The 121,896-nt window shown below is 37.3% G+C and overlaps 2 protein-coding genes, 1 long non-coding RNA gene and 1 other non-coding gene across 7 annotated transcripts; 3 read left to right on the top strand and 1 right to left on the bottom strand.

Moving 5' to 3' along the window:
• Positions 1 to 605: 605 nt before the first annotated feature.
• LOC123577824 lies at positions 606 to 68,981 on the top strand. Its single transcript, XM_045440114.1, has 4 exons — positions 606 to 671; positions 12,677 to 13,256; positions 60,853 to 61,208; positions 68,835 to 68,981. Exons 1-4 carry the CDS (start codon positions 606 to 608, stop codon positions 68,979 to 68,981), a joined length of 1,149 nt encoding a protein of 382 aa, XP_045296070.1.
• On the top strand, positions 30,342 to 50,186 carry LOC123579092. The gene is made up of 5 exons (XR_006702616.1): positions 30,342 to 31,414; positions 34,639 to 34,788; positions 36,647 to 36,744; positions 47,547 to 47,643; positions 50,140 to 50,186. It is a non-coding gene; the product is annotated as an uncharacterized LOC123579092 (long non-coding RNA).
• Positions 68,982 to 69,252: 271 nt separating the features above from the next.
• CE2H16orf87 (chromosome E2 C16orf87 homolog) lies at positions 69,253 to 102,780 on the top strand. 4 transcript variants are annotated; one of them, XM_045442632.1, is made up of 4 exons: positions 69,253 to 69,359; positions 77,915 to 78,011; positions 94,405 to 94,587; positions 101,749 to 102,780. In XM_045442632.1, the coding sequence occupies exons 1-4, from the start codon at positions 69,294 to 69,296 to the stop codon at positions 101,865 to 101,867; spliced, it is 465 nt and encodes a 154-aa protein (XP_045298588.1). In that variant the 5' UTR covers positions 69,253 to 69,293; the 3' UTR covers positions 101,868 to 102,780. The 4 variants fall into 4 exon arrangements, with proteins under 4 accessions (XP_045298588.1, XP_045298590.1, XP_045298591.1 ...); XM_045442634.1 differs by having other exon boundaries at positions 100,459 to 102,780; XM_045442633.1 differs by lacking the exon at positions 101,749 to 102,780 and adding an exon at positions 98,475 to 99,179 and having other exon boundaries at positions 69,290 to 69,359.
• A 16,788-nt stretch (positions 102,781 to 119,568) lies between these two features.
• LOC123579537 lies at positions 119,569 to 119,716 on the bottom strand. The gene has a single exon (XR_006702835.1). It is a non-coding gene; the product is annotated as a small nucleolar RNA SNORA57 (small nucleolar RNA).
• Positions 119,717 to 121,896: the final 2,180 nt, after the last annotated feature.

The raw sequence follows: 121,896 nt of genomic DNA, 5'->3' as shown, positions 1-121,896 counted from the left end.
ATTACACATTGTTCAAACCTACAGAATGTATAATACCAAGAATGAACCATAATCTGAACTACGAACTTTGGGTGACAGTGATGTCTATTATAATAAATAGGTTATTCTGTTGACAGATTTTGACCATGGGGAAGGCTCTGTGGATGGGGAGGACAGAGTATGTGTGGAAAATCTGTGTACCTGATGCTTAATTTTTTTGCAAACCTAAAATTGCTCCAAAAAATGGTCTATTTAAAAAAAGAAATTATACTCTATATATCCTATAAATAAAAAAATCAATGTTAGTTATAACAGAAAGTAACTCTTCCTTCTTTCCTTCCTTTCTTCCTTCCTTCCCTTCTTCCTTCCATCCTTCATTCCTTCCTGCCTTCCTTCCCCCTCCTTTCTTCCTTTCTTTCTTCCTGAACAATCCAGTCCAAAACCATCAGGTGTGTCTAAGCAAGTTAAGTCTGTGTGGGTTGAGGAAAAGAGTGAGACAGTGAGAGGTTGCACAAATAAAGGTAGGAGGACATCCCTGCAGCAAGGGGTGGAATGTCAGAGTCTGCAAATGGGGATGGGGACATTTGTGCTGAAGGCCCGGTGCAAGGTGTTGAAGTCTGAGAAGAATGAAGAATGTAAGAGAAGGGTCCATGGGCGATTGGGTTTCAAGTGGGAAAAAGAAGGCAACCATGGTAACTCAATGTGGAGTGTTGAAGATCTACCTGGCTAGAGAGGGCATCCATAAAGTGGAGTGGTAGCAGCCAGCACAGGGTTCGGGTTTAGGCAGGGTAAGGAGAGTAACTGTGTGTATGGGGATAGCAGCAACAGCTGGTGTGACGTATTAGAGCCTGAGAAGGGTGAGAAGCACATATGCAATGGGAATGGAGGAGGTATGAGTCAGTATAAGATGTCAAAGCCCAAGTAGGATCAGAAGGTCATATGGACAAATACTGTATGATCTAACTTATATGTGGAATCTTACAGAAACAGAGAATTAACTGGTAATTACCAATGGTGGGTGGTGGGGGGGGGGATGAGGGAAGGAGTGAAGGAGATTGAAAGATATAAGCTTCAAGCTATAAGATAAATAAGTTTTGGAGGTGTAATGTATACCCTGTTGACTATAATTTTTTTTCAATATATGAAATTTATTGTCAAATTGGTTTCCATACAACACCCAGTGCTCATCCCAAAAGATACCCTACTCAATACCCATCACCCACCCTCCCCTCCCTCCCACCCCCCATCAACCCTCAGTTTGTTCTCAGTTTTTAAGAGTCTTTTATGCTTTGGCTCTCTCCCACTCTAACCTCTTTTTTTTTTCCTTCCCCTCCCCCATGGGTTTCTGTTAAGTTTCTCAGGATCCACATAAGAGTGAAAACATATAGTATCTGTCTTTCTCTGTATGGCTTATTTCACTTAGCATCACACTCTCCAGTTCCATCCACGTTGCTACAAAGGGCCATATTTCGTTCTTTTTCATTGCCATGTAGTACTCCATTGTGTATATAAACCACAATTTCTTTATCCATTCATCAGTTGATGGACATTTAGGCTCTTTCCATCATTTGGCTATTGTTGAGAGTGCTGCTATAAACATTGGGGTACAAGTGCCCCTATGCATCAGTACTCCTGTATCCCTTGGGTAAATTCCTAGCAGTGCTATTGCTGGGTTATAGGGTAGGTCTATTTTTAATTTTCTGAGGAACCTCCACACTGTTTTCCAGAGTGGCTGCACCAGTTTGCATTCCCACCAAGAGTGCAAGAGGGTTCCCATTTCTCCACATCCTCTCCAGCATCTATAGTCTCCTGATTTGTTCATTTTGGCCACTCTGACTGGCGTGAGGTGATATCTGAGTGTGGTTTTGATTTGTATTTCCCTGCTGAGGAGCGACGTTGAGCATCTTTTCATGTGTCTGTTGGCCATCCGGATGTCTTCTTTAGAGAAGTGTCTATTCATGTTTTCTGCCCATTTCTTCACTGGGTTATTTGTTTTTCGGGTGTGGAGTTTGGTGAGCTCTTTATAGATTTTGGATACTAGCCCTTTGTCCGATATGTCATTTGCAAATATCTTTTCCCATTCCGTTGGTTGCCCTTTAATTTTGTTGGTTGTTTCCCTTGCTGTGCAGAAGCTTTTTATCTTCATAAGGTCCCAGTAGTTCATTTTTGCTTTTAATTCCCTTGCCTTTGGGGATGTGTCGAGTAAGAGATTGCTACGGCTGAGGTCAGAGAGGTCTTTTCCTGCTTTCTCCCCTAGGGTTTTGATGGTTTTCTGTCTCACATTCAGGTCCTTTATCCATTTTGAGTTTATTTTTGTGAATGGTGTGAGAAAGTGGTCTAGTTTCAACCTTCTGCATGTTGCTGTCCAGTTCTCCCAGCACCATTTGTTAAAGATACTGTCTTTTTTCCATTGGATGTTCTTTCCTGCTTTGTCAAAGATGAGTTGGCCATACGTTTGTGGGTCTAGTTCTGGGGTTTCTATTCTATTCCATTGGTCTATGTGTCTGTTTTTGTGCCAATACCATGCTGTCTTGATGATGACAGCTTTGTAGTAGAGGCTAAAGTCTGGGATTGTGATGCCTCCTGCTTTGGTCTTCTTCTTCAAAATTACTTTGGCTATTCGGGGCCTTTTGTGGTTCCATATGAATTTTAGGATTGCTTATTGTAGTTTCGAGAAGAATGCTGGTGCAATTTTGATTGGGATTGCATTGAATGTGTAGATAGCTTTGGGTAGTATTGACATTTTGACAATATTTATTCTTCCAATCCATGAGCAGGAATGTCTTTCCATTTCTTTATATCTTCTTCAATTACCTTCATAAGCTTTCTATAGTTTTCAGCATACAGATCTTTTACATCTTTGGTTAGATTTATTCCTAGGTATTTTATGCTTCTTGGTGCAATTGTGAATGGCATTAGTTTCTTTATTTGTCTTTCTGTTGCTTCATTGTTAGTGTATAAGAATGCAACTGATTTCTGTACATTGATTTTGTATCCTGTGACTTTGCTGAACTCATGTATCAGTTCTAGCAGACTTTTGGTGGAGTCTATCGGGTTTTCCATGTATAATATCATGTCATCTGCAAAAAGCGAAAGCTTGACTTCATCTTTGCCAATTTTGATGCCTTCGATTTCCTTTTGTTGTCTGATTGCTGATGCTAGAACTTCCAACACTATGTTAAACAACAGCGGTGAGAGTGCGCATCCCTGTCGTGTTCCTGATCTCAGGGAAAAAGCTCTCAGTTTTCCACCATTGAGGATGATGTTAGCTGTGGGCTTTTCATAAATGGTTTTTATGATGTGTAAGTATGTTCCTTCTATCCCAACTTTCTCAAGGGTTTTTATTAATAAAGGGTGCTGGATTTTGTCAAAGGCCTTTTCTGCATCGATTGACAGGATCATATGGTTCTTATCTTTTCTTTTATTAATGTGATGTATCACGTTGATTGATTTGCGAATGTTGAACCAGCCCTGCATCCCAGGAATGAATCCCACTTGATCATGGTGAATAATTCTTTTTATATGCTGTTGAATTCGATTTGCTAGTATCTTATTGAGAATTTTTGCATCCATATTCATCAGGGATATTGGCCTGTAGTTCGCTTTTTTTACTGGGTCTCTGTCTGGTTTAGGAATCAAAGTAATACTGGCTTTATAGAATGAGTCTGGAAGTTTTCCTTCCCTTTCTATTTCTTGGAATAGCTTGAAAAGGATAGGTATTATCTCTGCTTTAAACGTCTGGTAGAACTCCCCCGGGAAGCCATCTGGTCCTGGACTCTTATTTGTTGGGGGATTTTTGATAACCGATTCAATTTCTTCACTGGTTATGGGTCTGTTCAAGCTTTCTATTTCCTCCTGATTGAGTTTTGGAAGAGTGTGGGTGTTTAGGAATTTGTCCATTTCTTCCAGGTTGTCCAATTCGTTGGCATATAATTTTTCATAGTATTCCCTGATAATTGTTTGTATCTCTGAGGGATTGGTTGTAATAATTCCATTTTCATTCATGATTTTATCTATTTGGGTCATCTCCCTTTTCTTTTTGAGAAGCCTGGCTAGAGGTTTGTCAATTTTGTTTATTTTTTCAAAAAACCAACTCTTGGTTTCGTTGATCTGCTCTACAGTTTTTTTTTAGATTCTATATTGTTTATTTCTGCTCTGATCTTTATTATTTCTCTTCTTCTGCTGGGTTTAGGCTGCCTTTGCTGTTCTGCTTCTATTTCCTTTAGGTGTGCTGTTAGATTTTGTATTTGGGATTTTTCTTGTTTCTTGAGATAGGCCTGGATTGCAATGTATTTTCCTCTCAGGACTGCCTTCGCTGCATCCCAAAGCGTTTGGATTGTTGTATTTTCATTTTCGTTTGTTTCCATATGTTTTTTAATTTCTTCTCTAATTGCCTGGTTGACCCACTCATTCTTTAGTAGGGTGTTCTTTAACGTCCATGCTTTTGGAGGTTTTCCAGACTTTTTCCTGTGGTTGATTTCAAGCTTCATAGCATTGTGGTCTGAAAGTATGCATGGTATAATTTCAATTCTTGTATACTTATGAAGGGCTGTTCGTGACCAAGTATGCGATGTATCTTGGAGAATGTTCCATGTGCACTAGAGAAGAAAGTATATTCTGTTGCTTTGGGATGCAGAGTTCTAAATATATCTGTCAAGTCCATCTGATCCAATGTATCATTCAGGGCCCTTGTTTCTTTATTGACCGTGTGTCTAGATGATCTATCCATTTCTGTAAGTGGGGTGTTAAAGTCCCCTGCAATTACCACATTCTTATCAATAAGGTTGCTTATGTTTGTGAGTAATTGTTTTATATATTTGGGGGCTCCCGTATTCGGCGCATAGACTTTTATAATTGTTACCTCTTCCTGATGGATAGACCCTGTAATTATTATATAATGCTCTTCTTCCTCTCTTGTTACAGCCTTTAATTTAAAGTCTAGTTTGTCTGATATAAGTATGGCTACTCCAGCTTTCTTTTGGCTTCCAGTAGCATGATAAATAGTTCTCCATCCCCTCACTCTCAATCTGAAGGTGTCCTCAGGTCTAAAATGAGTCTCTTGTAGACAGCAAATAGGTGGGTCTTGTGTTTTTATCCATTCTGATACCCTATGTCGTTTGGTTGGCACATTTAATCCATTTACATTCAGTCTTATTATAGAAAGATATGGGTTTAGAGTCATTGTGATGTCTGTATGTTTTATGCTAGTAGCGATGTCTCTGGTACTTTGTCTCACAGGATCCCCTTAGGATCTCTTGTAGGGCTGGTTTAGTGGTGACAAATTCCTTCAGTTTTTGTTTGTTTGGGAAGACCTTTATCTCTCCTTCTATTCTAAATGACAGACTTGCTGGATAAAGGATTCTCGGCTGCATATTTTTTCTGTTCAATACATTGAAGATCTCGTGGCAATACTTTCTGGCCTGCCAAGTTTCAAAAGAGAGATCAGTCACGAGTCTTATAGGTCTCCCTTTATAAGTTAGGGCACGTTTATCCCTTGCTGCTTTCAGAATTTTCTCTTTATCCTTGTATTTTGCCAGTTTCACTATGATATGTCGTGCAGAAGATCGATTCAAGTTACGTCTGAAGGGAGTTCTCTGTGCCTCTTGGATTTCATTGCCTTTTTCCTTCCCCAGTTCAGGGAAGTTCTCAGCTATTATTTCTTCAAGTACCCCTTCAGCACCTTTCCCTCTCTCTTCCTCCTCTGGGATACCAATTATGCGTCTATTATTTCTTTTTAGTGTATCACTTAGTTCTCTAATTTTCCCCTCATACTCCTGGATTTTTTTATCTCTCTCTTTCTCAGCTTCCTCTTTTTCCATAACTTTATCTTCTAGTTCACCTATTCTCTCCTCTGCCTCTTCAATCCGAGCCGTCGTCGTTTCCATTTTGTTTTGCATTTCGTTTAAAGCGTTTTTCAGCTCCTCCTGACTGTTCCTTAGTCCCTTGATCTCTGTAGCAAAAGATTCTCTGCTGTCCTCTATACTGTTTTCAAGCCCAGCGATTAATTTTATGACTATTATTCTAAATTCACTTTCTGTTATATTATTTAAATCCTTTTTGATCAGTTCATTGGCTGTTGTTATTTCCTGGAGATTCTTCTGAGGGGAATTCTTCCGTTTGGTCATTTTGGATAGTCCCTGGAGTGGTGAGGACCTGCAGGGCACTTCCCCTGTGCTGTCTTGAATAACTTGCGTTGGTGGGCGGGGCCGCAGTCAGACCTGTTGTCTGCCCGCAGCCCACCGCTGGGGCCACAGTCAGACTGGTGTGTGCCTTCTCTTCCCCTATCCTAGGGGCGGGATTCACTGTGGGGTGGGGTGGCCCCTCTGGGCTACTTGAACACTGCCAGGCTTGTGGTGCTGGGGATCTGGCATATTAGCTGGGGTGGGTAGGCAAGGTGCACGGGGGCAGGAGGGACAGGCTTAGCTTGCTTCTCCTTAGGTGATCCACTTCAGGAGGGGCCCCTCTTCCGTGGGCCTCTCGTCTGCGCTTGGCTCCGGAGACTCCATTCTGCTAGTCTTCTGGTGGTTTTCTGGGTTAGTTAGGCAGGTGTAGGTGGAATCTAAGTGATCAGCAGGATGCGTGGTGAGCCCAGCGTCCTCCTAAGCCGCCATCTTCCAACTTTTTCCTGTTGACTATAATTATCAACACTGTATTTATTGTATATTTGAAAGTTCCCAAGAAAGTAGATTTTAAAAGTTCTCATCACAAGAAAAAATTGTAAACATGTGGGGTAATAGATATTAAACTTATTGTGATAATTATTTTGCAATGTATACATATATCAAATCACTATGTTGTATACCTTAAACTTATATGACGTTACATGTCAATTACATTTAGGTAAAACTAGAAAAAATCTACCAAAATATTTCCTCTCCACCCTCCCCCTAGTAGCTACCATTTTGCCTTCTGTATTTATGAATTTGAGTAATCTAGGTATCTTATATAAATGGAGTTGTTACACAGTATTTGTGCTTTTGTGTTTGGCTTACTTTTTTAGTTTATTTATTTATTTTGAGAGAGAGAGAGAGAGAGAGAGAGAGAGAGAGAGAGAATCAGTGGGGGAGGGGCAGAGAATCAAAGCAGGCTTTGTGCTGACAGCAGTGAGCCTGATATGGGGCTCGAACTCACAAACTGTGAGATCATGACCTGAGCCAAAGTCAGATGCTTAACCGACTGAGCCACCCAGATGCTCCTGTGTCTGGTTTATTTAAGCATGATCTTTTATTTATTCAGGATCTATCCATGCTATAGCACATATCAAAATGTCGTTCCTTTTTATGACTGAAGAAATATTCTATTGTATGTACATACCACATTTTCTTTGTCCATTCTTTCATTGAATGCACATTTGGATTATTTCCACCTTTTGGTTATTGCGATGAATGGTGCTATGAAAATTAGTATAAAAATATCTGTTTGAGTCCGTTCTTCAAATTCTTTTGTGTATATACCTAAATATGAAATTGCTGCATCAAATGGTAATGGTATGTTGAAGTTTTTAAGGGAAGCTCAATACTGTTTTCCATGGCAGCTGCACCATTTTATATTCCCAGCAGCAATGCATAAGGGTTCCAATTTCTCCCATTCACACCGGCACTTGCTATTTTTTGTTGAGTGTTTTAATCATGAAAAGGTGTTGATTTTGTTAACATGCTTTTTCTGCCTCAAATTGTCATGTGTTTTTCTCCTCCTTCTTTCTATTAATCTGGTACATTCCATTTTTCCAGATTTATTGAGATAGAATTGACAATTAAAATTGTATATGTATACCATGTATAATGTGGTGATTTGATATATGTATACTTTGTGAAATGATTACCACAATCAGAGTAATTAACATATCCATCATATTACATAGTTTATGTTACCTTTTGTTTTAGAAGAAAGAATGCTTACAAACTACTCTCTTAGGGGCGCCTGGGTGGCTCAGTTGGTTAAGCTTCTGACTTATGATTTTGGGTCAGGTCATAATCTTTCCATCTGAGATTGAATCCCATGTCAGGCTCCATGCTGACTGTGTGGCTGTGGAGCTCTCTCACGTGCACTCTCTCTCTCTGTCTCTCTCTCTCTCTCAAAAAAAAAAAAAAAAAAGATTTACTCTGTTAGGGGTGTGCCCGACTAGCTCAGTTGGTAGAGGATGTGACTCTTGATCTTGGGGTTGTGGGTATGAGCCCTCATGTTGGGTATGGAGATTGTTTAACAATAAAATCTCAAAAAAAAAAAGAAAGAAAAAATCTTGTTTAAAAAAATTTACTCTCTTAGCAAGTTTCAAGCACACAATACAGTATTATTAACTATAGTCATCATGATTCATGATGTATGTGCATTAGATCCATAAAACTTATCTTACAACTGAAAGCTTGTACATTTTGATGAGCATCTTTCCACTTTCCCTATTCCCCAGATCCTGCCATTCTACTATCTGTTTCTGTGATTTAGAGCTTTTTATGTTTTTTGTTTGTTTGTTTGTTTTTGTTTTAGATTCCACGTGTTTAGAGATCATATGGTATTTGTATTTACCTGTTTGGCTTATTTCACTGAGCATTGTGTCTTCGAGGTTCATACATATAGTTGCAAATAGCAGGATTTCCTTTTTTCTTATGGCTGAATAACATTAATGTGAGGCTTACATAAAGCATCTTATAGTTATTACAGTGTATTCTAAGGTGATAACAACTTAACTCTGATTGCATACAAAAACTACCCTTTTACTCCACTTTGCCTCTGATGTTACAGTGTCCGTCTTTTTTTTTTTTTTTTTTTTTGAGAGTTCATGGGAGGGGCAGAAAGAGAGGAACAGAGAGAGAGAGAGAGAGAGAGAGAGAGATTGAATCCCAAGCAGGCTCTGCACTGTAAGCGCAGAGCCCAACATGGGGCCCAAACCCATGAACTGCAAGATCATGACCTGAGCCAAAACCAAGAGTCAGACGCCTGGGGGACTGAGTCACCCAGGCACTCCACAATATCTGTTTTTTTATATTGTGTATCTATCAATAAACTATTGTAGCAATAGTTATTTAATGCTTTGTCCTTTAATCTTCGCATTAGAGTTAAGTGATTTATTTACACAACACCACACTATAGTGTGAGAGTACTTACTATATTCTTACCTTTACCAGTATGTTTTATTCTTTCATATGTTTTCATGTTAATAGCATCCTTTCGTGTCAGATTAAGGAATTCCTTTCAGCATTTGCTATGGCAGGTCTAGTGATGATTAACTCCCTCAGACTTTGTCAGGGAAAATCTTTATCTCTCCTTCACTTCTGAATGACAGCTTTGCCAGGTAATGTATTCTTGGTTGGCAGTTTTTTTTCCCTCTCAGCATTTTGATTTTTCATCTCACTCTATCCTGGCCTGTGGTGTTTGTGTTGAGGATGACACTGATAGCCTTATGGAGTTTACCTTGTGTGTGGGATTTTTTTTTTTTTTGCTTTTAATATTTCCTCTTTGTTTTGAGACTGTTTTATTATAATGTATTTTAGAAGATATCTTTGGGTTGAATATATTTGGGGACCTATGAACTTCATGAATTTGGATGCCCATCTCTTTCCAGAAATGGGAAGTTCTCAGGCATTCTTTCTTTTTTTAAAAAACATTTTTTTAATGTTTATTTTTGAAACAGAGATACAGCATGTAAGAGTAGGGGGGAGCAGAGAAAGAGGGGGGCAGAGGATCCAAAGCGGGCTCTGCACTGACAGCAGTGTGGGGCTTGAACTCCCGAACCTTGAGATCATGACCTGAGCTTAAGTCAGATGTTTAATCAACTAAGCCACCTAGGTGCCCTCTCTAGCATTATTTCTTTAAATAAGCTTTCTGTCCCTTTCTCCCTCTCTTTTCCTGCTAGTACTCCTAAAATACAGAAATTGTTTCAATTGATGCAATTTCATAATCCATGTAGTAGTCTTTCTTCAGTCTTTTTCATTCTTTTTGTTGTTGGTGATCTCCTCTAAATAAATAATTTCATGTGATTTGTCTTCGAGTTGAGATTCTTTCCCTTTATTAAGACAGTTGGTGTTCTCTACTGCAATTTTCATTTCATTTGGTGTGGTCTTCAGGTCCAGAATTTCTGTTTAGTTCTGTTTTGTGATTTCTATCTCTCTGTTAAACTTCTTATTTTGTTCATGTGTTGTTTTCCTGATTTTATTGAATTGTTTTTCTTTGTTTCTTTGTAGGCTACTGAGCTTCCTTAAAGCAACTATTTTGAATTTTTTATCATTCAAATCATAGATCTCCATTTCTTTTGGGGTTGGTTAGTAAAAAATCAATTTGTTCCTTTGCTGGTTTCATTTTCCCTTGATTTTTCATGTTCCTTCAAGTGTTGGATTACTGCCTTTGTATTTGAAGTAGTAACTTCTTCCTGTCTTTATTGTCTGTCTTTGAAAGAGAAGTAATTTCTGTCAGCCTGTTTAGGGATTCTCAGATTTTCTCAGACCATTCCTATAGGTATGCCTGCTCCACACTTCTTGTCCCCTTTGTGTGTGTGTGTGTGTGTGTGGCATTCTTAAGGTTATATGCCTTCTTTCTGCAAAACTAGACCTAGTGCTGACAGCTTCAGCGTTACTTTTCCTAGGGCAGTGATGAATATTCAAGTTTGTTTGCTTTCTCAGAATCTTGCAGAGTTGGACCAATTTTCTGTGCGTGTTCATGAGCTCTCTGCCAATCTTGCACTTGCCATTCACAGGGGCACACATGGGGAAATGGCCACAAGATGTGTGTGCGGGGGATTATGTGGGTGAGGCATAGAGAGCATTAGGGATGCCTGTGGGACATTTGGGGGAGTCTGCAGGCAAGATCCCTCTAGTGATTTGTGGTGGCCCTTGTAATGAAGACCACAAAGCAGTTAGTATGTTCTATGTCTCTTAGAGCGGTGCACTCTAAGTCCTGCCTGCTCTGCTCCCAGCCTCTCCTCACCTTCAGTTGTGCAGCTTACCTCAGTATTCCAGATGGGGTGAGAAAGAGATGGGCATCTTTGGCCGTGTTGCCCACACTAGGGAATCTGGGTACTCACTCACATGCTCTCACTTTCTGCTATGGGAGAAATTGCAGGCCAAGGGGTTCTTCTTAGTACTGAGCTGTGCTATCTTGGGGTATGGGGACACAGATAAAGTAAACCTATGTCTCTTACTTTCTTCAATGGATCCAATCTTTGTTTTTGTTTTTTCTTTCTCCCAGGATGTGCTAGAACTTCTCCACTGGACTCCTGGACTCCCATAAAGGGGGAGTATCACAAAGGATACTCTCATTTGCTGGCGTTGTCAAAATCAGGGTTCTTTGAGGGGAAGACGTTAGAAAACTATCACTCCTGTGGTTTATTACATTAAATGGTTTTTGTATGTAGAACCATCTGGGCACTCTGGGAATTAATCTCACTTGGTCATGACATAACTCTTTTTTGTTTTTTGAAACATGTTATCATATTAGAAAAGGGTTTTTTTTTTTTATCTATAAATCTTTTAACATGTGCTGAGTTTAGTTTGCTAGTATTTTGTGGACAAGATTTGGATCTTAATATTTTAATGGAAGGAAAGAATGCAACCTAAGGCAGTTAGGATGGAAAAACAAAAATTTAAGTTAGAAAGTTGGGGGAACAGAGATTTTACATATTATTTTTATATATTAAAAACATCAATAAAAGAAACAATGAATTTGACATTGCACACCTATGAAAATTGTAATTAAATATTTTACAAATATGATAGAACAGTTTCAACCATACTTTCCTTCAAAAGAAGATTGCCACATAGGAAAGTCATGGATCTGGAATCCATTTCTTTTTATGGAAAGATATTTAAAATTTTAATTACAATATTGGATAAACTGTTGGAACTGGCCACTTAAGAGGACTGCATATGAATTTTGAAAAAAAACATCATCAGTTAATTTTAGATAAAGGGTAAGAATGAACCACGAATTTACTGAAGTTGCTTTAAAATCAGTTCTTCCATTCCCATTAACATACCATCATGAGACAGTTTTCCTACCATGAGAAATTAGAAATAGTTTAGATATAAAATTTCCTCTGCCTTTATCAATCCAATCTACTTTAGATAAATTACCCCACAAGAAAAAATATATGTCACATTGCAAGCTTTAAGTATTGGTACACAATGGATTCATTCATTCAGAGTATGCTTACAGGCATTTATTAAGAGAAGAGAAACTTCACTCACACCTTTGCTTTAGTTACAACTGTAGAACAAAAACAGTGTAATAGCCATTTACTATAATAAATGCTGATTGGCAAATTTTCTCAAAGCAAAGTGTACAGTTTTTAAAATTATTTTCTGTTTGTCCTGATTGTTTGCTGAAATGTAATTTTGTCTGTTGAATTTCACATTTAAAAAATGAATTTGTATTTTGTATAATTTTTTCCATTTCAGTTTACGTGTAATTTATTCTTATCTTAATTTAGTTAAGTATCAGTGATTGACGGATTAAGAAAGAAAAACCGGGTCCTTCATCTTGGACGAAGTAGCACTGGTGTAAATACCTAAAGTGTGCTCCTAGACAGCATACTGCATTTTATTCAAATTCGCCTGATAGTGGGCCTTAGGCAATTATTTATTAAATAAATGAATGAATTTTCAATCTTGAACGCTAGGTCCACAGTTAATCAGATGTCTATTACAGTCTCTCAATGATTACAGTTGCTGACATTTTTGAAGTTATTAAATGCCTTCACCTATGCTAGGCGCTTTTCCTTCCACCACTTTCACGCACGTTCTCCTGTCTCCCCGGGGAGAGGGCGTGCCCAGCACCACGACCCGCCTTATCTGTGCATTCGTTGGTGGATCCTGAGGCCTGTTACTGCCGAGTCCCGCCCAAACCACGCCCCCACGCATTCCGCAGGACCAGGAGAAGGCGTGGTGATTGTGGCGCTGGACCTTCGAGACCGTCTCCTCTCGTAAGAATTGGGACGCGCTCGAAGGCCGGCGCTGTGAGGGTGGGAGTGCATTCCGCGGTCCCGCGGAGTCGGCGCGAGAGGCCCGCGACCGCTGCTGGCGCACGCCGCGCCCCGCTGCCCCGGCACGCGGCCTCCGCGCGAGTTCGCGCACGCACGCGCGCGCGCACCTGCCCAAGCCTCGGCCTGGGCAGCGGGGACCCGCCTGGCGGAGGCTGGGCCGCTGAGGTACGAGGGGAGGAGCCCGAGCTGTGGCGCTGTTGTCGCTGCCGTCGCCGCCACTGCCGCCGCCTCCGAGAGGAGCATGTCTGCAACTCGAGCCAAGAAAGTGAAGATGGCCACCAAATCGTGCCCCGGGTGCGACCAACAGGTGGGCGCTGAGGGCCGGCCGGGCGGGTGCGCGGGCGGGCGGCCTTTGCTGGCGACCGTTGGCTGTGGAGAGGCCGCCTCGCCGGGTCCGGGAGGCCGAGCGGGCGGGCCGGCCCTTGGGCTCGGGGGCTACAGTGGGAGCCCGGAACGGGCCGGGCTGAGCCCAGGGGGTGCCAGGGAGGCGCTCAGGCTCGCAGTCCGGCCGGCGACAGCCGGGCGACTGTGTGCGCGGGAGAGAGGCGTGGGTTTCTCTAGAGCCGACGAGGCGCCCTGTCCGGACCCTCCCCGAGTTGCCTGGCCGGCTCCGGGTGACAGCGGCGGGGACAGCGGCCCAAGTGGACGAGCACTGCCCTTTCGGTCCCCTTCTGCCCCGACGAGAATGCCCGATGTGCCCGGCTCCAGGCTCCTGGGTTCTGGCTCCGAAAGCCGCTCCTGCCACGCAGAGTTGCTATGTTCCTGTCAGATGTATATGGTGACAAAAAGAGCCGCAGCCATAATGACATTTTCCGTTTAGATTTCAGTAATTTGGTGATCTTAATGTTCTTCTTCTTAATACTTTTCATAACCCAAATAATCATTTGTTAATGTTTTAAATTTTTAATAGAACACCATTAACTACCAAGTTATGTTAAAGCCCTGTTTCTTAAAATAGTATGTGTCTAAATTTTTTAAAAATGAATTTGCCATTCTTACCTATATGTGGTTTCTTGAATTTTTAATACCTGCTTTGTAAACCAAGTTCACAAGGTCATGCAATGGCTTTATGACCACCAGTGCTCTAGTGCAGGTAGCCACTCAGGCTTATCCCAGGCCCCTGGGCCCAGATATAAAAACTCCGTGTAATCAGAATAGCATCAGAATTGTGGTCAGTGAGGATCCTCATAGCATACTAAGGACTATCTCTGCCTTTCCATACAGCTCAGATATGGAAGCAAACAAACAAACAAAAACAAAAAAAACCCACAAAATCCCCCCAAACCCTTCTAGTGGTTGCAAGACTTACCATGGCTTAGAAATTTCATGTTTCTTAGCCCATGAGTAAGAACTTTGCTTCCAAGATTTTGCAGGGAATGGTGTGATTATATTGTACTTAGGGAGGCCTAAAACTGTAGCTTCTCATCAGGTACCTTCCAGTCCAGATGCCTTATTAAGGGGCCATTTTTACCATAGCAATATTGCCTAATAACACTACTGGATTAGGCTGACAGGATCAAGAGTGCTAGACTTACCCCCCCCCCCCCCCAAATTTTTTTTTCCTCAGGAAGGACTTCTGTGAGCACTTTACTAACATGTCATAATCCTATGAAGTTTTTTTTTTTCTCTTGTTCTATAAAATTTGGCTATTCTTAACTAGAAAAAGTAGAAATTCATTTAAAACTGCAATTAAAACTATTGGTAAGACATCTTTTATGCCAAAATGAAGTGTCTATCTTTTCAAAATAGTTACCTCTCTTTTTACCTCCCTCTATTGCCTCCCTTGGCAATAGAAATTTACCACCTCCTCTAAAAATTTCTCTCAGCAGTTTGTTGTAGTTTTCATTGTACAGGTTTTGCACATATTTTGTGAATTTATCCTTATGAATTCAACTTTTTGGGTGCTATTTTGAGTGGAATTGTTTGAAAATTTTTGTTTTATGTTTATTATTCACATATAGAAATACAATTGATTTTTTTCATTGTGGTAAAAAAGATTAAATTCACCCTTTAAACCATGTTAAAGGGTCTACTTTAGTAGTATTAATATATTTACAGTGTTGTGCAATCATCACCATTATCTAATTCCAGAACATTTTTATCACTCTGAAGTGAGACCTTGTTTCCATTAAGCAGTCACTCCCTATTCCACCCTGCTTCCAGCCCCTAGCAACCACTAATTTGCTCTCTGTATCTATGGATTTGCTTCTTCTTGATATTTCTTATATAGATGAAATTGTATAATATATGCCCTTTGATATCTGATTCCGTTAATTAGGCATTTAGTTTGTCTGTATTCTAGCATATGTCTGTACTTCGTTTCTTTTTATGGCCAAATAACATTCCATTGTATGGATATATCACATATTGTTATTTATTATTGATGGGCATTTCACTTGTTTCTACCTTATAGCTATTGTGAATAGGCTTCTGTGAACATTCACATACAAGTTTTTGTTTTAATATCTGTTTTTATTTCTTTTATTATATTCACAGGAGTGAAATTGCATGGTTATGTGGTGATTCTGTGTTTAACTTATTTAACTGCTTACCTGTTTTCCATAGCCATCGCTCTATTTTACATTCCTACCAACACTGTACATGGGTTCTAATTTTTCCACATCCTTAGCAACAGTGGTATTTTTGTTTTTAAAAAATTATTACAAAGAATGACACTGTATAATTTTAAAGGGAACAATTCAACAAGAAAACACAACAGTTGTAAATTTTTATACACCCAACATAGAAACACTCAAATACTTAAAAGCAGTTAATAACAAACATAAAAGAACTAATTGTTAGTAATACACTAATAGTAAGGGACTTCAGTCCCCACTTACATCAGTGGATAGATCATCCAAACAGAAAATCAGAAGGAAACAGTGGCTTTGAATGACACATTGGACCAGATGGATTTAACATTCAGAACATTCCATCCTACAACAACAGGACACATATTCTTTTCTTTCTCTTTCTTTTTCTTTCTTTCTTTCTTTCTTTCTTTCTTTCTTTCTTTCTTTCTTTCTTTTTCTTTCTTTCTCTTTCTTTCTTTCTTTCTTTCTTTCAAATTTTTAATGTTTGTTTATTTTTGAGAGACAAGAGTGCAAAAGGGGGAGGGGCAGAGAGAGACACAGAATCTGAAGCAGGCTCCAGGTTCCAAGCTGTCAACACAGAGCCTGATGTGGGGCTCAAACTCATGAACTGTGAGATCATGACCTGAGCTAAAGTCAGATGCTTGCCCAACTGAGCCAGGTGCCCTGGATACATGTTCTTTTAAAGTGCACGTGGAATATTCTTTTTTTTTTTTTTTTAATATATGAAATTTATTGTCAGATTGGTTTCCATACAACACCCAGTGCTGATCCCAAAAGGTGCCCTCCTCAATACCCATCACCCCCCCTCTCCTCCCTCCCACCCCCATCAACCCTCAGTTTGTTCTCAGTTTTTAACAGTCTCTTATGCTTTGGCTCTCTCCCACTCTAACCTCTTTTTTTTTTTTTTTTTCCTTCCTCTCCCCCATGGGTTTCTGTTAGGTTTCTCAGGATCCACATAAGAGTGAAACCATATGGTATCTGTCTTTCTCTGTATGGCTTATTTCACTTAGCATCACACTCTCCAGTTCCATCCTGCACGTGGAATATTCTTCAGAACAGAACACCTATTAGGCCAAAAAACTGATCTCAAATTCAAAAATATCACATGTATCTTTCTTTCTTTCTTTCTTTCTTTCTTTCTTTCTTTCTTTCTTTCTTTCACTTAATTTATTTGGAGAGAGAGCACAAGTGAGAGAGGGAGGGAGAGGCAGAGAGAGGGAGAGAGAAAGAATTCCAAGCAGGCTGTGTTGACACAGTGCAGAGCCCAGCATGGGGTTCAGACCCATAAACTGTGAGCTCGTGACCTGAGCCAAAATCAAGAGTTGGTTGCTTAACTCAGCTACCCAAGGGCCCCACTATGCACCTTTTCTGACCACAACACTGTACAACTAGAAGTCATTCACAAGAAAAAAACCTGGAAAGAACACAAATTCATGGAGTTTAAATAACGTGCTACTAAACAATGAATGGGTCAAATGAGAAATCAAAGAGGAAATTAAAAAATAATACAGAGACACTTGAACATAAGAACACGATGGTCCAAAATCTTTAGGATGCAGCAAAAGCTTTTCTGAGAGGGCAGTTTGTAGCAATACAGGCCTGTCTCAAAAAGCGAGAAAAAACTCAACCTAACCTTACATCTAAAGAAGGAGTTAGAAATAGAAGAACAAACAAAACCCAAAACCAGTAGAAGGAAATAGTAAAGATTAGAACAGAAAAAAAGAAAATAGAGCCAAGTAAAAACCAGTAGAACATCATTAAACCAGTATCTTTGAAAACATCAACAAAATTGATAAACTTTTTTTCTTTTTTTTCCGGAAAAAAAGAGGACTTAAATAAACAAGATCAGAAATAAAAGAGAGAAATAACACCACAGAAATACAAAGGATTATAAGAGAACATTATGAAAAATTATATGCCAACAAATTAAACAATCTAGAAGAAATGGATAAACTCCTAGAAACATAAACTGCCAAAAATAGAAATGGGAAGAAATAGAAAATTTGAACAGACCCGCAACCAGCAAAGAAATGGAATCGGTAATCAAAAGTCTCCCAACAAACAAAAGTCCAGGACCAGATAGCTTCCCAGGGGAATTTCTACCAAACATTTAAAGAATAGTTAATACCTATTCTCAAACTGTTGTAAAAAATAGAGGAGGAAGGAAAGCTTCCATATTGAGTCTATGAGGCCACCGTTACCCCGACACCAAAACCAGACAAAGATGCTACAGAAAAAGAGAAGTATAGGCCAGTATCTCAACAAAATAGTAGTGAACCGAATCCATCAATACATTAAAGAAATCATTCACCATAATCAAGTGGGATTTATTCCTAGGATTCAAGTGTGGTTCAATCAATATGTATAAGTCAATCAATGTGATATATCACATCCATAAGAGAAAGGATAAAAACCATATGATTATTGTAATAGATGCAGAAAAAGCATTCAACAAAATACAACATGTATTCATGGTAGAAAGCCTCCACAAAGTAGGTCTAGAAGGAACATACCTCAACATATAAAGGCCATATATGAAAACCCCCCGGCCAACATCATATTCAGTGGGGAAAAACTGAAAGCTTTTCCCCTAAGGTCAGGAGCAAGACAAGAATGTCCACTCTCCCCACTTGTATTCAACATAGTTCTGGAAAAGATACCCAAATTGATAAGAGAAAAGTAAAACTTTTCCTATTTGTTGTTGACATGATACTATGTATAGAAAATGCTAAAGACTCTACCAAAAAAACTGCTAGAATACAAAATATATGCTACAAATGAAGCATTCCTATATGCTACAAATGAAGCAACGTACAGTGAAATTAAGAAAACAGTCCTGAGTGTTGAGTCTGATAAGTTCTTTATAGATTTTGGATACTAACCCTTTATTCATTATGTCATTTGTAAATATCTTCTCCCATTCTGTCGGTTGCCTTTTAGTTTTGTTGATTGTTTCCTTTGCTGTGCAGAAGCTTTTTATCTCGATGAGATCCCAATGGTTCATTTTTGCTTTTATTGTCCTTGCCTTCGTAGATGTGTCGAGTAAGAAGTTGCTGTGGCTGAGGTCAAAGAGGTTGTTGCTTGTTTTCTCCTCTAGGTTTTTAATGGTTTGCTGTCTTACATTTAGGTCTTTCATCCATTTTGAGTTTACTTTTGTGTATGGTGTAAGAAAGTGGTCCAGTTCTCCCAGCACCATTTGCTAAAGAGATTGTCTTTTTTTCCATTGGATACTTTTTCCTGCTTTGTCAAAGATTAGCTGGCCACACATTTTGGGGGTCCATTTCTGGATTCTCCATTCTATTCCATTGGTCTATGTGTCTGTTTTTGTGCCAATAATTACAGCTTTGTAGTAGAGGCTAAAGTCTGGGATTGTGATGCCTCCAGCTTTGGTTTTCTTTTTCAACATTACTTTGGCTATTTGGGGTCTTTTGTGGTTCCATATAAATTTTAGGGCTGTTTGTTCTAGCTTTGAGAAGAATGTCAGTGCAATTTTGATTGGGATTGCATTGAATGTGTAGATTGCTTTGGGAAGTATTGACATTTTAATAATATTTGTTCTTCCAATCCATGAGCATGGAATGTTTTTCCGTTTCTTTGTGTCTTCTTCAATTTCTTTGATAAGTTTTCTATATAGTTTTCAGCATACAGATCTTTTACCTCTTTAGTTAGGTTTATTCCTAGGTATTTTATGGTTTTTGGTACAGTTGTAAATGGGATTGGTTTCTTGATTTCCCTTTCTGTTGCTTCTTTATTGGTGTATAGAAATGGAACCGATTTCTGTACATTGATTTTGTATCCTGTGACTTTGCTGAATTCATGTATCAGTTCTAGCAGCTTTTTGGTGGAGTCTTTCAGGTTTTGTAGAGTATCATGTCTTCTGCAAAAATTGAAAGTTTGACTTCTTTGCCAATTTGGATGCCTTTTATTTCATTTTGTTGTCTGATTACTGAGGCTAGTACTTCCAATACTGTGTTAAACAACAGTGGTAAGAGTGGACATCCCTGTCGTGTTCCTGATCTCAGGGGGAAAGCTCTCAGTTTTTCTCCATTGAGGATATTAGCTGTGGGCTTTTCATATATGGCTTTTATGATGTTAAGGTATGTTCCTTCTATCCCAACTTTCTTGAGGGTTTTTAAGAAAGTATGCTGTATTTTGTCAAATGTTTTTTCTGCATCTATTGACAGGATCCTATTGTTCTTACCCTTCTATTAATGTGGGGTATCACATTGATTGATTTATGAATATTGAGCCAGCCCTGCAGCCCAGGAATAAATCCCACTTGATCATGGTGAATAATTCTTTTAAAATACTGTTGAATTCGATTTGCTAGTATATTGTTGAGAATTTTTGCTTTATGTTCATCATGGATATTGGCCTCTAATTCTCATTTTTAGTCTCAGTCTGGTTTGGGAATCAAGGTAATGCTGACTTCATAGGATGAGTCCGGAAGCTGTCCTTCCATTTCTATTTTTTGGAACAGCTTGAGAAGGATAGGTATTAACTCTGCTTTAAATGTCTGGTAGAATTGCTCCGGGAAGCCATCTGGCCCAGGACTGTTATATGTTGGGAGATTTTTTGATAACTAATTCCATTTCTTCACTGGTTATGGGTCTGTTCTAATTTTCTGTTTCTTCCTGTTTCAGTTTTGGTAGTGTGTGGGTATTTAGGAATTTTTCCATTTCTTCCCGGTTGTCCAGTTTGTTGGCATATAATTTTTCATAGTAGTCTCTAAGAATTGTTTGTATTTCTGTGGTGTTGGTTGTGATCTCTCCTCTTTCATTCGTGATTTTATCTATTTGGGTTCTCTTTTCTTTTTGAGAAGTCTGGCTAGGGGGTTATCAATTTTGTTTATTCTTTCTAAAAACCAGCTTTTAGATTCATTGATCTGTTCTATTGTGTTTTTTTTTATTTGTATTTATTTCTGCTCTAATCTTTATTTTTTCTCTTCTGCTGCTGGCTTTGGGGTTTCTTTGCTCTTCTGCTTCTTGTTCCTTTAGGTGTGCAGTTAGGTTTTCTATTTGGGATTTTTCTTGTTTCTTGAGATAGGCCTGGATTGGAATGTATTTTCCCTTTAGGACTGCCTTTGCTGCATCCCAGATGGTTTGGACTGTCGTGTTTTGATTTTAATTTGCTTCCATATATTTTTAAATTTCTTCTTTAATTGACAGGTTGACTTACTCATTCTTCAGTAGAATGTTCTTTAACCTCCATGCATTTGGAGGCTTTCCAAATATTTTCTTGTGGTTGATTTCAAGTTTCATAGTATTGTGATCTGGAAATATGCATGGTATGATCTCAATTCTTTTGTATTTATTGAGGGCTGTTTTGTGACAGTATGTGATCTATCTTGGAGAATGTTCCATGTGCACTCAAGAAGAATGTGTATTCTCCTGCTTTTGGATGAAAAGTTCTAAATATCTGTCAAGTCTATCTGGTCTGGTGTATCATTCAAGTCCATTGTTTATTGATTTTCTGCCTAGATGATCTGTCCATTGCTATAAGTGAAGTATTAAAGTCCTCTGCAATTACCATATTTTTACCAATAAGATTGTTTGTGATTAATTGAGTTACATATTTGGGTGCTTAAAAGTTGGGGTCATAAACATTTATATTTGTTAGCTCTTCTTGATGGCTAGACCCTGTAATTACGATATAATGTCCTTCTTCATCTCTTGTTACAGCCTTTAGTTAAAATCTAGTTTGTCTAATATAGGTATGGCTACTCCAGCTTTGTTTTAACTCCCTGTAGCATGATAGATGGTTCTCCATCCTCTCACTTTCAATCTGAAGGTGTTCTCAGGTCTAAAATGAGTCTCTTGTATGGGGGCCTGGGTGGCTCGGTTGGCTAAGCATCCGACTCTTGGTTTCGGCTCAGGTCATGATCTCATGGTTTTGTGGGTTCTAGCCCCATGTCTGGCTCCTCCTCGCTGACAGTGCAGAGCCTGCTTGGGATTCTTTGTCTCCTTCTCTCTCTGCCCTTTCCCCCACTCACGATGTTTCTGTCCTTCTCAAAATAAATAAACTTAAAAAAAATTTTTTTGATGAGTCTCTTGTAGACAGCATACAGATAAATCTTGCTTTTTATACATTCTGATACTCTGTGTCTTTTGTTTGGGGCATTTAGTCCATTTACATTCAGAGCTATTATTGAAAGATATGGATTTAGTGTCACTGTGTTATCTGTAGGTTTCATGCTTGTGGTGATGTCTCTGGTCCTTTGTAGTGTTTGCAGCGTTCCACTCACAGAGTCCCCCTTTGGATCTCTTGCAGGGATGGGTTAGTGGTCATGAACTCCATCAGTTTTTGTTTGTCTGGGAAAGCCTTTTTCTCTCCTTCTATTCTGAATGACAGCTTTGCTGGATGAAGGATTCCTGGCTGCATATTCTTCCTATTCAGCACATTGAATATTTCCTGCCACTCCCTTCTGGCCTGCCAAGTTTCAGTGGATAGATCTGCTACTACCCTTATGTGTCAACCCTTGTAGGTTAAGGCCTGTTTGTCCATAGCTGCTTTCAGAATTTTCTCTTTATCTTTGTATTTTGCCTGTTTCACTATGATATGCCATGGAGAAGACCTATTCTTGTTAAATTTGAAGGAAGTTCTCTCTGCCTCCTGGATTTGGATGTCTGCCTCCTTCCCCAGATTAGTGAAGTTCTCTGCTATAAGTTGTTCAAGTAAACCTTCTGCCTGTCTCTCTTTTCTTCTGGAACTCCTATGATATTTGATACTACTACGTTTCATTGAATCACTTAGTTTTCTAATTCTTCCCTCATGGTCTAGTATTTTCTTATCTCTCTCTTTCTCAGCTTCATCATTTTCCATAATTTTATCTTGTTTCATTTATTCTCCCCTCTGCTTCCTCCATCCTTGATGTCACTGCATCTAGTTCATTTTGTACGTCATTTGCAGCATTTTTTTTTTAATTTTTTTTAACGTTTTATTTATTTTTGAGACAGAGAGAGACAGAGCATGAACGGGGGAGGGGCAGAGAGAGAGGGAGACATAGAATCGGAAGCAGGCTCCAGGCTCTGAGCCATCAGCCCAGAGCCTGAAGCGGGGCTCAAACTCACGGACCGCGAGATCGTGACCTGAGCTGAAGTCAGACGTTTAACCGACTGAGCCACCCAGGCGCCCCATTTGCAGCATTTCTTAATTCGTCATGACTATTTCTTATCCTTGATCTCTGTAGCAGTAGATTCTCTGCTGTCTTCTATGCTTTTTTCAAGCCCAGCTATTAATTTTATGACTATTATTCTAAATTCTTGGTCAGATATATTGTTTATATTTGTTTTGAGCAATTCTCTTGCAAGGGAAATAAAAGTAAAAATGAACTTTTGGGACCTAATCAAGATAAAAAGCTCCTGCACTGCAAAGGAAACAACAAAACTAAAAGGCAGCCGACAGAATGGGAGAAGATATTTACAAATGACATAATGAATAAAGGGTTAGTATCCAAAATCTATAAAGAACTTACCAAACTCAACAGCTGAAAAACAATTCAGTGAAGAAATGGGCAGAAGACAGGAACAGACACTTTTCCAAAGAAGACATCCAGATAGCCAACAGACACATGAAGCGATGCTCAACATCACTCATCATCAGGGAAATACAGATCAAAGCCACACTGAGACACCACCTCATACCAGTCAGAGTGGCTAAAATTAACAACTCAGGAAACAACATGTTGGCAAGGTTGTGGAGAATCGGGAACCCTCCGGCACTGTTGGTGGGAATGCAAACTGGTGCAGCTGCTCTAGAAAACAGTGTGAAGGTTCTTCAAATAATTAAAAGTAGAACTATCCTATGACTCAGCAATAGCACTGCTAGGAATTTATCCAAAGGATACAGGAATGCCGATTCATAGGGGCACTTGTACACCAATGTTTATAAATTGCTTTCAGCAATAGCCAAATCATGGGAAGAGCCCAAATGTCTATCAACACATGAATGGATAAAGAAGATGTGGTTTATATATACAATGGAATTCTTCTTGGCAATGAGAAAGAATGAAATCCTTCCATTTGCAACAATGTGGATAGAACTGGAGGGTATTATGCTAAGTGAAATAAGTCAGTTACAGAAAGACATATACCATATATTTTCACTCATGTGGAACTTGAGAAGCTTAACAAGACCATGGGGGAAGGGGAAAAAATAGTTTCAAACAGAGGGAGGCAAACCATAATAGACCCTGAAATACAGAGAAGAAACTGAGGGTTGATGGGAGGGTGGGAGAGAGGGGAAAAGAGGGGATGGGCATTGAGGAGGGCATGTTTTGGGATGAGCCCTGGGTATTGTATGTAAGCGATGAATCATAGAAATCTACCCCTGAAACCAAAAGCACACTCTACACAGTATGTTAGCTAACTTGACAATAAAGTATTTGAGAAAATTATACTTCAGTAACAAATGTTTGAAATCAGAAGTGGTTATTTTTTTTCTAAGATGCATTACTAAAGTAATGCGCGTTTTCATCCTGTGTGAAACAGCTGGACCATTATGAGATCACATTAGCATTAATTGATATTTTTTATGCAGTTTTTGCTAACCCAGCTTCATTGGACTCAAAAGGAGTTTTGAAATCCATAATAAAGGCTGTTTTGTAATCTTATCATGATTCTCTTGAATCAGGTTACTGTCTGATTTCTCTGTAACAATATTTTCTTGAAACTCTCAGTAAAGTCAATATTAAGTTTTTTTAAAATAGTCCTGGAACAATAGTATTTTATGTTTTATTTGCTATAATATTATCATGCTTATGTTAATATGTATATATATATATATGATATATATCATACTGTTAATAATTTCTTCTGAGCTTCAATTTTTTATAATGTCTGTATTTGAGTCTATTATAATAATCTCATGTGTTTCAAAAAAATAAACAGTCCCATTTACAATGGCCCAAGACAACAAAATACCTAGAATAAATTTAAGGAGGTAAAAGACCTGTACTCTGAGAACTGTAAAATAATTTATGAAAGAAATTGTAGATGACACAAATAAATGGAAAGATATTCCATGCTCATGAACTGGAGGAACTAATATTATAAAAATGTTTACCCTACCCAAAACAATCTACAGATTTAATGCAATCCCTATCAAAATACCACCATCATTCCCTATCAGAATACCAACAGCATTTTTCACAGAACTAGAACAAATAATCCTAAAATTTGTATGGAACCACAAAAGACCCCAATAGCCAAAGCAATCTTGAAGAAGAATGAAACTGGAGGTTTCACAATACCAGATTTCAAGATATACTACAAAGAATAGAGAGCCCAGAAACAAAGCCACAAATATATGATCAATTAATGTTTGATGAAGGAGGCAAGAATGTACAATGGGAGAGACCATCTTTTCAGCATATGGTGTTGGGAAGACTGGACCACTCTCTTATGCCATAAACAGAAATAAACTAATAACGGATTAAAGATATAAATGCGGTTCCTCAAACCATAAAAACCCTAGAAGGGAGTACAGGCAGTAATGTCTCTAACATTGATCATAGCAACATTTTTCTAGATATGTTCCTGAGTCAAGGGAAACAAAAGCAAAAATAAACTATTGGGACTACATTAAAATAAAAAACTTCTGTACAGTAAAGGAAACAGTCAGCAAAACTACAAGACAACTTACTGAATGGCAGAAGATATTTGCAAATGATATATCTGATATAGGGTTAGTATGCAAAATATATAAAGAACTGATACAACTCAACACCCAAAAAACAAATAATCCAATTAAAAAGTGGGCAGAAGACATTAACAGACATTTCCCCAAAGAGGAAACCCAGATGGCCATCATACACATAAAAAGATACTCAGCGTCTCTTATCAGAGAAATGCAAATCAAAACTACAGTGAGATATCACCTCACACCTGTCAGAATGGTTAACATAAAAAAACTTAAGAAACAAGTGTTGGCGAGGATATGGAGAAAAAGGAACCCTCTTGCACTGTTGGTTGGAGTGCAAATTGGTGCAGCCACTGTGGAAAACAACATGGAGGTTCCTCACAAAGTTAAAAATAGAACTACTCTAGGATCTACCAATTGCACTACCAGATGTTTACTCAAAGAATATGAAAACACTAATTAGAAAAGTTATATACACCTCTATATTTATTATATTTACAATAGCCAAGATCTGGAAGCAGCTCAAGTGCTTATCAGCAGATGAATAGATAAAGAAGTGATGTATACACGTACATACATACATACATACACACACACAGAATATTATTCAGTCATAAAAAAGAATGAAATCTAGCTGTTTGCAACAACATGGAGCTAGAGAGTATAATGCTAAATGAAATAAGTCAGAGTAAGACAAATATTGTATGATTTCATTCATGTGGGATTTAAGAAACAACAAAGAAAAGAGAAAAAAAACAGACTCTTCAACTATAAAGAACAAAGTGATGGTTGCCAGAGGGGAGGTAGTTGAGGAGATGGGTGAAATAGGTGAAGGAGATTAAGGGTACACTTGTGGTGGACACTGAGTAATGTATAGGAATGTTGAATCACTGTATTATACATCTGGAGCTAGTATAACACTGTAAAAAGTAAAAATAAAAATTATAGTCATCCTAGTGTGTGTGAAATAGGATATCATTTTGGCTTTGATTTGCATTTTCAGAACAAATAAGGACATTGAACATCTTTCCATGTGCTTGTTGGCCATTTATGTATCTTTTTAGAGAGACATCTATTCAAGTTTGTTGTCCATTTTTAAATTGGCTTGTTAATTGGGTTTTTCTTTTTGTTCTTGTAAGAGTGTTTGTATATTCTGGATATAGATGCTTTTCAGATATATGATTTACAAATATTTGCAAAAACTATGGGTTGTCTTTTACTTTCTTATAGTGTCCTTTGATGCACAAACATTTTTTATTTTGATGAATGCCTATTTTTTCTTTTGTTGCTTGTGCTTTTGGTGTCATAACGAAGAAACCATCACCAAACCCAGGGTCATGAAGATTTACTTCTTTTATTGTCTGAGGGGTTTATTATTTAAGTTATGTTTACTTCCAATATTCATTTTGAATTAATTTTTGTATGTATTGTGAGGTAAGGGTTTAGCTTCATTCTTTTGTTTGCGGATATCCAGCTGTTCAAACTCCCATTTGTTGAAGACTATTTTTTCCTCATTGAATGGCCTTGACACTGTTGTCGAAAATCAAGCTACCATAGACATATGGGTTTATTTCTGGATTGTCACTTCTGTTCTGTTAATCTATATGTCTGTTCTTGTTCTTATGCCAGTACTACAGTGTGTGTCTGTCTGTGTGTGTGTAATTGATTCACAGGATTTTTGAAAAGACTTTTAAATTGAGGTATAATTGACAAATAACATGATACTAGTTTTAGGTGTATGTATCAAATCACATAATTATTTGATATTTGTACATATCGCAAAAATACCACCACTGTGGTTTTAGGTTCATAGCAAAATTGAGAGGAAGGTACAGGAATTTCCCATATGCCTTCTGCCCCCACATATGCATAGCCTCTCCATTGTCAACATCTCCCATCAGAGTGGTAGATTTGTTACAACTGATAAACTTCTGTTATCATACCATTATCACCCAAAGTTTGTAGTTTACATTATGGTTTACTTTTTGGTGTTGGACATTCTTTGGGTTTGGACAAATGTATAATGACATTATCCACCATTACAGTATCTTATGGGATGTTTTTACTGCCTTTTGCTTCATGTATTCTTTCCTCCATCCCTGAATCCCTGTCAACCACTGATCTTTTTACTGTCTCTGTAGTTTTGCCTTTTTCAGAATGTCATATAGTTGGACTCATACAGTGTATAGCCTTTTTCAGATTGGTTTCTTTTAGTTAATAATATGCACTGAAGGTTTCTGCATGTCTTTTCGTAGGTTGATACCTCATTTCTTTTAAGTGCAGAGTAATACTCCATTATCTGAAAGTACCACAGTTTAACCATTCACTTAGTGAGGGACATTTTGGTTGCTTGCAAGTTTTGGCAATTATCAATAATTAAGCTGCTGTAAATGTGTGCAGGTTTTGTGTGCGTATAAGTTTTTAATTCTTTGAGTTAAATACCAAGAAATATGATTGCTGGATAGTATGGTAAGAGTATGTTTAGTTTTGGGGGCGCCTGGGTGGCGCAGTCGGTTAAGCGTCCGACTTCAGCCAGGTCACGATCTCGCGGTCCGTGAGTTCGAGCCCCGCGTCGGGCTCTGGGCTGATGGCTCAGAGCCTGGAGCCTGTTTCCGATTCTGTGTCTCCCTCTCTCTCTGCCCCTCCCCCGTTCATGCTCTGTCTCTCTCTGTCCCAAAAATAAATAAACGTTGAAAAAAAAATTTTTTAAAAACAAAACAAAACAAAACAAAAAAAGAGTATGTTTAGTTTTGTAAGAAACTGCCAAACTGTCTTCCATAGTGGCTGTAGCATTTTTCGTTCCCACTAGCAATGAATGAAAATTCCTATTGCTCTACATTCTTGTTAGCATTTGATGTCCAGAGTTTAGGTTGTTTTAGTTAGCATTTTCCTAATAACATAAGATGTGGAGCATCTTTTCATATGCTTATATGCCATCTGTATATGCTTTAGTCAGGTGTCTTTTAAGGTCTTTGGCCCATTTTTAAAATCAGCCTGGTTCCCCCCCCCCCCCCTTATTGCTGAGTTTTAAGAATTGTATGTATACTTTAAGTAGCACTCCTTTATGAGATATGTGTCTTGCAAATATTTTCTCCCAGTCTGTGACTGGTCTTTTTATTTGCTTGACAATGTCTTTTGCAGAGCAGAAAAATTTAATTTTAATGATGTCTAGCTTATCAGTTCTTTCATGATTGTGCCTTTGGTGTCTTATCTAATGTTTATTTATTTTGAGAGAGAGAGAGAGAGGAGGGGGGAGGGAGAGAGGGAGAGAGAGGGTGAGCACAAGGGCGTGAGTGGGGAAGGGGCAGAGAAAGAGGAAGAGAGAATCCCAAGCAGGCTCCATGTTGACTGTGCGGGGCTTGATCTGAAGAACTGTGAGATCATGACCTGAGCCAAAATCAAGACTTGGACGCCCAAACAACTGAGCCACCCAGGTGCCCTTCGTGTCATATCTAAAAAGTCATCACCAGTGGAAGTCATCTAGATTGTCTCATATGTTATCTTTTAGGAGTTTTATAGTTTTGTGTTTTACATTTAGGTCTGTGATCCATTTTGAGTTAATTTTTTATTTTGTGAAGAATGTAAAGTCTGTGTTTAGATTTTTAGGTTTGTTGTTTTTGTTTGTTTGTTTTGCTCTAGCTGTCTAGTTCTGGCACCATTTGTTGAAAAGGTTATCTTTGCTCCATTGTATTGCTTTTGCTTTCTTTTTGGTCAAGGATCACTTGACTAATTTATGTGTGTCTATTTTTGAGCTCTCTATTCTGTTTCATTGATTTATTTGTCTGTTCTTTCACCAATACTACACTGTTGTAATTACTGTATCTTTATAGTCAGTCTTGAAGTTGGGTAGTGTCAGTCCTTGTTCTTAACATTGTGTTGGTTATTCTGGGTCTTTTGCCTCTATATAAAGTTTAGAATCAGTTTATCAATATTCACAAAATAACTTGCTGGGAATTTGATTGGGGTTGTATTGAATCTTTAGGGGAAAAATGGTATCTTGACACATTGAGTTTTCTTATCCATGAACATGGAATATCCATATATTTAGTTCTTTGATTTTTTTTTTATTAGAGTTTCGTAGTTTTCCTTATAGTTTCCTCATATGGACTTTGTACATACATATTTGTAGTATGAATACTTTGTAGTATGTAGACTGAAGTCTTTCATTTTTTTGGCATGCTAATGTAAAGGTATTATGTTTTTAATATTAAATTCCAGTTCATTGTTGGTATATGAAAAAGTGATGGACTTTTTAATATTATCCTTGTATGCTATAACCTTGTAATAGTAGCTTATTTCACTGAAGAGATTTGTGGTCAATTCTTTTGTATTTCTACGTAGACATGTCATTTGAAAACAGAGTTTTATTTTTATTTTTTCCTTCTGAATCAGTATACCTTTTATTTTCTTTTCTTGTCTTATTGCATTACTAGGACTTCCAATTTGATGTTGAAAAGGAGTGGTGAGACGGGACCTTCTTGCCTTGTTCCTGACCTTATTGGGAGAGCTTCTAGTTACCTGTAGCATTTTTTGTTTGTTTTTTGTTTGTTTGGTAGATAGTGTTTATTAAGTGGAGGATTCCCTTGTATTCCTAGCTTATGGAAAGTTTTTATCATGAATGGGAGTTGGGTTTGCTCAATTGCTTTTTCTTTATCTACTGATATGATCATGTGATTTTTCTTTAGGTTGTTGATGTGGTAAATTACATTAATTAATTCTTAAGTGTTGAACTAGCTTTGTATACCTCAGATAAATCCCACTTGGTTGTGGTATATATATATATTTTTAATACATTGTTGGATTTGATTTGTTAATACTTTGTTGAGAATTTTTACATCTGTGTTCATGAGGTATATTGGTTTGTAGTTTTCTTGTCCGTAGTTTTCAGTCTTTGTCTGGTTTTGATATTAGAGTGATGCTGGCCTCATAGAATGACTTAGGATGTAATTTCTCTGCTTCTATCTTCTGAAAGAGATTACAGAGAATTAGTATAATTTCTTTCTTAAATGTTTGGTAGAATTTACCAGGGAACCTCTTTGTGCTTGGTGCTGTTTTTGAAGGTTATTATTTATTGATTCAGTTTTTTTTTTAGTAGATATAGGCCTGTTCAGATTGTCTATTTTTTTGTGTGTGAGTTTTGACAGATTGTGTCTTTCAAGGAGTTTCATTTCCTTGAAATTGCCATTTCACCTAGGTTATCAAATTTGTGGGCGTAGAGCTATACATAGGTATTCCTTTATTATCCTTGTAACATCCATGGTAATGTCCATCCATAGTGATGTTCCCTCTTTCATTTCTGACTTTAGTCATTTGTGTCCTCCCTTTTTCTTAGTTAGCCTGGTTACAGACTTAATGTCTTTTTCAAAGAACCAGCTCTGGTTTTATTGATATTTTCTGTTGGTTTCCTGTTTCAGTTTCACTGATTCCTGCTCTGATGTTTGTCTTTTTTTGCTTGCTTAACTTTTTCTTTTTTTACTATTTTCCTCTGGAGAAGCTTATTGATTTCAGATGTCTTTTCTAATATATGCATTCAATGCTGTAAGTTTCCCTGTAAGCACTGATTTTGCTGCATCACACAAATTTTGATGTTTTTATTTTCATTTAGTTCAAAATACTTAAAATTTCTCTTGAGATTTCATTTTTGACCTATATGTTATTTCAAATTGTGTGGTTTAATCCCCATGTATTTTGTGATTTTCTAGTTACCATTCCGTTATTGATTTCTAATCTAATTCCATTGTAGTCTGACAGACATTGTATGCTTTCTATTCACTTAAACTTGTTAAAGTGTGTTTTATGGCCTAGGATGTGATATATCTTGGTGATTGTTCTATGTGAACTTTGGAAGAAAAGTATTCTTCTGTTGTTGTATGAAGTAATGTACAGCTGTTATGGTCTGAATGTTTGTGTTGTCCTGAATTCATATGTTGAAATCCTAACCTCCAAAGGTGATGAAATCTTGATACCAATACCCTGATACCCAAAGGTATTAGTAGGTGGGGCCTCTGGGAGATGAATAGGTTGTGAGAGTGGAGCCCTCATGAATGGAAGTCATATTCTCATAAAGGAGATCCCATAGAACTCCCCATACCTTCTGCTATATGAAGACATACTGAGGAGTCTGCTATGAGCTAGGGAGTGGGTTCTCATAAAAATGTGACCATGCTGTTACCTTGATCTTAGACTTCCTAGCCTCCAGGCATGTGAGGAATACATTTCTGTCATTTTTAAGGTACCCAGTGTGTGATATTTTGTTATAGCAGCTCAAGTGGACTAAGACAGATGTCCATTATATCCAGTTGATTGAAGGCATTATTGAGTCAACTGTGTGTCCTTCCTAATTTTCTGCCTGTGGGAGGGCAAAAAATCCCATTTTTGTTGGAGGGGTAGTGAAATCTTCAACTGTAATAGTGGATTTGTCAGTTTTTGCCTATGTAGATTGATGCTCTGTTGTTAGGCACATAACACATTATGGATTGTTACGTCTTGTTGGAAAGTTTACTTCTTTATCATTATGTAATGCTCTTCTTTATCCCTGATAACTTTACTTGCTCTGAAGTCTGCTCTATCTGAAATTAATATAGCTACTCCTGCTTTTCTTTTGTTAGTGTGATTAATTTTTCTCTATCCATTTACTTGTAAATCTATGTATTTTTATGTTTAGAAAGGGTTTCTTGTAGACAGTGTATTTTGGTATTTTGGTTTGTCTACTTGGTAGACAGTGGGTTTTGGTTTTTGATCCACTTCAGTTTGTCTGTTAATTGGTAGATTGAGACCATTGATGTTCAAAGTGATTATTGTTAGAGTTTGGTTAATATATACATTATTTGTTATTGTTTTCTGCTTTTATTGCTTTTATTCTTTGTTTCTATTTTTGCCTTACACTTTTTGTGTATGTGGTTTTTATTGAACATTATATAAAATTTCATTTCTCTCTTTAAGCATATCACTTACGCTTTTTGATTGGTTGCCTCATAGTTTGAAATCAGCATTTACAACTAATCCAAGTCCACTTTCAAATAATACTCTGCTGTTTCATGAGTAGTGTGATTGCCTTATCATAACAAAATAACAGTGATTCTTCTAACCTTTGTATTATTGCTATCTATGGTTCATGAGTATATATGTATATATTTATACATATGTATCATATGTGTTTATGTCTACATATACATATAATCATACTCACACATATATATACAGAATAAATATAAGCATATGCAATTGTATATATTGTTATAATTGTTATTCTAAAGAGACTGTTAGATTAGGAAATATAAGTTTCATACTTATATTTATAGTTCTATGATGTATACTTCTATACATCTCATTTACACCTCTATGCATCTCATTTATACCTCTATGATGCTCTTGTTTTCTTTATATATAGTACATCCAAGTTTCTGATCCTATTATTTTCCTTTTCTCTAAAGAACTTCATTTAACATTTCATGCAGGACAGGTCTACTGGCAACAAATTGCCTTAAGTTTTGTTTGCCTGTGGAAAGTATTTCTCCTTCACTTTTGAAGGATAAAATCCTTAGTTTGAAGGCATATTTCTATTTGAATGTATTATACTTAAGAAAATTTAGAACCATTATTTATAGGAATGCTACAAACAAGAAAGAGCTATAAAATTTCAGTTTCTTTATAACATTCTCCGTGGAGGACTGTATTTCAGAGACATCTGAATCAGTCTTGAGAGGTGATAATTAGTTCAGTTGCAAAAATGTCACAATAGACATTTTCATTAAGTAATGGAAATCAAGCTATTAATTGAATGTGAATTTGTGTCTCATTTAACTAGAATAGTCTTTGCTAGTTCTGAATGTGGGCATATATGATATTCTTGGTAATCTATTTTAAGTAAATGAATTAATATCTTTGAACTTGTAAAATAAGGACTTGGGGGTGGCGCCTGGGTGGCTCAGTTGGTTAAGCATCTGACTCTTTGTTTCAGCTCAGGTCATGATTTCCCAGTTTGTGAGTTCAAGCCCTGTGTTGGGCTCTGTGCTGTTAGTGCGAAGCCTGCTCAGGATTCTCTCTCTCTCCCTCTTTCTCTGGCCCTCCTCTTGCTCATGCTCTCTCTCTCTCAAAATAAATAAATGAACTTTAAAAGTGAAAAAAAAAAAAAGGACTTGGATATATCAAGAGTACAGTTGTATCTTATAAATCAGTTACTAAAGTTCTTTCTCTTTAATAGAAGCTGGAGATCTGCTTTCTCAGTATTTTTGCTGAAGAGAAAGATCTCTACCAGAATTCATTAGGTTAGTTTTTTTTTTCTTTTTTTACTTATGCACTTTATTTTTGTAATTTATTTTTTATGAAGTTTTTATTTTAATTCCAGTATAGTTAGCATATACATATATTAGTTTCAGGTGTATAATATAGTGACTCGATAATTCTATACATAGTGCTCATCACAATAAGTATACTCTTTAGTATCCATCACCTATTTCACCCATCCCCTCACTCACCTCCCCCTTGGCAACCATCAGTTTGTTCTCTATAGTTAAGAGTCTGTTTCTTGGTTTGTCTCTCTCTCTTTCTTTTTTTCCTTTGTTTTGTTTCTTAAATTCCACACAAGTGAAATTATATGGTACTTGTCTTTCTCTGACTGCTCATTTCGCTTAGCGTTTTATACTCTCTAGTTCTGTCCACATCATTGCAAATGCCAACATTTCTTTCTTTTTTATGGCAGAAAAATATTCTGTAATACACACACACACAATACTCCAGTACTTGATCCGTTTATCAGTTGATGGACACTGGGACTGTCTCCATACTTTGGCTATTGTAGATAATGCTGCTATAAACAGTGGGATGCATGTATCCCTTTGAGTAAATATTTTTGTATTGTTTGGTTAAATACCTAGCAGTGCAATTACTGGATTGTAGGGAAGTTCTATTTTTAACTTTTTGAGGAACCTCCATACTGTTTTCCAGAGTTGACTGTACTAATTTCCATTCCCACCAACAGTGCAAGAAGGTTCCCCTTTCTCCACATTCTCACCAAAACCTGTTGTTTCTTGTATTGTTGATTTTAGCCATTCTGACAGGTTGTGAAGTGGTATTTCATTGCAGCTTTGATCTGTATTTCCTTGATGTTGAGCATCTCTTCAGATGTGTCTGTTGGCCATCTGTATGTCTTTGGAAAAATGTGTATTCATGTCGTCTGCCCATTTTTAATTGGATTTTTCATTTTTGGAGTGTTGAATTTTATGAGTTCTTTATATATTTTGGGTATATATTTTGGATATGTATATTATGAAAAGTTATATGACAACAAATTGGATAACCTAGAAGAAATGGGTAAATTTCTAAAAACATAATTTCCCAAAATGGAATCAGGAAGAAATAGAAAATTTGAATAGACTTGTTACCAGTAATGAAATAGAATTAGTAATCAAAAAACTCCCAAGAAACAAAAGTCCAAGACCTTCTTCACCTTGACAGGTGAATTCTACCAACCATTTAAAGAAGAGTTAATACCTATTATTCTCAAACTATTCCAAAATATAGAAGAGAAAGGAAAACTCCCAAATTCATTCTGTGGTTCCTGATAGAAAAATCTGACAAAGATACTACAAGAAAAGAGAACTACAGGTTGATATCTCTGATGAACAGATATAAACGTCCTCAACAAAATATTAGTGAATCTAATCCAACAATACATTAAAGAAATCATTCACCATGATCAAGTAGGATTTATTCCTGGGATGCAAGGGTGGTTCAATATTTGTAAGTCAATCAGTGTGATACATTACGTCCATAAGAGACAGGATAAAAACCAAATAATTATTTCAATAGATGCAGAAAAAGCATTTGACAAAGTACAACATCCATTCATGATAAAAACCTACCAAGTAGGTCTAGCGGAAACATACTTCAACATAACAAAAGCCCTATATGAAAAACCCTCAGTGAACGTCATACTCAATGGGGAAAAACTGAGAGCTTTTCCCTTAAGGTCAGGAGCAAGACAAGAATGTCCACTTTCGCCACTTTTATATGAGAAAGTACTGGAAGATCTAGCTACAGCAATTAGACGGCTTAATTAATTTTAAATAATTTAATTGGACAAAATGTATATGTTCTAGTGTATGAGACATCTTGAAAATACATGAGTATAAAGCACTACTAGTAAGCTTTATTCAAGAAAAACAGAATAGACCTTTTTAAAAAATGTTTATTTATTTTTGAGAGAGAGTGTGCAAGCATGAGCAGGGGAGGGATAGAGAGAGAGACAGAATTTGAAGCAGACTCTGTGCTGTTAGCGCAAAACCCAGTGTGGGGCTCGAACCTATGAATCGTGAAATCATGACCTGAGCCGAAGTCCTGCCCTCAACTGACTGAGCCACCCAGGTGCCTCGAGAATGGACATTTTTACATATTGAATTATAGTTTTCTGAATGTACTTCTTTTTAAAAAAATTTTTTTAATGTTTATTTTTGAGAGAGAGACAGAATGTGAGCAGAAGAGGGGTAGAGAGAGAGGGAGACACAGAATCCAAAGCAGGCTCCAGACTCTGAGCTGTCAGCACAGAGCCCGATGCAGGGCTCCAACTCATGAGCGGTGAGATCGTGACCTGAGCCAGAGTCAGCTACTTAACCGACTGAGCCACCCAGGCTCCCCTGATTGTATTTATTCTTGTTTGTACTGTTTTGTTGAAAATCTTTTCTGGTTTTTGGTGAATAATTCTTGATTAAAGGATTGTCATTAGTGAAACTATTTGGGAGCAATATTTTTTTTTTCTTTTCAAATTTTTATTTAAATTCTAGTTGGTTAACATATAGTGCAATATTGGTTTCAGGAGTAGAATTCAGTGATTCATCACTTACATTCAACACCGAGTGCTCATCATGTGAGCAATATCTTTAAAAGTTGTTTTTCAAAAAAAAAGTTATAGGGAGGGAGGAAAACCATAAGAGACTCTTAAATACAGAGAACAAACTGGGGGTTGATGGGGAGTGGAGGAGAGGGGAAAATGGGTGATGGGCATTGAGGAGGGCACTTGTTGGGATGAGCACTGGGTGTTGTATGGAAGCCAATTTGACAAATTATATTTAAAAAATAATAAAAAATAAAAGTTTTTCTTTTTTGCAGGGGTTTAAATATTGAAATATGAAATGTTTGAATAAAACCACAGTGGATTGTATCAAATTGATATCCTGTTTGTGATATCAATATATGTATATATTATATATATATATATGATATCAACATATAATATCTATATATGCATATGTACGTATACATATTTACACATGTATATTATGTATACATATACATAATAGTTTTGCAAAGTGTTACTATTGGAGGAAACTAGGCAAGTGGATAAGGGTTTCTTGATAGTATTTCTTGTAATTGCATCTGATCTTACAATTTCCTTAAATAAAAAGTAAACAAAAAAGCAAAAAAGCCAAAAAATGATATGATGAAAGACTTCTATTTTTTTGCCAAGATGGAGTAACAGAGACCAGATTTTTTCTCCTAACTGTAACATCCATAAAAAACAGATGAAACGTTTGAAATAATGGATTTCAGGACATTAGACATCAGGTAATGAAGGATAGTGACTCACCCAATTGAGAAACAAATTAGATGAGCCATGTAATTGCCCTGACTTACTGCCCTAAGAGAATTTCTGGCTGTGGCACAGGGAAAAATACTTCAGGAGTAGCACCACAGACTCAGTTGAGGAGACAGCCAAAAGTCCAGAGAGACCTAAGAAACAAAAGGTTGAAACATGTCCACAGTTTAACCCAATTAGAAGTTCAAAATTTGCTATTAGATTTTGTGCAATGAAAAGATGAAAGGGCTGATTGCTTTGTGTGTCTGTACAGCATAGGTTCTGGGTTAACTTTAACATCTGCTGAAGGGTATGAGTGGTAAACCTTTTTAGCCTAAGTTGATACTGGGGCTCAAATTACAGTTATACCTGGGATCCTACTAAATTTAAACAAAGTATCCCTATAGTTTTAAAGGAGTTACAAAATACAGAGAATAAATAGTTATGTCTCATCTTAACTGTCAAAACTATTGCTGCCTAAATTCCCTATAGTCATAATGTATATTGCCATAAAATATCTCAGAGTGGGCACGGATGCTCAGACCCATCAAGTAATACATTAAAATTAGTCTGTTGGAGTGTCTGGGTGGCTCAGTCAGTTAAGCGTCCAACTTTGGCTCAGGTCATGATCTTGCAGTTTGAGAGTTCGAGCACTGCGTTGGGGTCTCTGCTGTCAGCACAGAGCCCTCTCTCTCTCTGCCTCTCACCTGCTCATACTTGCTCTCTCTCAAAAATAAGTAAACATTCAAAAATTATAAAATTAGTCTGTGGCACTTATAATTAGCTTTACCAAGTGGGGCTCTGTGACCCCCATTAAAATAGTTAATATTGGCCCAATATAAATTAAAACAGGGACTTGATGGATTGAAGGTACACAAGACTTGTTTAAAGAACAGTGTTTATCTTCACTGCTTCTCTACCTCATTGCCCAATTTTACCTGATTTTTAATTTTGTGGATTACCACAACCTTAATTTTGTGGCTCTACCCATTAAGGCCTCTATGATCAATATTACTGAAATTACTGACTACATCCAATCAATGTCTCATAAGTATTTTGCTAACCTGTTCTGGTCAGTGCCTATTTCAAGAATCTCTCAACCATAGTTTGTCTTCACCTTCAAATAAACATAATACACCTTTACCTAGCTTCCTATGGATATGTCAACAACCTTGCCATTGCACACAGTCTTTACAGGCAAGATGTTAAAGCACCACATTTCTCCAGAAGCACAGGTATGACATCCCAGTGATGATATCCTCCTCCAAAGAGATTGATTTGACACACTTATTCAGGACATACAGATACTTACAAAGGATTCCAGAGAAAGGGCATGGGCCATTACCCTACACATAATAGAAGTCTTTTTTATCTTGGTTAAATACCTGAAAAATTATTTGGTTTGCTGAAAACAGCTCTATTGCTGATACTATCAAGGAATAACTATTGACCCTCTCAGCAATATTCAAACAAGCATAATATCTTTGGGGCTCTTTTGGATTCTGAAGCCAATGTATTCCTCATTTACAAATTATTCTTAAGCCCATTTATTGTGTTACTTATAGATACCTTGAATGGAGACTCTACAACAAAGTGTTTTAGAATTTGTGGAAATTGCAATGTAACAGACACTCCCATAGTGCCCCAAAGACCTCTTTACTGTAGAAGTGTTAGCAACCTCCTCCTATGTCTCCTGGAATCTCTAGACCGTCCATTATGGCCATAAGTTGTCTGTAAGCTTCTGATGCAAGAAACTGCCCTTCTTGGCCCCATGGTATGCACCATTAGCAGTAATTGTTGGCTACATACTAATTTTCCTGGAAAATAGAGGCTCTGAGCCCATTACCCTCTTTTCTCAGCTGCCCACTATGCCTTAGGTCATGGAGGTAGCAACCTGTAAGCTCAATATAGCCTCAAAGTCTCCTTGTGAAGACCAAAATAGAACCACCATATAGCCAAACCTGAGCCCTCTGGCATATTCCACCTGTAGGACGGTTGGTCTCCCTTTTTCTCAGTCTTTTGTCAGATGCCACAGTGCTGGAGGGCATCACCCCTTTACTGGACCCCTTAGATACTTAAGGAACTCCTTGGGATCAACTGAGTGTGCAGCAAAGGGAGTTTGTACAGTTTTCTATGACATCACAGTTGTTGGAGCCCATGGGAAAGCTGCTGCTGTCCATTTCTTAAGTGGGATGTTGCTGATCAAAGACAGGACTTGGGGCACCTTGGTGGCTCAGATGATTATGCATCTGACTCTTGGTTTCCATTCAGGTTATGATCTCAGTTCGTGGGTTTGAGCCCCATGTCAGGCTTCACAGCTGACAGCTCAGAGCCTGCTTGGGATTCTCTCTCTCTCTCTCCCTCTCTCTCTGCCCCTCCCTTGCTCAGGCTATCTCTGTCTCTCTCAAAGTAAATAAATGAACTTAAAAATTAAGGGGCCCCTGGGTGGCTCAGTTGGTTAAGCGCTGACTTCGGCTCCCGTCATGATCTCACTGTTTGTGAGTTCGAGCCCCATGTCAGGCTCTGTGCTGACAGCTCAGAGCCTGGAGCCTGTTTCAGATTCTGTGTCTCCCTTTCTCTCTGCCCCTCTCCCACTCATGCTCTGTCTCTCTTTCTCAGAAATATATAAACATTAAAAATTAATAAAAAAATTAAAAAGACAGGACTCAAGGGTCAGCACAAGTGGCCAAATTTCAGGCAATTATCTTAGCACTAGATGCTCTGTCCAGCAGTCAACTCTATATTTTTATTGCCAATGGTCTGGCCGTCTGGTCTTGCCAATGGCAGCAACAACTCCTTACCCAAGGTTGGCCCTTTGGGGTAAAGAATTTTGGGAATTTCTTAACTCACAGACACCCAAAATATAAGTCAAACATTTCTCTGCACATACTAAAGCCACAGTACAAGGCCTCACTAAGGCATTCCTTATCCCAGTTGTAGTTCTAGACATTATTGGTAGTGACCAAGGCACTCTTTTTACTTCTCAAAATACACAATGCATTCAGCAAAATCCTCACCTCCTTTACTGGTCTCAGGCTATACAAGAGACCTTACATATTGCCATAATGGTTTGCTTAAACAAGTTCATGTTCAATTAAGTAAAACAGCTGATTTCAACCATCAGGTAAACGTCAGGAGTAAATTTTAATAAAATGCCTGACTCCCATTTTTTGATCAAGTTTGATTGCAGATGGCTTTGAAACCCCAACATTTCTTTCTCCTGCTGGCCACATTTTGGCAAGTTGATAAGAAAGCCTGGATACTCCCTCCTTTCATGCCAACAGAGCGTTCAAACCATGTCAACCACAGCTGCTCTCCTGTAGGAGAGCAATCCTTCCCCCTAACTGCGGTAAAAATGGAACTAACCTCCTTTTCTTACTTCTCAAGTCTTTTGGGCCTGCTTGGGATCTTTCCCTGTTCTCCCCCAAACCCTCATTACCAAAGCCTTTTCATACCCTCCTGGTACATGGGTAGCATCATCAGTGCCAACATCTGAACCAAATTTTGGATATGAGATCCATGTGCCTCTGCAGGGTGACCACAGTAGTAGAAAAAGGATTTTTTTCCAACAGGCGATGGTAGAATAATTAGATATGCACATGTAAAAAATCCCCCCCCAAAAACAAACTTTTTCCCAATTGTTTTTTATTGTGGTAAGATATATGATGTAAAATTTATCATCTTAACTATCTTTTTTTTTTTTTTAATTTTTTTTTCAACGTTTATTTATTTTTGGGACAGAGAGAGACAGAGCATGAACGGGGGAGGGGCAGAGAGAGAGGGAGACACAGAAGCGGAAACAGGCTCCAGGCTCTGAGCCATCAGCCCAGAGCCTGACGCGGGGCTCGAACTCACGGACCGCGAGATTGTGACCTGGCTGAAGTCAGACGCTTAACCAACTGCGCCACCCAGGCGCCCCTTAACTATCTTTAAGTGTACAGTTCAGTGGTATTAAGTTCATTCATATTATTGTGCACCAATCACTACTGTCCATCTCCAGAATAGTTTTCATCTTGAAAGCTGAAACTCTATACCCATTAAACAATAACTTCCATTGGCCCCTCCACCCAGCCCCTGGGCAACTACCCATCTATTTTCTTTTTAAAAATTTTTTTAAAATATTTATTTTTGAGAGAAAGAGACAGAGACAGAGACAGAGACAGAGTGTGAGCAGGGGAGGGGCAGAGAGAGAGGGAGACCTGGAACCCGAAGCAGCTCCCGCCTCTGAGCTGTCAGCACAGAGCCCGACGTGGAGCTCGAACTCACAGACTGAGATCATGACCTGAGCCAAAGTTGGATGCTTAACTGACCAAGCCATCCAGGTACCCCTACCCATCTATTTTGTCTCTATTAATTTGACTGCTATAGGTCCCTCCTGTAAATGGAGTCATACTGTGTGTATCTTGTGTAAATGGCTTATTTCACTTAAATGTCCCTAATGGTTCATGTTACAGCAAGTTTTGGAAAAGTTTGAGAAGGACTGGTGTTAGTTCTTCTTTAAATGTTTGGTAGAATTTGCCAGGAAGCCATCAGGTCCAGGACACTTCTTTGTTCAGAGATTTTTGATTACTGATTCAGTTTCCTTACTAGTAGGTCTGTTAAATATTCCATTTTTTCATGATTTAGTCTTGCTAGGTTTTGTGTTTCTAGGAATTAGTCTATTTCATCTATGTTATCCAATTCATTAGCATACTGTTCATAGTACTGTCTTTTTTTTTTTTTTTCAACTTTTTTTTATTTATTTTTGGGACAGAGAGAGACAGAACATGAACGGGGGAGGGGCAGAGAGAGAGGGAGACACAGAAGCGGAAACAGGCTCCAGGCTCTGAGCCATCAGCCCAGAGCCCGACGCGGGCCTGGAACTCACGGACCGCGAGATCGTGACCTGGCTGAAGTCGGACGCTTAACCGACTGCGCCACCCAGGCGCCCCCATAGTACTGTCTTATAATTCTTCTTATTTCTATAGAATCAGTAGTAACCGCCCTCCCTCCCCCCTGCCACTTTTGTTTCTGATTTAGTATAAGCATGCTTTGGAGATATTACGGGTTCAGTTCCCAGACCACTGCAATAAAGTGAATGTTGCAATAAAGCAAGCCAGATGAATTTTTAGGTTTCCCAAGACATATAAAAGTTATGTTTATATTATACTGTAGTCTATTAAGTGTGCAGTAGCATTTGTCTAACAATACAATGTATATACCTTAATTAAAAAATACTTCATTTAGGGCACCTGGGTGGCTCAGTTGGTTGAGCATCTGAGTCTTGATTTTGGCTCAAGTCATGATCCCAGGGTCGTGGGATTAAGCCCTGCATGTCGGGTTCTGCTCAGAGCATGGAGCCTGCTTAAAATTCTCTCTTCTTCTGCCCTTCTCCCTTACTTGCACACTCTCTCTCCTTAATAAAAAGAAGTACTTCATTGCTCAAAAATGCTAACCATCATCTGAGCTTTCAGTGAGTTGTGATCTTTTTGCTGGTGGAAGGTTTTGCCTTGATGTTGATAGCTGTTGATTAATCAGGGTAGTGATTGCTGGAGGTTCAGGTAACTGTGGCAGTTTCTTAAAATAAGACAACAATGAAGTTCTTCCTTTCACAGTTTCTCTGTAGCATGCGATGCTGTGAATAGCATTTACCCATAGTAAAACTTCTTTCAAAATTGGAGTCAGTCCTTTTTTTAATTAGTTTATTTTGAGAGAGGGAGCAAGCAGGGGAGGGGCAGAGGAAGAGGGAGAGAGAATCCCAGGAAGTTTCCATGCTGCCAGAGTGGAGCCCGGCATGGGGCTCAACCTCACGAACCGTGAGATTATGACCTGAGCTGAAACCAAGAGTTGCACACTTAACCAACTGAGCCACCCAGATGTCCCTAGTGTCCAAACTGTTAGCACAGAGCCTGACACTAACAGTGAGATTATGACCTGAACCAAAGTCGGATGCTTACCGAGCTGCCTAGACACTCCTGAATCATGAATGTTCTTGATAGCATCCAGAATGGTGAATTTTTTCCATAAGGTTTTCAATTCATTTTTCCTAGATCCATCAGGGGAATCACTATCTATGGGAGCTAGAGCCTTACAAAATGTATTTCTTGAATAAGAAGACTTGAAAGTCAAAATAGCTCCTTGATCCATGGGCTGCAGCGTGTATGTTGTGTTAGCAGGCATGAAAACATTAGTGTCACTGTACATCTCCATCAGAGCTCTCGGATGATCAGGTGCATTGTCAATGAACAGTGATATTTTGAACGGAATCTTTTCTGGGCAGTAGATCTTAACAGTGGGCTTAAACTATTCAGTAAACCATGTGGTAAACAGGTGTGCTCTCTAGGCTTGGTTTTTCCATTTATAGAGCATAGGCAGATTTAGTGTAATTCTTAAGGGCCCTAGGATCTTTGAAATGGTAAATGAGCATTGTCTTCAACTTACAGTCACTAGATGCATTAGCCTACAAGGAACCCAGCCTGTCTTTTGAGGCTATGAAAGTCCTAGATGGCATCTTGTTCCAATATAAGGCTGTTTCATCTACACTGAAAATCTGTTATTTAGTGTAGCCACCTTCATTAATTATCTTAGCTAGATCTTCCAGATAACCAACCCACTGCTGCTTCTCCATCAGCACTTGCTGCTTCACTTTGTACTGTTATGTTATGGACCTGGCCTCTTTCCTTAAACCTCATGAACCAACCTCTACTAGCTTCAGACTTCTGCAACTTCCTTTCCTCTCTCAGCATTCATAGAATTGAAGAAAGTTAGGGCCTTGCTCTGAATTAGCCTTTGGCTTAAGGGGATGTTGTGGTTGGTTTGATCTTCTATCCACACCACTAAAACTTTCTGCATATGAGCTATAGGGCTGTTTCACTTTCTTATCATTCATGTGTTCACTGGAGTAGTACCATTTCCCTCAAGAATTTTTTTTAATGAATTTTTAATTTGGCTGTTTGGTGCAAGAGGCCTAGCTTTTGGCTTGTGTTGGCTTTTGACATGCCTTTCTCACTAAGCTTAATCATTTCTAGCTTTGGATTTAAAGTGAGATATGTGACTTTTCCTTTGACTTGAATACTTAAAGGCCGTTATAGGGTTATTAACTGACCTGATTTCAATATTGTTGTGTCTTAGGGTATAGGGAGGCCTTAGGAGAGGGAGATAGAAGGGAGAATGGCTATTTGGTGGAACATTCAGAACACACACATTTATCAATTAAATTTGCTGTCTTACATGGGTGTGGTTTCAGGGCATCCCAGAACAATTCAAATAGTAACATCAAAGATCACTGATCTCAGATTGCCATAACAAAGATAATAATGAAAAAGTTTGAAATATTTCAAGAATTACCACAATGTGACAAAGATACAAAGTGAGCCAATGCTATTGGAAAATGGTGCTGGTAGACTTGCAGGGTTGCCATAAACCTTCAATATGTAAAAAAGAGTATCTGTGAAGTACAGTAAAACAAAGTGTAATAAAATGAGGTATGTCTGTAATTAAGTCTTCTCTTTTTTGTCTCTAGTGAAAGGCTTGTCAATTTTGTTCATCTTTTCAAAGAAACCAACTTTTGTTTCATTGATTTTCTTTATTGTTTCTCTATTCTCTATTTTATTTATTTCTAATCTATATTATATCCTCTTTTATGCTGGCTTTGGGTTTTGTTTGCTCTTTTCTTTCTAGTTCTTTAAGTGGTAAAGTTAGGTTGTTGATTTGAGATCTTCTTTCTTAACATAACAGCTATAACTACAGCTATAACTTTCCTCCTTAGCATTGCCTTCACTGTGTCCCGTGAGTTTTGGTAGGTTGTATTTTGTTTTCATTCATCTCTGTGTTTTCTCATTTTCCTTATCATTTCTTTTTTTATCCATTGATTATTTCAGAATATGTTGTTTAATTTCCACAAGTTTATGAATTTGCTAGTTTTCCTTTCTGTCGTTGATTTCTAACTTCATCCTGTTGTGGTTGAATAATATCTGTCTTAAAAAATGAACTTTAATCCTTACCTTGTGCCATATACAAATAATATTTCAAGATGGATTGTAGACCTACGTGAAAAATTTTAAACTATTGAACTTCTAGAAAATACTATAAAAACTGTGAACTTAAGTTAGGCAATTGTTTGTTAATTACAACACCAAAAGCATGACCCATAAAAGAAAAAAGATAAACTGGGCTTAATCAAAATTAAAACTTTAGTTCTTTGAAAATCTCTGTTCAGAGAAAGGAGACACAAACAGATAAAAACCTTTGCAAAGCATGTATGTAATAGAAGACTTATATCCAGAATATGTAAAGGTTTCTCAAAGGTTAATATTAAGAAACAAACAACCCAATTAAAAAATAGGCAAAAATTTGAATAGAAACTTCACCAGAGTAGATGTATAGTAGATAGCAAGTAAGCTCATGGAGAAATGCTCAATAGCATTAGGGATATGTATATTATCACAAGGAAACCCTACTGGAATGACTAAAGTTAAAAACACTGAGCATACCAACTATTGATGAGGAGGAACTAGACCTCTTATACACTGCTGTTGGGAATGTAAAATGGTCCAACTACTTTGGGAAATAGTTTGGTAGTTTTCTTAAAAAGTTAAATCTACCTTATGATCCAGCCATTCCACTTTTAGCTATTTATTCAAGAGAAAAAAATGTGTATGTATATACAAAGACTTTGCGTGAAAGTTCATAGCAGCTTTATTTTTAATAACTAAAAAACTGAAAACAGTCAAAACATACATCAGCAAGGTAGGTAGATAAACTGTGGTATGTCGTTATGGAATAATATTCAGCAATAAAAGATATGAACTTGTTACATGCAACAGCATGGAAAAATCTGAAAATAATTATGCTGAGTGAAAGAAGCTAAACAAAAAAAGCATGTACTTATGATTCCATTTATATAAGACTCTAGAAAATTCAAATTGATCTGTAGTGGCAGAATGGTGATCAGTAGTTGCTTGGGAATATTGAAGGTGCTAAGGAGAGGCAGGAGGGTAGATTACAAAGGCACATGAAACTTGGGGATGATGGATATATTCACTGTCTTGATTGTGATGATGGTTTCATGGGCATATATAATTGTTAAAACTTGTCTAATTGTGCATTTAAAATATGTATAGTTTATTGCATGTTTCTTATAACTTAATAAAGTTGTTAAATGACATAATCATTTTTTCACTTAGAAATATGTGGGGGTGCCTGGGTGGCTCAGTCAGTTGAGCACCCGACTTTGGCTCAGGTCATGATCTGGTGGTCCTTGAGTTCGAGGTCTACTTTGGGCTTTGTGCTGACAGCTCAGAATCTGGAAACTGCGTCGGATTCTGTGTGTGTCTCTCTCTCTGCACCTACCCTGTTTGTGTTGTCTCTCTCTCTCTCAAAAATAAACATTAAAAAAATTAAAGAAAAAAACCATTCTCTCTTCCTCTTCCCCTCACCCCCTCGTGTGTGCCTGCCAGCTCTCTCTCTCTAAAAATTTAAATAAATAGGGGTGCCTGGGTGGCTCAGTTGGCTGAGCGTCCAACTTCGGCTCAGGTCATGGTCTCGCAGTTTGTGAGTTCAAGCCCCACGTCGGGCTCTGTGCTAACAAACACCTCAGAGCCTGGAGCCTGCTTCGGATTCTGTGTGTCCATCTCCTCCTCCCCTGCTCATGCTCTGTCTCTCTCTGTCTCTTAAAAATAAATAAATGTTAAAAATAATTTTTAAAAAATTAAATAAAGATATGTAAAGATCATGACTTACTTCTGGTAGTAAAGACTTCAGAAAAGAAAACAGAAAACCTGCAGGGCTTATGAGATTTGTTCAAGGTTTTTCCTCAACCAGAGACTAGGAGAACCTATGTTTGGCATCTTTTTTGTAGTCTTCCACCTTCTTTCCCTTAAACTGGCTATTGTAAATGATCCTTTTCCAGTAATTGGTACTGGCCCTCTTCCTCTCTCATGTTCAAACTCTTGAAGGCAGATTTTTTTTTTTTAGTATTTTCTAGAAGTTTCATTTTGAAATATTATTTTTATATGGCATAAGGTAAGAATCAAAGTTCATTTTTTAAAGACATATCATTCAGAGTATTTTTCCACAACAGGGTGAAGTTAGAAATCAACAACAGAAAGAAAAATTAGCAAACTCATAAATTTATAGAAATTAAACAACATACCCTGAAATAACCAATGGACCAAAAAATAAAAGACAAAAAAAAATTTTTTTTGAGAGAGATAGAGAGTACAAGCAGGGGTGGGGTAGAGAGAGAGAGAGGGGGAAAGAGAAATCCCAAGCAGGCTGTCTGCTGTCAGTCCAGAGCCCAATGCTGGGCTTGAACTCACGAACTGTAAGATCATGACCTGAGCTGAAACCAACACTGAGCCACCCAGGTGCCCCTCTTTCCTCCCTTTAAAATGTCTTTGTTTTTTTTTTAAATACATTCCCCTGCCAGCATTGTAGAACAGGCCAACAGCCTCTCATCCTGGGATTAATGTAATAGTTTCCTAACCAGTTGTTTTCTTCTAATCTAATCCATGTTGTAAATATTCTGAGACATTTTAGGAAATAGTTTTATTTTATTTTTTTTCTTTACATTCTTCCTGTGGCCACTCATATTAGTGTTATTAAACATTCACCATATGCATGGAACTGTAAAGGACTAGGAGAATGGGATGGGTATGATTTCCTATCTTGAGTAATTTTTATGAGGAGGTGGAGTTTAAATAAAAATGAGATTTCTACCTTTGAGTAATTTATTGTTTAGTTAAAGAGACCACATAAACACTTGATAAGTAAAATAGTAATATATTTTTTTCCTTTTTTTTCCCCCTTCCAGGTTCCTGTTGCATGTAAATCTTGTCCCTGTGGTTATATATTTATTAATAGGAAACTTCTAAAAGTAAAACACTCAGAGAAATCATCACCTTTTACAGGTAATTGAGAGAGTTTACCACCTTTCTGTCTTTTGTGGTTTCTTTTATATAAAGTTAAAATTAATTTTTGTGAGTTAATTTTTTTTTTTTTTGCTGGTGAAGTTATAATACTAAAATCTGTTGAAGTACATTTTGGTTTTTGTTAGATACAGCAAGTTGTTTACATTGGTTTGTTCAACCAATTTAAATGTTAACTCCTTTACTGATAAATTTTGTAACAAATTTTAATGAGAAATTTTAATTAGAAAATATTAACTGAAAGAAAGGAAACCTTGATTTTAGTATTAGAATTTTTTAGTACCAGTTATTTTTTTCAGTTCACGGATTTAGACTAGCTAAAGAGCTGCTGACTTCAATTTTATTTGAGTTTGTAACTTTCTCTTTAAAGTTAGAAATCTGGATTTATGCCATAAGTGTAGTGAGAGATAGGTTTTTGTTACTCTTATTTTTTGCTATGAAAAATCACATTTGTAATAATAGTCAACCCAAAATGTCAATACATTTATTATCAACAATTATTGAGTGCCTAACGTATGCCAGGTACTATATATTTTGGGCACACAGTAAGAAATCTACTACCAAGACAGGTTCAGTGTTGTCATAATGGTTGAAGGTATATGTAGAGGTATATACATATGGGATATATGGGGAAAATATCAGTAATAAGTGCTGAGTAAGAAATTAAAATAGGGTACTGTCCTAGAGGTTAACTGGAAGGCTGCTTTTGATTAAATGTTCCAGGGAATGCATCTCTGAGGAGGAGATGTTTTATAAGGTCTGAATAGATGAAGGAAAACCAGGGAAAGCAAATTCTAGACAGAGGGAAAACAAAGGCAGGATTTATTCCAGGAATGCAGGATTGGTTCAATATGAGGGAACCTATTAGTGTTATATACCATGTTATTAACTATAAAGAAAAAATAATACAGTTATCTCAGTAGATACTAAGAAAACCTTTGGCAAAAATAAGTACCCATTCATGATAGAGACACTCAAGAAAATAGGAATTGAAGACTACTTAAAAAAAATTTTTTTTAATGTTTATTTTTGAGAGGAGAGAGTGACAGAGCATGAGTGGGGGAGGGGCAGAGAGAGACAGGGACACAGAATCTGAAGCAGGCTCCAGGCTCTGAGCTGTCAGTACAGAGCCCGATGAGGGGCTTGAACCCATGAACTGCAAGATCATACCCTGAGCTGAAGTCAGATGTTTAACCAACTAAGCCACCTAGGCGCCCCTTGAATACTACTTTTTTAACTTGATGAAGTATACATCTTAGCATTAAAACTATATCTTATTTAAAAAGGGGAAACACTACAGGCATCTCCATTAATGTCAAGAACAAGCATCCACACCATCTTCACTACTGTTCAGCATTTTGTTAGAGGTAAATTAACCAAGGGAATTAAATTAAGAGAAATCAGTAAGAGGCATAAAAACGGGTAAAGAACAAGTAGAACAATATATCTTTGCAGATCATAGTATAGCTGTACTCCAGAGAATCAATAATAAACTAACTCCTACAATAAAAGAATTCAGTGAAGGATCAGGATTTAAAATTAACATATAAAATTCAACTTTCATGTATACAGATAGCTTAAACTGAACATAATGTTAGAGGAAAGCCCATTTACAATAGCAACATGGAGGATTAAATGTTTAGGAATAAATTTTTTTTTTTTAATTTTTTTTTTCAACGTTTATTTTTTTGGGGACAGAAAGAGACAGAGCATGAACGGGGGAGGGGCAGAGAGAGAGGGAGACACAGAATCGGAAACAGGCTCCAGGCTCTGAGCCATCAGCCCAGGGCCTGACGCGGGGCTCGAACTCACGGACCGCGAGATCGTGACCTGGCTGAAGTCGGATGCTTAACCGACTGCGCCACCCAGGCGCCCCGTTTAGGAATAAATTTAATAAGAAAGGTATAAAATCTATACAAGGAAAATTGAAAACACTCCTAAAAGACACTAAAGCAGATTTAAACAAATGGTAAAATGTCCTTTGTTGTTGAATAGGATGATTCAACATCATAAAAATGTTAATCCTCCCTGGTTAATTTATAAAATCAGTGCAATGTTAATAAAAATCCTATTAAGTTGTTTTATGGAGTCAGACAAGCTGATTTTAAGGTTCATATGGAAAAACAAACATGCAAAAATAGTCAGGAAAATCATCAATTGACTTTTAGTAAAGGTCCTAAAGAAATTAAATGGGAAATAATAGTCTTTTCAATAAATAGTATTGGAATACCATGCTGAGTACGCAAAAGAATGAAGTTGGGGACCTGTTTTATGCCACACATAAAAATTAATTCAGAATAGATCATAAACCTAAATATAAGAGCTAATGAAACTAAAAGCATAGTAGTACATCTAAGTGACTTTGGGTTAGGCAGTGTTTTCTTAAATATGACACCCAGAGCTCAAATGACATACATACATACATACATACATACATACATAGGATGATATCAAAATTCAAAACTTTTTTTGCTGCAGATGATATCAAGAAAGTAGAAAGACAACTCACAGGATGGAAAAAACTATTTGCAAATCACATATCTTATAAGGTACTTATATCTTGAATGTATAAAGAATTCTTATTCCTCAATAATAAAAAGAAATAATCCAATTTAAAAAATGGACAAAAGATTTGAATAGAATTGGTCCAAAGGAGATATACAAATGACCAAAAACTATACCAAAATATTTTTGTTAGTCATTAGAGAAATGCAAATCAAAATCATGAGATATAACTTGACACCACTAAGATGCAATAATAAAGACAGAAAATAACAAGTATTAGTGAGGAAGTGGAAGAGTTGAAACACTCATACATTGCTATTAGGAATGTAAAATGGTGCAGTCACTTTGAAAACAATCTGTCAGTTCCTCAAATGGTTAAATACACAATTATAATATGATCCAGCAATTCCATTCTTAGGTATAAACCCAAGAGACTGAAAACAGAAGTGGACACAAAACCTTTGTGAATGTTATTAGCAGCATTATTCACAATAGCTAAAAAGTAGAAACAGTCCTGATGTCCATCAACTGATAATCAACAAATGTGATGTATCCATATAATAGAGTATTATTTGACATAAAAAGAAAGGAAGTATTGATATATGCTACAACATGAATGATTTGAAAATGTGCTATGTGAGAGAAGTCAGTTACAAAAGATCACATACTTTGATTCCAATTATAAGAAATGTTCACATAGGCAGATATATAAACAGACTAATATTAACAGATATATAAATAGAATAATGGTTTAGGGCTGGGAAAGGGTTAGAGGGAGAATGGGGAACAGTTGTTAATTAGTACAGAGCTTCTTTTGGAAGAGGAAGTGTCCTAAAATTGGATTCAAAACCCTGTGAGTGTACCAGAAATCACCAAATTGTACATTTTAAATAGGAAAATTGTATGGGATGTGAATTATATCTCAATAAAACTGATTTTAGAAATAGCCAGGAAAACACTTTTTTTTTTTAGATTTTTTAAAATATAAATTATCGTCAAATTGGCTTCCATACAACACCCTGTGCTCATCCCAACAAGTGCCCTCCTCAATACCCATCACCCACTTTCCCCTCTCCCTCACCCCCCATCAACCCTCAGTTTGTTCTCTGTATTTAAGAGTGTCTTATGGTTTTTCTCCCTCCCTCTGTTTGTAACTCCCCCTCCCTTCCCCCATGGTTTTCTGTTAAGTTTCTCAAGATCCACGTAAGAGTGAAAACATATGGTATCTGTCTTTCTCTGACAGACTTATTTCACATAGCATAATACCCACCAGTGTTCCATCCATGTTGCTGCAAATGGCAGGATTTCATTCTTTCTCATTGCCAAGTAGTAGTCCATTGTATTTATAAACCACATCTTTATCCATTCATCAGTTGATGGACATTTAGACTCTTTCCATAATTTAGCTATTGTTGAAAGCGCTGCCATAAACATTGGGGTATGTGTGCCCCTATGCATCAGCACTCCTGTATCCCTTGGGTAAATTCCTAGCAGTGCTATTGCTGGGTCATAGGGTAATTGTATCTTTAATTTTTTGAGGAACTTCCACACTGTTTTCCAGAGTGGCTGCACCAGTTTACATTCCCACCAATAGTGCCAGAGGGTTCCTGTTTCTCCACATCCACGCCAGCATCTATAGTCTCCTTATTTGTTCATTTTAGCCATTCTGACCGGTGTGAGGTGGTATCTCAATGTGGCTTTGATTTGTATTTCCCTGATGATGAGTGGCGTGGAGCCTTGTTTCATGTGTCTGTTGCCCATCTGGATGTTTTCTTTGGAAAAGTGTCTATTTATGTCTTCTGCCCATTTCTTCACTGGATTATTTGTTTTTTGGGTGTGGAGTTTGGTGAGTTCTTTATAGATTTTGAATTCTAGCACTTTATCCAATATGCCATTTACAAATATCTTTTCTCATTCTGTTGGTTGCCTTTTAGTTTTGTTGATTGTTTCCTTTGCAGTGCAGAAACTTTTTATCTTAATGAGGTCCCAATAGTTCATTTTTGCCTTTAATTCCCTTGCCTTTGGAGATGTGTTGAGTAAGAAATTGCTGTGGCTGAGGTCAAAGGTTGTTGCCTGCTTTCTCTTCTAGGGTTTTGATGGTTTCCTGTGTCACATTCAGTTTCTTCATCCATTTTGAGTTTTTTTTGTGTATCGTGTTAAGAAAGTAGTCTAGTTTCATTCTTCGGCATGTTGCTGTCCAGTTCTCCCAGCACCATTTGTTGAAGAGACAGTCTTTTTTTCCACTGGATACTCTTTCCTGCTTTGTCAAAGATTAGTTGGCCATACATTTGTGGGTCCAGTTCTGGGTTCTCTATTCTATTCTATTGGTCTGTGTGTCTGTTTTTGTGCCAATAGTATACTGTCTGGATGATTATAGCTTTGTAGTAGAGGCTAAAGTCTGGGATTGTGATGCCTCCTGCTTTGGTTTTCTTCTTCAATATTACTTTTAGCCAGGAAAACACTTAAAAAGAGAAACTTTAAAAAAAAAACTATAAGGGTTGAATAGCCTTATTAATTAAAACATTGTAGCATTGGCAGGGACAAATAGACCAATGGAAAAGAATAAAAAGTGCAGAATTAGACCCAAATTCATATGGAAAGTTAGTATATGAGAAAGGTAGTATTTCAAATTACTAGGGTAAAGATGGACCTTTTCTTCGTCTCATTTTTATTGTGGTAAAATACATACAATATTTATCATTTTAACCATTTAAGTGTACAGTTAAGTGGAATTAAAAACATTCACAATTCTGTGTAGTCATCATTGCTATTTATACTTAAAACTTTTTTATCATCCCCAACATAAACCCTGTACCCATTAAATAATCTCTTCCTCCCCACTCCACCACCACACCTCCCCCAAATCCCTGGCAGTCTCTCCTTTGTGTCTCTGTAAATGTGCTTTTTCCAGGTATCTCATATATAAGTGGAATCATATAATATTTGTCCTTCTGTGTTTGGCTTATTTTACTAAGCATAATGTTTTCAAGGCCTGTCTATGTTGTAGCATATATGAAAATTTCATTACTTTTTATGGCTGAATAATTACCATTTTATGTACATACTACATTTTTTAATCCATTCATCTGATAGACAGTAGGGTTATTGTAATGAACATTGGTGTACAGATATGTGTTCGAATCCCTAATTTCAGTTCTTTTGGATATATACCTAGGAGTGGAATTGCTGGGTCATATAGTAGTTTTGTGTTTAACCTTTTGAGGAACTGTAAAACTCTTTTCCACAGTGGTTGCACTATTTTACATTCCCACAAGCAATGCATGAGGGTTCCAATTTTTCTATATTCGTACCAGCATTTGTCATTTTCCAATTTTTTTTTAAATAACCATCCTAGTAGGTGTGAACTGTTATCTTACTGGGTTTTGATATGCATTTCCCTAAACACTAGCAATGTTAAGCATCTTTTCTGGTTCTTATTGGCCATTTGTATATCTTCTTTGGAGAAATGTCTATTCAACTCCTTTACCCATTTTTAATTAGGTTGTTTTGGTTGTTTGTTAAGTTATAGAAACTCTTTATATATTTTCAGTATTAATCCCTTGTCAGAAGTATGATTTGCAAGTATTTTTTTCCATTCTGCAGGTTGTCTTTTCACTTTTTTAAGTGTCCTTTGATGCACAAAATTCTTAATTTTAATGAGATCCAACTTATCTAATTTTTTTTGATTTTTATTGTTAATTGTGGTAACATACAAAAAATATAAAATTTACCATCCTATTTTTAAGTATATAGTTCAGTAGTATTAAGTACTTTGACATCTTTTACTGTTGATCTCCAGAACTTTTTCATCTTCTAAAACTGAAACTCTATAACCTTAAACAACAACTCCCATTCTTCCCTTGCCCCTGTCCCCACTAACCTCTATTCTACTTTCCATCTCTAAGAATATGACTATTCTAGGTATGTCATTTAAGTAGAATCACACAATTTTTGTCTTTTTGTGACTGGTTTATTTCACTTAGCATCATGTGTTCATGGTTCATCTGTGTTGTAGGATGTATCAGAATCTCCTTTCTCTTTTCTGTTGTTTGGGGCGGGGGGAGGAGCAGAGGGAGAGAGAGAATCTTAAGCAGGCTCCACACTCAGCATGGATCCTGACATGGGGCTTGATCCCACGACCCTAGGATCATGACCTGAGCCAAAATCAAGAGTCAGACGCTCAACCTACTGAGTCATCCAGGCACCCCAGAACTTCCTTTCTTTTTAAGGCTGAATAATATTCCATTGTATGCAATTACCACATTTTCTTTATCCATTTATTGGTTGATAGACACTTGGGTTGTTTCCACCTTTTGGCCATTGTGAATAATGATGCTGTGATTGTGGGTATATAAATACCTCTTTGAGACTCTGTATTCAGTTCTTTTGGATATATTCCCAGAAATGGAATTATTGGATCATATGGTAATTCTGTTCTTAATTTTTTGAGAAACCAACATGAACGTTTTCCATAGAGACTTGTACCATTTTTTGTTCCCACCAGCTGTGCCCAAGTGTTCCAGTTTCTCTGTATCTTTGCTAACATTTGTTATTTTCTCTTGTTAGTAGCTGTCCTTTTGGGTGTGAGTTGATACCTCATTGTGGTTTTGATTTGCATTTCCCTAATGATTAATGATGTTGGCCATCTTTTCAAATCCTTGTTGGCCTTGTATATATTTTTGTTTGAGAAACATTTATTCTAGTGCTCTTTGCTCATTTTAAAATCAGGCTATTTGTGGGGCACCTCGATGGCTCAGTTGGTTAAGCATCTGACTTTGGCTCAGGTCACGGTCTTGTGGTTCGTGGGTTTGAGTCCCGTGTTGAGTCAGCTGTGCTGACGGCTCAGAGCCTGGAGCCTGCTTCAGATTCTGTGTCTCCCTCTCTTTGCTCCTCCTTCCCTGCTTGTGCTCTGACTCTCTCTGTGTCTCAAAAAAATAAACATTAAAAACAATTTTTTTTTTAATCAGGCTATTTGTATTTTGTTGTTGAGTTGTAGGAGTTCTTTATATATTCTGGATATTTACCCCTTATCAGATTCATGATTTGCAAATATTCTATTCTGTGGGTTGCCTTTTCACTGTTAACTGTGTCTTTTGCCCAGAAGTTTTAAATTTTGATGCAGTCCAGTTTACCTGTTTTTACTTTTGTTGTCATATCCATTAAACTGTTGTCAAATCCAGTGCCATGAAGATTTTCCTCAATGTTCTCTTAAAGACTTTTGTAATTCTAGTTTTTACATTTAGGTCTTTGATCCATTTTTGAATTAATTTTTGTATAAGGTCTGGGTTAGGGTCCAACTTCATTCTTTTGCATGTGGATATACAGTTTTCCCAGTACTATTTGTTGAAAAACCATCCTTTCCCACTAAATGGTCTTGACACCCTTGTCGAAAATCAGTTGACCATTTGTGTGAGGGTTTCTTTCTAGTCCATTGTTCTTTATGTTTGTTCTTATGCCCATATTGTTTTAATTATTGTGGCTTTGTAGTTAGTTTCAAAGTTGGGAAGTGTGGGTTCTCCAACTTTATTCCTTTACAAGATTATTTTGGTTATTCACGGCCCCTTGTGATTCTGTATAAAAATAAGGATCTGCTTTTCCATTTCTGCCAAAAAGGCTGTTGGACTTTTGATGGGGATTATATTGAATTTGTAGATTGCTTGGGTAATACTGACATCTTAATGATGTTAAGTCTTCCTATCTATGAGTATGATTGTCTTTTCATTTATTTAGATCTTGCTTGATTTCTTTCAGCAGTGTGTTCAGCATAAAATCTTAAGTCCTTGGTTAGATTCATTCCTAAGTATTTTATTGGAATTGCTTTTTTAGTTTTCTCTTGAAGTTATTAATCCCTGGTGTATAAAAACAGAGTTGATTTTTATTCTTGTATCTGACAACTTTGCTGAAGTTTGGAAAGTTTTTGGAAACTTTTTTTGGAAATGATCTACTTTTTTTCATGGAACAATGAATGATCCACTTTTAGCATTTCCCAAATGGCTACCCAGTTGTCCCTGCACTATTATTAAAAGAGCCATTGTTATCTACCATTAACATAAGTTAATTCCTCTATAGTTGGTATGTAGGCTTGCTAACTGTGACTTAAAATCCAGAAGCATTAAAAGAAAAGGTTGATAAATTTCACTAAGTTAAATTCTTGCATAACAAAAAAAAATCCCGTAAATAAAAGTTTTTCAAAGAGAAACTGGGGGAAAATATTCATAATATATACCCATAAAAAGGACAATACTTTTTATATTTAAATAGCTTTTGGGGCACCTGGGTGGCTCAGTCGGTTAAGCGTCCAACTTCAGCTCAGGTCACGATCTCACGGTCCGTGAGTTCGAGCCCCGCGTCGGGCTCTGGGCTGATGATGGCCCAGAGCCTGGAGTCTGCTTCCGATTCTGTGTCTCCCTCTCTCTCTGACCCTCCCCCATTCATGCTCTGCCTCTCTCTGTCTCAAAAATAAATAAACGTTAGAAAAAATAGCTTTTAAAATTTGAGGGACAAAAGCTTTTCAGGTTGCAGTGCCAGGCAGTGAGGAGCTCTTGCCCCACTGGTAGCTATGTAGTCCAAGGGCCCTCTATAGTCCATGCAGGTCCTTGGACACAGGAAGGTGGCCAGTACACATCGTGGTGCATTGCAAACAGGGCAATGGCCTTATCCAGGTGAATGGACAGTCCCTGGAGATGATCCATCAGTGCACACTACAGTACAAGCTACTTGAACCTGTTGTGCTTCTGGGCAAGGAATGATTTCCTGGGGTGGATGTCTGAGTCTGCATGAACAGTGGTAGTTACGTGGTCCAGGTTTGCACAGTTCACCAGTACCAGCTCCAAAGCCCTGGTGTACTTATTACTAGAAATATGTGGATGAGGCTTCCAAGAAGGAGCTCACAGACATCCCCATCCAGTATGACTGGACCCTGCTGGTGGTAGTGGATCCCCATCGCAGCAAATCCAAAAAGTTTGGAGGCTCTGGTACCCATACTTCCTACCAGAAATCCTATTGATAAGCCCATTGTGAAGATCAGAGTTCACCTTGGTAATAAACAGTGGTTGTGAGATTTAAGGTTTTGAAATAAAACAAAAAATTTGAGTTTGGGACAGAGTTCCAAAAACCTGTTGTAAAAATGTGAATCAGACATGAAGAGACAACTCAAAAAAGTAAGACATAGTAATGGCCTAAAGTATATGAAAAAAGTTCAAATTCACTCATAATTAGAGAAATGCAAATTAAAATAATACCTATCAATGACAAAAATTTTTAAATATGACCATATACTTCGTTGGTGAAGCTGTGAAGATATGGATACTCCTATACATTGCTGTTGAGAATGTGAATTGTTACAATCCTTTGGAAGGGAAATTTGGTAATACCTAAAAATATGTATTTGTTAATTTTTTGACCATTTCTGGGATTTTACCATGAAGATACACCTCCAACAATATAAAAATGCATACATACGAGATATTCACTGCATCAAAGTAGTGTAATGTAATTGCAAAATGTTGGAAACAGTCTAAATGCCCATACATAGCAAAGTGATTAAACTATGGTATGTCCATGCAGTGGAATAATGGAGCTGTAAAAAAAGAATGAGAATGATCTATATCAATTGATACGGAGTGTTGCCAGGATAATATGCTGTTAAGTGACAAAAGTAAAGCACAGGAGTATCCATAGTATACTATTCTTTTGTGTAAGAAAGAAGGAGATAATAAGACAGTACATACACATCTGCTCATTTGTATAGAATCCGTACTGGGAGGATAAACTGGAAACTAAAGTGATTGGTAACCTATAGGGGGTAGGTGGGAAAGGGGTGCAAAAAAGTGGGGTGATGGGAACTAGGTATCAGGAATGAGGAAGAAGTGACATTAAAGGGGATGGAGGAAGAAAAGAGCTTTATTCCAAGTTTTTTTCGAAAATAACATCTTCACTGGATACTGTAATGTTAAAAAGAACTGCACATTAATGCTGTAATCTAGTCAGTAAATGTATTTCTCACAGGGGCATAGATCAGCAATTCTGAAACTGCCTTATGTGTGTACTCAAATTGAACAAATAGGTAAATGTTTTAAATAACAAGAACTGGGTTCTCATAAATAAAGAAAAGAGAAGGCTAAAATGAACTCTGTTGGTTTGGGTTTGGTTTGGTATCTGAGATATCAATATATGTGTGGGTTGTTATGCATGTTTCCTACCAATGTCCACTGAGAGTGACTAAAAGGTATAACACCCCAATAGTAATGAATAAACCTAGGATCCAGTTTTTTATTTCTAAGTAAATATTTTATTTCCTCAAATAAAAGGAACCAGGGCTCCTTGGAGAAGTTGTTGATTCTAGGACTGAGAGAAAATACTAAAGGTGCCTGGGACACCTTGATGTGTGCCAGGTAATAACAAAATGCTTGTAAAAAGGCAGGGGGATATTGTTGAAAAAACATGGGAGTCAACCGGAAAGAGTTCTAATGGCCGAAGCTGGAGCAATTTGAGCAAAAGAAATAATGAAATCACTGGATTATAATTCATAGAATAATTAAATATCCATGAGTCCATACTGATACAGATAAAAAAAAATGGGGAAAATGAACAATTCTCGCTTATAGTAAAATTCCAATTAAGACTGTGGAAAGATGTAAGATATGAGGAAAATAGAAAAGAAATATTAGCTAAACACAGTAATAATTATTGTAGACAAGATCTACCAATTGATTGTAAAATTAGTGAGTGAAAATTTGAGAAGTAAAATTCATATAGATTCAAAGAATGTCCCCCAAAGTATATCTTCATTAATCACAAAGGGAAAGATAGTAAATTTATCAGAATAAAACCTGCTAAAATTTATCTTAATAAATCACTTAATAAATGATCAAGGTGAACATCACAATAATAAAACATATTGATACCATGAAACCCATGATGTGATGCACTGGGAAGGATTCATCATTTCTGTGTACTCTTGCCAAAATGTATAACCTTAGTCCAGTCATCAGCCAAACCCAAATGAGATATATTTGACAGAGTAAACCAATCAGTAGTCTTTAAGAGTCATGATCATGAAAAATAAGGGAAGACTGTAGCATTGTCAGAGATTGGACGAAACAAGATATGACAACTAAATATAATGTGGGAGTTTTTTCTTTCACAATGGCCTGTTCTTGCTGAATGAAATCTATTTCTTGCTGAATGAAATCTATTTCTGTTTTCTCTTTGAACATTAAAGGCATGTTTCAAAATGTCATATTCTAACATCTTAAAATGTCTGTTTTAGATTGTTCCATTATTTGTATATAGTTCTGAGATGAAGAGTATGAATTCTATTCATGTGTCCCTTCCCCACTGTGCTCTTTTAATGTTTCCCACTTTTTTGCATTTGGGAAATTCTCTATTGCTTTTGGATTTAGCTCTGTATTAAAACAAGTTTTGTTTTTTGGTTATATCTCAATTAGTATGTCTGAAGTGGGATGTTATGCTTCTTGCATTTATTAAATCTACTATATTGATGGAAAACCTTTCTCCCCTATTCCTGTTCCATTTATGAACAATAGGGTAATTGCTTTCAGTGTATTAGGGACTAAAATAAAGTTACTCACTTTCCTAATATTTATCATATAGTTAAATATATGGGGTGCTTTTTTGTTTTTTGGTAACTATTTTATGGTTGAGGTCAGAATTTTTTTCTGCTTTTGTAATAGGTTATTGACTTATTTGAAATAGTTTAGAACTTAAGTGAGGGTAGAAAGGAATAGAAACCTTTTCCCTTTCCACTTTGCCATCTTGGAAGTATAGGGGAGGAAAAAGGCAGAAAAGTTAGTATTGGAGGAATATGTACTTACAAAGGGCTGGAATTAAAGCTGCTGAAAAGGAAAACTTCCCCCTTCTTACCGCAAGATATTCCCAGATTTGAATTCTGCTGAACCTTTCTCTCTCTCTCTCTAACCCTTTGGTAGGTTTAGGTCACATGTATGTTATGGTTATAGTTTTAAAAAGTACACTGGGCAGTGGACCCTAGTGCCATTTAAATACATAACTGCCAGGGGGAAATGTGAACTTAGGCAAACAGTTCTTTCATATACCTAAAATACTATTTATATTCATTTACGCCAAAATTAAGTATGAAGCCAAAGAAAGTGAAGCAGAGAGGCGAAAGAAGAAAAATTCTGTAGTAAATAAGGATTTAGAATGTGTAAAGAATGTGTGAAGTAGCATTCAGATCATGTGAAACAGGGAAGAGGAACACCTAAAAATACTTCTGTCAGAAAACATAAGAAACAGGTATTTATCAGCCCATTATGGGAGATTTTTTTTCTAAGCATTAAACTTATCTGAAATCTTAATTTGATAGTAGAGAAAAAATTGTGTGGCATTGAGTTCCTAGATTTAAAAGCACAACTTCTATTTTAGTTCAAAATCATTTCTTTTATGGTAATGCTTATAAAATTACTGGATATTTTATTCCTACTGTAAAGTCATCTGCCTGATATAAACTGATGGCAGCAGAACACAGTGATAAAAAACGTGTGTTCTCCAGATGAAATTTCTGATATTTGACTAGTTGAAACTTGGTCATGATTGGTAAAGTTGATATCAGGTCTGTTTTCAGGTGTGTTGTTTAGTATTCGTAATGATATTATGGTCTTCAGTTTTCTTTGATGGCTGAGTTTTTATTGTTTATTTCTTCCACAGAAGTGGACTGTACCATATCTTTGAAAGAGTTGCGAATACTGTTTTTATATGAATTTAAACTAGGACATAGTGCAGCCACAGCAAGTAGAAACATCAATTCTGTCTTTGGAGAAGGCTCTGTTAGTGAAAGGACTATCCGGTGGTGGTTTGAAAAATTTCGTTCTGGGGATCTGAGTCTGAAAAATGAGCCTCGAGGGAGACCTAAATCTGTTTTAAATGAAGATCAATTGAGAGCCATGGTGGAAGCTAACCCCAAAATGGCAATTCGAGGCCTTGCAGCAGACTTAGGAGTTTCTGCTACAACAATTTCTCGACATTTGGCTGCAATAGGAAAGGTGAAAAAGTTGGACAAATGGGTAGGTACCACACCAACTGATGGATGATCATATATGGAGATGATTAGAGATGTGTTCATACCTTAGGATTTGAAAGAGCAGAGACCTATTCTGGAGAGGATCATAAGCTTTGACAAAAAATGAAAGTGGTCTGGACAATGGTTGGATGTTGATGAAGTTCCCAAACGTGTTAAAACTATCGCTGCAACCAAAATGAAGGTTCTAGTAATGATGGTGGTCTGCAAAGAGAGTATTTATTACTTTTAGCCCAGGCAAAACTAACAGTAGCATCTTATTGTCAAGAAGTTGAAATTATGTATAAAAATGGATTTAAAAGCACTCTGCATTGGTTAACAGACATGGACCTATACTTTTCCATGACAACATTTGACCACTGAAATTGCGGACCACCATAGGGAATAACTGAATTGGGCCAAGAACTTTTGCCATATCCATCACACTCACCTGACCTTTTTTCAACAGATTACCACCTTTTTCATCATTTGGAAGTCTAAGAAACAGAACATTCTCCAAAAGAGAACAGTAATTGAAGGATTTGAATAAATGTTAACAATGCTGAATTTTATTAATATGTAACTTAGTATTTGGAAAAATTTATCATTTTGGGAAAGCAGTTATTGCTAGCAGCACATATTTTGGTTGAATGAAACTTTTCTTTTTCTGAAAAATATAACATTTTCATTTTTATATAAAGGCAGTTTCATATCTTCCCAGACCCTGGCAGAACATGAAGACTGAAAGGTACCTAATGTACTGGAAAACTACAAGCTACCCCTGAGTTTTGGGCTTCTTCATTGGAGGAATGTAGAACAACCCAGAGTGGATATATGTTTGAAAGATGCTTAGGAGTCAGCCATGCAAATATCTGGGTATAAAGAAGGTTTTAGAGAGATGAGCAGCCTCAACAGAAGCTTTCAGGCTCTGAGAAAATATTTTTTGAATAAAGAAATGAAAGCATGTTTCTAACACCGAAAGCCATGCACACAATAGACATGGCACAGTGGTGCTTTTGAGTGGTAGTACTTACTGTCACACAGAGCCAATCCCTTTCATATGTTTTCCATTCTTACTCTTTATTTTTAAAAAAGTGTAAGTGGCCTGTCAGAGACCATAATTAATGGGCTCTTAATGATTTTATAGCTAGATTGCAGTTACTCCTTGTGGCTTCCAGGGATTAAGTTGGCATAAAGATAACTGATGGTCCTCTTCCTGCCTTTCTCCCTCCTGACAACTTGCTGTGTCTATCCTATGAAGGAGAGTTAGGGAATCCTAAAAGCTAAGAGGTGAGAGAAGGACATCCTGGAATGGATCTTACTTGAAGAGACAGAAAGAGGGAAGAAGGGAGACAATTGGAGGGAAAGATGGAATGGAAATTACCTAAAGTAGAATTGACTGTGAGCTAAAAGATTAAAGACCATGGGATGCATTACTATAAATTAAAAATAAAGATGTCCCTTTCTTTGGGTAACAGTCCTGCGCTATGACAGAGGCTTTGTGAGCAGAGTGCCTTTCAGTTCTAATTTACTCCCCTGGCTGGATGCCCTGGTCCGGAGTCACCTGCTTATTTTACTGCCCCATCCTTGGATTGTCAAGGAATCTATTTAGTGTTTTTGTGGACTCTTGCTTACTCTCAAGAGAGAATGAAGCCTGAGATTTAGCTCAGACTGATAAGGTAACCAGGCTAAAACCAGAAGTATGGGAAGGACTTTATATGAAAGGCAGCAAGTACAAGGGTGAGGTCAAATGGTCACAGAGGGTTGCCCAACGTGAAAGAAAGTGGTGTTGTATAGTTACTTAGTCTGAGTAGTAGTTGCTTTATGGCCATTCATCCTTTCCTCAATTCTCAGACCCCTTGTCAGACTTCAGAGTTGGATCCTAGACTTTTGTCTAAAACAGTTGGTGGATATGCCTTGTTCAGCCCAAATGAGTGGTTTGGGGATGGGTAGGCAACCCAAAAAGAAGCAGTGAAATGTGATGAGACATGGAAAGGAGCAGTTATAGAATGTTCAGTTATCCTAGCAATCGTCCTTACCACCTCCAAGAAGGGGTGTAGACTTGAGAGGCAGAAATGGGTCCTGGATTGAGTTGTGCCTTTACTACTATTAATATATTTTGGTTATGTGAGATGGCAAGTACCCTTTTTGCTTAAACCGTTTTGGAGACCTGGGCTATTTTGGCAGAAGAAAGATTCCTGACTGATACTCTCCCCCGAGCCTTACTAAACTGTAAAATGAAGTTCATGATACCACCTTGCAGGGGTTGGGGATCAAGAGGGACAATGTAAAGCACAGGCATGGAGTAGATGCCCAATAAGTAGTATTTAATACTATGAAAAGTAAAATGAGAAGAAACAAAGTAAGGTGTGTGGGATACCTCTGGAGGCCCCTCTGTGTCCACGGTAGCCAGTTGGGGTGAGTTCAGTGCTCACTGAGGCCGGTGCCTGGCTTGGACTGTCCAGAGGTACCCAGCTGTAGAAGAGGGATGACTTCTTCAGTCACTTTGAGCCTGTGGCTTTTCTGTAGTAAGTAGCAACTACAACTTTTTTTTTTTTTAAGATTATTTTGAGAGAGATGTGTGAGAGCACAAGTGGGGGAAAGGCAGAGAGAGAGGGAGAGAGAGAATCCCAAGCAGCTAACAGTGCAGAGTCCAACACAAGGCTCCATCTCACAAACTGTACGATCATGACCTGAGCCAAAATCAAGAGTTGAACACTCAACTGACTGCGCCACCCAGGCGCCCCGACTACAGCTTTAAATTTATAACTGGAAGCTATATTAGATTTTCAATAAAAATGAGAAATTTTATACACATAAAGTCCTGCCAAGCATCCCATCTTATTCTCCTTTCCTAGGGGAAAAAAAAAAAAAAAGCTTTAAGAGGTTCCTTGGTAGAAACTTTGGTTTGAGTGTCAAAGGAGTGAGATGGAAGCTGCTACATCTCACCTCCCTGCCATTCCCTGGCTTGGGTCCTTATTACAAAAGGGAATATGAAGTGGCTTTGAGTCACTTACGTGACTCTTGATCTTGGGGTCGTGAGTTAGAGCCCTGTGTTGGGGGTAGAGTTTACTTAAAACAAAAAAACAAAGTGGCTCTGAATAGCCATTTTGGTTTATTAAGTACGTAGTAACCGTTATTAAAGAAGCTCCTGCCTGGTCTGATTGCTTATTGTGAGACTAGAGCACCTACAGTTACTTTAATAGCATGCATAAAAGGTCTTGGGTAAAGTTAGAGATAGGATCAAAAGCCAGTGGAACGTAGACTCTTCCAGGACCTGCCAGTAGGTTGGACTCTCTCTTCTTTCTGTTGGTGCTTTGGCCACAGAACCTCCTTTCACTTCCTTTTATCTCAGCTAATTTGTCCGTGCTGCTACTGTTCTTCACCTTATTAACTCTACCTGTCATGCACATTTCCCCCAGGATGTCTTACCTGATTACCCCACCCCACTACAGGTCAGGTCCCCTTGTCAATGGACTTAGAGCCCCAGTATGGTTCCTTCGTAACTGTGATCACAGTAGTTACATGTTTATTGGTGTGATAGTATATGTTTGTCATCTTCTCTGTTGGATTATAAGATTCACAACAGCAGGGACTTTTTTCCTCACAAGATTATACCCCCATCAAGAGCACAAGGTCCAGCACATGGTAGGTACCTAGTAAATGTTTATTAAATGAATAAGTATCAGGGCCAGTGTCATTCACTTTATAGAAAATCCTTGTTTTGGTATCAGTGTAAGTAAGGAATATGTGGATAAGACATAATTGAAAACCTAATGAACAGTGGCTTAAATACATAGGTTTTGTTTCCTGTAACTTATGAACATTTTCAAACATAAAAACAAAATACCTGAATTTTACAGTGAACACCTGTATGCCAGCCACCTAAATTGACATTACTTTACTTTATGATTATCACTTTACCTACCCACGTAGCTATCCTTTTTTTTTTTATGCCTTTCAATGTAAAGTTGCAGGCATTAGCACATTTCACCCTTAATACTTTAGCATACATATCATTACCTAGAATTCAATATTTGTTTAAAGTTCTTGTTCTCATAAATTTAAATTTGATAAAATGCCCAAATCTTAATTGTGCTATTCAGTATGTTTTGACAAATGCAAACACTTGTGTAATACAAATCCCTGTCGAAGATACAGACTATCAGCCCAGAAAGTTCTCTCATACCCCTTTTCATTTTATCCCCACTCTTACAAGACCCCAAGAGGCAAAACAACTGCTCTGATTTTTTTTCTACCATGGAATAGTTTTGCCTGTTCTAGAATTACACATAAATAGAATTGTACAGGATGTGCTCTTTTGTGTAAGGCTTCGTTTACTAAGCATAATGTTTTTGAAATTAACCCATTTTGTGTGTATCAATGTTTCATTCCTTTGAAAAGCTGATTAGTATTCCATGAAACAAATAGAACAATTTATCTATTTACCTGTTTGATGGATATTTGTGGGTTTTTTTTCACAGTTTGAGCCTATTTTGAATAAAGCTGTTATGAATATTCTTGCACAAGTCTTTTTGTGGACGTATCTTTTGTATCTTTTGGATAAATCTCTAAGATTGGAAATACTGGCTCATAGGCATATGTATATATCTAGTTTTCCTAGACCTTTTCCCAAAGTGATTACACTATTTTATACCCCCCATTCTCACTAACATTTGATGTCACTCTTTTTATCTATTCTGGTGGGTGTGGAGCTGTATCTTATTTTGAGCTACTTTCCCCCTTTCACATTATAAGGGAAATAGGGAGGCAGGCTATGACTGGAGTAGGCACTTAACAGTGCTATGGGGGACCCACGCACTTTGTTCATCCTTAGTGGACTTTGATTATAGTTCTATGCATGGCTTCTGAGGTAGTCAGCCCATTGAGTGTGGGCTGGGTTTTGTGACTAGCTTAGTGACTAGAATACAGCAGAAGCAATGAGATGCCATTTCTGAGATTAAGTTATAAAAAGAGTGTGGCTTCTGTCATGAGCATTCTCTCATACTTTTTGGGATTACTCATTCTAAGGAAAGCCAAATTGCTATATTGTGAGGCAGCTCACAATTGCCGTGTTGTGAAGAGATGATGTGATAGGGGACAGTCTGCCAACAATCAAAAGAGTGAGCGTAGAAATAGATCTCCTTTTGGTTGAGCATTCAGATGGGATTGCAGAACCACACCTGGATTCCTAACCCAGAGAAACCGAGGTAATGTTTGTTGTTCTGAGCCACCAAGTTTTGGGGTACTTTGTTATGTAACAATAGGTAACTAATATGACACCTCATTGTCTCATCCTAAGATGGCTTTTTGTACCTTCAGGGTCTCTTGTTCATGCCCCAGACAGTAAGAAAAAGTATGAAGGGCAAAGGACAAAGAGTTTTTTTTAACATGAATCTGTTCGTTTTAAAAAAAATTTTAACCTTTATTTATTTTTGCAAGAAAAAGACAAAGCAGAAGCAGGAGAGGGGCAGAGAGAGGGAGACAGAATCAGAAGCAGGCTCCAAACTCCGAGCCGTCAGCACAGAGCCTGATGCGGGGCTGGAACCCACAAGTGGTGAGATCATGACCTGAGCCAAAGTTGGACGCTCAGCCGACCGAGCCACCCAGGCGCCCCGAATCTGTTCATTTTTATCAGGAACTCAGAACCTTTCCAGCAAATCCCACTCAGCAGACTTTGGTTTATATCTTTTTGGCCAGATAACGCCACTCAGCAGACTGGTTTATATCTTATTGACCAGATAACTCCACATGACCACTGTAGCTAGAAGGCATCTAGAGAGAAGCAGGGACCTAGATGGAGTTTGTGTCAGCCAACTGTCAGTGTCTGCCACATTAACCATTTTGGAAACCCCATGGAGTTAAAGACATTAAAAGACCTCTTCATTAACACCTACCCCAGCCAAGTGAACTTTTGAGGAAATTTCCAGAAAAAGGAAATGAAACTTTAAGAAAACTCCTCAGAGCTTGGATTGCAGGGCCTAGGTTTCTGATTCGTGTCCCACCCCATTCTTGGAAAACTGCAGCACTATCTTCCATGGCTCCTTCTAGTCCTCCAGTCCTTTGCAATAGATACTTCAGAGCTATCCTGGAAATACCCCTGATAACTCTCTGCCACAGCAAAATGGCTTCTCAAGTTTTGCTAACATTATGGCCTTCATATTTTTTAGTCCCTCTCCTCTCCTTTAGTGACCTTTCTTTTCTCCTGTCTCAGGTCTGATAACTTAAATTTTGCTGGACCAATCATTCTCAAGTTCAAATCGAATCGTGTTACTCCAACTTAAAACCCTTATTGCCCCATTGTCCTCAGGATGAATCCTGAACTTCTTCCCATGGTAGCGAAGACCCTGCATAACTGGATATAGCACACCTCCCCAGCACTTTGCCCTGCACTTGGTGTTCCCACACCAAATTGCTTACTTTCTCTGCCCCATCTGCCTGAGACCTCCACTTGACATCCTTAGGGATTCAGCTGTGGAGATGACTTTTCTAGAAAGCTTTCTAGGACTTCTAACTCCCTCAACAGTGGGGCAGGTGACCTCTTAAGTAGCTCAGTAGTTGTTATAAATTCTTTTCCCTTTATGGGGGAAAAGGCCATACTAGGTTGATCTAGTAGAAAATTCAAATAATATGAATTGAATGGATATATGAATGATAGGGAATGAAAAGTAAGTCTTCCTATTCCTGCTGTCCATTTCATTTTCTCCAGTTTCTCAATACATATTCAAGTATAAATACATTTTCATATTATTTTTATAAGGTGTTCTGTACCTTGTTTTTCCAATTAACACTTGTTTTAAAATTTTTTCTTAATATTTATTTTTGAGAAAGCACGAGCAGGAGAGGGGCAGAGAGATGGAGGCAAAGAATTCGAAGCAGACTTCAGGCCCTGAGCTGTCAGCACAGAGCCCTACGCAGGGCTTGAACTCATGAACCTTGAGATCATGACCTAAGCCGAAGTTGGATGCTTAAGGTGCTCCAACACTGTATTTTGGAGACCATTATATCACTTCATACCGATCTATCTCATTCTTTAAAGAACTGCAGCGATATTCTGTTGCGTGCATGCCTTAATTTGCCCAAGCAATTTGTTGTCGTACGCAGGGACTGTTTCTGATTTTGCTCTGACAAGCAGAGACGCAAAGTGCAATATCTTTGCACAAATGGATTTGAGTACAGGTGGAAAATATCTTTTCCACTATTAGGGGTGAATTGCTAGATTATGAGGCTAGGTCAATGGCTATGTGGCTTTAAAATTTTGGTATGAAGTTCTAAATAGTCAACCGATTTACTCTTCCTATCAACCGCCCAGTTCTGCTGTATTCTAATATTAGGCCATGTACCACAGTAATCTGCATATTTTTTGAGGGCAGGCACTTCCTAGTATTCACATTTGTCTGGCTGGCAGAATTAGCTTTCAATATTTGAGTTAACGTTGAATTTTGTATCTCTTAGCGCCGATTCTAGGCTTGACATACAGCAGACTCAGCAGGTGTCTATTACAATTCCTCAATAATTAGAGAAGCTAACATTCACTGAAGTGTATTAAATGCCGCGGCTTGTGCTAAGCGCGCTTTCTCTTCCACCACTTTCACTCACGATTTCCTTCCTCCCGGGGGGAGGGGGTGTCCAGCACCACGACCCGCCTTATCTGTGCATTCGTTGGCCGATCCCGACGCCCGTTACTGCTGAGCCACGCCCAAGCCACGCCCCCACGCATTCCGCAGGAGAAGGCGTGGTCATTGTGGCGCTGGACCTTCGAGACCGTCTCCTCTCGTGAGAATCTGGACACGCTCGAAGACCGGTGCCGTGAGTGTGGGAGCGCGTCTCGGGGGCCTGCGGAGTCGACGCGAGAGGCCTGCGGCCGCTGCTGGTGCACGCCGCCGCCCCCCCTCACCCGGCACGCAGGCTCCGTGCGAATTCGCGCACGCGCGCGCGCACCCGCCCAACCCTTGGTCTGGCCAGCAGGGACCCGCCTGGCGGAGGCAGGGCCGATGAGATACTAGGGGAGGAGCCCGAGCTGCTGCCGCTGCTGCTGCCGCTGCCGCCGTCGCTGCCGCTGCTGCCACTGCCTCCGCACTCGGAGAGGAGCATGTCTGCAACTCGAGCCAAGAAAGTGAAGATGGCCACCAAATCGTGCCCCGAGTGCGACCAACAGGTGGGCGCAGAGGACCGGGCGAGTGCGCGGGCGGGCAGCCGTTGGCTGTGGAGAGGCCGCCTCGCCGGGTTCGGGAGGCCGAGTGGACGGGCCGGCCCTTGGGCTCGGGGGCTACAGTGGAACCCCGGAACGGGCCGGGCTGAGCCGAAGGGGTGCCAGGGAGGCGCTCAGGGTCGCAGTCCGGCCGGTGCCCACCTGGCAGCGTCAGCCAGGCGACTGTGTGCGCGGGAGGGAGGCGTGGGTTTGTCTGGAGCCTGTCCGGACCCTTCCCGAGTCGCCTGGCCGGCTCCGGTTGACAGCGGCGGGAGTGTGGGGGCAGCGGCCCAAGTGGACGAGCACGGCCCCTTCAGCTCCCTTTCTGCCCGACGAGAATGCCCGTTGTGCCCGGCTCCAGGCTCCTGGGTTCTGGCTCCGAAAGCGGCTCCTGCCACGCAGGGTTGCTTTGTTCACATAAGATGTATACAGTGAACCCCCAAAACTGTTCTGCCGCGAGCTAGGCGGAGGCTTAATGTGACAAAAGGGGCCGCAATGCAATGGTTTCAAGTTTAGGCGAATTTGGACAATTTTTTTCTTCTAAATATGTATTCCTTATAGTTTTGAGGGAAATAAAAGTGAATCTTTACATTGTTTTTTGTGGAACATTATTGAATAACGCCCCCATTGAAGCCCTTGCCTTCTGGGCGCTCCTCACTTCCCCCACCCGCCCTCGTATCCGCTGTTAAAAATTTGGCGATTCTGCTTCCAGATCTTTTAAAAAATTTGTATGTAGTTTTAAGAATTTTAAATGACTTCTTTCTGCACAGAATAGTGACAGCTGTAATTTTTAAAATCTCATTTTACTGTTTGTTAGTTTTATGCATGCCTCATCGTTTACTGGAATAATGGACGTTCCTCTAAGTCTTACAATCTATTGAGTTAAAACTCTCAATAAAACCATATGAAGGCCCTTATTACATGCCAATGTGCAGATCTGGGTGTGATTTTTTTCTTTTCTACTGAGGCAGTTTTTTCAAAATGACTACCTTTCTCCCCCCCTTTTCTTTAAAAAAAAATTTTTTTTTTCTTTAAAACAGGAGTAATATGGCTCCAGTAAATAGCTGGAGAGCTTTTTAAAAAAATAACATGCTGATGTTAGTGCATTCTTTAAGAGCAATCTCGTACGTTGATCTAATCTAGTAAAAGAAAACATTACATGTTTCAGTATATTTTATGAGCAGTGATAGAAATTCAAGGAAGGAAGATTGTGTAAGGAGAATTAGTTTATTGATCTTTTGAGTTTATTGGGTATGCAGTATAAAAACAATTTAGCCATGTTTTTTGAAGTAAAGTTAAACTTCTATTCTTACCATTAAAATTTGTTAAATCTGACAAAATTGGATTTTGTGATTTAAGTCTCTTTGCTAGATAATATCAATATTTAAATCATTTCCATTTGTTCTAATGAACTGCAGTGTAAGGTTTACATGGTATGCTTTATGCATTCCAGTTTTTGTAGGGCACAAGTTATTGCAAGTCTTGACCTTGTTTTACTTGGCATAATGGAATCTTTTGGGAAAAATAACCTGTTTTTAATATCCTGGTTAAAGAAAAAGGAAAGGATAATAAACTTGTTAGGAGTCCCCTTAATTGTTCAGCAAAATGTGATGAGCATTTTATTTGTAAACATACATTAATTTTGTTACACACACACAAAACTCCCCCCTCCCCCCCCCCACCAAGCTGCCATTACAAAATACCATAGATAAGGTGGCTCAAACAGTAGTAATTTATTTTTTCACAGTTCTAGAGTTTGGGAGTCCCAGATCCTCGAAGAGAGTGAGCTTTCTGGTTCTGTTCTTTTTTTATAAGGGCACTAATGCCATCATGAGGGCCCCACTCTCGGGACTTTAAACCTGATTATCTAATCTCCAAATACCTTCAGATTAGGGGTTAGCGTTTCAATTTACGAATTTTGGGAGGGACACGATTCAGTCCACGGCAAGCTACTATATAATTTAAAATGTTGGTTTTGTTTTTTATTCTAAATATTTAAGAGAATATAATATACATGAGGACTAATTAAAATTTTTGGTGATTCTTGGGGCTCCTGGATGGCTCAGTCAGTTAAGGGTGCCACTCTTGATTTTGGCTCAGGTCATGATTTCATGGTTTGTGAGTTCCATTCGAGCCTTGGGCTCTGCACTGACAGTGAGGCACCTGCTTGGGATTCTTTCTCTGCCCCTCCCTTGCACCTGTGCTCTCTCAAAAATAAATAAACATTAAAAAAAACCTTTTGGTGATTCTTAAAAATGATTTATCTTTTACTAAAAGCAACTGGATTGAAGGAAACAAAATTAATTTTAAATTTCTAATTATTGGAGAATACAACCTTCCAATAGTTACAAATGAGAAAAAAAATTATAATCTAGAAAGCCATTTTTTAAAAAAGTATTTATTTATTTTGAGAGAGAGTTCATGTATGCACGTGTGGGAGGGGCAGAGAGCGAGAAGGAGAGAGAAAATCCCAAGCAGGCTCTGTGCTGTCAGCGCAGAGCCCGTATGTTCTGTTTCTGTGTGTGTAAAAGTTTAAAAACAGGTACAGAGATCAAGCAAGACAGACATAGATTTTCAGTTGCTTTGTAACATCCCCTTTATATCCTGTATTGAAAATACAGTTCTGAAACATCTAAACCACAATACTTTTCATTTTTCGAGAGGTTTCACATCAAGTAGCTCAAATTATTGAACCATCTTGTATATAGGAATATTCAAGATTCTTATTAGTTGTCTGGTATCTTTTGTATATGTGTCTGTTTTTGCCTTAAATTTTTTTAATAAAGCAGTTTTTTTTCCATTTATAGGAAATTTTATGTGTTATGTTGCAAACGTGTCCACTGTAGGTCACTTTGGTTCTGTTAGCAAGGAAATGTAAATGAGTTCTCTGTAGTGTGGTTATTTTGAACTTTTGAAAATCAATGAAACAATATAGAACCACGGTCTTGTTTTTGCACTTGTTTTTTTACCCAATGCAGGGCTTGAACTCGTTAACTGCGAGATCATGACCTGAGCCAAAGTCAGACACTTAACTGACTGAGCCACCCAGGGCCCCTATTTTTACCTTTTTTACTTGTAAACAATCTGAATGCACTTTACAAGGGATAAATTGATACACAATAAGTCATCAGTAAACAAACTTTAGGTTTTTTATTATTTTTTTTATTTTAAAATCCTGAGAGTATAGCATTGGAACTTTTGTTAGTATCATCTTTGTCATTACAACTGAAATTTGAAGGAAATTTAGGATTTTTTTGTTTAAAATCCAAATTGTACTATAAAAGAGCAATATTACTGAAGTCCACCCTATTTAATATTCTTTTTCTAGGATCTGGGTTTTGGTGGTGGTTGGTTGTGTTTTTATCAGAGTTGGGATTAGGGGAAGGACAACTTTCCATTTAAAAGGGACTTTAGGGTAACTTAGCTCAGGCGCATGAATGTTTCGAGTCATAAAACATTTACTAAGGGATGAAAATCCACCGATCGATTGGTATTTGTACATTCTTTATCCCAAAGGCAAATGTACATGTCTCACTTAAGTGCAGCCCTCTGTTAATTCTGGATATGGGTTGATATATTATTCTTGTGTATAAGACAGAGACCTAAATTTATATTTGTTCGGTTTTAGTGACTGGAAAAATATGCTTGCTGAGTAGCAAAAGACCTTTTGAACAAGAACATCATGTTTCTGTGTTTTTTGGATAGCACTAAATTAAAATAGTTTACAGTATAGTGAATTACCTTAATAGTGTAAATGTAAAGGAAATGAGTCAGTACCTTTGAGTTTGATTTCTGTGAAGATGTGAAATTTTAAAATGACAAACATCTATTTTGGGTACATTTTACAGTAGTAAAAAATGTAACATTACATTTTCTGTCCTGGTTTGAAAGAATCTCATCATATTCTTGATAAAGCATGCTGTTTGAGCTATCTGGAGTTCGATTATTTTTATAGGATTCATTGTGATTTTTCTGAAATTGCAAACTAGAGATCCTTTGTTTAGTATTCTCATGTAAAAAAAATCCTATCAAAATATTAATTTAGTTTAATCAGATCAAGTATTTATATTTTAGACCATGAAGCATTTTTTTATATATGTGGATAAAAAGCTTTATAATTGTAGCTAAGCTTTCACACAGGCAAAACAATGGGCAAATGGAATTTATCTTGAAAAGTAAATTACAATTTTCTGACCATAATTATTCTGAGTACTTTTTATTGAGATTACTTTCTGGTTTTTGGTGAACATGTCTTGATTTCAAGGATCATTAAGGCTAGTATTAGTGAAATGACTATGCAAAATCAAACTTTTAAAAATCATTTTTAATAATATTTGGCTTTTGAAAAATCATTATAGACTTGACATGGAGAAAGCCGCTTGTAAGTAATTTACACATTTGGAAACAGAAGGTTGGGGGCGCCTGGATGGCTCAGTCGGTAAAGCATTTGACTTTGGCTCAGGTCATGATCTCAGGGCTCATGGGTTCAGGCCCCGTGTTGGGCTCTGTACTGACAGAGCAGAGCCTGGAGCCTGCTTCGGATTCTGTGTCTCCCTCTCTCTCTGCCCCTCCCGCTTGGGCTTGAGCGTGCTCTCTCTCTCTCTCTCTCTCTCTCAAATAAATAAAAATATTAAAAGAAAAAAGATCCTAGATCTTGACTCCTACATTCTCTTTTGTTTGTGCTATACTTTTGCCCTTGAAAGTGATTGTTGTGAACTACTCTTTTTTGTCAGTGGCAATTGGCATCTTACCCTGTCATTTTAGAACCCGAGTCATTTTCAGTACTTTCCCTTTAAAAAAATGGTTTTAACAGAAGTATATTTGGCAGTGTTACATTAGTTTCAGGTGTACATTATAATATTTTGATAGTATAGGTTAAGATGTGTTTACCATAAATGTAGCTACTGTCTGTCACCCTAGGAGTCTATTCCAGTACCATTGACTGTATTCCTTGTGTTGTGCCTTTCAACCCAGTGACTTTACTTTGTTCTATAATTGGAAGCCTAAACATCCCATTCTCCTTTACCCATTTTGCCCATACCCCTACCTATGCCCCACCCCAAAGGGGCCATCAATTTGTTCTCTGTATTTATGCGTCTGTTTCTGCTTTTGTTTGTTTGTTGATTTGTTTTTTGGATTCCACATATAAGTGAAATCATATGATATTTGTGTTTCTCTGACTTATTTCACTTAGCATAATATTTTTTTTAATGTTTGTTTATTTTTGAGAGAGAGAGAGAGAGAGAGGAACAGAGAGAGAAGAGAGAAAGAATCCCAACCAGGCTCTGTGCTGTCAGTGCAGAGCCCGACATGGGGCTCAAACCCATGAACTGTGAGATCATGACCTGAGCCAAAATCAAGAGTTGGACACTTTCTCGACTGAGCCACGCAAGTGCCCCAGCATAATATTTTCAAGGTCCATCCATGTTGTCACAACTGGCAAAATCTCATTCTTTTTATGTCTGAGTAATACTCTTGTGTGTATGTGTGTGTGTATCACATCTTCTTCATCCATTTATCTGTGGATGGACACTTGGGTTGGATATCTTGGCTATTGTAAATAATGCTGTAATAAACATGCCTATGTAATAAAGATGCCTATGTCTTATCAAATTAGCGTATTCCAGTCGGGCCCTCATTCTTATGCTGGGATTTCTTTAATTACTTTCTAACCATGTTCTCTTTTATAACTGGTTCTTATAAACTGCTTTCAAACATGTATTTTATTTTATTATTTATTATTTCTTTTTTATTTTTTTTCAATATATGAAGTTTATTGTCAAATTGGTTTCCATACAACACCCAGTGCTCATATCAAAAGGTGCCCTCCTCAATACCCATCACCCTCCCACCCCCCATCAACCCTCAGTTCTCAGTTTTTGAGAGTCTCTTATGCTTTGGCTCTCTTCCACTCTAACCTCTTTTTTTTTTTTTTCCTTCCCCTCCCCCATGGGTTTCTGTTAAGTTTCTCAGGATCCACATAAGAGTGAAACCATATGGTATCTGTTTTTCTCTGTATGGCTTATTTCACTTAGCATAACACTCTGCAGTTCCATCCATGTTGCTACAAAGGGCCATATTTCATTCTTTCCCATTGCCACGTAGTACTCCATTGTGTATATAAACCACAATTTCTTTATCCATTCATCAGTTGATGGACATTTAGGCTCTTTCCATCATTTGGCTATTGTTGAGAGTGCTGCTATAAACATTGGGGTACAAGTGCCCTTATGCATCAGTACTCCTGTATCCCTTGGGTAAATTCCTAGCAGTGCTATTGCTGGGTCATAGGGTAGGTCTATTTTTAATTTTTTGAGGAACCTCCACACTGTTTTCCAGAGTGGCTGCACCAGTTTGCATTCCCACCAACAGTGCAAGAGGGTTCCCGTTTCTCCACATCCTCTCCAGCATCTATAGTCTCCTGATTTGTTCATTTTGGCCACTCTGACTGGCGTGAGGTGATATCTGAGTGTGGTTTTGATTTGTATTTCCCTGCTGAGGAGCGACGTTGAGCATCTTTTCATGTGCCTGTTGGCCATCCGGATGTCTTCTTTTGAGAAGTGTCTATTCATGTTTTTTCTGCCCATTTCTTCACTGGGTTATTTGTTTTTCGGGTGAGGAGTTTGGTGAGCTCTTTATAGATTTTGGATACTAGCCCTTTGTCCGATATGTCATTTGCAAATATCTTTTCCCATTCCATTGGTTGCCTTTTAGTTTTGTTGGTGGTTTCCTTTGCTGTGCAGAAACTTTTTATCTTCATAAGGTCCCAGTAGTTCATTTTTGCTTTTAATTCCCTTGCCTTTGGGGATGTGTCAAGTAAGAAATTGCTACGGCTGAGGTCAGAGAGGTCTTTTCCTGCTTTCTCCTCTAGGGTTTTGATGGTTTTCTGTCTCACATTCAGGTCCTTTATCCATTTTGAGTTTATTTTTATGAATGGTGTGAGAAAGTGGTCTAGTTTCAACCTTCTGCATGTTGCTGTCCAGTTCTCCCAGCACCATTTGTTAAAGAGACTGTCTTTTTTCCATTGGATGTCCTTTCCTGCTTTGTCAAAGATGAGTTGGCCATACGTTTGTGGGTCTAGTTCTGGGGTTTCTATTCTATTCCATTGGTCTATGTGTCTGTTTTTGTGCCAATACCACGCTGTCTTGATGATGACAGCTTTGTAGTAGAGGCTAAAGCCTGGGATTGTGATGCCTCCCGCTTTGGTCTTCTTCTTCAAAATTACTTTGGCTATTCGGGGCCTTTTGTGGTTCCATATGAATTTTAGGATTGCTTATTGTAGTTTCGAGAAGAATGCTGGTGCAATTTTGATTGGGATTGCATTGAATGTGTAGATGGCTTTGGGTAGTATTGACATTTTGACAATATTTATTCTTCCAATCCATGAGCACGGAATGTTTTTCCATTTCTTTATATCTTCTTCAATTTCCTTCATAAGCTTTCTGTAGTTTTCAGCATACAGATCTTTTACATCTTTGGTTAGATTTATTCCTAGGTATTTTATGCTTCTTGGTGCAATTGTGAATGGCATCAGTTTCTTTATTTGTCTTTCTGTTGCTTCATTATTAGTGTATAAGAATGCAACTGATTTCTGTACATTGATTTTGTATCCTGCGACTTTGCTGAATTCATGTATCAGTTCTAGCAGACTTCTGGTGGAGTCTGTCGGATTTTCCATGTATTATATCATGTCATCCGCAAAATTGAAAACTTAACTTCATCTTTGCCAATTTTGATGCCTTTGATTTCCTTTTGTTGTCTGATTGCTGATGCTAGAACTTCCAACACTGTGTTAAACAACAGCGGTGAGAGTGGTCATCCCTGTTGTGTTCCTGATCTCAGGGAAAAAGCTCTCAGTTTTTCCCCATTGAGGATGATGTTAGCTGTGGGCTTTTCATAAATGGCTTTTATGATGTTTAAGTATGTTCCTTCTATCCCGACTTTCTCGAGGGTTTTTATTAAGAAAGGTTGCTGAATTTTGTCAAATGGCTTTTCTGCATTGATTGACAGGATCATATGGTTCTTATATTTTCTTTTATCAATGTGATGTATCACGTTGATTGATTTGCGAATGTTGAACCAGCCCTGCATCCCAGGAATGAATCCCACTTGATCATGGTGAATAATTCTTTTTATATGCTGTTGAATTCGATTTGCTAGTATCTTATTGAGAATTTTTGCATCCATATTCATCAGGGGTATTGGCTCAAACATATATTTTAGAAAATACTACCTCTTATCCCACATTTTTTTCCCTTGCTCTGATTCTGTTATGGTGTTCTATGGGTTTATCAGCACATGTTTATCATGCATTTTCTATATTCATGGTAGTGTAAAGCATTAGGAGAATGTAACGATGTATAGGACATAATACCGGTGTGAATTTGTTGTAAGGGGGTGGGGTTTAAATAAATCTATGATCCCTACTTCAATAATTTATCATTCAGTTCAGGAGACTACATAAACACTGAGAAGTTCAATAGAAGAATAGTAATAATACACTTTTTCTTATTTTTGTACAGGTTCCTGTTGCATGTAAATCGTGTCCCTGTGGTTACATATTTATTAGCAGAAAACTTTTAAATGCAAAACACCCAGAAAAATCACCACCTTCTACAGGTAATTATGAAAGTTTACCACATATTTAGCTTTTTGATGTAGAAATGTAAAACTAATTTTTGTGAATTTAGTATTTACATCTCTGTTGAAGTTAAAAATTAAAACCTATTAAAGTATGCCTTTGGTTCTTATTAGCTGTTGGAAATCAGTTTATGACATTGGTTTGCCCTTCATTCCATTTAAATGTTAACTCCCTTATAATGCTGATGAATCTGTTTATTATTGGAGGATGTGTTTCGACATAGAAGAGTTTTAAACAAGGGAGTGATCTGATCTGATTTTTACAAATTAAATAGTTTAATTAAGGTATCATTGATATTCAGTAAATAGCACATATTTAAAGTGTGCAGTCTGATAGGTTGTGTCATATGATTACACGTGTCATCAAAATCAAGGTAATGAACAATGTCCATCTTTCCAAAAGTTTTCTAGTTCCCCTTTGTTACTCTCTTCTTGCTACCTTCACCCCCACAAAACCACTGATGGGTTTTCTGTCACTATTCTTAGAACTTTATATAAATAGAATCATACAGTATGTACTCTTTTTTTGCCTGGCTTTCACTGAGCATAATTTAAGATTCAGCCATATTGTGTTTATCAATAAGAATCAATTGCTTTTTACTGCTCACTAGTAATTTTTGTATGGCTATGTGACAATATGTTGTTTATTCACTGGTTGATGGACATTTGGTTTTACCCCCTCAGTGCTGGTAAAATTTATAACAACTTTCAAGTTTTTTTTTTTTTAACTAATAACTGGAAAAATATAACTTGATTTTGATGTGAATATAAGTTTTAGACATATTGGTTATTTTTTATAATTCTCTGATTTAGAATATCTAAAAAATAATTTTCTTGGAGTTTTACTTTCCCATTAATGTAGACAAATTGGATTTATTCAGTGAGTATATTTATTAAAAGATGAAATTTTGTTATTTATCCTTGCGTGATATTAGAAGAGTGATGATCTCCAAATAAAAGTAAATTGATTACAAATAAATTTTGAGTGACTGCTGTATGCTAGGCATTGTTCTAAGCCTTGGGCGTAAAGTAATGAATGAAATCTGTCAAGGGAGGTTCACTGCTGTCATGGAGCTTACATTCTTGTGGGCATGAGATAGACAATGAACAAATAAAAAGGGCAGTTACTGGCTTGTGATAAATGCCTTGTAGGAAATTAAAATAGATTGCTGTCCTAGTGTGTGACTAGAAGGCTACTTTTGATTGAGTGACTGGAGAAGGCCTCTCTGAGAAGGGACATTTAAACTGAGGCTGAATTGGAACAAGGGGCTAGCCCTGATAAGATCAAGAAGAACATTCTTGACAGATGAAATAGCAAATGCAAAAATTTTAGGGCTGAAAAAATTTTGGTGTATTTTAGGAACGAAAAGGCCAATGTGGTTGCAGTGTAGACAGTAAGAGCAGGGGAATGTGGGAGATGAGGCCAGAGGGATAGGCAGGGGCCAGATTGCATACAGTTTTGTAAACCAGAGTAAGTTTTAGATTTTGTTCTTAAAATGTGAGGAGAAACTATTCCTCGGATGTGGGATGGAGTGAGGTAAAGGTAGCATGATCTGATTTGCCTTTCAGAAATACCATTTTGGCTGTTGTCTAGAGAAAGGTGTACAAGACAGAAGTGGGCTATTGCAGTATGTTAACTGAGTGAGAATACTAAGAGAGTGGTTAGGTTATAGTAGCAAATGATTCAAGAATTATTTACATTTATGTCTGTGAGAGGTCTGTTTATTCTAGGAGTCAAGAAAATTATTTAATTCCATTTCTGCCTCTGTTTAAGTTTGTTCCCATTCATTATGAGAATAAAGGCTTTGCTGGATTAGTTATATAAGAGTCATCCAGAGAGCTTGTTAAAAATGGGTTCTCCTGGGTCATATTCTCTGAAGAGTTTGGTTCAGGTATGGAAATCCTGGAATGATTCATTCAGTAGATTTCTGGGTGGTGTGTCAACTCAGTTGTGGGTCTCCAAAATGAGTAAGACATAGTTTGTACCCCTTAGCAGGACAAATGTGTTAATTTTTTTTATTCAACAAATATTTTTGAGCTCCTTCTGTATACCAATGGCTCAGGTGAGAAATGAGATAAAGAAGAAACCCAGCAAGGATAGAGAGAAGGGACAGATGCTGCAATTAAGGAATTGGAATCGCTTGAACCAGAAGGAAAACTTTTACAGTGACTCCCAATGACTTGAATTACTGGTTAGAAAAGGAATATAAAAAGGAAGACAAGTTTTGAGGGAAAGATGAAGAATTTAGTTTTGGATGTGGTTGTGAAATATCCTTGTGGGTTATTTTTTTCCCAGTTGGACATAGAGTTTGAAGCTTAGGGAATAGCCTCAACTGGAGATAAATCTCTTTTTTTATGCTTATTTACTAATTTTGAGAGAGAGTGCACGCATGAGTGCACGTGCACTCCTGAGCAGGGGAGGGGTAGAGGGAGAGAGCAGGAATCCCAAGCAGGCTCCAAGCCCATCCTGAGCCCTATGCAGGGCTCCATCTCACAGTGTGAGATCCTGACCTGAGCTGAAATCAAGAGTTGGATGCTTAATGGACTGAGCTACTCAGGTGCCCCTGGAGATAAATCTTGGTTTTTTTTTTTGTTTTTTTTTTTTTAATGTTTGTTTATTTTTGACAGACAGAGGCAGAGCATGAGCACGGGAGGGGCAGAGAGAGTGGAAGACAGAGAATCTGAAGCAGGCTCCAGGCCTGCTGACAGCATAGCTCCCAACTTGGGGCTGGAACTCACCCGCTGTGAGATCAAGACCTGAGGGGAAGTCGTTGGACTGAGCCATCCTGGCGACCCTGGAGATAAATCTTTTGAGCCATTAGTGAATGGTAGTTGTCATCATGGAAATGGAGGAGATTGTGCCATAGGGTCTATAGGGTAGGAAAAGGAAGGAGTTCAGAGACTGAACTCTGGCAAACTCCAGTCATAAATGGTGGAGGTTGTTAGGGAGTTCAGGTCAACTGAGAAGATGCGCATGTACATGTCAGCTGTAGGGGAACAAACAAGAGAGAGTGGTGGTACTTAAGTCATGGTGATAAATAAGAGGCAGTTCATTATTATTTTACATTTGGAATTTCCTGAGGTTCTGTTGTTTAATAAAAGTGTCCTTGTGACCTTGAAGTAAAGATGAGACAATAAAGCCTAGAAATTCCCTGGAGGAGGAAGAGGTACCAGCAAAAGAAACAAAAAATAGTTTAAAAAAATGGAGGAACATCAGAAGTAGACTGTGCCATAGAAACCAAAGGAGGAAAAGGTTTTAAGGAGAAAGGTTAAGAATATTCAAAGCCTAGAAAACAGTTGGTATAGTACAAACATGGGAGTTGGAAACCTTGGCTTCAGATTCAGATTCCAATTTTGTCACTCTAACAAGTTAATTAACCTCTGAGTGGCTGCTACTTACTTGCATGTAAGGTAGATTTATAGTATCAACCGTAGAGGATTGAAGTGCAGATGAAGTGCATATAAAAATGGCTAATGTAAACAAAGTTTAGTATGTTATAGGTACTCAGTAAATGTTCATTTTTACAATTAAATTTCTTAAAAGTAAGATTTACCTTGGTTAGTTTGTAGTATGTGGGAGATTGAGAAGAGTATAATTTTTAAAATGTCTACAGTTACCAAGTACTTGATGAACACTGGTCAATGGGATCCAAAACATTTCAGTTTTAATAAGAATTTATAAAAGAAAAAATGAAAATGGACAACATAATATATATCTGGAAGGATAATGAATTTCACTAATAATTAGGGAAATGCAGTTGAAATAAAATACCATTCTTTTTACCCATATTCTGACAAAAATGTAAAGGATTTCCAAGTACTTTTATGAATATGGTGGAATGAGTACTTTCATACTAGTGGTGAGGTTATAAAACACCACAGCCTTTTTGCAGAACAGTCTGACAGTAGTTGTTAAAAGTTTTAAATGCACATAACCTAGAATCTAGACTTCTTTATCAACGTATGTAACCTGGAGATAGTTGTTTATAATACACAATGAAAATACTTACTAGGATTTTCAGGCAACAGTGTTTATAATAGGAAAAGTGAAGCCAGATATTATCAGTGGGGAGTGATTAAGGAGGGTACGTCTTTTAGGGAACAATAGTATATGCTAATTAGAGAGAATGGTGCAAATTGTTATGTATTGACATGGAAAAATCTCTAAAAATTAATTTAAGAAAAAAAGTACAGGGCGTGCCTGAGTGGCTCCGTAAGTTAAACATCCAGCTCATGACTTTGGCTCAGGTCATCATCTCACAGTTGGTGGGTTTGAGCCCTGTGTCAGGCACTGCTTGGGATTTCCTCTCTCTCTCTCTCCCTTTCACTCTCCCTCCCTTTCTCCCTCCCTTTCTGCCCCTCCCCCACTCGTGCTGTGTCTCTCTCAAAATAAATAAACTTTAATACTTAAAAAAAAAAGTACAAAACGATACTTGCATGAACTTTTTTTTTTACAGAAGTTTTTTTTCTTGTAATGAGAACTTTAAATATTTACTCTTAGTAACTTTCAAATATGCAAGAGTATTATTAACTATAGTCACCATGTTGTATGGTACTTGTCATGACTTATTTATATTGTTGTTAGAAACTCGTACTTTGTATATTGTATAGTGTAACTGGAAGCTTGTAGGACCCTCTTCAACCCAGATCACCCCCCACCCCACCCCATCCCCGCAAACCTGCCAAGTCTCACCTCTGGCAACCACCAATCTGTTCTCTGTTATTTATGAGTTTAGGTTTGATTTTTAAGATTTCACATATAAGTGGGATTATATGGTATTTATCTTCCTTTGTCTCACATATCACTTAGCATATCGCCATCCATGTTGCCAAAAATGGCAAGATTTTATTCTGTCAATTCTGTTTTATGACCGAATAATACTCCACATTATCTTTATCCATTCATCCATCAGTGGACACTTTAGATTGTTTCTAAATCTTGGCTATTGTAAATAATGCTGCAATGAACATGGGGTGCATGTATCTTTTCAAGTTAGTATTTTCTTTGGATAAATACCCAGAAGTAGAATTGCTGTATCATGTGGTAGTTCTATTTTCCATTTGTTTTTAATTTTAAGACCCCCACAAAATGATTTCTACATGGGTAGATCACTAAATAAGAAGGGAGGAATCAAGGAAGACTTTTACTTACACAAACATTTAAAACAGGAAAGAGAGCCATCTGTAAAGTTCAGATTGCAGTTATTTTAAAAATGAAATCAAAGCTGTAGAAGATAATCTTAAATTTCAGTGGGTTGAATTTTTTTTTAAATTTTTTAAATGTTTATTTTGAGAGAGAGAGAGACAAAGCATGAGCAGGGGAGGGAAGAGGTAGAGGGAGAGACAGAATCTGAAGCAGGCTCCAGGCTCTGAGCTGTCAGCACAGAGCCTGATGTGGGGCTCGAACTCACAGACCATGAGATCATGACCTGAGCTGAAGTCGGATGTTTAACCAAGCTACTCAGGTGTCCCGAAATTTCTGTTGTAAGTTTGTGACATGTAGGAGGAAAATTAGCTGCTAAGTCAAATAGATTTATTTAAGCTTGAATTGCTTAAAACTCACATGTTTTCAAATATACTAATTATCTGTGTATCTTCATAGCACAATAGAAATAAGGAGGTAGGACACTACCTACATAGAACTTTGTCTAGCTGAAAACACATTTAAATAAAATTTATTATGGAAATTAAAGGATTTTTACAAGTTTTTTAATTTTGATAAGGGGAAAAGATGAGTGTTATAAATAAATCTGTATTAAGATGGAGTGCCTGGGTAGGTCAGTTGGTTAAGCTTCTGACTTCAGCTCAGGTCATAATCTCATAGTTTTGTGAGTTAAAGCCCTGTCTTGGCTCTGTGATGACAGCTCAGAGCCTGGAGCCTGTTTCAGATTCTGTGTCTGCTCCTCTCCCTGCCCCTCCCCTGCTCACACTGTCTGTCTCTCTCTCTCTCTCTCTCTCTCAAAAATAAATAAACATTAAAAAAATTAAAAAAAAAATGCTCAGTGTTTTGTATGAGTGCATAGAACCAAAAGACAATTATTCTTTGATAACTTTCCAAATGAGTTAGGTCTGTGTTATTCCTTGTATTCTTTTTAGGGGGGCAGTAGTAAATGGATATAGGTTTTTAAAAATTAACTGTCTTGGGACGCCTGGGTGGCACAGTCGGTTAAGCGTCTGACTTCGGCTCAGGTCATGATCTCACGGTCTGTGAGTTTGAGCCCCACGTCAGGCTCTGTGCTGACAGCTCAGAGCCTGGAGCCTGCTTCAGATTCTGTGTCTCCCTCTTTCTCTGCCCCTTCCTTGCTCTTGTCCTGTCTCTCTCTGTCTCAAAAATAAAAACATTAAAAAAATTAAAAAAAATTAACTATCTTGTTAATGTAGGATTTCATTTCTAAATTGAATGGTTGCCTAAGAGTTTAAAAAATAGATATTGGAGAGGATGCAGAGAAGGAGGATCTCTTTTGCACTGCTGGTGGGAATACGAACTGGTATAGCCACTTTGGAAAACAGTATGGAGGTTCCTCAAAAAATTAAAAATAGAGATACCCTGTGACCCAGCAATTGCACTACTAGGTGTTTGTCCAGAGGATACAGGTGTGCTGTTTTGAAGGAGCACATGCACCCCAATGTTTATAGCTATTGACAATAGCCAGTTTGGAAAGAGCCCAAATGTCCATTGACAGATGAATGGATAAAGAAGACGTGGTATATATATACAATGGAGTATTACTTAGCAATCAAAAACGGTGAAATCTTGCCATTTGCAGCTACGTGGATGGAACTAGAGGGTATTATGCTAAGCAAAAGTAGTCAGAAAAAGATAAATGTCATATGACTTCACCCATATAAGGAATTTAAGATACAAAACAGATGAACATAAGGGAAGGGAAGCAAAAATAATATAAAAACAGGGAGGGGAGCAAAACATAAGCGACTCTTAGAGAACAAACAGAGGGTTTTTGGAGGGGTTGTGGGAGGGAGAGTGGGCTGAATGGGTAAGGGGCATTAAGGAAGACACTGTTGGGATGAGCACTGGGTGTTACACATAGGGGTTGAATCACTGGAATCTACTCCTGAAATCATTGTTGCATTATATGCTAACTAACTTGGATGTAAATTTAAAAATAAATGAATTAAAAGAGAAAAAGAAATAGTTTCATGATTAAGTCTTAAACTATCGATTTGAAGCAATTTCTTTAAAAAAAGGTTAAAGAAGGGGTCTCTGTCTGGCTCAATCGGTGGAGCATTAGGACTCTTGTTTGGGGGACTGTAAATTTGAGCCCCACATTGGGTGTAGAGATTACCTAAAAAAAAAAATCTTAAAAAAATAAAAAGAGATTAAATGAGAAATACTATATATCCTAAAATTGAGAGTATCTGTACTATAGACCAAACCTTGAGCACCAAATATTGTTCAAATATTTGATCAGTCACCAAAAATTTTGATAGAAACAATTTTTGGCGAGAACAAACTCTGCTTTATCCAGATGTTTAAATTTGTTTTTTCTGATGGTTATTCTGGGTGTTTTGTCATATCAGGGGTGCCATTTTGCATTTAATAATTATGGATGTGCCTTTTTCCTTCTAAAATTTTAATTATAAAAACTATAAAGATAGGAGTCTGGGTGGCTCAGTTGGTCAAGCGGCAGACTGTTGACTGTGCTGACAGCTCAGAGGCTGGAGCCTGCTTCAGATTCTGTATCTCCCCCTCTCTCTCTTCCCCTCCCCCACTTACTCTCTTTCTTTCTCCTTCAAAAATAAACATTAATAAATAAACTATATTTCTTCAGGTTAAGCTTAGGCAGATAAATAACAACCTCCTCAGTTTTAATTGAGAAGGAAAAAATGGATTAAAAAAATTAAACGTTTCAAATTATTCTCTAGGATAAGTTAATAGAGGCTGATAAATAAGCCAAGAAGTCTATAAATAACATTCACTTTTAGTTAAGAAAAAAAGTGAAGTGATTATTGCCAATTGATTGCCAGTACCTTTTATAAACCCAGTGATTGAATATTAATTCAGTAGTAAGTGATCCTCAACTCTGAATTACTTGACAATGAAGGTTTGGTTTTGTTATTTCAGAAAACATTGTTTCTTATATGCTAATCACTTAAAATTGCTATACATTCATATATGAGACATGGCTTTAAGTTTTTGTTTTGCCTTTTGATGGAAGAATGCATAGCTTTATATCTGTACCTATACATTTAGGTTCTTAATCATATAGTTTGTATAATGATGTCAGTATTTATTTTTAGGGCTCTTATAGAATCTTCTGACTTCGTCTAATTAAGACTGGCTGATTTTAGGTCTGCTGCATAGCTGTCATACTGAGATTTCTTTCCTTTGTACTCTTAGGATAATTCCACTTTTTCTTATGTACCATTTTTTTTTTAACTCATGTGCTTTTATTTCTGAAATAAATTTTCCAGAAAATTGTTTTAGGCCTGGAAAAAAAATTTTTTATAAAAGATATGTGGTGGTACATTTCCTGTTTTCCATTGTGTGGAAGGCCTTTCCTTTGTACTCACATTTAAATGTCATCTTCATTCTTCCTCAGTCCTTTCCATATGAGGGCTCAAATCTTCAGTTTAGGGCAGTTTTTACCCAGTATTTCTTTTTCTCCATTCGTTTTTCTCTTCCTCTTGGCATACTTACTGCATACTTATTGTATGATATATCAGGATTACCATCCACAGAGACTAACACTGGACTGGACAAATAGGGTTTTTTTCCACTATGTAGTAAAGAAAGGTGAAGTTGGCACTATGGGACTAATGATTCAATGATATCATCAAGGACGTGGGCTCTTCTCTTTCTTCTGTCCTGACATGGCTTTCATCTTCATTGTTAACAAGATAGCTATTGTACCTCCACGCATCCCATAAGCATTCCAAGTAGGAAGAAAAGGGAAGGGCAGAGGGACAAAGGGACATGCCAGCTATGCTTACCCCCTTAAAAAAAATCTTTTGGCAACCTCACCCAATTCCACATGCTTGTTAATGGCCAGAACAAAATTCTATGTCCACTTCATCTGCAGGAGAGTCTTAGAATGTGTATATTTTAGCTGGGCCCATTGCTGTCTTGAACAGAATATTCTGTTCTTAATGAAGAGGGGGAGAATGAATATTGGGTAGATAATTAATAATTATGTCATGGGTGAATATTAGATTTCTTGGATCTTCATTTCTCTTCACTTACTTTTCACCTATTCTCTTTTTTGTTTTTTGGTGTTCCAGGAAATTTCATGGGTTTCCCTTTCTAGATCTATAATTTTGTCTTCAGATATGTCCATTATTTAGCTTCTCTTTTGCATTTTAATTTTGAATAGTTCATCTTGTTTTCTGATTTCTTTTTCACTGAATCTTATTTTTTTCATATTATTCATTGTGGTGAATTACACATAACATAAAATTAGTATTTTAATCATTTTAAGCATTAAGTGCATTCATATTGTGTACCTAACCATCACCACTATTAATCTCCAGGACTCTTTTCATCTTCCCAAACTGAAAGGCCATACACATTAAACAGTAACTCTCTGTTCCCCTTCCTCACTGCCTCAGGCAATATATATATATATATATCATATATATATATATCGTATATATATATGATATATATATGATATATATATGATATATATATATATGATATATATATATATATTTTTTTGTACTTGTGAATTTGACTAGTGTAGTTATTTCCTATTTGGAATCACACAGTATTTGCCTTTTTGTGTCCGGCTTTTTCACTTAGCATTAATGTCTTTAAAGATCATCCATGTTGTAGCATGTGTCAGAATTTCCTTTTTAAATAATACTTCATTGTGTGTATATACTACGTTTTGTTTATTCATGCCTTGATGGACACTTGAGTTGCTTCCACCTCTTGGCTATTGTCAATAATGCTGCTGTGAACATGGTTGTTCAAATATCTGTTTGATTCCCTGTTTTCTTTTGTATATATGCCCAGAAGTGGAATTGCTGGGTCATAGGGTATTTTTGTGTGTATGGTAATGCCATATCATTCTCCACCGCAGCTGCACTATTTTATGTTACCAGCAGCAGTGCCCAAAGTTTCCAATTCCTCCACATCCTCACCAATGCGTATTTTTTTTTAAATTTTTTTTTTTAACGTTTATTTATTTTTGAGACAGAGACAGAGCATGAACGGGGGAGGATCAGAGAGAGAGAGGGAGACACAGAATCTGAAACAGGCTCCAGGTTCTGAGCTGTCAGCACAGAGCCTGACACGGGGCTTGAACTCATGAACCGCGAGATCATGACCTGAGCCAAAGTCGGACGCTTAACCGACTGAGCCACCCAGGCGCCCCACCAATGCATATTTTATATGCTTTTGATAATAGCCATTGTAATCAGTATGAAGTGATAACTTGTGGTTTTGATTTGCGTGTCTCTAATGATTAGTGATGTTGAACATCTTTTCATTTGCCTGTCATCTTTGGAGAAATGTCTATTCAAGTTCTTTGCTCATTTTTGAATTGGATTGTTATTGAGTTGTGTAAGTTCTTTTTATTCTGGGTATTAATCCTTCATCTGATACACATTTACAAATATTTCCTCCCATTCCATAAGTTGCCTTTTTACTCTGTTGATAGTGTCCTTTGATGTACAAAAGTTTTAAATTTTAATGAAATCCAAGTTGTCTGTTTTTTCTTTGTTGCCTATACTTTTGGGGTCATATCCAAAAAATCATTGCCAAGTCCAGTGTTAAGAAGCTTTTCCCTTTTTGTTCTAAGCATTTTATAATTTTAGCTGTTATATTTAGGTCTTCAATCCATTTTGAGTTAATTTATGTATATGGTATAAAATAAGGGTCCAATTACATTTATTTGCATGTGGATATCCAGTTGTCCCAGTATGACTTGAAAATATTATCTTTTTCTCCTTGAATCGTCTTGGCACTGTTATTGAAAATCCTTTGACCATATATTCAAGGATTTATTTCTGGGCTCTCTATTTTATTCTGTTGGTCTGTATATCTGTCATACTGCAGTACCACACTTTTTTGATTACTGTAGCTTATTAGTGAGTTTTGAAATCAGGAAATATGAGACCTCTGACATTGTTTTTCAAGATTCTTTTAGCTATTTTGGATCGCTTGAGAGTCCATATGAATTTTAGGATTGAGCTTTCTATTTCTGTAAAAGAATCTTATTCTTAATGATATAAAGTCCAATCAGGTCTCTAAAGGTATGCATTAGAATGTTTTAAAGATGGTTTTGTCTTGTTTTTTGTGTTTTTTTTTTTAACGTTTATTTATTTTTGAAGGAGAGAGAGTGTGAGCGTGGGAGGGGCCGAGAAAGAGGGAGACACAGAATCTGAAACAGGCTCAAGGCTCTGAGTTGTCAGCACAGAGCCCGACGCGGGGCTCGAACTCATGGACTGTGAGATCACGACCTGAGCCGAAGTCGGACGCTTAACCGACTGAGCCACCCAGACACCCCTTGTCTTGTTTTTTGAACTACCTTTCTTCCTCCTATTTTATTTTGTTCTTCCTCTATTACACTTTTCATTTTCCTTAAATTGCTGGTAATCCTTAATTGCCTGTTGATATTTATAAACGAAGGATTTGATTTATCAGTGTAGATAATTAGCATGACTATCATACACACTGTTTTAAAGGTCTGTTTTGACCACAGATCTCTTTAGTGTACCGTTGGGAGGAGCTTATTGGCAGGCTTTTGGATGTAAATTATACGAGCTGAGTGATCCTGTTGAATTCCATGATTGCCAAAATAAGGAAAGCTTCATTCTGGGAGAGAATGCAAAATCCCTTATAGTACTTCATTTTTTTAATTTTTATTTATTTTGAGAGAGAAATAGAGAGCAAGTGGGGGAGGGGCAGAGAGAGAGGGGGACACAATACTAAGTAGGTCCCAAGCTATTAGCGCAAAACCCAGTTCAGGGCTTGAATTTACAACTATGAGATCGTGTCCTGAGCTGAAATCAAGTCTGTTGCTTAACCAGCTGAGTCGCCCAGGCGCCCCAGTATTTCATTTCTATGAGGAGTTGCCATTTGTTTCTTTCTTCTATGTTTTGGAGGTTCCTTATGTCAGTTCTTAGGCCCAACTGTTCTGCAATAGTCCTGTAGGTATTCTGATGATTACTCATGGCTTGCTCTCCCTTACTGTACTTTTTGATCTGTCCTGGGAGTATTTTTGGGAAGAACAGCTCTCCCTTCTACAGGAGCCATCTTTTGTTTCTAGTTTAGATTATAGTTTCTTCTATTCTGGTTTCTTAATCAGAATCTGTGAGCTCGCCAATTGGCTGAAACTCTGTAATTTCAGGTGATTGATAGCATCCTTTCCTTGTTTCCAGCACTACAGATTTATTTTCCTTTTTCCCTTTACCTTTTACCCATGTTTATTCTCATTTCAGTGGGATTTTCCACAAAGCGGGGGGGGGGGGGGTAGATGCTTGTGCTCAGTCTGATTTTATTTATTCAGCACTACTTAATCTGTGTAAGTAATGTTCTCGATCTGTGAATGAGACAAAGGCCTCCCAGCTTTCATAGAGTTTATATTCTAATGGGGGACTGCGCATATAAATAAACAACAGATTATAGTAGTAGTGGATTATAAAAAGTAATATGGACTGTGAGACACAGAGTCTTATTTATAAATTGACAATTTGAAGTAAATAAGTGGCTTCATTAAAAGTTTTGGGAAGAGCTTTAGGCAGAAGGATTAGCAAATGCAGAGACTTAAGGGGAGGAGGGAACTTGTTTTAATTAAAGGGAGGCATGTCTGGAGTGTAGTGAACAGTGTCTAGCACTATGAGAAGATTGGAGAGAGGCAAATGTCAGGTCTTATAGGCACTTGTAGTCTCTCATAAGGAAATTTAACTTTATTTTTTAATACAATGAAAAGCTAATGAAAGATTTTAGAAGGGCAGCTATATGGTTTGAATATTTTAAAGATAATTTTGGCAGCTACAAAATATATTAGGTTTGGATGTTGACCATAGAGGCAAAGAGATAAAGTAATTGTAGATATATTTTGCAAAGAATACCTGTGGACTTTTGTGATGATAGGAAACAAGATGAGTCACAGATAACTACAAATTATTTGGCTTTTGCACCTGGGTGGTACTATCTATTAATATAAGGAAGCTTTGGAGGAGGGAAAATCAAGTTATTTTTTTGATACATTTGAAATGCTTGTAAGATATTAGAGTGAAGCTGTCAGGTAGGCAGTTGGAGCTTTGGAAAGATATCAGTTGAAAGTATAAATTTTGGAACTGTTTGGGTCTATGGATTATCTAGAGTGTAAGTAAGAGAAGAGAGCTAAGGTCAGAGTCCCAGGGCTTTAATATTAAAGGTGAGAACCTGGTGGAGGAAAAGACAGAAGCCTGAAAATCAAGTGAAGAATAATTTAAGGAAAAGTATAGTCATCTTTGTTGAATTTTCTTTCTTTCTTTTTTTTTAAGTTTATTTTGAGAGAGCGGAGAGGGGCAGAGAAAGAGAGGGAGACAGAATCTCAAGCAGGCCCTGTGCTATCAGAGCAGAGCCTGATGTGGGGCTCAAACTCATGAGCCAAAGTTGGGTGCTTAACTGACTAAGCCACCCAGGTGCCTCTTCTTCTTCTTTCTTCTTTTTTCTTTCTTCTCCTCCCTCCTCCTCCTCTTTAATGTTTGTTTATTTTGGGGAGAGAGAGTGTGTTACTTCTCCTCCTTTTTAATGTTTATTTATTTTGGGGAGAGAGAGTATGTGTGTGTGCATGAAGGAACTGCAGGGAGAGGGGGACAGAGGATCTGAAGTGGGCTCTATACTGAGCAGACGAGCCCCATATGGGTCTCGAACTCACAAACCAAGATCATGACCTGAGCTGAAGTCAGATGCGTAACCGACTGAGCCACCCAGGCACCCCTATCTTTGTTGAATTTTTGAGGGATGGTATTAAGATGATTAAAGAAAGATGCTGTTAGATTTGATAACGAATGGTATTAAGATGATTAAAGAGAAACTGTTAGATTTGTTAACAGATGTTTGTCCTTCTGGATGATCAATTTCATTGATTGGGGAACTATATTGGAATGGATTGATGAGGGAATGGGAGGTTGAGAAACTGAAGACAGAAAGTACAGATATCTCTTTTTTTGAGAAGTTTGGCTAATAATTTAGAAGTTAGCAGGGATGAGTGGGTAGGTGGAAGAACAAACCTAAATTCATTGTTGAACTTCAAAAGGCATACCATAAGCTTTACCTATCACTATTTCCTTAATTTTTTTTAGAAGTTTTCTAAGCACACACAGAGGAGAAAATGGCCAACCTGTCCCCATTAACACCCACATTTACTCCTTCCTTGCATATTATTTTTAAGCAAATCTCATGTAATTTCAGTTATAAATATTTCATTATATGTTTCTAAAAGACAGACCTTTAAAAACATAAGCACAATTAAAATTAACAATTCCTTAATATTAAATACGCAACTGGTGTTGAAATTTTCAGGTGTCTCATAAATGGTCTTAAAAACTTAAAAAAAAAAAGTTTTAAAAACCAAATTCCATGTTACATATGGACAATATCTTTTTTAGCTCTTTTTTATCTGTTGTTTTCTTTTTTTTTGTTTTTCCTGGCAAATTATATGTTAAAGATACTGTCACTTTTACATTTGGATGTGCTGTTTGGGTCTTTATGGTGTAGGAATATAGGATCACACATTCTCCAGTGACTTGTTTTTCCTGTAAATTGTAATTTAGATTCAAAGGCTTGATTTTCTTGACAAGATTACTTAATAGGTAGATACTCTGTCAGGAGGTTCATTAAAGCCTGCTTTTCTCTGTTTTTCTGATGTTAGCAGCTATTTATGTTTAGTACTTACATCCTTTAGTTCATTTCTGGTCGAAAACAGTATACTTTGATTTTATCATTCTTTATTCATTTTTTATCCACAATAATTCTTAAATGAGAAACTTCTCTTTATCTGTTGTTTTGTTATCCAGCAAATGGTACAGTTTAAATTCTGTCTCTTTAAGTTTTCAAAATACTCAGTTGGTTCATTAGCGTCTTCCTATTGTGGTCAAGTAGTTTTTGCTTTTGTTTTTGTATTTAATGTCATGTGCTTGTAGTTTTCAGTATATTTGATGTTTCAGCTTTACAGTTACTATTTTTATTGATGCTCAAGTTGTCCTGCAGTGGTCAGGCCTTTTCAAGTTGCCCTTGAATCCTTTAACAAGCCTGGTTGTCTTTGATAACTTGAAGTCTGGAATAATTAAATGTTCTTGCATCATCTGATATCTGTCTGAGATTAGAATTAATTAATTTTCTAAAGATATGGTATTTGGAAATAATCATTACTATTTTTTTTAATTTTACACTAGCCTATTAAGCATAATTATATTACAGTCTTTTAAATTATTCCCTTTACTTCTTGGGATATGAATTTTATTTATTTTGGCCCTTCACCATTGTGGTTTAGCCATTTGGGGAATTCTCTTTGTTGCTTTTTTTTTTTTTTTAATGTTTATTTTTGAGAGAGACAGACAGAGCACGAGTTGGGAGGGGCAGAGAGACAGAGACAGACACCGGGCTGCAATTCACAAGCCATGAGATCATGACCTGAGCTGAAGTCAGATGTTTAATCGACTGAGCCACCCAGGTGCCCCTTCTCTTTGTTGCTTTTGAGTTCAGATGTATTAAAGCACATTTTTGTTTTTTAAAATTTGTCTTCTCCAACATTTTGAATTGTTTGGAGTGAGAAGGATCGCTTCTTGCATTATTTAAATCATCATATTGTGTAAAGTTCCCCTATTGCTATTCCATTTAGGGATCCACATGCTCTGAGAATGTCAGAAATGACCTCATCTGTGGCTAAAATGAAAACTACTTATTCCCTAGTGTTTTTATATTTTTCTGTGGATGCCTTCTGTTTGCTTTTTGTTGGTAACCTTAATTAATATATTATGGTTAAGGTCAGTTTTGCTTCTGTGTATTTGACATATTTCGATCTATAATTTGAGTAGGGGGCAAAACGAAATGTTTTGTTTTGTTTTTCCTTTTGTAATACTTGACCATTTTTAGCTTGGAAGCAGAGAGAAGGAATAAGGCAGAAAGATCTCTGTGGAACTGTGTGAATATGTAGGGACTGAAATTAACCATGCCAAATAAAGAAACTGGTCTTCTATTAAAATTCCTCCTACCTCATGAGTTAATGTGGATCTCAATTTGAATTTCTTTTTTCCTATGTGGGTGTCAGGAGCATAGATGTAACAGTTGTAGTTTTATAAAGTATGCCAGACAGCAAACTTTAGTGCTATTTAGAAAGAAAAAGAAGACAATGAGAACTTGGGCAAACAGTTCTTGCTAAGCCCTAAAATATATCACTTTTATTCATCCATACAGAAAACAAGCATGAGGCCAAGAGGAGGCGAACAGAGAGAGTTAGGCGAGAGAAGATAAATTCTACAGTAAATAAGGATTTAGAAAACAGAAAGAGGTCTCGAAGTAACAGCCATTCAGATCATATCAGACGAGGAAGAGGAAGACCTAAAACTGCATCTGCCAAAAAACATGAGGAAGAAAGAGGTATGAATAAATCCAAGCAGTTTTTTTTTTCAAGTATTAAAATTTTTCTAGATTCTTAATTAGATAGTAGTAAAGAAAGTGTTTGGTAGGCATTGAGCTCCTAGACTCAAAATCACAACTCATATTTTATTTTAAAAATTTTTAGAAGTTTATTTATTTTGAGAAAGAGAGAGCCTGAGCGGGAAGGGGCAGAGAGAGAGGGGGAGCAAGAATCCCAAGCAGCCCATGTACTGACAGCACAGAGCCCGATGCAGGGCTTGATCTCATGAACTGTGAGATCATGACCTGAACCCAAATCAAGGGTAGGATATTTAACCAACTGAGCCATCCAGGTGCCCCACAACTCATATTTTAGTTTGAAAATATTTCCTCCAGGATAGATGCTTGTTTAAAAAAAAAAAAATCAGAGTTTAATTTTTAAAATCTAAAGGTTTAAATTAGGTAAAATTCACCTTGTTATAAACTGATGATAGCAGAGGGGCACCTGGGTGGCTTAGTCAGTTAAAGGTCCAACTTTGGCTCAGGTCATGATCTCACAGTTGGTGAGTTCGAGCCCCGTGTCAGGGTCTGTACTGACAGAGCCTGGAGCCTGCTTCAAATTCTGTGTCTCTCTCTCTCTGCCCCTCCCTTGCTCACGCTCTCTTTCTCTCTCTTTGAAAAATAAATAAACATTAAAAAAAATTTAAAAAACTGATGATAGTAAGAGTTCAGAGATAATAATTTTCATATGACAACCCAGAGAAGCCTATTAAAATGGGTGTTTTTTGTTTATTTGTTTTTAAAGATAAATCTGAGTTCCATTAGACTTCAAACTGTTATACTACAAGTTTTAAAATTTTTCTATTGAAAGTATCTTTAGTATGAATTTTTAAATTGTTCATTGTGTCCTCCCTGCTTTGAGGCAGCTTTGGATAGTTAGGTAAATTCTTCTTGGTCCAAAATGTATTTATATTTCTCCTTACATGTCTTCTCCTTCTGATAAGTAGTATGTCTACCAGTAACTTGTTTTTATGATTAACTAAAACTTCATCTTCTCTTTTTATACATCTTCTAAAAAACTTTTTACCATGGAAATTTCAAAGATGACACAAGAGTAGAGAGACTAGACTAGATGATGAACCCCCATGTGGCCATGAATATCTTTTGAAATTGAGACTGTCAAACCTGTAATTAATGGAAAAAGGGATAGTTGCTGTTTTTAATTACTTAAAAAACCTGTATCAAAATAATTTCATATTCAGTGAAATGCATTAATAATTTCTTGCTGGTGAGTTATACTTTGCTTTTTCAGGCATTCGTTTTTAGGTATTCAAGCATAAGCACAAATTTGTTTTATTTTAGACATCTTTTTTTTTTTTTTTTAACCTGTTTACCATTTCTCCCTGCTTTGTATGCTTTTTTTTTTAAGTTTATTTTGAGAGACAGCGTGTGGGCATGCGCTCCTTTGCATGAGTGGGGGAGGGGCAGAGAGAGGAAGAAACAGAATCCCAAGCAGGCCCTGCACTGCCCAACCATGAAATCATGACCTGAGCTGAGATCAGACACTTAACCGACTGAGCCACCCAAGTGGCCCTCTGTATGCTTTTATTTGAATAAAGTTACTACTGTTAGGGAAAATAAATTTATTGTAAAAATAAATTATATATGGTTTCTTAGCACTGTATAGCCAAAAGGATAAGGTTTATATCATATTTGTATTCTTTGAAGTATACTTAAATACTCCTTAATTCTGTGGGTAATTTTACTCCCATTTTCTCTTTCCTTCTCTTATGCTGCTCTTCCGGAGAGTTTGAGTTATTTTCTAAACATGAATGTGTTTTTGGGGGGTTTTTGTGTTTTCTTTTTTTTAATTTTTTTTTTTTTAACATTATTTATTTTTGAGACAGAGAGAGACAGAGCATGAACGGGGGAGGGGCAGAGAGAGAGGGAGACACAGAATCGGAAGCAGGCTCCAGTCTCTGAGCCATCAGCCCAGAGCCTGACGCGGGGCTCGAACGCACGGACCGCGAGATCATGACCTGAGCCCAAGTCGGACGCTCAACCGACTGAGCCACCCAGGCGCCCTGGGGTTTTTGTGTTTAAAAAAAATTTTTTTTTTTAACGTTTATTTATTATTGAGAGACAGAGAGAGACAGAGCATGAGCAGGGGAGGGGCAGAGAGAGGAGGAGACACAGAATCCAAAGCAAGCTCCAGGCTCCAAGCTGTCAGCACAGAGCCTGACACAGGGCTCAAACTCACAAACTGCGAGATCATGACCTGAGCTGAAGTCGGACGCTTAACTGACTGAGCCACCCAGGCGCCCCTGAATGTATTTTTTAATGGGGTGATCAGAAAATCTGTGCTAAAACCTGTTTCAGAAGGGAAACTAGGTAAAGAAAAGGCAACAGGAGGGAAAAAAAAAGAGGTAAATACTGCTTGACCCAGGAAACAGAACATTCTTTTCAGTTGAAGTAAAGGGAATATAACCCAAAGAATGGAAAAGGAATGCTTCTGGTGGTGAGAGGAGATGAGAAAACAGATACTGATGGTCTTTTAGTTGGAGAAATGAAGTCTATTGATAGTTGTGCTAGGACTCTGTATGTACAGGTCTGAATTTTTATTTCATGTTAACTTGAGAAAGGAATTTACTTAGCTATAAATTATTTTTTCAGGTATTTTCAGCTTATGGTAGAAAAATCTTGAGCTATTTCTAGAGTAAGATATGCTTTTGATTTATTTTTAATACAAACAGGAAGATGCTCAAAGCAGTTTTTGTAGAATAAACTGGAATCTTAATGTAGGCCAGGAGGGCGAGGGGGGAGGAGTAGAATCTTTTAATGTAGTCCAGGGGTCTGAGTGGGGAGGAGGTCAGCAAACTTTTTCTGTAAAGAGCCAGATAATAAATATTTTAGACTTTGTGGGCCGTACAGTCTTCTGTTGCAGCTACTCTGCCCTGTCATTGTAGCTGGAAAGCAGCCATAGACAATATGTAAATGAACGGGCATGGCTCTGTTCCACTAAGACTTTATAAAAACAGGTGGCAGGCCAGATTTGACCTTGGACTGTATTTTACCAACCCTTGAAGCAGACCATGTTCCCTAAATATAATAGGGATAAGAAATATGAACTTTTGAAATATCTGTGTATTTTAAAATAGACTTCTGTCATATGCTTCTTAGTATTAAGTAGCTATTTAATTCCATTTTTATTGATTCCTTGCTCATTGGGCACTTAAAAAGAAGCAAGCTTTACCTTTAATAAGGAAAACCTAACAGTATGTCTAAAAACACATTTTTATTTTTTAAAAAAAAATTTTTTTTTTTCAATGTTTATTTATTTTTGGGACAGAGAGAGACAGAGCATGAACAGGGGAGGGGCAGAGAGAGAGGGAGACACAGAATCGGAAACAGGCTCCAGGCTCTGAGCCATCAGCCCAGAGCCCGACGCGGGGCTCGAACTCACGGACCGCGAGATCGTGACCTGGCTGAAGTCGGACGCTTAACCGACTGCGCCACCCAGGCGCCCCTAAAAACACATTTTTAATTGACTGTGTTTTCTGTATTTCGAAAAAGAATAGGAAGAAGAGAGTGGGAAAGGGAAGCTTGTTAGACATCTAGATAACAACCTATTTTTATACAATCATAAAAACAAACCATTAAAATTTTTTGGTTGGTTTAAGATAAGTTTTTATTTTGTATGAGGGGAGTAGGATTATTTTGAATATTAGTAATGTTGAGTGACATTTTTATTAAAATATAATGGGCAATTCTGAATATCTTATTAATGAACATAAGAGATTAATGTAGAGTTCAAGTTAAAGTTGGTAGATTGAATAACCACACCTTGCTCTCCACCATCTTCAACTCCTAGTAATATTATAGTAAAGGGACTTTTTTTTTTTTTAAAGGACCAAATACCACAAGGACAAGGAATGGGAAAAGCAGTAGAATTCTGGAAAGTGATCACTGCTTTAGTAGACCCATGAAACCTAAATTGTAAGCTCCTTTGGGGAAAACTAAGAAAGAAACTGATTTTTATTACACAACTGCCTTAAGGTCAGGAATTTGTACATCAGTTAGGTCTGGAAGTGTAGAAGGTGAAGGTGAGGTTAAAAACGAGATTGCTTGGAAGTCTGTTTTTTAATGGCCTGGTAGGGCTGTTTACATCATTTTCCCCTCCTTCCAAATTTATCCTTTGAAAAAGGTCAGACAAAACAGAGTCTCTGATTTAGGGAACACCAGGTGTCATTGAGGGCAGGGGTACTGTATTAAGATCAGGAAGACTATGTGAGAATTGGAGATGGTAAATACTGAGTTCTATACTCAGGCTTTTATCTCCCAGGTAAGAAAGAGATTAGTAGTATCTTCTCTAGGAAATGTGAAAAACCCAAGAGAAAAAGCCTAAAATAAAAATAGTTTCATTAGGGATTTCACAAAGAAATGGCCTATTCAGATCATCCTAAATTAGTGATCAGAGTCAGGCTCCACAATGTATATGAGCTAATCAGCTTTTTAGATCCCACTCATAAATATGAGCAAATTATCAAGAATTACCCAGGTTGGGGCACCTGGATAGCTCAGTTGGTTAAACGTCTGACTCTTGATTTTGGCTCAGGTCATGATTTCATGGTTTGTGAGATTGAGTCCTGCAATGGGCTCTGTGCTGACAACAGGGAGCCTGCTTGGGATTCTTTCTCTCCCCCTCTCTCTGCTTCTCCCCAGCTTGTGTGCACACGTGTTCTCTGAAAACATCTATATGGAAGGCTAAGACCACATCAACAGGAAAAAACAATAGCTTGGATAAAACAAGTTTTTGCATGAAAGAGAAAAAATTAAAACTATCATTAATGTTCGTGGCAAGAGAGGAGATATTGTAGTCATGAAACAGGAACAAGATGATATTTAAATAGAAAAGCACGTGTCAAAAAGTACCTAGAAAATGAACTTTAAATCTAAAACAATATGCATATAAAGATTTGCAGATGAAAAACTTTAACAGGTTTATTGGCAGAATTAAAGAATTGTACTAGAACCTAGAGCAGTAGAAAAAGAGATGAAAAAATAGAATGAGAATGATAAATTTAGAGGACCAGTTTGAGGTCAGCATCAATAAATAACTGATGTTCCAAAAAAGAACATAGAAGATGGGGGAGAAGGAAGTCATCGATGAAATAATTCAAGAAATTTTTCCACCTGAAGGACATTGAGTTTCCACATTGAAATGGCCCACCAAATTCCCAGACCAGTGGATGGTTCAAAGTAGAGATCATGCTGAAATGTACTATCATAAATCCTATCTCTTTTGTTAAAGGAAAACCCCTTCAAGTGCTCAAGGGAAAAAGAGGAAATCAAGATAGCATTTGGAATTAATATAATGCAGTACTACCCAGCAAGGAACGAACTACTTACATATGAACAGCATCAGTGAATTTTAAAAATGTGTTGAATGAGAGAAGTTAGACACAAAACAGTTCATGCTGTATAATACCATATATAAGTTCAAGAACAGGCAAATGAATCTCTGACGATGGAACAGCAGTTGCTGATGAGGTGGGGGAAGCAGTGACTGGAAAGGAACATGAGGAATTTCCTGTATATTAATGATTGAGGGTGTGGGTTATGTAGGTGTATATTTTGTTAGAACTCATCCAATTGTACACTTAAGATCTGTGTATTTCATTGTATGCATATTTAGCAATAATTTTTTAAATAACTGTACAAAAAGGTACTGGCTTTAAAAAAAAAAAATAGTGACACCATTAGAAGACATACTAAGAGGGAATCTATGACTTTTTAGTTGCCCACACTATGGATTAGCATGAAGGTAGTTTAAAGCCAATTTCTAACATTCAGAGTCTCAAAATTTTTGCTACCTGTACTCCCCTTTCTCAGGAAGCTACTGCAAGATACATGGCATCAAAAGGAAGAAGTAAACCAAGAAAATGTCCTGGCATCCAGGACACAGAGTCCAACTCGAGAGAAAGATGGTTATATCCAGCATGATGTTGAAGAGAGATCTCAATGATAATTAATTGTGTAGCAGGTCCAGAAAGCAACCATTTCAGATTGGAGCAGAAGACTTGGAGAGACTTCTTCAAGAAGATAAAATTGATATAATGCCTAACATGTGTAAACATCCTGAAAGATCTATACAACTTGGAGAGAGTTTGGGTTCAATTAGTAATGAAAATTAACCAGATGGAAAAAGAGAATCTCTTCAGGGAAAAAAAACAATGTGCAGTAAAAGTGAAATCATTTACATAGTTAGAATAATATAAACATTGAATATTGGTCTCATCAAAATTGTGATACAACTGAATTCTAACTTTCTCTGGTGGAAGGTCATTAATAATGCCTAAAACCACGAAGTAGCATCATATAAAAATGTTGCTTAGAGAGGCAAAAACAAAAAGAAACAACTGAGAAAAAAAATAGTTGCATTTGGAGAGTGAAAAATGTACATGTGGGGAGGAGGACTTCTGTTTTTTGTGATAAGTTTTATAAAAGTGATTTGAGTCTACACTTACGTATGTGTTTAACTTTGCTTAAAAAAGCCAAAATAAAACAAGTAAACAAACAAACAAACAAAAAAAACAGGCAAAAATAGAATCTTAGAAGACCCCAAAAAAAGAATTTGGCAGAATGTGCACAAAGATATTTATTGTGATTTTAGCTGGCTCAGGAGATAATATATAGGTTGTTTTTATTTCAACTTTCTACCATGAACTTGGGTTACATTTGTAATCAGGAGGGTGAAATTAGAATTAAATATAGGTTATTCTTATTTCTTGAAGAAGTTAATATATTCATCAAGGTACTGTTGGTGTTCAGAAGGGAACATCTTTAGGATGAGGAAATTTATTTTGATTGGGACAGTGAGCACTCATCCTAGTGAAGAGAAAGAAATACTTGAGATTTTTACAGAAATGATGTAGCTACATGAACAGTGTGTATAGAAATATATACAGTTTCCATTTAGTTCATGGCATTTCAGTAACTCCTTTGTGTAATTTCTAAAAATTTTCAGTTTAGTAGCATGATACTATATAACATTTAATATACAGTGTTAGTATTATATATAATGTTTATTATCATCTAAAGAAATACTTAAAAGCTTTAAGTATTTTTTTAATTACTGAATTTACTGCCTTTATATTAAGCTTTCTCTTTTTCTTTTAACAGAGAAACAGGAAAAGGAAATTGACATCTATGCTAACCTCTCTGATGAAAAGGCTTTCGTGTTTTCAGTCGCCTTGGCAGAAATAAATAGAAAAATTATCAATCAAAGACTTATTCTCTGATATTTGTCTGCACAATGTGTTGAAACTTTCTTCAGGATTACATCAGCAAATTCTCAAACAGTTGTGGACTCTCAGGAGCATTCTGACTGCATCAATAAGGGCCATTGATTGTTTTTTTTTCCCCTGTCATTTAGCCTGTGCCACACTTTGGGAGCAAAGCTGTAGGCTTGGACTGTTCTGGGATTTCCTTGTTTACCAAGGAGTATTGTCAGTGTTTTGTGTTTGGGATATAAGTAAGTATATTTACCAAAAACAAAAACAAACAAAAACAAAAACAATGGATGGCTGTTAAAGGGTAAAGGGGTAGGTGGTGGGAGTGGAAGAATGAAAACTAGGGAAATAAAACGCTTGTTAGTTTTCAGGTTTGCCACCAGAGATGCAATATTTTAAGTACTTGGAAAAAGAGTGACTTTTAAAAATATATATTTCAGATTTTCAGCACTAACAGATTGCATATATACAGTTCATTTACTTTTAATAAATTGGCAATTGATATTTTATTGAATAGGGAATTAAGAATATAAACTGTAAATTTTGTCTTGATTTTTTTCTTGGCCTTTATTTTTATGACTTAAGGTATGAGTTATATTTTGGGAGATACTTTCTAGACATTTGGGAAGTTTGGGTGCTATGTGAAGAAAAACATTTAAGGATATATCATACTTCAGATATAAACATCTTGTTTTCTTGAATGTAATTTATTTATTGGTTTAAAAAAAAACCTTTTCTGCTCTCAAGATGGTGCCTGTTAACCTAAACATAAGATATATTTATTACATACAAAATATTTCTTAGCCACTTTTAAGCAGTAATGTTTTATCTGAATGGATGTTCATTTATACATCCTGATAATTATTTAAATTGTTACTTAACCTCACTCTGGAAAAAAAATAAACCTTAATATTGAAACTAATAGATTAATAGTGTGGTATAAGTTTGTGCTCTATGAAGTTGTGAACTATATTTAAATTCTTAGTTTTTCTAGTCATAAATGATAACTGTTTATAGCTGATTTATTTTATATTAGATGCTTTTGCATTTTTGCATATCAATTTAACATTCAAATTTGACCATAACTTCCCTTATTTCAGGTACCTCCCTCTCCCACCCCAGTGGCCAAATCTGTTTGGAAGTCCAGAAGCCCTATTAGTGAAGGTAGTCATCAGCCAGATTTAACTTTAAGAGAATTTCCCTTTCAGTTTCAGTAGTAGCATTGGCAGCTTCATCCTGCATCTCCCATCACCTCCCAAAAGAAAAAAAGATTCACATTTTTTCCTATTTCATTTAAATGGTAGCCAGCAGAGGGAGCTTAAGAGGTACTCTAGGTAGGATGCAGAATTATTCTAAGAATTTTCTAAGAATTCCTTTACCCTCAATCCCCCTATTTACCTGCAGGTACTACTACAATTATCTTGTATGCATTTTAAAGCTCTAGTAATAAAGTTTATTCCCAAGCATGCTAATGTGATTTTATCTTTGAAATATAAGAAAACTATTTTTAATTTGACAAAAAAAATAATATCTAAAATGCTTGTGAGTATATATATGTCCTCAGAAAAAGGGAGAAAAGCTTATGGAGTAGGCATCTCTTTAAAGAATTATTGATGTCAGAATCTATCCATTTAAAGCTGGAGACCTTAGAGGAAAGTCATGTTAAAATAGTCAGGTATACAATAAGGGTGGAGACTGGTGACTAGGCTGGAACTTGCCATGTAAAGAGATAATTTATTTCAGATGCTCATAAGGTTAAATCATTGTCTTATTTAAAAAGTTCTTTGGCAGAGGGACAAATTAAGCTTCTCCTATTTGTGATGTAACCTATTTAAAAATTTTCTCTAAAAATTGTATTCTCTGATATGTTTATAATCTATCTCATTATAAAGCTGAATTTGTCTAAAAATGTTGTAATGGCCTCAGAATATATTACTTGTTATTGGTGTTTAAGAAGCCTTTATTATCAGCAGATATCCTAAGAACATAATTGTAGTAATTTAATTATATAATCCAAAATTTATTCTGCTCTAATATCTGTAAGTGATATGATTATTCAGAATGCCCTAAAATGATTCCATAATTAGATTAGGTCCATTGAAGATATGTTCATTCTTAAATGTGAACAAAATTAAATACAAGGTATTTGGGAGTTGTTAGGTTAAACTATACAAATTTGTATGTTTACCTCCCCCACCCAATCCCATTGTATTCCAGAGTGTTTTCATTGGGGGGTGCGGGGAGAGGGACACTTAAATTTTTGAGATTTAATTTTTTTTTTAAACAACACTTCTTACATTTTTATGGGCAGAGAAGCCTTCGGTTGTACTTAATGTAAGTTATTTAAGGAAATCCTGCAAATTATTTCTTCTGTAGCAATCAATGGAAATGATCAAACAGCTTGAGACAGTTTACATCATGATGACATAAAATATAAAATTATAAATGACTTAAAAGTTTAGCCAGAATAAATGCATACTTTTTGAAACTTCAAAAGTACTTTAAAAAATAATGCTCAGTATGTCATGACATTTGTGGTGTTTGCTAAAAGTAATATGTACATGTTTTTTCTGAGATAAAAATTCAAATTGAAAAGTGTTTGACTTTCTAAACTATGGTAATTGCATTTGATTCTCTAATTCTAACTGCAAAACTTTTTACCTTTTTTTGATAATTTTTACATTCAACATGCATATGTTTATCCTTTAAATTTGGAGAAATTAAGCTCTCATGTACTTCATATGAAAATATTAATCAAATTTGTTTGATTCTGCATACAAAAATAAGCTGTGGATAGAATTTTTAAATTTTTTGTGCAAATGTAGTTGGGTTTCCTTTTTTTCATCTTTGATTCCTGTTTTTCTAAGCCTTGTTTTTATATTTGGGTATATGTATCTATATATGCATGTACACATATATATTTATTTTACTTTTTCTAGTCGTTCTTATATGCTGGGTTTTTTAAATGTTTTATTTATTTATTTTGAGAGAGAGGAGCACAAGCAGGGGAGGGGTAGAGAGAGGGACAGTGAATTCCAAGCAGACTCCACACTGTCAGTGTAGATCACAACCTGAACTGAAATCAAGAGTCAGACAGTTAATGTACTGAGCCACCCAGGTGCCCCTCTTTTGTGCTGTTTTAATCCACTTAGTTTAGTAGTGTTCATTGCTCAAGGATTACAACTATAGTAATAATGAGTATCATAACCTACAAAGCAAACTCTCTGGAACGAAAAGTATGAGGTACATAATAGACTCTATGCTAGACTGGAATAATTCTTTTTATCACAAACATTTTCCTTTGTATTATTAAGGAATCTTTTATCCTCTTACCATTAAGAGTGTCATTCCCCTCCCCCTTAATGTTTTTTCAGTGTGCTTTTTATTTCTTTGCCTTATTACACTGGCAAGGACCTCAGTACAATATTGAAAAAGAATGGTGAGAGAGGAAGATACTTGCCTTGATTCTAGTCCTGGGGAAAACATACTCAGTCTTACACCATTAAGTATGGTGTTTGCCATAGGTTTTGTGCTGTAGAATGCCCCTTATTAAATTGAGGAAATTCCCTTCTTATTGGCTGAGAGTTCTTATTTTGAACATTTGTTGAATTTTGTCAGATGGTTTTTTCCATGTAAACTGATGATTTTTCCTTTAGAAAACTTATTTTTCCCTTCAGAATGTTAATATAGTGGGTCACATTGATTTTGATTATTTTTTTATTATCACTCCTTTTTTCTTAGTTTACTTTTATTTTTGTTTTATTTTTATTTTTTTTTTTAATGTTTATTTATTTTAGAGAGAGAAACAAAATGCAAGTGGGTTGGGGCAGAGAAAGAGAGGGAGGCACAGAATCTGAAGCAGGCTCCACGCTCTGAGCTGTCAGCACGGAGCCTGACACAGGGCTTGAACTCACCAGCTGTGAGATCATGACCTGAGCCGAAGTCGGACGCTCAACCGACTGAGCCACCCAGGCGCCCCATTAAGTTTATTTTTATTTTTGAGAGAGAGAGGGAGAGAGGGCATGAGTGCAGGAGGAGCAGAGAGAGAGGAAGACACAGAATCCAAAGCAGGCTCCAGGCTCTGAGCTGTCAACACAGAGCCCAACACGGGGCTTAAACTCATGAACCGTGAGATCATGACCTGAATCAAAGTTGGACGCTTAACCAACTGAGCCACCCAGGTGCCCTAGGCTGACAGTTCTTAGAGCACATTAAAAACTCCCTCACTTCCTTCTGGCCTCCATGGCGTACAAGAAATATGCAGCCATTCAAATAATTTTTCATCCTTTTAAAGCATTATTATTTTTTGAGTGCTTTCAGCACTTTTTGTCCTTTTTATCAGTTTGATTATGATATGTCTGGGTATGGCTTTTTCTGGCTTTTTATTTTCTGTGTGAGGTTTTGTGAGCTTCTTGAATGTGTAAGTACATATCTTTCATCAAATACGTAAAATTCTTAGCTATTCAGATATTTTTGCTGTTCTACCTCCTTTCTCAAACTCTGACTGAGACTCCAAAGATTTTAGACTTTTTGGTATTGTCTCACAGATCCCAAGGGTTCCCTTCATTTATTTTTTTCATTTTTTACTGCTCTGTTTGGATTGGATAGTTTCCAATTGGATAGTTTTGGATAGTCAAGTTTACTGACTCCCCTTTTATCTCTAGTCTGCTTAGTTCATCCAGTGAATTTATTTTTATTTTTGTAATTTTTTATTTCTATAATTGCCATTTGGCTTTTCTTTAGATTTTATATTCCCTTTCTGAAACTTTCTATCTTTTCATTTGTTTCAAAAATGTTCACTTTGGGGCGCCTGGGTGGCTCAGTCAGTTGAGTGACTGACTCTTGATTTTGGCTCAGTTTGTGATTTCAGGGTGATGAGATTGAGCCCCGCGTTGTGGAGCCTGCTTAGGATTCCCTCTACGCACTGGTGCGTGCACTCTCTTCCCAAAAGAAAAAAAAATGATCGCCTTTAGCGTATGATTATAATAGCTGCCTTAACATCTTTTCTCCGGTTATTCTAAAATTTGTGTCCTGTCATAATTGGTTTCTGTTGATTTTTGAGTTGAAGTTTTCTTAGTTCTTTGTGTTGTAAGTAATATTGGACTTTATCTTTGATATTTCAAATATTGTATATGAATCTCTGGGTAACTAAGAACAGTAGTCAGCCAAGTGGTTCAGGCTGCACATTTTGATGGAACCTCTGGTTCCAGTATCCGTTCAGTTTCTAAGTGATTGCAGTACTATTTAGATCAGTTCTGCATGTGTACTACTCTGGCAAGTCAGACCTAGTTCTACTGTGTAACTCCCTTCTCGAAACTTGTGCTGTGTTATTTTAGGGTCAGATCCATTGCATACACAGCTCAGAGGTAAGCCCAATAAATCACAACTCTGGGATCACACTCTTCATTTTCCTATTTTTTACAGTCTTGACACTTTCTGGCTCATTAGAACCTCCCTTCTCAGTCTTTCATCTAAAAAGCTGAGGCTTTAGTTTCTTCCTTCTGCTGTACACTTCCGGGGACTGCATCTGTGGTGAAAAGGTAACAAGGCAGGGAAGAAAAGCAATGGGGATTTACCCACACTTGGGATCATAACTCATGGTGCAAGAGAAGGGATCCATTTACTCTGAATGCTCTGAGATTTAAGTGCCTTACCAGGTGTGGTTGCTGTGGTATATCATCTGGGACCTGGAGTGATGAAAAAGGGAGAAAACAAGGGGGAGAAAAAAAAAAAAACATGACCCACCCTCTCTGACCTTTAGGAGTTTCCCACTCTTGAGATCAGAAGGGGAGGGCTTCTGTTGGCTTCTTTTGTGTGCATTTGGTGCATACTTCCATGGAAGTTCACATTCAGACTGCTTTTGGCTCCAAGCTAGGCAGTAACTAGAGGATTATAAAGTCTTTGCCATTTCTGTGGAATTTAGAATTTGGGTCTGCTTTCCTAATTTGTCTGCTACTAGCATTTATATTTCAGAGTCTTCAGGATATGCTCCATGCATTCCTTCCAGGATTTAAAGTTATATTCAGTGGGAGAGGCAGGTGTATCCTTACTCTTACTTGCCTTAGAATTGGAGCCTCACAGTTGTTTTTTGTTTTGTTTTGTTTTGTTTTGTTTCAGTTCAAATAAGATCAGGTGCACCTGGGTGGCTCAGTCGATTAAGTGTTTGACTCTTGGTTTTAGCTCAGGTTATGATCTTAGTCATGAGATCAAGTCCCATGTCAGGCTCCACGCCCAGCGTGGGATTTTCTCTCTCCTCCCCTGCTTGTGTACATGCTCTCTCTCTTAACAACAACAAACAAGATCATATGTCACTACCTACAATATGTCTTAGAGTTCTTCCTATGTCTCATAGAGTTCTTTACTTTGGAACTTTATGAAGATAATGTTGAGTTAACTGGACTCCCTCCATAAATAAGAAATACTACATATGTGTGGATAAATGTAGCTAAAGTATAATAGATTCAGGAACCACTTTCCAATTTTTCTTTAAGAAAATAGTAATTTTTGACTGTGGTAAAAAGACTTATTCTGGTCCAGTCTACAGTCTCTATTATATAACAACTCATGATTCACATTCTAGAGTGTTATTTTATATGTTAGCATACTCATAAGTTGTAATCTTTGAGTAATGGCCAGAATTGTTGCCCTCCAATATGCTTTGCAAAATAGTAGCTATATGATGCTGCATCTCTAATCCGAGTGTTCTCTTTGGTGACAGTATGTGCTATGGCAGTGGTCTTCAAGCTGGGAAATAAAAACACTTTCCACAGGGATGCAAAGGTCCTGATAATTTTAAAATATATTTTGAGATAAAATTCGCATACAATTCACCCAAAGTACACCTTTGGTATGTTATGATAAGAAATTGTGGTAAAACAGGCATAACAAAATTTCCATTTTAACTACTTTTTTAAGTTTATTTTTGAGAGAGAGTGAGAGCAGGGGAGGGGCAGAGAGGGAGAGAGAGAAAGAGAATATCAAGCAGGTTCTGCATGTTAACTGCAGAGCCCAACATGGAGCTCAATCTCACAACCATGAGATCATGACACGAACTGAAGTCAAGAGTCAGATGCTTAACCAACTGAGCCACACAGGCACCCCTATTTTAACCATTTTTAAGTGTACAATTTAGGGGCACTACATTCACAGTGGCAATCATTGTAAAACTTTTGTCACCCCAAATAAAAGTTCTGTAACTATTAGGCAATAGCTTACCATTCCCCCTTTCCCTAGCCCATGGTAAGCTTTAATCTACTTTCTCCAAATTTGCTTATTCTAGATATTTCATATGAGTGGAATCATATAATATTTGTCCTTCTTTTCTCCAGCTTATTTCACTTGGCACGATTTTTTCAAGACATCCATGTTGTATCCTATATCAAAACTTCATTACTTTTTATGGGTGAATAATACTCCATTTTATGTGTATACTACATTTTCATTTATCCATTCATTTGTTGATAGATCCTTTGGTTCCATTGACATACAAGTTTATGTTGGAGTCCCTCTTTCAGTTCCTTTGGTTATAAACCTAGGGGTGGAATTGTTGGATCATATGGTAATTTTATATTTAGCTTTTTGAGGAACTATTTTCCATAGTGGTAAACTATTTTCCAGTTTACATTCTCACCAGCAATGTACATAATTCAGCAATTTCTCTACATGCTTGCCAACACTTGTTGTTTTGTTTTTTTATTATTATTATAGCTATCCTAGTAGTGGTATCTCATTGTAGTTTTTATTTGCATCTGCCTAACCACTGATGATGCTGAAGATCTTCATGTGCATATTAACCATTTTCATATCTTTGGAAAAATGTCCATTTAACTCCTTTGCACATTTCAGACTGGGCTGTCTTTTGTTGTAGGAGTTCTTTATATCTTCTGCATATTAAACCTGTATCAGATAGGTGATCGGCAAATATTTCCTCTCATCGTATAGATTATCTTTTTACTTTTTTTTGTCTTTTTACTTTCTTGATAGTGTCCTTGATGGACATGTTTTAATTTTTTTTCATGAAATGCCTGTTTAATTTTTATTGAAATATTAAGATACAATGTCATGTTTCAGATATACAACATTGATTTGACAGTTCTATACATTACTCAGTGCTCACTACAGTAAGTGTAGTCACCATCTCTTACCATAATGTTATAACGGTATTATTTATTAACTAAATTCCCTATGCTGTGCTTTTTATCTCCATGACTAATTTATTTTATAACTGTAGGTTTTTACCTCTTAATCTCTCCCCTTTATCTGTTCCGCCCTTCCATTCACTCACCTCTCCTCTGGCAACAACCAATTCTCTGTATTAAAGAGTGTTTTATTTGTTCATTTGTTTGGTTTTAGAGTCCACATGTAAGTGTAATCGTGTGGTCTTTGTCCAAAAGTTTTTAATCTTGATGCTTAGGTTATCTGCTTTTTGTTGTTGCTTGTGCTATAATGTTTTATTTATAAATCCATTGCCAAATCCAAGGTCATAAAGATTTACCCCTATGTTTTCTTCCAGGTGCTTTTTGGTTTTAGCTCTTCTATTTAGTTTGTTGATCCATTTTCAGTTAATGTTTTTTAATATTTATTTTTTCTTTTAAAAAAAATTTTTTTTAACATTTATTTATTTTTGAGACAGAGAGAGAGCATGAACAGGGGCGGGTCAGAGAAAGAGGGAGACACAGAATCCGAAACAGGCTCCAGGCCCTGAGCTGTCAGCCCAGAGCCCGACGCGGGGTTCGAACCCACGGACCGCGAGATCACAACCTGAGCCGAAGTCAGACGCCTACCCGACTGAGCCACCCAGGCACCCCAATATTTATTTATTTTGAGAGAGAGTGCAAGTGGGGGAGGGGCAGAGAGAAAGGGAGAGAAAGAATCCCAAGCAGGCTCCATGCTTAATGCGGACCCCAATGTAGAGCTTGATCTCATGGCCACGAGATTGGCCTATAATTTTCTTTTTTTTTTTTTAATTTTTTTTTTCAACGTTTATTTATTTTTGGGACAGAGAGAGACAGAGCATGAACGGGGGAGGGGCAGAGAGAGAGGGAGACACAGAATCGGAAACAGGCTCCAGGCTCCAAGCCATCAGCCCAGAGCCCAACGCGGGGCTCGAACTCACGGACCGCGAGATCGTGACCTGGCTGAAGTCGGACGCTTAACCGACTGCGCCACCCAGGCGCCCCTGGCCTATAATTTTCTTGTAGTGTTCTATGGTTTTGGTAATGCTGGCCTTGTAAAATGACTTTGGAAATGTTCCCTCTTCATCTTTTTGGAAGAGTTTGGGAAGGGTTGGTATTCTTTAGATGTTTGGTAGAATTCAGCAGTAAAGCCATATAGTTCTGGAATTTTCTTTGGAGTTTTTTACTGACTCAGTAATCTTTCTAGTAACTGGACTGCTCTCAGATTTTCTATTTCTTCATATTTAGCCTTGGTAAATTGAATGTTTCTAGAAATTTGTCCATTTCTTCCAGGTTGCCAAATTTGTAAGTGTGTAATTGTTCATTGTAGTCTATTCTGGTCTTTTGTACTTCTGTGAAATCAATTGTAATGTCTCCTCTTTAATTTCTAATTTTATTTGAGTCCTTTCTCTCTCTTTGTAAGTCTAGCTAAAGGTTTCTGTATTTTGTTTGTTTTCAAAAACCAGCTTAGTTTCATTTGATCTTTTGATTTCTCCTTTGACTCATTGGTTGTTCAGGAGCATGTTTAATCTCTACATATTTGTGAATTTCCAGCTTTCTTCCTGTTAACTAATTTCTACTTTTATACTGTTGTGGTTGGAAAAGATACTTGGACTGATTTTAATCTTCTTAAATTTGATAAGACCTATTTGTGCCTATTATGTGATCTATCTTAGAGAGTGTTCAGTGTGATTTTGAGAATAATGTGTATTCTGCTGTTGGATGTTCTGCATCTGTTTGTTAGGTCCCTTTGGTCTATAGGATGGTTCAAGTTTAATGTTTCCTTGTTGGTTTTCTGTCTGGATGATCTATCCATTGTTGAAAGTGAGGTATGGAAGTCCCCTACTATTATTGTATTTTTTGTCTGTTGCTCCTTCAGATCTGATAGTATTTGCTTAATATATTTAGGTTCTTTGATGTTTGGTGCGTATATATTTATGGATGTTATGTCTTCTTGATGAATTTACTCCCTTATTATATAATGACTATCTTTGTCTCTTGTTACTGTTTTTGGCTTAAAGTTTATTTTGTCTGAGGGAGGGAGCCAAGATGGTGGAACAGCATGGAAGTTCTTTGTGTGTCTCGTGTCCATGAAATACCGCCAGACCAACACTAAACCATCCTGCACACCTAGAAAACTGATCTGAGGATTAACACAACAATCTGCATAACCTGAACCACAGAATTCAGCAGGTATGCGACATGGAGAGGTGAACTTGGGGAGAGAGAAGCCACGGAGGGCAGGGAGGTGCTTTTGTGTGTGGAGAGAGGATGGAAACGGAAAAGCACCCCTCCCCAAAAACAGCTGGAGAGAAAATGGAAAATTGGAAACAGTCGCAGGGACTGAACTAAAAAGGGAGAAGGGAGAAAGGAGAAAGGAGAAGGTTTAAAATGCATCAAGACTGTAAACAGGGAGCACAGTCTGCAACTCTGAAGCTTGATATCTGGTGGTGCTCTGGTGAGAAGGGCAAATCCCCAGGAGCAGAGTGCAGTCTGGGAGGTTCTTGGGCCACATAGGGTGAAGTGGTTCCACTGTTGGAAGGACATTTGGTACAGGCTGTGAGGCACCCTAGGCCCAGCAGACCCGAGAAGGGCCACATGCACTGGTGCTGGAACAAGGTCGTTAACGGTGAAGCCTGGTGTCAGATATGTGTTGTGATTTTCCATAATCCCCGAAATGCTGCTGCTGCACTATCTTGTGAGCTTTTTCTGGGGTGGGCTGGGACCCAGCTGCAGTCTCTGGGCATTGGCAGCAGCATGGTACTGCGAACTTTCCTGGGTGCAACCAGCATTTGTCCATTGCTCAGTGAGACCCTCCACAGAGGGGCAGAACGGGTCAAAGCTGCAGTCCCTCAGAAGTAAGGGGCTGGGGAAAATAGCCGCATCTGAGACAAAACGCAGGAAAGAGGTACTACTTGGGGCTTGGTCATGGACAGTGTAAAATCGGGGACTGGACGAAAGCTGAAGACAAAGGACAGGTGCGCAATTGCTGATCAGGGAGAACAGAGTTCAATACTAGAGACTGGGTAGCTGGGTGACACCATTTTCACTGCTTCTATGCATGCACATATGTGCCTACAAGCACCACAACAATCCATCCCAGTAGGCTAGCAGCGCCATCTAGTAGAGAAGGGAGCTGCTACACTAAGCCCTGCCCAACTGGGCCAACCTTGATCTTCAGGAACACAAGTCTCTCTGCCTGCTTAGTTTATGGACTATAAAGCGCTTCATAGTCTGACTTCTAGGGGAAAATGAAGTAATTTCAGTTGTACTTCAGTCTGTTAGCATCTATTCAATCTATTCAATTTTCTTTCCTCTTTTTACTTTTTTCTTTTTATCTCTTTTTCATTTCTTTTCTTTTTCATGAATACAGAAAGAAAAAATTCTTTTCATTTTCAATTTTTATTACACATATTTTTCTTTAATTTTTTTACGATACTTTCTACTTTTGTGTAAATTTTTTCAAATTCTATTTTAATTCCATTGTTTTATTTTACTCTACTTCAGTGTATTTATTTTTTCAAATTTTCAAACGATTTCCTTTTTTGTCTTCTTTCTTTTTCATTTCTTTTTCTTGAATACAGAAAAAAAATAATTTTAAATTTTATTAAAAATATTTTTATTTAATTCTTTTCTAATATATTTTTTACTTCTGTGTAAATTTTTTCCAATTCTAGTTTGATTCCATCATTTCATTTTAGTCTACTTCAAGTGTATTCATTTTTTCAAAATTTCAAATGATTTCCTTTTTTTTTTCTTCGTTCCCCTTTTTTTCTCTAATCTATCAAGCCACTTTCAGCACACCTAGGATCAAATCATCATTTATTCGATTTTTTGTGTGTCTGTTTGATTTTTTAATTTTAATATTTTTTTAATTTTAATTTTAAAAATTTGTTCTACCTCATTTTCTCCCTTAAAAATGATGAAAGGAAGGAATTCACCCCCCAAAAAAGAGCAGGAAGAAACGACAGCCAGGGACTTAACCAACACAGATACAAGCAAGATGTCTGAACCAGAATTTAGAATCACAATAATAAGAATACTAGCTGGAGACGAAAATAGATTAGAATCCCTGTCTACAGAGATAAAAGAAGTAAAAACTAGTCAGAATGAAATTAAAAAATGCTATAACTGAGCTGCAATCACGAATGGATGCTGTGGCAGCAAGGACGGATGAGGCAGAACAGAGAATCAGCGATATAGAGGACAAACTTATAGAGAAAAACAAAGCAGAAAAAAGAGGGAGATTAAGGCAAAAGAGATCGATTTAAGAATCAGAAAAATCAGTGAGTCATTAAAAAGGAACATCAGAATCACAGGGGTCCCAGAGGAGGAAGAGAGAGAAATAGGGGTAGAAGGGTTATGTGAGCAAATCATAGCAGAAAACATTCCTAACCTGGGGAAAGAGACATCAAAATCCAGGAAGCACAGAGGACCCCCATTAGATTCAACAAAAACCAACCATCAACAAGGCTTATCATAGTCAAATTCACAAAATACTCAGGCAAGGAGAGAATCATAAAAGCAGCAAGGGAAAACACATCCCTAACCTACAAGGGAAGACAGATCAGGTTTGCAGCAGACCTATCCACAGAAACCTGGCAGGCCAGAAAGGAATGGCAGGATATATTCAGTGTGCTGAATCAGAAAAATGTGCAGCCAAGAATTCTTTATCCAGTAAGGCTGTCATTCAAAATAGAAGGAGAGATAAAAAGTTTCCCAGACAAACAAAAATTAAAGGAGTTTGTGACCACTAAACCAGCCCTGCAAGAAATTTTAAGGGGGACTCTCTGACTGAAGAAAAGATGAAAAAAAAAAAAAAAAAGACCAAAAGCAACAAAGACTAGAAAAGACCAGAGAACACCACCAGAAACTCCAACTATACAAACATCATAGTGACAATAAACTCATATCTTTCTGTATTCACTCTAAACGTCAATGGACTGAATGCTCCAATAAAAAGACATAGGGTAACAGAATGGGTAAGAAAACAAGATACATCTCTATGCTATCTACAGGAGACCCCCTTTAGACCTAAAGACACCTTCAGTTTGAAAATAAGGGCATGGAGAACCATCAATCATGCCAATGGTCAATAAAAGAAAGCCAGAGTAGCCATACTTAAATCAGACAATCTAAACTTCAAAAGAAAGACTGTATCAAGAGATGCAGAAGGGCATTATATCATAATCAAGGGGTCTATCAACCAAGAAGACCTAACAATTGTAAACATTTATGCAATAAATGTGGAAGCACCAAATATATAAATCACAAACATAAAGATTCTCATCAATAGTAATACCTTAATAGTAGGAGACTTCAACACCCCACTCACAGCAATGGACAGATCATCTAAACAGAAAATCAACAAGGGAACAATGGCTTTTGATGACACAGTGGACCAGATGAACTTAACAGATATATTCAGAACATTTCATCCTAAAGCAGCAGAATATACATTCTTCTCGAGTGCACATGGAACGTTCTCCAGGATAGACCATATACTGGGACACAAATCAGCCCTAAGTAAGTACAAAGAGATCGAGATCATACCGTGCATATTTTCAGACCACATGCTATGAAACTTGAAATCAACCACAAGAAAAAATTTGGAAAGGTAACAAATACTTGGAGACTGAAGAACATCCTACTAAAGAATGAATGGGCTAACCAAGAAGTTAAAGAGGAAATTAAAAATTATATGGAAGCCAATGAAAATGATAACACCACAAGCCGAAACCTCTGGGATGCAGCAAAGGTGGTCATAAGAGGAAAGTATACAGCAATCCAGGCCTTCCTAAAGAAGGAAGAAAAATCTGACACACAACCTAACCTTACGCCTTAAGGAGCTGGAAAAACAACAGCAAATAAAACCAAAAACCAGCAGAAGACAGGAAATAATAAAGATTAGAGCAGAAATTGATGCTATTGAAACAAACAAACAAACAAACAAACAAACAAACAAAAAACCAGTAGAACAGATCAATGAAACCGGAAGCTGGTTCTTTGAAAGAATTAACAAAATTGATAAGCCTCTCGCCAGTTTGATCAAAAAGAGAAAGGAAAGGACCCAAATAAATAAAATCAAGAATGAAAGAGGAGAGATCACAACCAACACTGCAGAAATAAAAACAATAATACGAGAATATTATGAGTAATTATATGCCAATAAAATTGGCAATCTGGAAGAATTGGACAAATTCCTAGAAACATATACATACCAAAACTGAAACAGGAAGAAATAGAAAATTTGAACAGGCCCATAACAAGTAAAGAAAGAGAATTAGTAATCAAAAATCTCCCCAAAAAAACAAGAGTCCAGGGCCAGATGGCTTTCCAGGGGAATTCTACCAAACATTTAAAGAAGAGTTAACACCTATTCTATTGAAGCTGGTCCAAAAAGTAGAAATGGAAGGAAAACTTCCTAACTCTTTCTATGAAGCCAGCATTACCTTGATCCCAAAGCCAGAAGGAGACCCCACTAAACAGGAGAACTATAGACCAATCTCTCTGATGAACATGGATGCAAAAATCCTCAACAAGATATTAGCCAACTGGATCCAACAATACATTAAAAAAATTATTCACCACGACCAAGTGGGATTTATACCTGGGACGCAGGGCTGGTTCAATATCCGCAAAAACAATTAATGTGATTCATCACATCAATAAAAGAAAGGACAAGAACCATATGATCCTCTCAATAGATGCAGAGAAAGCATTTGACAAAATACAGCATCCTTTCTTGATAAAAACCCTCATAAACGTAGGGATAGAAGGAACATACCTCAAGATCATAAAAGCCATATACGAAAGACCCAATGCTAATATCATCCTCAATGGGGAAAAACTGAGAGCTTTCCCCGTAAGGTCAGGAACAAGACAGGGATGTCCACTCTCACCACTGTTATTCAACATAGTATTGGAAGTCTTAGCCTCTGCAATCAGACAACACAAAGAAATAAAAGGCATCCACATCGGCCAGAAGGAGGTCAAACTTTCACTCTTGGCAGATGACATGATACTCTATGGAAAACCAAAGATTCCACCAGAAAACTGCAAGAATTGATTCATGAATTCAGCAAAGTTGCAGGATATAAAATCAATGCACAGAAATTGGTTTCATTCCTATACACCAACAATGAAGCGACAGAAAGAGAAATCAAGGAATTGAAGTCATTTACAGTTGCACCAAAACCCATAAAATACCTAGGAATAAATCTAACCAAAGAGATGAAAAATATATACACTGAAAACTATAAGAAGCTTATGAAAGCAATTGAAGACACAAAAAAAAAAAAAAATGGAAAAAGATTCCATGCTCCTGCATAGGAAGAACAAATATTGTTAAAATGTCAATACTACCCAAAGCAATCTACATATTCAATGCAATCCCTAACAAAATAACACCAGCATTCTTCACAGAGCTAGAACAAATAATCCTAAAATTTGTATGGAACCAGAAAAGACCCCGTATTGCCAAAGTGATCTTGAAAAGGAAAACCAAAGCAGGAGGCATCACGATCCCAGACTTCAAGCTATAACACAAAGCTGTAATCATCAAGACAGTATGGTACTGGCACAAGAACAGACTCTCAGATCAATGGAACAGAATAGAGAACCCACAAATGGACCCACAAATGTATGGCCAATTAATCAAATTTGACAAAGCAGGAAAGAATAGCCAATGGAGTAAAGACAGTCTCTTCAGCAAGTGGTGCTGGGAAAACTGGACAGCGACATGCAGAAGAATGAACCTGGACCACTTTCTTACACCATACACAAAAATAAACTCAAAATGCATGAAAGACCTAAATGGAAGACAGGAAGCCATCATAATCCTTGAGGAGAAAGCAGGCAGAAACCTCTTTGATCTTGGCCACAGCAACGTCTTACTCAACATGTCTCCGGAGGCAAGGGAAACAAAAGCAAAAATGAACTACTGGGACCTCATCAAAATAAAAAGCTTCTGCACAGCGAAGGAAACAATCAGCAAAACTAAAAGGCAACTGATGGAATAGGAGAAGATATTTGCAAGCGACATATCAGTGAAAGCCAAAATCTATAAAGAACTTATCAAACTCAACACCCCCAAAACAAATAATCCAGTGAAGAAATGGGCCAAAGACATGAATAGACACTTCTCCAAAGAAGACATCCAGATGGCCAACCGACACATGAAAAAATACTCCACATCACTTATCATCAGGGAAATCCAAACCAACACCACAATGAGATACCACCTCACACCTGTCAGAATGGCTAACATGAACAACTCAGGCAACAACAGATGTTGGTGAGGATGTGGAGAAAGAGGATCTCTTTTGCATTTTTGGTGGGAATGCAAGCTGGTGCAGCCACTCTGGGTAACAGTATGGAGGTTCCTCAAAAAACTAAAAATAGAACTACCCTATGACCCAGCAATTGCACTACTAGGTATTTATCCAAGGGACACAAGTGTGCTGTTTCGAAGGGACACATGCACCCCAATGTTTGTAGCAGCACTACCAACAATAGCCAAAGTATGGAAAGAGCCCAAATATCCATTGATGGATGAACAGATAAAGAAGATGGTATACACACACACACACACACACACACACACACACACACACACACAATGGAATATTACTCGGCAGTCAAAAAGAATGAAATCTTGCCATTTGCAACTATGTGGATGAAACTGGAGGGTATTATGCTAAGTGAAATTAGTCAGAGAAAGACAAATATCATATGAATTCACTCATGAGGACTTTAAGAGACAAAACAGATGAACATAAGGCAACGGAAACAAAACGAATATAAAATCAGGGAGGGAGACAAAACATAAGAAACTCATAAATATGGAGAACAACCAGAGGGTTACTGGAGGGGGTGTGGGAAGGGATGGGCTAAATGGGTAAGGGGCATTAAGGGATCTACTCTGAAATCATTTTTGCACTATATGTAATTTGGATGTAAAATTAAAAAAATAAAATTAAGAAATGTCAAAACAAAAGTTTATTTTATCTGATATTAGTATAGATCTCCTTGCTCTCCTTTGGTTTTCACTTGCATGGTCTATCTTTTGCCATCTTTTCACTTTGAATCTATGTATGTCCTTAGAGTTGAGATGAGTCTTTTTAAGTAGCATATTGTTGGGTCTTGTTTCTTTTTAATTCATTTAGCCATTCCATGGCTTTTGATTGTAGAAATCAATCCATCAACCTTTATTTATTTATTTTCAATCCATCAACATTTAGAGTATTTATTGATAGCTAAGGACTTGCTAATTCCATCTTCTTACTTTCTGTTTTGTGGTTCCATTTTCTTCTTCATTTCTTGGTGACTTCCTTTGTAAGTTGATGTTTTTCATAGTATGTTTTGATTTCCTTTCCTTTATCATTTGTGTATCTCTTATAGATTTTTGTTTTGTGGTTACCATGAAGTTTATATAACACATCTTAGAGATCTAATAGTCTATTTTCTGTGAATATTTGGTTATATACAAATAGTCTATCCTTTTGCACCCCCCCCCTTTTTTTTTTTTTCTATTGCAGTGCTCCTGCACTTGAAGATATAACCCTTAGGCTGGAAGCCCCAGGCAACAAAGACACGACAGCGAGGAGGCTAGAGGCTTTTCCCTCTGCCTCTGTACATTAGGGAGACTGGGACTACATACCAAACCCCAACTAGAAAAGGAGGGTGCACAGGCCCTGCCCAGGACCCCTGCAAGGTCATGTAGCTCCACAACCTAAATATGCGCCTACTCTGCCTCTGTCCCTCAAAAGCTCCCCTTTTACATTTCTGATGTCACTATTTACATTTTGCTTATTGTGTATTCATTAAATTATTTAAGCTATAACTATTTTTAATACCTTTGTTTTTAAATCTTTATTCTAGAGTTAGCACATATTACAGTATTAAAGCATTTTGAATCTGTCTTTATGTTTACTTTTACCCCAGTGTATTGTATATTTTCATATGTTTTCATGTTAATAGTGTCCTTTTGTTTCAGCTTGAAAAACTTTTCTCAACATTGCTGGCAAGGCAGGTTTAGTAGTGATCAATTCTCTCTGATTTTATTAGGGAAAGTCTTTTTGCCTTCAACTCTGAAGGACAACTTTGCTGGGTAAAGAATTCTTGAGTGGCGGTTACTTTCTTTTAGCAGTATGAATATATCATTCTATTTCCCGTCTGTAAGGTCTCTGCTAAGACATCCACTTTACAGGGACAATTATTTTTTTCTCCTGCTGCTGTAAAAATTCTCTGGTGATGGTGGTGGTGGTGGTTTGTTTGTTTGTTTGTTTTTAGACAGTTTTATTACTCTGTGTCTTGGAGAAGAACATTTTGGATTGACATTTTGAGGTGACCTATTTGCTTCATGAACTTGGATGACCAAATTTTTCCCCGTTTTGGGGATGTTCTCAGCCATTATTTCTTGAAATAAGTTTTCTACTCCTTTCACCTTCTCTTCTGGGACTCCATAATGCACACAGTATTTCTTTTGATGGGGTGTCATAACTTCCAAGGCTTTCTTCATTCTTATTCATTAGTTTTTCTTCTTCTGTTTGTATAATTTCAATTGATCTGTCTTCTACATCACTGATTCTCTCTTCTGCTTGTTCAGGTATGCTCTTGAAACTCTTCAGTTTTTCATTCCAGTCATTGTATTCTTCAGCCACAGAATTCCTATTTGGTTCTGTTTTTATATTTTTATCTATTGAATTTTGTATTTTGTTCTTGTTTTTCTGCATTTTTTTACATCTGCATTTTCTTGTAGCTCTCTGAGCATCTGTAGAAAAATTATTATGCATCCTTTACTGAATCTGTTAGATCTTATCAATAATTTCAGTAAAATTCAGGATATAAAATTAATAGACCAAAATCATTAGCATTTCAATACACTAACAAAAATTTTTTTTAAGTTTTTACTTAAATTCCAGTTAGTTAACATACAGTGTAATATTAGTTTCAAGTGTATAATATAGTAATTCAACACTTCCATACAACACCTGGTGCTCATCACAGCAAGTGCACTCCTTAATCCCTATCCCCTATTTCCTCTGACCCCCAACCCACCTCCCCTCTGATGACCATCAATTTGTTCTCTATAGTTAAGAGTCTGTTTCTTGCTTTGCCTCCCTATCTCTTTTTTCCCCCTTTGTTCATTTGTTTCTTAAATTACACATATGAGTGAAATCCCATGGTATTTGCCTTTCTCTGACTTATTTTACTTGGCATAATACTCTCTAGCTCCATCCATGTCATTGCAAATGCCAAGATTTTATTCTTTTTTATAGCTGAGTAATATTCCTGTGTGTGTGTGTGACACACACATGTCTTCTCTATCCATTCATTAGTTGATGGACACTTAGGCTCTTTCCATAATTTGGCTATTGTAAATAATGCTGCTATAAACCTTGGGTACACGTATCCCTTTAAATTAGTATTTTTGTATTCTTCGGGTAAATACCTAGTGGTGCAATTGCTGGATCATAGGGTATTTCTATTGTTAACTTTTTGAGAAACCTCCATACTGTTTTCCACAGTGGCTGCACCAGTTTGCATTCCCACCAATGGTGCAAGAGGGTTCCTCTCTCTCCACATCCTTGCCAGCACCTGTTGTTTCTTGTATTGTTACTTTTAGCCATTCTGACAGGTGTGAGATGTTATCTCATTGTAGTTTTGATTTCTGTTTCCCTGATGATGAGTGATATTAAGCATCTTTTCATGTGTCTGTTGGTTGCCTGTATGTCTTTGGAAAAATGTATATTCATGTCTCCTGCCCATTTTTTAATTGGATTATTCGTTTTGGGGGTGTTGAGTTGTATAAGTTCTTTATATATTTTGGATACTAACATTTTATCCGATAGATTATTTGC

This window comes from Leopardus geoffroyi, chromosome E2, assembly GCF_018350155.1.
Source record: "Leopardus geoffroyi isolate Oge1 chromosome E2, O.geoffroyi_Oge1_pat1.0, whole genome shotgun sequence".
Taxonomy (NCBI): Eukaryota; Metazoa; Chordata; class Mammalia; order Carnivora; family Felidae; genus Leopardus; species Leopardus geoffroyi.
The sequence above is the reverse complement of the archived record's forward strand: the minus strand, read 5'-3'. Positions and strand labels throughout refer to the sequence as shown.

Bases quoted from the DNA above. Each gene is read 5' to 3' on its own strand.
- CE2H16orf87 (XM_045442632.1), top strand. From the start codon at position 69,294: ATGTCTGCAACTCGAGCCAAGAAAGTGAAGATGGCCACCAAATCGTGC. The intron at 69,360-77,914 runs GTGGGCGCAGAG...ATTTTTGTACAG, and splicing joins GCCCCGAGTGCGACCAACAG to GTTCCTGTTGCATGTAAATC. The intron at 78,012-94,404 runs GTAATTATGAAA...TCATCCATACAG, and splicing joins AAAATCACCACCTTCTACAG to AAAACAAGCATGAGGCCAAG.
- LOC123577824 (XM_045440114.1), top strand. From the start codon at position 606: ATGAAGAATGTAAGAGAAGGGTCCATGGGCGATTGGGTTTCAAGTGGG. The intron at 13,257-60,852 runs GTGGGCGCTGAG...TTTCTTCCACAG, and splicing joins GCCCCGGGTGCGACCAACAG to AAGTGGACTGTACCATATCT. The intron at 61,209-68,834 runs GTAGGTACCACA...GGGGGTGTCCAG, and splicing joins TGAAAAAGTTGGACAAATGG to CACCACGACCCGCCTTATCT.